At 35.1% G+C, this 144179-nt stretch overlaps 13 protein-coding genes and 1 pseudogene across 19 annotated transcripts; 8 read left to right on the top strand and 6 right to left on the bottom strand.

The window, feature by feature from the left end:
• The first annotated feature begins 17910 nt into the window (after positions 1 to 17910).
• LOC108997635 (LRR receptor-like serine/threonine-protein kinase HSL2) lies at positions 17911 to 21797 on the top strand. The gene is made up of 2 exons (XM_018973992.2): positions 17911 to 21079; positions 21283 to 21797. Exons 1-2 carry the CDS (start codon positions 18496 to 18498, stop codon positions 21642 to 21644), a joined length of 2946 nt encoding a protein of 981 aa, XP_018829537.2. The 5' UTR covers positions 17911 to 18495; the 3' UTR covers positions 21645 to 21797.
• A 3054-nt stretch (positions 21798 to 24851) lies between these two features.
• On the top strand, positions 24852 to 27525 carry LOC108997696 (tubulin alpha-1 chain-like). The gene is made up of 4 exons (XM_018974053.2): positions 24852 to 25162; positions 25831 to 26065; positions 26151 to 26521; positions 26612 to 27525. Exons 1-4 carry the CDS (start codon positions 25070 to 25072, stop codon positions 27266 to 27268), a joined length of 1356 nt encoding a protein of 451 aa, XP_018829598.1. The 5' UTR covers positions 24852 to 25069; the 3' UTR covers positions 27269 to 27525.
• A 5845-nt stretch (positions 27526 to 33370) lies between these two features.
• On the top strand, positions 33371 to 35070 carry LOC108997640. Its single transcript, XM_018973997.2, has one exon. It carries the CDS (start codon positions 33717 to 33719, stop codon positions 34797 to 34799), a length of 1083 nt encoding a protein of 360 aa, XP_018829542.1. The 5' UTR covers positions 33371 to 33716; the 3' UTR covers positions 34800 to 35070.
• Positions 35071 to 38566: 3496 nt separating this feature from the next.
• On the top strand, positions 38567 to 51156 carry LOC108997645 (agamous-like MADS-box protein AGL29). Of its 3 annotated transcripts, XM_018974004.2 has the most exons (3): positions 38567 to 39034; positions 50159 to 50247; positions 50325 to 51156. In XM_018974004.2, the coding sequence occupies exon 3, from the start codon at positions 50345 to 50347 to the stop codon at positions 50921 to 50923; it is 579 nt and encodes a 192-aa protein (XP_018829549.1). In that variant the 5' UTR covers positions 38567 to 39034; positions 50159 to 50247; positions 50325 to 50344; the 3' UTR covers positions 50924 to 51156. The 3 variants fall into 3 exon arrangements, with proteins under 3 accessions (XP_018829549.1, XP_018829546.1, XP_035551276.1); XM_018974001.2 differs by having other exon boundaries at positions 50159 to 51156; XM_035695383.1 differs by lacking the exon at positions 38567 to 39034 and adding an exon at positions 47578 to 47800 and having other exon boundaries at positions 50159 to 51156.
• A 4745-nt stretch (positions 51157 to 55901) lies between these two features.
• On the top strand, positions 55902 to 60768 carry LOC108997634 (agamous-like MADS-box protein AGL61). The gene is made up of 2 exons (XM_018973990.2): positions 55902 to 56151; positions 59843 to 60768. The coding sequence occupies exon 2, from the start codon at positions 59999 to 60001 to the stop codon at positions 60575 to 60577; it is 579 nt and encodes a 192-aa protein (XP_018829535.1). The 5' UTR covers positions 55902 to 56151; positions 59843 to 59998; the 3' UTR covers positions 60578 to 60768.
• Positions 60769 to 65124: 4356 nt separating this feature from the next.
• On the bottom strand, positions 65125 to 69914 carry LOC109002582 (protein FAR1-RELATED SEQUENCE 5-like). Its single transcript, XM_018980377.2, has 5 exons — positions 69812 to 69914; positions 68327 to 68401; positions 67962 to 68078; positions 65586 to 67873; positions 65125 to 65492 (listed from the first exon to the last, which is right to left on the bottom strand). The coding sequence occupies exons 2-4, from the start codon at positions 68399 to 68401 to the stop codon at positions 65762 to 65764; spliced, it is 2304 nt and encodes a 767-aa protein (XP_018835922.2). The 5' UTR covers positions 69812 to 69914; the 3' UTR covers positions 65125 to 65492; positions 65586 to 65761.
• A 167-nt stretch (positions 69915 to 70081) lies between these two features.
• Positions 70082 to 72960, top strand: LOC109002583 (cytochrome c oxidase subunit 6a, mitochondrial-like). Of its 3 annotated transcripts, none has more exons than XM_018980380.2 (4): positions 70082 to 70506; positions 71203 to 71309; positions 71554 to 71596; positions 72639 to 72960. In XM_018980380.2, the coding sequence occupies exons 1-4, from the start codon at positions 70257 to 70259 to the stop codon at positions 72674 to 72676; spliced, it is 438 nt and encodes a 145-aa protein (XP_018835925.1). In that variant the 5' UTR covers positions 70082 to 70256; the 3' UTR covers positions 72677 to 72960. The 3 variants fall into 3 exon arrangements, with proteins under 3 accessions (XP_018835925.1, XP_018835926.1, XP_018835927.1); XM_018980382.2 differs by having other exon boundaries at positions 70100 to 70371; XM_018980381.2 differs by lacking the exon at positions 71554 to 71596 and having other exon boundaries at positions 70082 to 70371.
• A 982-nt stretch (positions 72961 to 73942) lies between these two features.
• On the bottom strand, positions 73943 to 76945 carry LOC109002576 (myb-like protein X). 3 transcript variants are annotated; one of them, XM_035682735.1, is made up of 3 exons: positions 76787 to 76945; positions 76642 to 76668; positions 73943 to 75973 (listed from the first exon to the last, which is right to left on the bottom strand). In XM_035682735.1, the coding sequence occupies exon 3, from the start codon at positions 75928 to 75930 to the stop codon at positions 74200 to 74202; it is 1731 nt and encodes a 576-aa protein (XP_035538628.1). In that variant the 5' UTR covers positions 75931 to 75973; positions 76642 to 76668; positions 76787 to 76945; the 3' UTR covers positions 73943 to 74199. The 3 variants fall into 3 exon arrangements, with proteins under 3 accessions (XP_035538628.1, XP_018835918.2, XP_018835919.2); XM_018980373.2 differs by having other exon boundaries at positions 76802 to 76945; XM_018980374.2 differs by having other exon boundaries at positions 76859 to 76936.
• Positions 76946 to 77158: 213 nt separating this feature from the next.
• On the top strand, positions 77159 to 78905 carry LOC109002577 (cysteine desulfurase, mitochondrial). Its single transcript, XM_018980375.2, has one exon. It carries the CDS (start codon positions 77230 to 77232, stop codon positions 78628 to 78630), a length of 1401 nt encoding a protein of 466 aa, XP_018835920.1. The 5' UTR covers positions 77159 to 77229; the 3' UTR covers positions 78631 to 78905.
• Positions 78906 to 82167: 3262 nt separating this feature from the next.
• LOC109002580 (non-functional pseudokinase ZED1-like) lies at positions 82168 to 83155 on the bottom strand. The gene is made up of 2 exons (XM_035695791.1): positions 82675 to 83155; positions 82168 to 82604 (listed from the first exon to the last, which is right to left on the bottom strand). Exons 1-2 carry the CDS (start codon positions 83153 to 83155, stop codon positions 82168 to 82170), a joined length of 918 nt encoding a protein of 305 aa, XP_035551684.1.
• A 1120-nt stretch (positions 83156 to 84275) lies between these two features.
• Positions 84276 to 85599, bottom strand: LOC109002581 (annotated as a pseudogene).
• A 2560-nt stretch (positions 85600 to 88159) lies between these two features.
• On the bottom strand, positions 88160 to 89227 carry LOC109002579 (EPIDERMAL PATTERNING FACTOR-like protein 2). The gene is made up of 3 exons (XM_018980376.2): positions 88820 to 89227; positions 88709 to 88737; positions 88160 to 88605 (listed from the first exon to the last, which is right to left on the bottom strand). Exons 1-3 carry the CDS (start codon positions 88926 to 88928, stop codon positions 88375 to 88377), a joined length of 369 nt encoding a protein of 122 aa, XP_018835921.1. The 5' UTR covers positions 88929 to 89227; the 3' UTR covers positions 88160 to 88374.
• A 16098-nt stretch (positions 89228 to 105325) lies between these two features.
• On the top strand, positions 105326 to 107393 carry LOC108981839 (probable xyloglucan endotransglucosylase/hydrolase protein 6). The gene is made up of 4 exons (XM_018953092.2): positions 105326 to 106086; positions 106173 to 106273; positions 106362 to 106558; positions 106690 to 107393. The coding sequence occupies exons 1-4, from the start codon at positions 105900 to 105902 to the stop codon at positions 107078 to 107080; spliced, it is 876 nt and encodes a 291-aa protein (XP_018808637.2). The 5' UTR covers positions 105326 to 105899; the 3' UTR covers positions 107081 to 107393.
• A 24538-nt stretch (positions 107394 to 131931) lies between these two features.
• Positions 131932 to 133544, bottom strand: LOC109019457 (homeobox-leucine zipper protein HAT22-like). The gene is made up of 3 exons (XM_019001744.2): positions 132820 to 133544; positions 132617 to 132696; positions 131932 to 132438 (listed from the first exon to the last, which is right to left on the bottom strand). Exons 1-3 carry the CDS (start codon positions 133282 to 133284, stop codon positions 132156 to 132158), a joined length of 828 nt encoding a protein of 275 aa, XP_018857289.2. The 5' UTR covers positions 133285 to 133544; the 3' UTR covers positions 131932 to 132155.
• Between the last annotated feature and the right edge of the window lie 10635 nt (positions 133545 to 144179).

Genomic DNA, 144179 nt, shown 5'->3' with positions numbered 1-144179 from the left:
TAACTACAGTTATGATAAAAGGGTCAATGTGTTTTAAAGGCAAGAATACAATGGAAGGTATGTTTTATTTATAAAAAGAATACAACCCTCACTAATGATTGGTCATAAGCAAAAACAAAATCAGTAAAGTACGTGATTCATTTCAACTTGAAGGTGCTGCATGAATAGGCAGCAATGACAGATGGTTATGGGTCCAAGCCCAAGCTATAGGAAACGCATAGAATAACCTCTGATTTAGCAAAACAAATGGACACGGATTGCATAAATTTTTAATACAGTAGAATGCCCAAATATTTGGTCAAGACCTTGTTAAGTAAATTGTGATCTATGCTTATACAATGCAAAATTTGAATCAATGGTCATCAATAAATGATTTCATTCAACATATATTATTTTTTTTATTAAATTTATAATGATTTTTTTTTTCTTTTTCCTCAGGTTGTATCTCGGTCGCCCGAATCCTCCTCACCGTCGGTTTTGGTTCAGCCCAGCGCCGCGCCGCCGTGCGCCGGCCAGTCTCACCGCCACCACCGGGGAGTCCCTCTCACGCCGACGACCACCCGAGGCACCATGGATGTCCCCCACGCGCAGCCGGAGGTGTCCCCCGCGGAAACCCATCCGAAATGGGTTTTTCCTATTTCTCTCAACCGGCGCCGCCGTACGCGGCCAACTACCGTCACGACAACCACAGCCGACTCCGCCTCACGCCGGCGACCAACCCAGCCACCGACGATGTCCCCCACGCGCAGCCCTAGGTCTCCCCGCGGAAACACATCCGAAATGGGTTTCTCCCATTTATCTCAACCAGCGCCGCCGTAGGCGGCCACCCAGGCCACCAGACCTCCACCACCTCACCCCGGCGACGATCTCTACCAGACCCGGCGACCACGAACTTCCCTTTCCGTCTCCGTCGCCTACTACCATTAACACCCAGACGGAACTCTCTTTCTCTCGTCAAACCAAAAACAAACACAGAGGAAACAAACATGCGAGAAAGATGAAAAACAACATGCAGAAGTGAAATTAAGAATTTTTGCATACCAAACGGTGAGAAGAAAACTCTCAAACTGCACAGAAATATTTCTTCTTCAACTCGAAACGTCTGCAGATAGAAAGTATCTTGCATTCTATCTATTTTATGAAGGCTAGATATTTTACGAAGGCGAGATATTTTGCAGTGTCGAAGAAAAGCTAACCAGATGTTTAACATTGAATTAAGATGTAAAAATGTGACTGAAACTAAAGGAAATGAACTGCAGAAGAGGACGATGGTGTTGAATCCTTTGAATTACTGTTCATTACTGTAGATCTTATACGCACTTTTAAGATATAAGGGGATATATATATATATTTGGCAACTTGTGTGGATTTCCAAGAAGCATATATAATTAGAGTAGTGTCGCCTTTTATATCATTCTGCCCAATCAGAATGCATACATTGCAGCGCTAGCTAGCTAGTTATCGAATATTGATGCCGCAATAACTTCAAAAACCTTTCCTATATGAACAAAGCACGCACGTATAATTAACGCATCACTTTATCAATAAATATTTATATATATATATATATATATTTATATATATATATAGGATAATGCTATAAATCACGCTTTCATTCCACCTTCTTCCTATTACGTAAATTTTGGCACTTTTTATCACCTTTTGATTATCTTTTAATTTATTAAAGAAGAAATTCAAAGTTGAGGAGTAATATCATAATCTCATTACAATGGAATAAGAGTTTAGTTTGTAAAACTTTCATATATATCTAGCGGCTGGCCATATATGGTTCCTCGATCTATATACGTACGACATTTAGAAATACATCCAGGCTCATACGTACCCATTGTGCCTGTAATGATCTATTGATCTATTGAACTTGTCCAGAGCCTGGCCGCCACTTGAAGTAAATAAGCACGCCTTCAACTAGCTGGGGATCTCTCCTTCGGCGGACCGGCCTTATAGTTTCAACATATATATATATATGAGAAAATATATATTGCAGCCTATTGTGTGCTACAGCCGCAACACACTCCACTGATTAAGTGAAAAAAAAAAAAAAAAAAAGCCACAGCACACCCGGTGTGCTGCGGCTATGGGCTTATGCCCAGAATAGCTCTATATATATATATGGAAAGTTCTATTCATAATCCAGTCTGAAACCACACACCACACACCTCGGACATGGCAAATCCAGTCTGAAGAGAAGTTCAGTCCATCAACTAATTTTGCTTTCTCCCCTTTGGTCTGGTTGCTTCCCCACCCCATGCAATTTTTGAGAAGAGAGAGATTGAGGAGAGAGAGAGAGAGAGCTTCTCAGGGAGTGGAAATCTTGAGGGAGGAGAGCGAGAGAGAGAGAGAGAGAGAGAGAGAGAAACGTGGATAGGACAGTGGAGAGCATAAGAGCACTAGTAGTAGTAGACTCAACAAAATTATATTTTAGCCAAAATTTAACTAGATTGCATAAAAACTCACTGTAGTGGACTAAAAAAAACTACAATACTTTAACTTTAATCATTTTCACTGGCCAAATCTGTTGAGTCTAGTTGCTGGCCAAATATTATTTTGGCATAAAAAAATTCTCTCTCCTGCGTGCTATTCGTTTCGCACGAGCTCACAACTTCAGAAAATTCATCTTTGTCTCAAAAGCACGAGGCGCCCAAATCTCAAGCACAAAACTCTAGAAAATTCATTTTCCTCTCAAAAGCATCATCTTGATGGAGTGCTTCAAGTTCTAATTCTGCAATATTATGATTAGTAGATGCTAACTTTTTAGAAATTAATGTGTATTTTTTAATAACGAATAAATATTCAAATTACAATTAGAGTTAAAATAAATAAAAATGTCAAAATTAATATTTTAATAGAATAATAATAGATTTGGAGAGTCTGTTATTTGGTGTTATTGAAAAGTGGCTAGCTAAATTTTGTGAATTCTCTAACTAAATTTTGGTCAAACTTTATTGAGTCCACTACTAATATTGAACCCAACTACTACATTATTATTAATATATCCTAAACTTACAAGCAGGCTGGCTTCATTTATAATATCCAAGTGATCAGCAAGATTAATAATTAAACTAAAGTACTCGAGGATATATATTATAATATTATGAGTAATTATATATACAATCATGAAATGCGTAAACGGTGCATAATCGTTTTGAAAAAGAGTGAGGTCCATTATTAAAAAGTTAATTTTTTTCATGTGAGTTTCATATTTTATTCATTTTTTTCAAAACGATTACAGGATAGTTACACAATTCACAATTGTGAATATATTTTCTCTTATATTATATGTAGTTGGGCATGGTGCATATATATCCTTGCTAGTTATACGTTGTCGTTTGGTTGAGTAATTAATGACGAGATTTATCAGGGATTTCGAGCTTTGCTGTTAGACTATACAATACAACACTATTAATTAATTGATTAAAAAAAACACTACTAATAAATATCTATACAATAATATATAAATTATCTTTCTTTGAAAGAATATATAGTAAAATACGGATTAAAAATTCTCCAAATTACTTTCTGATTTTTAAAAATTTGAAATATACATATAAAATGGAATCATATATATTGTATTAAATATCATTAAAAAAAACAATATTTCATGATTTCTCTCACTTAAATCTTAAATTCTTAAATATTTTTTCCAATACAAATACAACTCGGCGAAGCTAATTAGCTAGGTGGGATTTTATGGTGTCTTCGTGGAATTGGACATAAGTACTGTGCGTGCAATTGGACAGTTTTAGCCTTGGGGGACGTTGGGATGGTAAAAACGATAAAGATTTGGTAGGCCATTTTATATTATTTTAATTAGAGAAATTTTATTTACAGTCTTTAAGTAGAGACTGCATGTACAGACACATTATTAAATGAGAGATAACATCATTTTAAGAGGGATAATTTTATAATTTTAAAAAATTTTAAAGTTAAAATAGCCTAAACTTACATTGCAATCTCTATTTAAAGACTGTACCTAGCATTGCTCTTTCAATTAATTGTCTATTTGTTCCCTTCTAGAATCACCAGTTACAACTTACAAGAAGATAAGTATTCATTTCCTAACTTCTAGATTAAAGAATAAGATAAAAATTGCTTTGGAAAAACAAAAATGATGGAACAAATAAAATCATTGCAGCAAAGTGAAACATTGATTTGCGTTTACTAGGGGAGGGTGGCCTCCCTCGCAATCCTGCCATGCCCCTACTTGGACAGGGCGGTGGCCCCCATCCGCCAGATACAAGTGGCGGGGCAATTTGTCCGCATCCAGGCACCACTGCAAATACGAAGGGCCGATCGAGCTTGCATTTATCCCGCCCCACACATTATATTTATATAATTATACATTAAACAAAATGGCATTTTAGGTATTCCAAAATGGGTTGTTTTGTTTAATGTGTAAATTCTCACATTCTCAACTCCTCTCTCTCTCTCTCGATCAACCCACACACAAACCTCACTCTATCACTCATTGCCCTCACCAAGTCCGTGTGTCTCTCTCTCCCATGTCTTCATCTTGTAAGTATCTTGAAGACTGTAAATTAATTTTTAATTTTCAGATTGGACTATAGAGGATGGGATTCATGAATAGATTTGAAAGATGTGATTGTAATTTGTGTGCTGTGAAGATATTTGTGTGAATTTGTGATTATGTTTGGTGGAATTTGTGATGTAAAATTGTAGGATTGAATTTTAATTTAGCAATCTGTTTTGGGACTTTCAATATTTAAATCCCTAAATTTAATTTAGGAAACCCAAAATCTGTTTTGGGGTTAGATTGGGATTTCAAATTTTCAATATTAAAATCCCATAATGTTCATGATTATATGTATGATTTTATGAAATTGTGTTGTGATTTTTGCCTCATTCTATCATATATGTCAGATTTTTGTTACTCAACGGAAATAGATAATTAGGCAAATCTAACCACTAGCCTTAGTGCTAGATCTCCTGACACGACCGACCCCCTACCCTTGACCCTACATCCATGGGCCCACCAAGTAAGAAATCAGTTTTCATTGTGTGGTCTGACTTTACCAAAATACAGGGTAGTGACCCCAATAACCCCAAGTTAAGTGTAACCACTATGATAAAATGTATGGATGTCACTATAAGAGATATGGTACATCCCAATTGAAGGTCTACTTAGAAGAAGAATGCAAAAAGAGTCTACTTAGACGTTCTTTACAAGAAAAGAGTTAATCTAGGCTTGAGATTGGAATTAAAAAATAGTGGATGAGAATAATGGGGGACAACATTGAAAGGGTATACTAAGTAGGATTCGAATGAGTGTAGGAGATACCTAGCTCGTATGGTGGTAGTAGACGAGTTATCCTTTCGATTTGTGGAGGGTGGAGGGTGGAGGGTTCCAAGCATACTTTAAGTACTTGGAACCTAGATTTGACATTCCTTCTCGTCATATGATGGGGAATGATATTATGAAACTATATGGTGTACATAGAGAATTGATGAGAAACAAAATGAGGGGTCAAAAAATTTGCTTCACGACCGACACATGGACATTAGACCAAAATTTTAATTCTATATCTTTGACGGCATATTTTGTAGATTCTAATTGGCAATTAAACAAAAAAATTCTCAAGTTTTGTCAAGTTTCTAATCACAAGGGTGAGACCATTGGAAAGGCCTTGGAAGACGCGATAGATGAGTGAGGGTTGGAGAAGATTGTGACAGTGATGGTTGATAATGTCTCTTCTAACGATACCACTTTGGGGTATCTTAAGAATAAGTAATGGTTGACAATGCCTCTTATATTGTTTGTAATTCTAATTTATTTTTCTACTAATGTTTCAGGTTTTATATTTTCACAGTCTCAACTCTCACTTACCCACCGCCCCTAAATTCCAATCTCAGGACTCAAAGTCATCTTGCTAAGTTGCTAGCTAGTATGCCATATACAATTTCTAATATTGTAATATTATTCATTCCAATTATTTGACAATTTGTAATATTTTTAGATTAATTTGTATTATTGTAATAGGTTAGAATACTTAGATTTTTATGTTTTATGATTTAAACAACTTTTGTTTAATTTTATGTTCTATGTAAATTGTAAAATATAATTTTTTTCTTTTTTTAAATCTAGGCTCAAAATGGCCCAGAAAGAGGTTTTGGACCCATTTGCCTCAGACGGGGGGTGGATGGACCGAACCCACCCCCAGGGTGTGGGGCTGGATCCCGAGGCGGAAACCCCACCCCCAACTAGGGTAGGGGCGTAGTGCGGGATGCGGTCTCCCCAGTCTCAATGGATGCGGGTAGCACCCCTAGCATTTGCACTTTACTATTCACACTAACCGTTTCTTATGGTTATAAAAATTGACATGAAAAATGGCCTTTTATTACATGGGCATAAGGGATTGAACTCTTTTTCTTTTGTTGTTCTCAACTTCCTAGATTTTGGTTTGGATCAATTGTTTATAATCATGTGTTACCTTAAAAAATAAAGAGTGGTTGGTTTATAAATAGAGTAATGGTGCACATATTTCTTGGGGTATTGGTCAGAATACACAATACATGTGTATGCATAAAGGTATGGAATACCAGTCATGTCTCATCCTAAACATGAGCAAATCATCTTGCCCAAATCAACCACATATTGCCTACTAGCATTGTTAACCTCAAATTGACCACCTCCTACATAGGTTAGAGTACAATAGATGAACAAGTCACGCACAAGTTCAAGCTTCTCAACTATCCAAGGTGTTACGTTGTTCTCCCATTTACCAATTCCTTCCCTTTTCAACGCATCATTAGTTTCTTCCGTATAGCCTCCACCATAGCCACAATTGGTTTATCTCGTGCTTGCAGAATATACACGTTGAAACATTCACTGAGATTATTCACTACTAGGTCAGACTTACAAGATGTGTTAAACTATGCTCTAGACCATTGTGATGGGTCTATGACCTTCAGGTATGCAAGCCCACTGAGGGATTTTAGTTCCTCCATAGCTCTCTCAAAGTCTTTCTTGGTATATGTTGTGGCTGACTGCCACAATTTCTCCTTCAGTGCCACACCTCTATGGCCAACATCTAAAAAATTGGCATATAAATGCCTCACACAAATACGGTTGTCATTGTAAGGCACCAACTCCTCCATTGCTTACTTTAAACCCTATAAGAAATATTGGATGAGTGGCTCATTTAATAGGTTGACTTAACAGAATATATTGAAAGTTGCACACAATTACCTTTTGTCTGTCACTGATAAATGTCCACCCGCCTTCAGGTTGTTGTCCAAGATTAGATATAAGTGTCTCAATAAATCATCTCCAACTATCCTTCAACTCTACCTCTACAATGGCCATGGCAATGGGATACATGTTTTCATTTGCATCCCTACTAATAGCACATATGAGCTACCTCTTAAATGATCCTTTTAGGAAACAACCATCCAAACCAATCAATGGTCTACAACCAGCCTTAAAACCCTCTCTACAGGCTGTCAAACCTACGTACATCATTTGAAAAGTAGGAGGTAACTCAGGAACTATTCGTTCCACCCTAATTAACAAACAACTACCTTGGGTCATTTATTTCAGGGTCTCACAATAGTCTCATACCTTGGCATATTGTTCCTTATGGCTGCCAAATATCTTAAACTGAGTCTTTGCTCGAGCACGATACAATTTCATTTTACAAGCTTCCACTCCCCCACTTTCTTTTAATCTCATCAGCAATTACATGAATAGGCATACTAGGTTGCCTCATAAACAGCGGCATCAGTTTATCTGCAATCCAGGATAATGTAACAATGGAGTTCTTATAACTCTTGCTGCACTTGTTTTGAATTCATAGACTTTATCTGGAAAGTCTGTTGCCCTCTCATCAAAGACCCATAAACCCGATAAGGATATTTATGGGTCTTGCAGACAATAGTAACCCTATCTCCATCATTCTTTCCAAACTTTATAGACTTACCAATATTTAGATTCAACCTTCTTACGATCTCTCTAAACTGTGATGTAAATCCAAACTTCATTCCAACAGATATTTTTTTATTTTCCAAGTCAACATGTTGAAACTTAGGGTAGTTAAAATCACAATGTCCTTCGTCGCCACTATCAACGAGAGATTGAAGGACATCACTTGGTGCCATATCAGATAAGTTACATGCTAATTGTTAAACCAATCATTGTTTAGCAGCTTTAGATAAATGAACACTAAAATAATAAATAAGAAAATATAGGAGTATTTTATACCATTATCATCCACCTCTGGCCACCTTGGAAATGGATCACTGCTTGGACCACTACTTTCCTGGCCTTTTCCAAGTGGCAGATGACTCTCTTCGTCCTCTTCATCCTCAACATCTAAGGGAGATTGTGGTTATTTATCATCAAGTGTCACTTCACCATCAACACCAGTAAACACTGGTTGTGCAGACCTCAACCTCGACCTTGATGTTCCCACTATTCTGACATCAATGTCATACAACTCATCCTCACTACTCAACACTGCTTTCCAAAATGGATCATTAAGTCCAAGGCGACGTGCTTCTGCTTCCTCCTCATCCTCACTCACATCCTTCTCGATGTAATGATCATCCAAATCAGACTGGTGCACTGTAGTTCTTGAATGAGACACAAGACACAAGATACAAATTAATTACTTGTTGACCCTCATATGCAGCCACTACGGACAACACATCATGGTTAGATGTAAGCAAGTGAAGACCATTGTGCATCCACAAGCCAGGATGTTTATAGTAGACTAGGCACCTTGAATGTAACCATACTTGGTCACAACCGTCTGTATCTCAACCAGAACAGTTCAACCTCATCATCAGGTTCATGATACACATCAGTGTTATCCCCAACATATTCCTTATTGTGATGCCTATAAATTACCCCATCATGATGGACTTGAAAAAGTAACTTCCTCGCAGCCATCCTACAAAATATTGTCAATTAAATTAGTGTTGGACCAAACATATAAAATTAAAAGTAGTCAAACCAAGCACCAAACATAAAGTAAACAAATCGATCTATTGGACCAAACAGATAAATTTTTCTCTTTTCCTATACAAGGGTCCACCTCAGTCACAACCCAACAACAGAAAACAATAGCATACAATAACACCTCGGATAGTTGTTCTCAAATTGGGACCACTAAAAGCCACTCAGCCACACACCAGCATACAACATTGGATCCACCCACGTGCAACATTAGACACAAACATCCTCAAAACTTCAACATTGGACATAGACATCCTCAAAACCGAAACATTGGACACATATATCCTCAAAACTGAAACATTGGACACAGACATCCTCCAAAACTGAAACATTTTCCATGAAAAGTTCACATATAACGAATTGAACATATGTTCATGCACAAATATTGAAGATACACACAGATTGAACAATAAATAAGCTCACAAAGAATACATAGAGAAATTCGAGATTGACTCACCTCTGCGATACCGACTACGCAAATAAGATAGAGAGAAATTCGATGAAAACCACCCAAAATGTTTGAAACCACTTAGATTGGTGCATTTACCACTAAAAATCAGTTCTCCAAGAGTTTGGGATCGATGAAGTCATGAGTCTGGTCTGGTCTGGAGAGAAAACAAAAAAAGGCTTAGGGTTTTCGAATTTGGTCTCAATGAAGTCAGGGGTGATTTTGTCTTTGCAGTGGTAGTTAGGCACGTGAGAAGCAGGTGTTCGAGATTTCCGTTAACTTTAACTCTGATTGCAGACGGAAGGGGGGGATTGGTACATTTTAAAAGTAAGCAGGTCCACTTGGTTGCAATTGTTAGTTTTGTGGGTACATTGTGAATTGAGTGAAAGTTCGAGAGGGTAAAGTGTAATTAACCCTTAAAAATACTCATACAGTAGGTTGGAATTGCCTATACTATGGACTTCAACATCACCTCCTTTCCTGCCTGAGATAGAAAGTTAACCTTCCAATTGCTCATTCTATTTCTTATGGAATCCAAGATAGGTCTAAAAGCTACCAATTTTTGTCTACCCATATAAGAAGGACGACCAATGTATTTCTCATAAGATCTTGCCTCCCTCAATCTTACTCCTGATAGAATTGCATTTTTAGCATCTTGTCTTGTGTTCTTGCTAAAATAAATAGCTATTTTTTCAAGATTTAGCCTTTGTTTAGATGTATGTTCATACAAGCTCAGCAATCTATACAACCTGCTACACTCCAGTGCATTAGCTTTGCAAAAAAGTAAACTATCATCTGCAAAAAAGAAATAGGTGCCTCGAGCAGGAAACCTAGAGATGAGTCATTTCTCTCCTCAGCTTTATCCAACAACTTGCCAAACACCTCTGAGCAAAGTATGAATAGGTAAGGGGATAGAGAATCCCCTTGTCTTAACCCTCTTGAAGGATGAAAAGATTTCTGTGGAACATGATTAATCAACAAGGAGTAGCTCACTATTTCTACACACTTCATGATCAAGGCAATCCATTTCACTCCAGATCCCATTTTCTTTAAAACAACAGCCAAAAACTCTCACTCGATTATATCGTATGCCTTGCTCATATCCAATTTTAGTGCAATATACCCTTCCTTTTTACCCTTCATTCTATGATACATGGAGTGCATGGATTTATAGGCAACAATGATATTGTATGAGATTAAACGACCTGGAACAAATGCACTCTGGGAAGGTGAGATCAAAATAGGAAGAAACTGTTTTAGCCTGTTTGCCAAGACTTTGGAGACAATTTTATAAAGGACATTGCACAGGCTTATAAGCCTATACTCAGAGACCAATTGTGGTTTTTTCTTATTTTGGATCAGTGCTATGAAGGTCTCATTAATACCACTCAAGCCTCTACTAAAAGACAAGAACTCTTTGACTGCCAAAAACACCTCAGCCCCCACAACAGGCCAATTGTCTTGATAGAACCCTACTGAGAACCCATCAGGACCTGGTGAACTCATATGGTCCATCTCAAATACTGCCTTCTTCACTTCCTCAAAGTTGCACTCCCTTTCAAGTTGTCTTTTCATCTCAGAGGTAACCATTGGTTCAATGTCACATAGAGTTGTATCAATGTCTCGAGGATTGGATGACTTAAACAAAGTCTGGTAATATTCTTGGAATAGTTGGCTAATTTACTCTTGATTTCTAGCACTCTGGAATCTTTCATTCTCAATCTTCTTTATCTCATTCGACTGTCTCCTTTGTGTAGCACATCTATAAAAATATTTAGAGTTTTTGTCCCCTTCTTTTAACCATAACTTCTTAGATCTTTGTCTCCATTTTGTTTCCTCTTCCTCCACCAAGACATCCACTTCTTCCTGCAAGTCTTTTACCAGACTTTTAACTTGGATCTGCACCTCGATAGATCTTCCTTTAAGCTAAACATTGAATTATATCTTCTCATGCTAGACCCCTAAGCCCTTTGTATTATGTCCTTGCATTCCTGTTGTTTAGACCAACTAGCCTCATAACGAAAAAACTTATCTGATCTTCTGTTCATTCCTTCATCATTCTCATAGGATATTAGAAGAGCAGATGCCAAGGATAATTACCAAAAGCACGATCCAACATCTATTTGATAAATGCAGCCCCTTCCCTTTTGTTGCACCAAGTGAATTTAGACCCTTCATACCCTAAATCACAGAGTTCACGTGCATCAAGAGCCACTCTAAATTTTTTCATTTGAGAAAAATATCTATTAGTTGCACCATACTGCTCATCATTAGTAAGCAACTCGTTAAAATCCCCATAGTATAGCTATGCTACCTGTCCCTCAGGTTTTAATCTTCTAAGCAACTGCCAACTTTCCTTTCTTTTTTCCACCACTGGATTTCCATAGAAACATGTTACCATCACCTTTTCTTCAGCATCATCAAGGCTAATAGACATTGAAATATGGCTCTGGGAGTAAGAGAATAAGTTAGCTTGTATCTCAGATTTCCAAATCATAGCTAGTCCTCCACTTTTCCCTATACAGTCCTGTAACGCTCCAATGGAAGGCCCAAACCACATGGCCTATACTCTAAAAGGACTAGTAAATGATACAATTAGAGCTCCATTGAAACCTTATAAAGAGCAAGAACTTCTCCTTCCCAAGCAATGTGGGATCCCATACACCACCTACCATTATCCATATCATATGGGGTATCACAATCTACCCCCCTTAAATTCCCGACGTCCTCGTCGGGCCTGTCCATTGTAGGTGGCACGGCTCAAGTCCCACATTTCTAGTTGGGATAGGCTCTGATACCATTTGTAACGCTCCAATGGAAGGCCCAAACCACATGGCCTATACTCTAAAAGGACTAGTCAATGATACAATTAGAGCTCCATTGAAACCTTATAAAGAGCAAGAACTTCTCCTTCCCAAGCAATGTGGGATCCCATACACCACCTACCATTATCCGTATCATATGGGGTATCACAGTCCACCACAAAACTACCTCCAAAACCCAATCTATTTCTATTGCTCTCCACCCATTCTCTCCTGCATTTAATTTCCTAGAGAACTATGATTTTTGGGCCCTTCTCCTTCACTAAAAGGTGAAGCTCACGAATTGTCCGAGAGTTGCCAAGCCCTCTGCAGTTCCAACTAAGAAGAATCATGGGGATTGACAGGCCATTAATAAATTGTCACACTCCTAATCTCTTAGTGTCAATTTAGTTTTTTTTTTCCATTACACCCTCATGAATCACTTTAGCCTTTCTTTTAAAAGATTGGTCATGCATTTCCATATCCTTATCTATCTCATTCACCTGACTATTGAGAGTAGTCATACATGCACGTGCCCTTCTTTTCCAACTAGTGTCTTTACGAGGCCCCTTCTTTCCAGCTTTGAGAAAATTATCCTTTAGGACAACTGAGCATATATGGTCAGAGGAAACCTCTAACTAATCTGTTGACAAAGCTCCCCCATTAATGATATTGATGCCCTGATGATCCTGATTAGATGCACTAGTTGCTTGTGAGTGGCTGCTGCAATTTCGTGCATAACAGCTGCCTCTAAGCCATGGTCAACTTTCCTTGCATTGAAAGAGAATATATTGTTACCAAAATTAGACCCCAAAATTTGGTCAATCCCACCATTAGCGTGATTTAATTGAATGCCTTCCTGATTTTCAGCTTCTTCCAAATCCTTGCCATCTTGTCCACCATCGAGCTTAGACTCGCCTAAAACCACCCTGCGGCCACTCTCTAATGACCCTCCAGCACCTTGCTTCTTCTCTTCAGTGACATAAGTCTGAAATATATTTTTACTACTCACCTTCAACCATGCACCATACTGCTGACTGAAACTATCCACAACATGCTTTCCCATCTCCACCTTTTCACATCTTCCTGCACCATGCTTGATTGTGCCACAATGATAACAAAAGTTAGGCATCCTTTCATATTTGAAGTGTATCTAGTACTTTGTTCCCTCTAGAGATATGAATCTACCTCTAGCAAGAGGTTTGGTGATATCCATCATAACTTTAACACGTAAAACTTTTCTCCAATAGGTATCACTACCATCTGTGCCACCATGAGAACTTCTCCAATAGAACTTCCCAGTTTTTCTCCCATACTTGCAGACATACCATCAAATGGCATATCATGACATTGAATCCAAAAAGGTTCATATCGAAAATGCATTTCCATGACAGACTTTACACCTTCACAATCTTGTATGCACAACAGGCTTTTATCAAAGGACCATGGACGCCCACTCAAGACCCTTGTTTTATCTGCTTTCCTTTTAAACTCGACTAGAAACTTATTTCTCCCCACCTCTTTGAAGACTGATTTTCCCTCTACATGCCATACTTTAGTCAAAGTATTCATGAGGGCCCCTCTGGTTGTCTCCTTATCAGCTGTCAAACATATCATAATACAAAGTTTACTTTTCGATGCAGACAAAGAAACTTCTTCAGTACTAACCTCTATCTCCTATTGTTCCTCTTTTGTCAACTTCAGTCCCTCACATAGCAATGGCAAATCACCATCCATCCTCCCAATCTCCACATACTAGAGTCTAAGAGAAGAAAAACTCTAAGTTTTCACTTGGAGAGAACACCTTACTTTCACGTGGTGAAAGAAGGACCGACAGAAGAGATCAAAGTTGTAGTTTAAAAAAATAGTAGTGTTAATTGAAATGATGTTTGAACATAAATATCTTTGTGAGTTTTTTTAAGGATTTTATGAAATTTATTTTGGATATATTTTATAAAATATGAAAACGGAAGTAAACTTAGACCAAAATTATTTTTGAGTTGAAAAATTGTCTTGACGTTTAAAAGATGCTTAATTTGAAGTGAATTAAAGAAAAGGAAAGCACCAACCATTGGCCCGTTTGACTACACAGTCCATGACTCCATCCTCCTGTGGACCCAGCGAGAGTAAAAAGGGTGCCTCACTGACTCTTGTGGAAAAGCAATTCGAGAAAGAAAGTGCATGATTCTTCCTTGATTGAAATTTCAGTTATTCTTTCCTTTTTTATAAACAAACTTTCATTAATAAAAAAGTCAAAACATAGCAGCTTGATCAAATCAAATGGCATGATCTACAAAATTTGGGACAGATTCCCACCACATAATAATGTCATCAACATTTCAAGCAAAACGTGCTAAATTATGAACTACCCTATTACCATCTCTATAACATGTTGCACTTGCAATTTTGGAAATTTCAATTATTCTGAAATGAAATTAGCAATTCTATTTATCATTTTTTTAATCGTTCTTTCAATGTTTTTTTTATGTGATATTAAAAAATTAATCTATAAATAAAATATTAACAAATAATTTATAATTATCAAATATCACATCATTTTATGATTGACATTGCTCGAAATGAAACTAATTCTTATTGTCGTGGCTGAAAATAATTTGTTAGGTTCTCGTTTGGATTTATAAATGAGATGAGATAAGTTAAGATAGTTTGTGAATAATAATGAGATTATTGAGTTGGGATGAGATAATTTTTGAAAAATTTGTGTGTTTGGATTAAGACGTGAAATGAGATGGTATTAACTTTTTGGAAATTTCATAGATGTGATCCTACCAATTATTACATAATGTTTGTAATGATTTTGTTTTATTTATAAATATATTTATAAATAATAATAGTAATTTATAAATTACCTACTCAAATATAATTTTTTATAAGATGTTTCATATAATATTATGAGATGGCAATATTTTTATTAAAATATATTAATTTAATAAAATTGAAAATTTGTTTATTTTTTGCCAAGAAAATAATTAAATAATTATTTATATATTTATAAAATACTTTTTTATCAAAATATTGTGCATAAAATCATTTTCCATTTTCAAGTACAAATGGTCATTTTGCCCAGCCTTTCCACTTATTTTATGCAAACACCGTATGTATGCACATTCTTAATTAAAAATTACTCAGATTTGTTTTGGAAAAATTCTATCCTATAATGTTCTCAACAACTTGGCATAGAACAAAGAAAATGTTGAAAATATGTATCTATTTTATGGTCTGTTTCATATAAAATCACTTTATTTTATAATTTTATTATTATAGCAATTATGTATGGACCAATCATTTATTAAAATAAATTTCAAGCTAGACCTTCTAAAATTAGCGATGCTAATATGTTTTGAAATGTGCTATAAACTTTTCCGTGTATGTAAATAAGTAATCTATTGTGAAACCCATTAAAAAATATATTTATAAATATATTTTGTTAATAATTATTTTGTTTTATTTATAAAGAGCAATGTTAGGTACAGTCCCCACTTGGGGACTACATCTGCAGGCCTAGACTATTTTAACTTTGAAATTTTTTAAAATTACAAAATTATCCCTCCTAAAATAATATTTTCTCTCATTTAATAATGTGCCTACACATGCAATCCCCACTTCAGGACTGCAAATAGAATTTCTCATTTATAAATATATTTACTAATTAATAAATTACCAACCCAAAAGAAAATATATTTATTTATAATTTCCATAACAAATTAGGGATGCCATAAGCATCAGAAATGGGGGAAAGAATTTGCTAAAATCAGCTCGCGATTTTCTCTGGAAGTTGAAGTATTGTTTTTAATCTCGTACCGTACCGGCCATTGAGCCGGTATAGATTTCATGTATATTTTATACTGGCTCAAATACCGATCATATCAACATATATTTCGGCCTGTACTGGCCGATATTCCGGTCTTTATTTATTTTTTTTCATGTTTTTAAAGTATAAGTTTATTTTTTGACTTCCAATTCAAACTATGTTATTTATAATTTATATATATATGTATTTATATATAATTTATTCATATATAGACTATTATTTTAGAATATTTCATATATCGATTATCTCGAAACGGTATACGAAACGATATCAATATTAAAATATTTTGTTTCAATATCTTAGTTGGTACGACATGTAGTACGATATTCAAAATATTGATCGAAGGCATGACTCACGTGAGAGGAGGAGATTTGAGGATCTGCACCTTTGTGGAGGGATGCAAGATGAGGTGCGTAGAAGGAAGGGCACGCATGAAGGGAATGGGTTCTGGCAATTTTCAAACGTTGAAGATTAATCTCTCTTGTTGAGGAAAATGATTTACATATAATATTTCATACAATACATTATATAATAATATATTAAATTAAGAATATTTTTATAAAATATCTTATAAAAATAACATAATTTTATAAAAATATATTTTTTTAATAATATTATTATATAATATAGTGTATAATTTATTATGTGTATATTATTACTCCTCTTCATGTTGAATACTTTGGTCTGCAAAAGCAAAAAAGTCTGAAAAATATACGAGAAGATGACAGTCTTTTTTGTCTTTGAGCCCTTTTCTCGTTAATGAAAATATTGTGAAACATTGATTTGAAAACAATTAAGAAGTATTTTACCGTACAAGCAGGAATGAGATGATGTCCGAATCCAAACCAAGACTAGAGTATGAGTAATTGTTTTATTTTTTGAAATAAACCTCTATATTTCATTAACAAACTTTACACATTACAAAGTTTATCTTTTTTTCAGACAATCTACAATGAGATCTGGAACTTCCTCAATTGAATTATGAATTATGAATTATGTGTTGTTAGAGTATCATTTGATTAGTTAAAATTAAAAGATAATTTTAATGAATTTAAGAGAAATTTTACTTTTAACTATTCTATTCACATAAATCTTCACATTTGAATAGTTATTTTTTTTATTATATAACAATAAAATAATATAAAATAAATTTGATTTTAGTTATTCATATCAAATCTCCCCACTAGATTATCCATTTATTCATTATATAATAATGAATAACTAATAATTTCAAAAATATTTAATTTTTTTAATTATTAATTAATTAATTTATTTATTTTATCATATTTTACTATTCTACCTATTATATATTAATTAATATATCACTAACTCATATTAATATACCAATTGTGATAAAATATATGATAGAAAGAAAGGAAGATAAATAATTGATAAAATATATATTTGATGTATGTACACTAACTTTCAAATCTGAAAAAACTTTTGAAAGTCACTATAGCTAAATTCTAAATATTTGATATTTGGAATTTAGTTAATCCATTGTGAGCATATTTTGTTTTCTAATAGTTAAATATTTAATGAATTTAATTTTTAGTTAATCTATTGATGATGCTCTCATGAATGATAGTTAGAGATATAGATGGTAAAAAACTCGCACATTTTTTTTAAAAGATAAATAAAATTGATTATTTAAAAATGAGTTTTATCATATAAATTTTAAACTTGTCTATTTTTTAAAAAAAGAGATGCACGGAATTTGTCTAAGATTGTTCAAATAATTTCACTTACGAAAAATACTTATAGTTTTTTACAACAGAATCCATCCTACCATTCCTATGCTTTAGTTTTGCACTCTCCTGGGACAATCCATTGCAATCCTATCCAGTTTCATACCAAATTCTCCTACTTTCCACCGTATGTATTTTGTCATTTTGTCCAAACAAAAGTCAAAAAACGTGTCACGTTTCACTTACCTAATCAGCAATTTATAATTTTATATCCCTGCTAGCTTACCAATAATTATTAATTTATTATCACTCTACTCAGTAATTATTCACCGGGAAATGATATGCATCAACCCCACACTAGCACACACTTCACATTATTTTTTTTTTTTTACACTCAATAAATTAAGTGAGTACTGATGTGTGGCTGATGCAAATATTTTTCCTTATTCACCTCCTCAATGGCAAATCCAGTGTTCAGTGCACGTAAAAGCACACGGTATCCCAAGTAGAGGAAGTTATTAAGCACTTGCTTTGCAAATACGCAGCAGCCCTTTCCATGTGAGCGACCCCCTTGAAACTCCCATCCTCTTAAAGACTTAAATCCTCTCCCGCTCTTCGCCTCGTTCTTTTCACCCCGTCTCTATGCATGTATAGCCCAGAATTTCTCGAACATGTTCAGTTACATTTAGCGAAGCTTTCTTTTTTTTTTTTTTTTTCCTTTCGAGTATTCTAAGATGACGCGTCCAAGACCCAAAACCCTTCTGTTGCTGTTTCTCCTGTTTTTGCACTGTTTATCTATGGTTGTTGCTCTTGGAGGAGACTACGAGATTTTGATTCGGGTGAAGAATGCCCAACTGGACGACCCCAATGGCAGCCTCAGCGATTGGGTTTCGAACAGTGATCGCAATCCCTGTAAGTGGACCGGCATTACTTGCGACTCTCGGAATCGATCGGTTATTTCCATTGATCTATCCGGGTTGGGCATCTCCGGCGGGTTCCCGTTTGATTTCTGCCGGATTAGAACCCTCCAGAACCTCTCTCTCTCGGACAACAACTTCAATGGTAGTCTTCCATCCGAGCGCATATCCGTCTGCTCACGCCTTTACTTGCTTAACCTCTGCAATAATTACTTCGTCGGTGAGCTTCCGGAGCTGTCTTCGTTCACTGTATTGGAGGTCATCGACCTCTCCTACAACAACTTTACCGGGAATATTCCCATGAGCTTTGGTGGGTTACAGTCGCTGAAAGTGCTCACTCTTACTCTGAACTTGCTCACCGGTTCGATCCCTTCCTTCTTAGGTAATCTGAGCGAGTTGACCCGCTTAGAGCTCGCTTGCAACCCATTCAAGCCCAATGCTTTACCTCCAGAGATTGGAAACCTGACAAAGCTCGAGAATTTATATCTGCTGGGATCGAACCTCATCGGCCACATACCAGAGTCAATTGGAAAACTCGTCTCGCTCAAGAACCTAGACTTATCCGGAAACTCTCTTTCAGGCGAGATTCCTACCGGTATTGGCGGATTGAAAAGCGTAGAACAAATCGAACTCTATGAGAACCAGTTGTCCGGTGGGTTGCCCGAGAGCATAGCAAACTTGAGCGCTTTGCTCAGACTAGATGTCTCTGAAAACAAACTCACTGGGAAGTTACCGGACAAGATCGCAGCAATGCCTCTCAATTCTCTGAACCTCAACGATAACTTTTTTGAAGGCGAAGTTCCAGAAATTTTATCTTCGAATCCAAATCTGCAACAGTTAAAGCTCTTCAACAACTCATTTTCCGGCAAGCTACCCGATAACCTAGGCAAATATTCCGACTTGGAGGATTTTGATGTTTCTACAAACAATTTCATCGGTCAGTTGCCCAAGTACCTCTGCTTTCGAAAGAAGCTTCAGAATCTAATCGCATTCAAAAATCGTTTCTCTGGAAGTTTACCAGAATCGTACGGTGACTGCAATTCTCTTAGTTATGTGAGGATTGCGGACAACGAACTCTCCGGCAAAGTACCGGACGGTTTCTGGAGTCTTCCGCTTGAGTTTCTTGAAATGCATAATAATAGACTCGAGGGTTCTGTTTTGGGTTCGATATCCCGTGCTCGTAAGCTCACTAAGATCTTCATCTTCGACAATAAGTTTGAGGGTGAAATTCCGGCGGAGATTTGCCAGCTGCATGAACTCATCGTGATCGATGTGAGCAAAAACCGATTTTCCGGCGATGTTCCGACTTGTATAACTGGATTGAAGAAACTAGAGAGGCTTAGAATGCAAGAGAACCAGTTCTCCGGGGAGATTCCGGGTTCAGTGGGCTCGTGGTCCGACATGGTCGAGTTGAACCTATCGAGAAACCGTTTCTCCGGAAAAATTCCTGCGGCACTCGGGAATTTACCGGTGTTAATGTATCTAGACCTCGCCTGCAACTCTCTTAGCGGCGTAATTCCGGTGGAGCTGACAAAGCTAAAGCTGAACGAGTTTAACGTCGCAGACAACAAATTGCATGGAGAAGTACCTATTGGGTTCAATAACGAGTTGTACCTCAATAGTCTATTGGGCAATCCGAATCTCTGTAGCCCTAATCTGAAGCCCTTGCCACCATGTTCGAAAACTAGACGCGCTGCACTGTATTTTGCAGTTATTCTGGCTATCTGCGCTTTGCTCTTCATTGGATTTCTGTTGTGGTTCTTCAAAGCCAAATATCAAGCATTGGGTGGCAAATCTAACAGCCGATGGAAGATAATCTCCTTTCAACGGATCGTGTTCAGTGAGGAAGACGTAATTCCATGTCTAAAAGAAGAAAACGTGATCGGAATGGGTGGTTCTGGTCAGGTCTACAAGGTGAAGCTCAAGCCGGGTATGACTGTGGCAGTTAAGAGACTTTGGGGAGGTACCTCCCAAAACCCGGAGTCAGAAGCGGTATTCAGATCGGAGATCGAGACGTTGGGTCGGATCCGCCATGGCAATATTTTGAAGCTGCTGTTGGGTTGCAGCGGTGAGGCGTCTTGGATTTTGGTGTACGAGTACATGGAGAATGGGAGCTTGGGCGACGTGCTGCACGGAGAGAAGGGCGGTGCTTTGTTGAATTGGCCTCGTCGGTACTTGATAGCTGTGTGTGTGGCTCAGGGGTTGGCGTATCTTCACCATGACTGCGTGCCAGCGATTGTGCACCGAGATGTGAAGAGCAACAACATATTGTTGGACGACGAGTGGAGGCCGCGTGTGGCGGATTTTGGGATGGCCAAGACTTTGCAGCGGGAGGTGGGGCAGGGGGATGCTCCAGGTTCCATGTCTCGTGTCGCTGGGTCCTATGGCTACATTGCGCCAGGTTAGTCGTTTACTTTGGATTTATATGACCAGAAATTAGTACCTCGAAGAGACACATGGATTTATATTGATAAATTTTTTAAAATAATATGATAAATTTATTTTCTCTCTCTCTCTCTCGAAATACTTGTTCTACTTCTATCTACTTTTAAGACTTGTTGTCGTGGTGGGGTCTTACCTTTCTAATTATTGAACTAAATACAGAGTATGCTTATACTACGAAAGTGAAAGAAAAAAGTGATGTTTATAGTTATGGTGTGGTGCTTTTGGAGTTAATAACTGGCAAGAGGCCAAATGACTCATCCTTCGGCGATGACAAGGACATAGTGAAGTGGGTTTTAGAGATAGCTCTATCATCTCCTGATGGTGGAACCGGCGAAGCCATCTCCGAAGGTTGCAGTGGAGTCCTGGACCAGCTTATAGACCCGAGGATGGACTCATGCTCGTGCGATTATGAAGAGATTAAGAAGGTTTTGAAGGTGGCTCTCCTCTGTATCTCAGAACTTCCCAACAAAAGACCCTCCATGCGAAAGGTGGTTGAATTGCTGAAAGTGGGTCCTAATTGATGATGGCATTCGAATGGCAGTGGGGTGTTTGAAACACACTACATTTGTAGCCCTCAAACTAGTGTCACCGATCTGCATGGTGGATTAATGTATGAGAGATTTTGTTTGTTCTCAATCATACTTGCTTACGGGGAAATTCTAAATGATTGGCTATTTAAATAAATAGAGAAACCATTTAGTCACAAAGAATTTATATAAAAATAAATTTATAAAATAGCGTGATTTGATGTAATACTTAAAGAGCGGTACTATTTTGCTGCTTCTATGTGCCTATTCTGTGTGCCGTCTAATGTAAATTTTTTTTTTTTTTTTTGCTTTTTATTTCAAATATTTTTTAAATATATTTAAATATTTTTTTAAAAAATATATCAATACACTAATAGTCATTTATTTAATCATTAAGAAAAAAAATTAAATATATAAGCAGTCAAAATAAACAAGCATTATTTATACTTAAATATGATTAGATTTGAAAAAATTTAAGAGGAAACAAAATATGTGTTTTAAATAGATTTTGATTCTTTTGTCAAAAGAAAATCGTGACGTTTCGCTTACCGAATGAAACTTTGTTGACAGAAATTTTGAGAGAGAGAGAGAGAGAGAGAGAGAGAGAGAGGTAAAGTTACGTTTAAGAAAGGCAATTAGCAGCAAATGATAATTAAATGTATCTTACAAGATCGACGTTTCATTCATCAGGCAATGATTTTGCGCGCCATAGATAGTTCTCCAGAACAAAATCATTGCAAGATCGCAATCTGAATTCTATACCTAGTGCACTTGTTTTCTTTTTCTTGTTGCCTTTTTAGCTTTTCATTACATTATGATTGCTTAGCTTTAAAGTTAAGGATGAATGTTATGGACGCACCGACACTGGCAGATTGGAGCTGCATCTCTGAGAGGACGCTGTAACGTTTGCAGAGTTTCTCGATAGAAACTTCTTAAGTTAATATTTGAGTTTTTAAGTAGATAAAATATATTTATAATCATGAATTATGTAATTGTTGAATAATTATTTAAAAAATATAAAATATAAAATTTATATAATAAATTAATTTTTTAATAGTAAATTTTATTTTTTTTAAGTAATTATATGCATTTACGTATTTCATGATTTTATGTAGAATTACTCTTTAGATTATTATAAAAATAAGATTTTTATTATTAATTTTTGTAGAATTAAGAATTGGACTTTAAAAAATTTCTAACTAGGTATCTCTATTTATCATTTATTACAAAATTAACAAGAAATTATCACGTGGCATTAGTATACTACGTATGTCTTTAATTGGTTGATATTGCTTACCATCAATTGCAGGTCTCGATCTAAAAAAATGTATCATTTTTTAAGTGATTGGTCTAGATCTTACAAAATTTAATTTATAATAGACGTGACATATATTTAGATTCTAAAATATCTTTCATCATAAAGTATATTGACATATCATTTTATAAACTCTATGCGTAGATCTAATCTCTTTTATTGCAATTAATTAATTTATTTTTAAATTAAAACCACGATACAAGTGCGAACATTTTACACACCCTTTACACATAAAAGAAAAAGGAAAATGATAGGTTACTATCATCTTACTATTCTTTTATATTTTATTTTATTTTTTTTACTTAATAGTTAAGAAAATGATTATTAGTAAAATTATATATTTTTTAATTGTTTTAATAATCAAGGATGTTAAAAAATACTATAAATAATAAATAGATAATAAAAGAGTAATAACTCTATCACTATAAAAAAAATAAAAAAAAATACTTGTAGTAATTAACAACAAATGATTTTTTTTTTTGCCTGTAAAGTTCGTGACCTCCGACTCTTTCTTCTCATCTCTCTTTCCTCAAATTCCTCATTGCTCTTAGCATCTCTTGACAGTCGAGCTCGGTCTCTTCCTCCCCACAACGTTGTCTCTCCCTCGATTTTGTCCTCTCTTGACTCCTTTCCTCTCTCCCTCACTTTTAGGAGACGTTTGGATTCGAAAATCATCTCAATTCATCTCATTACTATTTATTATTATTCAGCAACTTTAAGTCATAAATCTTACTACTATTCACAACTCATCTCACTACTAATCACAACTAATCTTAACTCATCTCAAGTCATCTTCGAATCCAAATCTCTCCTCAGTCCCTCTCTCTTTTCTGATTTGTTGTTTAATGTTTATTACTTTGCAAAGTGATTTTTTTACTAGTTTATGATTTTTTTATTGTGTATTTTACTATTTTGTTGTAGATTTTTATTTTTTATATATTTTTTGTGGATTTTACTATTTACTCTCGAGCTATTTTTAAATTTAAAAAATAAACAAATATGTAAAAAAACTCAAAAAAGAAATAGAGCGTATATCAACTCTCGATGTTTTTTATTCACGGAGGTGATATGAACTGTGATGAACTTTGACTACTCTCTTACACATTTATTTGACATTGTTTAAGGTTGAGTTTGGATGTTGAAGTGAGTTGAGTTGAGATGATAAAATATTATTAAAATATTATTTTTTAATATTATTATTATTTTGAGATTTAAAAAAGTTGAATTGTTTATTATATTTTGTGTTGAAATTTGAAAAAATTGTAATAATGAGTTGAGATGAGTTAAGATAGGTTGATGATCCAAACGAAGCCTAAAAGTTTAAATTTCAGTTTGAATAGTGAGATGAAATGAGATAATTTTAGATAAAATTAAAAATAAAATATTATTTTTTAATATTATTATTATTTTAAAATTTAAAAAATTTAATTATTTATTATATTTTATATAAAAATTAAAAAAAATTATAATAATAAAATAAGATGAAATAAAATTATTTATGTATCTAAACGGATCTAAGAGAATCATTCATTGTTAAAAGTTTTCACTTTTCAATAATTGAAAATTTTTAGATTTTACTCAATTATTGTGATAAATATATGAGATATTTTGATTTTTTATTGATATTTAGTTTCAAACAATTTCTAAAAAGTTTATTAATCTATTATTAAAACTTTTGAAGGTCTGTACTCTAAATAGTAAATAACTAGTAAATATGGTGGGGTAAACCGAAAGATGATGTGATGAATGGTATTTCTCAAATCAAAATCACGCCGTTTGACATCTGCTTTTCACTTTTCACTTTTTTATCGAACGGTGTGTTGGTTGCCACGTATGGGAGCAATTCATATTTCATATGACAACGAAAAAGCCGCTTCGCTCGTGGTCCCTCCCATTTCTCCCCCCCCCGGGGGTCTATAATCTATATAAAGCCCATGCGAGAAATCAGATGCGAACAGCGTACCCAAATTGCAAACCGCTAAGAAGAGGTGCCGCGTAAGAGAGGCGTCTTGATAAACGCACTTCTTTCGTTCTCTCTCTCTCTCTCTCTGGTCCTCATCTCCTCCTTCATCCGCTCGTCACATTTTTCCATTTCTCAACGAAAATGAGAGAATGCATCTCGGTCCACATCGGCCAGGCCGGTATTCAGGTCGGAAATGCTTGCTGGGAACTCTACTGTCTAGAGCACGGCATTCAGGTATCCTAATCCTCCTTGCTTTTATCCGTTTCTTCTTTATTCGTTGTCGTGGCCGCTTTCTATTGTTTTTTTTCCTTGTCGCCGTTTGTTTGAGATTTGAGGGGATCTGCGGATCTGGCGTATAATGATGTACATTGACTAAAATCTGCCAGATCGGGGTTGTTTTCTCGTGCTCATGTGACATTTTGTTGGATCTCTGGCTAATGTTGAGTTTGATGCGTAATGTGATGTAAAAAGATGATATTAGCTCGACTAGGGTCAGTTGCTCAGATTTTTTACACATTTCTTTGACATTTTGCAAAGATGCAAGGTTTCTAAGCTGCACCGTTTCTTATATTGACGGTCACTTCACAGTGTAATTTTTCACGAGATTGGTTTTACCTCCTCGCCGAGTGAATCTCCAGAATATGTAGATCTGACCGTATATTCCTATTATGCAATTAGTAATTATATGTAATTGAAGTGCACGTGCCCTTGCCCCCATTTTTTTTTTTGCTTCGACTTATCGGCGTTGAAAATCATTTCCTGTAGATCTAGAACCTAACGATTAAATGACTTCATTTTGATCTGATTTCTAATTATAAAATCCGATTTGCGCTCATCCCAAGTTATTATGGTCTGTATTCGGTCTTACATGAGATTTATGTTTTATTTTGGTCGTTTTACAGCCTGATGGCCAGATGCCAAGCGATAAGACTGTTGGGGGTGGTGATGATGCTTTTAACACCTTCTTCAGTGAAACTGGTGCTGGGAAGCATGTCCCCCGTGCAGTTTTTGTAGATCTAGAACCTACAGTTATTGATGAGGTCAGGACAGGGACGTACCGACAACTCTTTCACCCTGAACAACTCATCAGCGGCAAGGAAGATGCTGCTAACAATTTTGCTCGTGGCCACTATACCAGTAAAGATCTCTCATTTTATCTTTCCCCTTTTGACTTATGCAACCCTGTTTTTTTTCAACTGCTTATGCGCCTCATTTGATTCAGTTGGGAAAGAGATCGTTGATCTGTGCTTGGATCGTATCCGAAAGCTTGCTGACAACTGCACTGGTCTGCAAGGGTTCCTGGTTTTCAATGCTGTTGGTGGGGGCACTGGTTCTGGTCTTGGCTCCCTTCTCCTCGAACGACTTTCAGTTGACTATGGCAAGAAGTCTAAGCTTGGGTTCACTGTATATCCCTCACCACAGGTTTCTACCTCCGTTGTTGAGCCCTACAATAGTGTCCTCTCTACCCACTCCCTTTTGGAGCACACTGATGTTGCTGTGCTGCTCGATAATGAGGCGATCTATGATATCTGCAGGCGTTCCCTTGACATCGAGCGCCCAACATATACAAATCTTAACCGATTGGTGTCTCAGGTATTGCCCATCTTTCTCTTAAAATCCAGAACCTGTTCTATTTCATCATGTAAATGCCTACTTTAATATGGCATTTGCTGTTTGTTTCAGGTGATTTCATCACTAACTGCCTCTCTGAGGTTCGATGGTGCCTTGAATGTAGATGTGACTGAGTTCCAGACTAACCTGGTCCCATATCCCAGGATTCACTTCATGCTTTCATCTTACGCTCCTGTGATCTCAGCTGAGAAGGCCTACCATGAGCAGCTATCGGTTGCAGAGATCACTAATAGTGCATTTGAGCCTTCATCCATGATGGCCAAGTGCGACCCCCGCCATGGCAAGTATATGGCTTGCTGTCTGATGTACAGAGGAGATGTGGTGCCCAAGGACGTCAATGCAGCTGTGGCCACCATCAAGACCAAGCGTACCATCCAATTTGTTGACTGGTGTCCAACTGGATTTAAGTGTGGCATTAATTACCAACCCCCAACCGTTGTTCCTGGTGGTGATCTTGCCAAGGTTCAGAGGGCAGTGTGCATGATCTCTAACTCCACCAGTGTAGCTGAAGTGTTCTCCCGCATTGACCACAAGTTTGACCTTATGTATGCAAAGAGGGCATTCGTTCACTGGTATGTCGGTGAGGGCATGGAGGAAGGTGAATTCTCGGAGGCCCGTGAAGACCTTGCTGCCCTCGAGAAAGATTATGAGGAGGTTGGTGCTGAGGCTGGTGAGGATGAGGAAGGTGACGAGGGGGATGAATATTAAGAAACGAATGCTGCTTTTAAATAACATGGCTTGTGAGCTTAATATTGCTTTAGTTCCGTGGCGCTGACTTGTGCCCTTTTCTATTCAAACTGTTGACTTGCTCTAGTCGTTGCTTTGGATTCTAGTTGCTATTTCACCTAGTGTGAAGCAGCTATCTATGTTGCTTATATGGTTTACTCTGTTCCTGTGTTGAACTTTTCAATGATATGACTATGGCCTATCATATTTATAACGAGTCTCTTTTCTATTTTCCTTGACTGGTTCTTTGGTATTTGTGGAAAATCTATGGGAGGCAGCGTGAATTCCTCTATTCCTTGAGATTGTAAAACTAAAATTTGTAGTGTGATTGAGCTCTGCAACTAAATAGGCTTTTGATGATAAATCGGGCATCATAATCTATAGTTGATCATTGGTGTAGTTTCCATGTACTCGTTCGGTTCTGTTGCTGTCCCTTCTGATCTCTTCCTCTTTGATATGCAACTGTTGAAGAAAATGCAACCAACAAGAATTTAGTTCAGATTAATCATACAGTCTCATTTGCACGAAACAATATAAAAAAGAAAAATTTAATGTATCCCTCGCATTTCTTCGCCTAAAGGTTGCCAGCCATAACTGCGCTAAATTCTCAAGAGCTGGGATTTGCTTTTGCACCTGGCCAAGGGCAGTCCAATCCAGCCGATTGTAAGAATCTCTGTTATAGCCAACCCACTAATTTCCCAATTGAGGCCCAAGCTCAACTCTCTAACATTTTGTGGTCGGCAAGTGGGCTAGACTCTCCCTCCCTCCCTCCCTCTCCCTAAGCAACTTGGTTGGAGGGGAATTTGAATGCAGTCATGGCCACCACCAAAGATAGCACGGAGCAAAAATTTAAAAATCTGACTCTATTATGATTCTGTACTGATTTTGACAAAACAAAATTGGAGTTTGATTTTTTTTTTTTTTTATAACTTTTCAGTTGAAGTCGGAGATGTCATCGAACTGATTCTGACTCCAGCTTTATGCTCCGACTCCGACTTTATGCTGATTCTGAATCTGACTTCGATATTGTACATATATTAAATATATATTTATCTATATATTGATCATAATACTAGTATAGTTATATAGTTATATAACTAGAACTTATATAGTTAAATTCAATAATATACTAATATGAGTTAATTATTCTAAAACAATATACATATACTATAATATAAATAGATTAATTAAGTTAGAAAAAAGTTAGACACTAGTAAATAACATGTAATACTAATGCATAGTAACATATAATTAGACATTATAATATAAGTTTAGTATATAAATAAATTAGACAGTAGTATAGAAATAACTAATAAGTCATTATAATAAGTTAATGACATTTATTACTAATCTACTAAAGTATAATAACATGTAATTAGATACTAGAACTAAGTTAGACACTAGCAATTGATATGGCATACAAGGAAGTAGCTGAATTTTAAACTTGTTATTTGTTTACTTTGTTGTTAGGCTCCTGTTATATTTACTGCTAATACTTTTTATAATTAGATATTTATTATAAATACTTATGTGGAATGACTATTAACCGGGCATCTTATTGATCTTGTTTAAAGAGTTTTGGTTATGTTTTTCGTAAACTTGAAATTTGAAAAATGGCAAAAAGAATCTTGTTAAAAAATGGGCTAAATATGAAATTAAAAGAAACTTAAAAAAAGTCCAAGTCTGACTCCACTTCGATAAGTCGATGTCGGAGTCGGATCAGAGCCTACACAAGTCTGAATTGGAGTCGGATTTAGAAAATTTTGACTCTAACTAAATTTAGGGAATTTAAACTCCAACTGCGTTGGTGGGACTGCCAATATTTTCGAATACGTATTTTGTATTGCGGATTTGTAGTTTAGTTTTCGAAGGGCCACCACAATCATGCTTCCTTTGAGCCAATTTTAAAAGCTCTCTCAATCCAAACACCACAAAGACTTTTTAATTTCAAGTCTTCAACTTTTTCATTTAATTATTACTTAATCATTACAATTTTTCAAACATTTAAACAAAACATAAAAAATAATTCAATATTTTCAATTCCCAAAATAAAAATTATATTAAAAAATTATATTATAATAATATTTTAACTTTATGATATTTTTATTCAATTTTTTTCTCTTATTTTTTAAAATCTCATAAAACATCTCAACTCAAACAATTTCACTACTATTTATAGATCATTTAATTTTTATCTCATTTCATCTCATCTTACTATTTAAACGAGACGCCAGTCAAGCTTTAAAGTTGCACACCATATTTCTATCTAACTTAATACCCAAGGTTAAAGACGGGGAATAATTCTGAAAAAAAAAACATTGTAAATTATTTTAAAGAAAAAACTTGATGATATTTATTCAAATAATCTTAAACCTACCTCAAAAGGTATTGGTACACTTATAAATTGTGCCAAAGAACTAGAAAATTTATAGTTTTTTTGTGTCAAGCAAACAAAGTATCTCTTTAATTACTTGTTGACTTTATAAAAAAAAGGGAAGGTATATGGCGTGAACAAAAATGTTACTTATCATTCCTGCGCCACATATCAATATGTGATTTGTTATTTTTATTTTTTTATTTAAACACACATTAACAACATTTCTCTAAGTGTGAATAGGACTAGTTATTTTATCTTTAGGCGGAAAATTATAATTTCTAGTCAGTATTAATATACTTTTTACACTTTGCATACCAAATCTTCAAAATTGACAAACTAGATCTTCCAATTATATATATAAAAAAAATCTTATAAAATAAGTGAAAATAGTTTTGATGACACAATCTTGATGATTGAATAATGGAAGGTAAGCATTACAAAATTAATAATTTTGGGTTAAAGTGTAAAATGTTTAGTTGGCATTGGCAAATAGTCCTACTTGGAAACCTATTTAATAATAGATTATGTGGAGTTTGATTTACTTAATGGTGACCATTACTTAATGGTGACCCCTATATTGTTATTACCTAATGACCTACAAACTATATAAACTTTGCAGGCTGTTATGGATGACATCAAAGGAAATAAATTCAATAGGGTGGTGACAAAGACCAAAGATAGGACACCAAAATTAAAATTGGCAATAACTTCTATTCCCTACCAAATATGTAATGCATCATGACCATAAATCATGCCATATGGCATACTCTAAAATGCCTTTTTTTTTTTTTTTCTTTTTTCTTATAGTCCAAAAAAATCTAGAAGCTTTAGGACTTTTGAATCCGGGTATGATAAGTTTAGTACTGGGTCCTACCAAACCAAAAACAAAAAAGGCCTAAAGCCCGGGTTGTGTAGGATGAAAAATGGGCATTAAAATTTGGAAAAAACTAATTTGTCTACTAAATGTGACCGTTCAACTTGACTGATCGGAAAATTTTTATTTTTATTTAATAATTAAAAAAATATTTTAAATATATTAGTATATTTTTTATTTTTTAAAAATATTAAAAAAATATAGATAAAAAAATAAAAAAAATTATAAAATATAACTATCAAATAAATAAAACAGATTATTCTAAACGGCAGAATAGCCCGCCTCTTAAAATTTTGCAGCACATTCATTTATGTCATTTTCAGAGACATTAAAATTGTAGAAAAAGTGTGTCACCTTCCACGAAGGCCATTTGTGATTAGGCTGAGGTGAACCGACGGTACGAAGATTAATATTAAAAAAAGTGTTTAGTTTGTTTTTTTGAATTACGAGAGATGTGGTTGTTGTAAATGGGGATCCAAGGAAAAATCAACTGGGCATTTGATTGGTAAATACAAGGATGTTTTTTTTTTTTTAGAGAAATATTCTAATTATAAAAAAAATTTATAAATATAAATTTATAAATTAACGTGATTTGATGTGATATATTAGATTATAAAACTACTTTAAATCAATTCCTTAGTTTTTTTTTAATAAAATATCTTTCTTAACTCATGTGACATGTTTTTTTTTTGTTTTTATTAACAGTTTTTGTTTTTATATGTTAAAGCACAAGTCTACATCGGTGTTGCTGCATTTATAGTGAGAGTAGGCAATTTGGTCTTGCCATTTCTCTTTAGTTGCTCACTGACTCAGTATTCAGACGAAACATCAATTTGGAAGTAATTGTAAATTTGTAAGGCATGCAGCATGACAGCATCCAAATCCCAAGACTCTTTTATCATTGATCCCAACCCATTTATTAATCTAGTGTGATCTGTGTGCTTCTGTTTCCTCTTTTTTTCTTGTATTTTTTTTTTTTTTGTATTGTATTTAATTAATTGATGTTAGGTTAAACAATGACCAAGAAGAAATGATAGTTAAAAAGGTAATAATAATTTCTTTTGATTAATTTAATTGGATCAATGCCTTTTTTTTTTTTTTCTATGATTTGGGTTATCTTAAGATGAAAATTAGGGATGTAATCGGTTTGGTCCAATCTCGGAGAGGGGGGTTTGGATTGGACCGAAAATTTCGGTGCACCCTTTTTCTGGACCAGACCGATTATTTCTATAGACCGGACTGGACTTTTAGCTATTAGTTTGGTTGATCCAATTCAGTCCGTATGAGTTATAAACATTTTTTTTCTTTATTTTTTGGTAGATAAATTAATACAAAAACTATTTAAATTAATAAAATTAAAATTAAATGAGCTCTTTAATGTAGATTATGTAACTAGCTTATTAAAAAATAATTAATTATGATTATATTTATGATGTTAATAGTTACTAACTTAATACTTAATAATATGTAAATTGTATTATGATATTTAATGCATAATGACCTATATTAAAATTTTAACATTTTATATATGGTAAATGAATAACTGTCATTGGCCATAGATACTTCATACTTACTTGCAACTTAGGTATCTTACATAAAATATACTTAATTACTTTAATTAGGTGTAGATACTAGAATATGTATATTTGCATATAATATTATGAATTTTTGATTTATCATTATTCATATAATTTATTAGTTAATTGATATCATATTAATTATGATATATTTAACATTTTATATTGTTAATGATGATATGTTAGATAAAAATTACATAATTAATTTATAAAATTACTATATAAAATAATATATATAATTTATAAAACATATTTAAAAATATATAATTATAATTAGATTAGTTTGGTTTGGTCTGGGGTGAAAAAATCCCACTCTGGACCGCATCGATTTCTGAAATTTCTCATCTATTAGGATCGAAACCTACTAGTCCCCATATCGGTTCGGTCGAATTTTTAGGCTTGAACCGAAAATTTTACACCCCTAATAAAAAGTAAGAGTTTAATTTATCCGCAAACAAGAAATAGGATAAATTAAGATTTGAAAGTATTTTTTCTGAATTTTAAGATTTGGTGTTTACAATAATACCATAAGAACTACAGCTTTGCAAATAAATAAATTCCTTTTGCTCTTATTATTTATTTATTAATTAATTTTGGAAAAACTCATTAAGGGTTTGCTATAAGTTTTTGTCCAATGAGTGAAAATTAATTTTACAAAATTTGCCTCTTTCCCTCTACGAAGATAAAATGCCATATAAAGCAACTAATTAATATTTTCTTTGTAAAAGAACATTTACAGATTGTTTATCACTTTGTTGAGGAACAAAAGCTAATGTAATCTAATTTTTTTCTTTATAAATAAAAGGTTAGACTATAAATTTCTTGCCATCCATAATATTGATGTTTACTTTGCATTCTCTTCCTTCATTAATTTTTTTTTTCTGAATATTCTTTTTCATATTCCAAGTTTTTTTTTATCATAAAAAATAATGAAAAAGAAGCATAAGATTATATGAAAACAGGACAAGCTAGCACATGAATTTTAGGATTAAACATATAACAAAAGAAAATATTACACTTTAATCTCATAATGCAAGAGTTGATTTGATCTTAAACATAAAATTTAATAATAATATTTTTTAATACAAGAGAAATAAAAATATCCCAAATTAAAAAGTTACACAAATATTTCTTAAAAGTTATTTACATTTTATTTTATGAATAATGCCAAAATTTTATTGACAAAAGAGTAAATTTTACGCACCTAAAAATCTGTATAAATTATTTTCATTTTTTCTTTGAATTTTATTTTCAATCTCGGCAGCTACCATCGCACATGTCACACGCTTCAAGGAATCCGTCGTCGGACTCATCCCGTATCGCGTGCTAAAGAGTCAAAGGCTCTATCTTTCCATAGGGATCTATATGTATTTAAACCACAAGCAAAAATATGGAAACACAACACACAAGAATTCAAAGCGGATCATGGATTTCAGTCCGACGATTTCTTCGCTCCAACCAGAACTTTAGGAACTGTCTATCTGCTTCATCTTCTTCTTCCTCTTCCCCCCTTCAAACCCGTTCAGAATCCTAACGACCTCATACATTTTCCACTGTTATTCTTTCAGTTCGAGCTTAAAACTTCTGAGGGAGCCTCTCCCCATGGCTACCACAACACTAACTCGATTGCAGAAACCGAACCCCACAAGCACCATGACGATGAACAAGCCCCCCAAGTCCAAGCTAGCCTGCTTTTCTTTTGCTGCCTACGCCAAGAGCCTCATGGAACACCTCAAGTCGTCTAACATCCCCGTCTTTGAAGGTCTCTCCGACTCCGAGTTCACCTCCGTCGAGTCAATCTTCGGTTTCTCCTTTCCCCCGGACCTCCGCTCCATTCTCCAAGAAGGACTCCCCGTCGCCCCCGGCTTCCCAAACTGGCGTTCCTCCTCAACCCAACAGCTCCGTATCCTCCTCGACCTCCCTTCATTGGGAATCCTTAAAAGAGTCTCTCAGAGAAGCTTCTGGTGCGAGTCTTGGGGGGTCGATCGGCCTGACGACACTGACGAAGCCCTGGCTTTGGCCAAGGAGTTCTTGGACAAAGCTCCGGCTCTCGTTCCCATATACCGACATTTCTATCTTCCTTCGAAGCCCAACATGGCTGGAAATCCGGTGTTTTACGTTAATGGTGGTGATGTTCGTGTGTTTAGCTTCGATGTTGCCCGGCTCTTCCAAGAAGCTGAATTCTTGAACATTTCGACGAGGTCAGGGATCAAGGCCCCGGCGTGGGCTGCAAAGAAGGCGAGAAGAATTGAGTTCTGGACGGACGTGGCGGCGAGTGGCGGCACGCGGTGGTGGAGGAGTGGGGCTTTGGGCGGGTGTTTGGAGGAGGTCTCATGGAGGTTGAGGGATGGAGGGTGGAAGGAAGACGAGGTTAGGGAGATGATGATGATGATGGACGGTGGTGATGAGAGGAACAGTCTGGGTGTGGTGAGGGGTAAAGAGGGTATGGCATCTCACATGAGGATGTTGTCTACGGTCTTACTACGTGCGGGATGGAGCAAGGAAGATGTGGTGTACTCGCTTGGTCTTCAAGATGATGATCATGAGAAAAATGACCTTCTAGAGGGAAAAACCTTTTCGGAATTTCAAGCTCTTCAACATCCAAACAGTTGTTCTAAGGTGGATGAAGACCATCAAGAGCAGAGTTTGAAGCAGCTAATGCTGTTGCACTCTCTTAAGGTGTGATTTTACCTTTTGCCCGCCCTCCTTTTCCAAGTTGCCAAACAATTCTTGGTTCTGTGATTTCTGAGTCATTGACACAAAAAAATTATTTTTTGATCCCCAATATTCATCATATAGACATGTATTGACATTAAATTTATATTGTATATAGATCTTTTAAGCTGAAATAAGACGTATATTAGTATATACTTCTCTTTTTTGTTTTTTCTGGTCAAAGTTGCATGCGTAGACAATTAATTCTATGGATGCAAATTACCTGTCTTGAATTTTGATGGGCATTAATTATTGGGTTGACCCAGAATGGACGGCCATGATTATACACAGAATGAGAGGTAACAATCGGTATAGCTGTTAGGTATATAATATAATATAATATGTTCATAATTAATCCAGTATGCTAAGCCTATTTACTAATAATCATGGAGGTGGTGTGTTTTTACCATTCTAGGCTCCTAGCAAACTTTATTGCTACAATATTGGAGGTTGTGTAGATTTTTTGTTTGATTTATCCCTCACAACAACTGTATAGATAAAGAGCCCAACTATATATCAATCACTATTTTACTCCACGCTCCACATTTGTTATTTTTCTCAACTTTATGTAGATTCATCGCTATCACCTTCAACCCTTCTCTCTCCCTCCTCAAATGCTCCTCGGTCTGTCTCTCTCTCTTCCCTCAAATTTTATTTTATAACGTGTTAAAGGAAAGAGAAGAAAAAATATAAAAATAAAACCCCACACGCCAAGTGTGGGGTGTGCTGATCCATAGAGTTTTTCTATGGATAAAAGACCAACCTCCGATCCATTGCAAGCACAAAGAATTCTTATTTTAGGGAAAAGAGACAAGATCATTTACTTACTCTGAAAGCAACAAAATATATGAACATGAGGTGTCTGCATGCATAAAATGATGAATCATATCCAACTGGCAGCATTCTCCAAATCCAAAAGGGTTAAGCTTTTCCAAATTCAAAGCAATTGTGCTTGTGTGTACACACAAAGAACACTTATCAATTTGCAAGACAACAGTTTGTGTAAGCATATATACGTTGATGTTGGCTTCTTGCTTTCTTAGGAAATAAGCTATTTACAATGAAAGTGTTTTCACATATGATGTTTCCACACGTGGAATATTTGGAAAGATTAAAAAAAGACTTGGTTATGTTTACAAGTACTTGCTTATGTTTACAGAGCCTGATTAATTGGTTGCTTAACCCAACAATAAAATCTGAACACTTTGACATATCCTTTTCTCTCGCACACGCCACATAATGTAAATAGTGGTAACGAAGTATATATATGTCGATCTTGATTGTCTTAACTTTCAAATAAGAGAGATAGATATATAAAGTGGATCATACAGTATTCACCGAGTATTTAATGCTGCCTAAAAGCTCTATATAAAGAGGATCTTGACCCCGGATTTATCCCCCACAATGACAAACAAATAGTATAAGATTAATTTTGTCCTTGGTTTATAAAATATGAAATATGGATTCGAATCCCTGAATAAAAGCCACAGATTAATTTCAAAGCAATAAAATTTAGTCGTTGTCTGACTCTCATGCTGTGAGTGTCAATTGGGATGATATATCATATATGGAGTCTTGTGCTTAGTCTTCAACGAAGACGAACACTAACAAAGAGGCCAAAGAAGAGTTGTCAGGAATTTGTCTTTGTCCCCTGCAGAATGAAATCGGGTAATGAGGTTGCCTTTGGTTTTTTGTCAAAGAATATCCAAAGAACTTTCGGGTGGTAGATATGCGTTAAGGTCTAATTAATAACACCGACCAGAGAAAAATAGTTGTTTGGTTGTTTTCTTTTCTATGTCAAACTTGTCATCACGATTATTTGAGACTTGAGACTAGAAGATGCACGTACGTACCACAAAGCTTCTACTTTTGTATTACTTTGTTTCTCTGCATGTCTTTTTCTTCTTCTTTTTTCCCCCCAATTATTACTTATGTTGGGAAAATTAGTGAAGTCTATTTATCTTTGTACAAAGGATTTTCAATCTTTTCTTAATCTGCTTCGACAAAGTTTGTCATTAAATTAGTAATTCTATATACAATTGTAAAGTGTGTAAATATCACGTAATCATTTTGAAAAAGAATGAGATCTATTATTAAAAAATTAATTTTTTTTATTTAGATCTCATATTTTATTTATTTTTTTTAAAATATTATGATTATATAATTTATTATCGTAAATATATTTTTTCTTTTTATTATATCAAATAGAATTATTATTAAAAAAAATATAGTGGGACATGCAATTCAAAATGAGTCCAGTTATTGCGGGCCTTGTCTCACAGGCTCACAGCACAATAAGTTTTGAATAATGCTATAGCAGCCCGCAGCAGGAACTCTAGAATGTGTTTTTATGTATTTTTTTAAGTTATTTTTTATATACTTTTTTTTAATTCTTAAATATTTTGAAGAATTATAATATTATTAAAAAATATTTTCTTAATCACGAAATAAAATAAAAATCATAAAATCATAAAAATACTTCATGATTAAGGAAGTATTTTTAATATTTTTTTACTTTCTAATTAAGAAAGTGTTTTTAATGACATAGTAAACTTATTTTATTTTTAAAAAATATTTAAAAATATTAAAAAAATTTATATAAAAAATAACTTAAAAATACATAAAAACAAATCCTAGAGTGGGAGCTCTAGCATTGTCCATAAGTTTTTGCTCTTGGAGTTTAACTTTTATCTAATAAAAAAACCCAGAATGTGTCATGTTAAAGCAAATGAACGAACGAGATCAATTGTGATGAATAAGAAAACTGATCTCATCAGTTCACTTTTTAATTAGACACATTTGATTATTTTATAAACACAACAACTCTTTACTCTTGTTATTGACACGCTCATGTAATAAAACATTTTTGTTCCAATTTTTTATAATGTAATACCATAAAGGAGTTATATAATGATGTCATTTATAAAAGTAAAATGGCACCGTTACACTTCCTTTATTATTGTTTTATTAATTAGATTTTTTTTTTCTTTTTACTCTTTGAATTTAAATTAAAAATTTCAGAACATGACTTTTTTACATAATTTAGAAGACAATAAATTCAATTAACCAACGTAATCATAATGTAATTAAAAATAAATTTAATTTTATAAAAATTAACATTATTTTACTCTTTGAGTCAATTTTTATAAAAACAAAGAGTAAAATAATGTCATTTTTTATAAAATTAAATTTATTTTTAATCAATTTACATAAATACATTAGTTGATTGAATTTATTTTCTTATAGATTATGAAAAGAGGTTATAATCTGGAATTTTTAATCCAAATTCAATTAGAAAAAAGAAAAAAATAACTGGATAGTAAAACAGTAATAAATATGAAAAAAATATTCTATTTGAAAATTTATTTGTGATAGACTTAACATAATATTAAATTGCGTCTCATAATATGGTTATAACTATAATAAATTTAAAAGAAAAAAACTATAATAAATTTTCCAAAAAACAAACTATAATAAATTTTCCTAATAAATAGTTTGTGATACAACAGACTATATAAACATATATTTACGTGATACGATCACGATGGACTGGACAAATTCCGGTCAATAATTTGGCAAAAGAAGCATATTTTGCCAAATCTTGGGGTATATAATACGATCATATCTTTTATATACAATCGTTAGATAAAATTGACATGTAATTATCTATGTCACGTCAGATTTAAAATGAATTATTCTTCTCTCATCAGTTCGATCTTTCTCTCATCAGCTCTCTTTTTCTCATCAGCTCAGTCTTTCTCTCTTATCAACTCTAGCAGTTCGGTCTGTCCCCCTCATTAGTTCGGTCTCTCTCTCATTAAGTGCCACCATGTCAATCATATTTATACGCCATTTGTACCTGACACTTGCAATAAGCATTTTTCTAATGCGATGCAACTTTTATTACTGTTATTATTGAAATCTTGGACGAAAACATTTTAATCAACTAAAATAAAGGTGAAAGAAAAGATCATTTAAACTACACGTCGTTTCATTTTTGTCTCTGTGACTATCTGTTGCTCGGAGAGAGGGAGAGGGATTTTGCACGAAAGCAGCTCAATTGGTATGGAACACGAACCAACCGAGCAGGATGCCTCCAGCCTGCCGTTGCCTCACTTATCAATGGCTTCTTCTTCCCGGGTTCCTTGGAAGCTGCCTAATATGATTACTCGCTTGGCGAATGCTTTTGCCATCTTCGATTTCATGTAAGCTTTACGCTGCTTTGCGTATAACATAGTTCCGTAGGTCGTATGAAACTATTTTCTTCTTCTTGATTACTTTTTTCTTTTATTCATGATCCATATTAATTATTGTTTCTTTTAGTTTTTTTCGTTGGGTCGAGTTTGATTTGTGGTTGCTCTTGTTTTTTCTGGACTTTCTTTAGATATGTAATTTCTTCTTACGAATTTTAACGTTTTAGGATTAAAAGCATATTAAAGAAGTGTTACTTCTTATATCATACTGCATTCAAACACACGTGGATAATGCGTTTTTTATTTTTATTTTCTGGGTTTATGTCTTATGTGTAGTGAGGAATTATATTTTTAGTCCCATTAGGACCGTTATAAAGTTAGAAGAGATATGTAGTTTAATCTACTTTGAAGCTTTTCAGTGCTGCACTTGCGAGTCCTAAATGGTTGAGGCAATGATAAGCAAAGAAGTCAGTCGACTAATACGGACACATGGAAAAGCAAAAATCAGACCAAGGAATGATGCTGATTTGTACCATTTGTCTCCTTTTGAATTCTGATGTATTGGCAGAAGTTACATTTGAAATGACTTTGTTTTCGATCCGATGAGCAAACATAAGAGAGGTTTTCATTGTCATTTACCCTTTGATTTGGAGTTAACGATGGATTACATAAACATAACAATGGCACCTCGTGTATGAAATGATATGGCATATTAAATCTTGTTAATGATTTTGGGACAAAGTACTTCAGGCTTCCACTTTGTAAATTAAAATCCCATGGTGCCTTATGGCATAACTTCTGGTTTTAGTAAGAGTGGTGGCCTAGATACGACTTTAGAGAAGCACATGCTGTTGTGTGTTTCCAATTCCTCAAGGGACCTTCCTGAAGTTCTTGGTGCTGGATATAGTAAATACTGATATTAGTGGAGAATCCGCTTCCCCTGATTGTGACCAAGAAGATAGTTGATTCTCCATGATTCTAGCTCCTATCATTGATTCACCTTAATTCTAGGAGATTGCCTTTTATTGTATATATTCAAATTATTTCCTTGTTTATAGTTGTACAGATTTATTGTATAAATCAAGATCACCTCATAGCATTTACGCTTGAGGCATTTTCTTTACATGGTATCAGCCAGTCGGTGAAATCCTTGCCGAGACCTTCTTTCAAGCTTTCATGGCTGATTCTTCCACCAACCAGCTTCCGCTCAATACGATGGTTCACATGGTGACCATCAAACTCACTCCCACAAATTACCTCTTGTGGTGTCGTCAATTTATTCCTTTACTTGAAAGTCAGGATTTAATGGGTTATCTGGATGGGTTTTCTACGGCACCTTCCGCTCAGATTCTCTAGGGTATTGATCTGGTTCTGAATCCTACTTACAAGAAATGGCACGCATAGGATCGGCTTATACTCAGTCTTCTTTATACCTCTCTCACTGAGGAATGTATGGCTGAAGTTGTGGATTGCTCTACTGCTCGTGATGCTTGGCTAGCTCTTGAAGCCTCTTTTTCACATAGTTGTAAGACTCAGGAGATTCAATTGAAAGACGAACTCCAGCTGATGCAATGAGGCTCTTGTGGTGTTGTTGAATATGCTCGTTCCTTTCGCTCTCTGTGTGATCAGCTTAGTGCTATTGGCAAACCCGTTGATGACACTGGATATAGTAAATATTTAAAACTTGATTTCCACTTAATGTCCGTGTGCAAGAAGGCATATACTCTAATGCACACTCTCATTCAAGTCATCTTTAGGTTTGCATGCTGGCTATTTTGTTGATTTAAAGTAATTTGTTTAGGCATATTGCTTCAGTCATTATTATAATCATTTGGAAAAATAATTTTGCGCTCAAACTCTTTGGGGTTGGGCACTTTGTGTCCCAGATTGCAAAAATTGGCACATTATACACACCAATTACCAAAAACTTACAATTTGCACTCTCATTCAATTCTAACTGCTAGAAGTGATGAAAAATAGGTGACGTGACACAATTTTGATAGTCAGTTGCATCTTATTGGAGGATGCAATGTGTCAGTTTTTGGTAGTTCGGGGGTGCAAGTGTAAAACCTCTGGTAGTTTGAGGGTGCAAGGTATATTTTCCCTTAACCGTTTATAGGTCTTATATTCTAAATAATAGATTAAACAATTTGTAGTTATCTTTATCAAGGAATTAATGGGAATTAAAGCAAACCATAGTTTGTCTACCATGTACTCCATTGATTTTCTGAAATGCCTGCCGGTTTCCAATTAGCGGTTCTTATCGCTTTAGTTACAAATAAATATGGCAATGATGAAAATTTTGGAAAGTGGGAAAAAAAAAATGTGGTGAGTTCAATAACTATTTAACATTTTAATTTCTCAAACTTTGTTATTGCAACTTATTCTAATTGCACGTCTTAAGTAGGGGTGTAACCGGTCCGATCCGGTCCGGTTTTGGACAAAATTTAGGACCGAACCGGTACGTACTGATTTTGTATTTTTCAAAACCGATTACGCACCGGTTACCATTATAAACAGTACTTCCGGTCCGATTTTTCGATTTTTTTTAAATGTAAGTTTCACAGTTTGTCATTAAAAATGTTTATAAAAAAAAAACTGATTTAAAAAAATCTGTTTTATAATTATAAAGCATGATTTATTTACCCTTAAATATAATTATAAAGCATTCTAAATTATATATGATCATGAATCATGATTTGTATGCATGGAATGGAAAAGGGCTGCTATTACTTTCAAATAATTGATGATGGATGCAATGCAAAATAGATGAAATTCAAATAGATAATACACACAATGCAAGAAAACATTGTAATGATTTCGGATTCAAAAACCCTACCCTAAAATCACAAAACTCAATCAACCCAATCGGCAATCACAGATTCACAAAAATCCCAATATCACAAAACCCAATCACAAAAATCATAGTAGGCTAGTATGTAATTTCACAAAAAAAAAAAAAAAAACTTACCTTGGGGGCAGATCGGCAGAGAGACTGAGACAGGGGCCGAGAGAGTTGAGAGAAGAGAGATTGAGAGCGACGAGAGAGTTGAGAGACGAGAGAGTGAGACACGGGAGCGTTGAGAGTGAGAGACGAAAGAGTTGAGAGACGAAAGAGTGAGAGGCGGGAGAGTTGAGAGGGAGAGACGGGAGAGTTGAGACTGAGAGCGAGAGACAAGAGCGTGAGAGACGAGAGCAGAGTCAGTCACGACTCACGGGCATGAGAGAGTGAGCCACTGAGCGCAATGCGTACGACGGCACGAGAGACAGAGAGAGCAAGCTGCGAAAGAGTATTCGCGAAAGAGATGATTTAGGGTTTTCAAATAGATGAAAACGGCGCCGTTTGGCCTTTGGCCCTTTACTATTTAATAATTTAATTAAAGTTTAATCCTTTTCAATGTGTTTTTTTTTAAATGATAATTAAAATTTATATATATTTGTAATACATTTAATAGACTATAGTGATTTAATATAACTATATATATATATTTGTAATACATTTAATATACCATAATCTAATAGTATTAATATTAGCCTATTAGTATAGTTATATATTAGTATTAGTTATAGTGATTTAGTATAGCTATATTAGTATAAGTATAACTATAGTCTATAGTCAATATTAATTATTAAACTATAGTATTAGTTAAATAGTTATAGACTTATATATTAGTATAACTATATAATATATTAAACTATATAATAGTATTAATATTAGCATATTAGTATAGTTATATATTAGTATTAGTTATAGTGATTTAGTATAAGTATAACTATAGTCTATAGTCTATATTAAACTATTAGTATTAGACTATTAGTTAAATAGTTATAGACTTGTATATTAGTATAGCTATATAATATATTAGACTATATAATAGTATTAATATTAGCCTATTAGTATAGTTATATATTAGTATTAGTTATAAACTATATATTAGTATTAGTTATAAACTTTTAGTGATTTAGTATAGCTATATTAGTATAAGTATAATTATAGTCTATATTAGACTATTAGTATAGTTATATTAATATATTAGTATTAGTTATAAACTTTTAGTAAAAAATTTTAGTATTAATTATAAGTATAAGTTGTATAACTATAGTCTATAGTCTATATTAGACTATTAGTATTAGTTAAATAGTTAAGTAGTCTATAACTATTAGTTATAGACTTATATATTAGTATAGCTAAATAATATATTAGACTATATAATAATATTAATATTAGACTATTGGTATAATTATAATATATATATTAGTATTAGTTATAAACTATATATTTAATATTAGTATTAGTTATAAACTTTTAGTGATTTAGTATTAACATTTTATGTAATAATTTATAAATTATAATAAGAAATTATTTCATAGATGAATATATATAATTATAAATTATATATATTATATATAAAAATTTCACATAAAAACTTATAATTATACATGATATATAAAACTTATATATACAATAATACAAATATTATTTTTTATATATATATTTTTTATCAACCGGTCCGGTCCGGGCCGAAAAATCCCGCAACCGGAACTGGACCGGAACCGGCCAGTTTTTCCATTCTAAGAACCGGTCCCGGACCGGACCGGTTCAAAACCAAGTCCGGACCGGTTTGAATTTACACCCCTAATCTTAAGTTGACTCAACGACATCATAATTAAAACATCAATGAAAAATGTAATTTCTTTGAGAACTCCTTGCTCTGTCCCCACTTTTAATACACTTCTTGAAATCAGAGAAAGATTAAAACACTCAATAAAGCAATATGTTATGCATACAAAGTATAGATTGAAAACACCTAAAATAGTAAACAAGGGATCATAATCACAATTCCTTGATTGGTTAGCTACTTAAACGTATAGGCTGATAATTTTTTGATGACGAAATATAGGCAGATAATTAATGAATAATGAATTAACTATTTTTCTTTAATCACAATGCTTCTCCTGTGACTTACTGAGCACAACAATATATTTGCGTACTGGCTTGGAAAGTTTGTTCTATGGGGATTTCACCGTCCTAAATTGATTGATGAGTGCAGATGTCTTAACTACTAATAGGGTTTTTCTTATAAGTTAAAAATGGTAAGAGAAGCAAAATTCATACGAGTGTAGTTTACAGCCCTATAGCAAAATTCTATAGTACCTAACAAAGCATTGATTTAGGTGAGCTTACTGACTATCCACCCATATGAAGTTTATGACATATAAAGGTAAGAAATGTTCTCGAAGTAGATATCCCTGTTGACTTCGTAGGTGTTTGGTCAACAAAATTGTTCAATGTCATAGAGAATTAGAAGTTAATGTAGTGCTTTTTATAATGATCTATTATCATAAAAATTCTGGTAGAGATTTCAACCAGAGACAGGTATTAGAATTAAGATTACTACTGGGAAAAATTTCAATTTGCATCCCAAACTACCTTTTTTTTTTCAATTTACACGATAAACTATTAAAACTTACAATTTACACTATAAACTAAACTATTGAATTTTGAAAATTTGCACCCTCTGACAAGATCTGTCCGTTCAGCCATATTTAGGGTGTAAATTGTCAGTTTTGATGGTTTAAAGTATAAGCTGAAAAAAATGGTGGTAATTTGGGGTGCAGAATGTAATTCTCCTTACTGCTAATCATCATTTGAAATTGTCAACATGGCTCTTTTTTCTTGCAATTGACAAATAGACTGTCAACACATGGTCAGAGCTTTATTTATTTTTTCTTTTCTTACATGGTTTTTACATAATTGGTTGTGGTTAGGGGATATGACTAAAACAAATTGTGGGGGTGCTGATTTAGTGGCGTTGTTAATTTTTCTCAGGGAAAGCATTTTTTCTTTCACAGGCCTTATATCATCCTTCTATTTATTGTGCATTTGCTTATGAATTATGTATGACACTGGTTTTATAATTGTGAAGAAATAATGAGAAGAAACAACTAACAATGACCAGTTAGATGAATTATAAATGGCACCACTCTTTGTTTTCCTTGGTACTATCAGATTGATCAAGGGATGCTCAATATCTTCGAGTGCAAGATTCTTAGAAATATTTGATAACTTTGGTCTCTTCTTAAAGAGGCGAGTTCTTCAGCCCCCAGCAATTTTCAAGCATGTTAGTGGAGACTAGATGATGGTTATTACGGTGAAAGAGAGCTATGCCGCCAATAATGTATGGAGAACAGAAATTGTATTGTATGAGGCCAATTTACACTGGTACAGTCGGCTTAGTCCAAGAAATAAAACAGTCAGCTTAGCTTCAATAAAATCCTCAGGTTATATATATATGTATATATTTTTTTTTGATAAGTAAATAAATTATATTACTCCAAGAATAGGCCTGTAACACCCCTTTCCCGTAGGATTAAGATATTACCAACATTTAAAACATAATGCCCGGTAAAGAGATTCATATCCTGAATTACCTCATTTATTGAAATTCATCAAAACGCTAAAACTGAATTGAACATTATTGTTTTGGAAACTGAACAAAATATAAAGAAACATAAACTAATCCTATGCATGACATAAAAGAAATCTAATTCTGGTGATAAAATCACTTATTCATTCCTAAGTCTTGGTACTAGATCTATTCCTGGCCATCCAGCTCTTCATCATCATAGACATCATCTGCGAGAATCAGACATGGAAGAAAACAAGAAACACACAAAAATAATGAGTTGAATACTCAATAAGTAGTACATCGTATCGTAAAATATAGTCCTTGCCTAACATACAATTCATTTCTAGGATACCCTTCAGAACGTACATACAACTTCATGAATTACAATCAAATACCTAACATGATCTTCTGAAAGACTTTACATACATATATCATCACAGATTTACATGGCACACATTTTCATTATTAACATAAGCGGAAGCATATATAAACAAAACATGTCATTGTGAATGCATAACATCTTGGTTATCTTGTATTAACATGAAGTGAAACACGCTTGTGTCCGTGTTTCCACTTATCTGGCATGACATGGAGTGAAACACGCTTGAGTCCGTGTTTCACTTAACTTGCATAACATGGAGTGAAACACGCTTGAATCCGTGTTCCACTTAACTTGCATAACATGGAGTGATGAAACACGCTTGAATCCGTGTTCCACTTAACTTGCATAACATGGAGTGAAACACGCTTGAGTCCGCGTTTCATTTAACTTGAATATCATGAAGTGAAACACGCTTGAGTCCGTGTTTCACTAAACTTGTGGTTAACCACGCTTGAGTCCGTGGTACCGTTACATTTCTTATCTTTCTTAATGCATGAGATTTGATTAGGCTTCATGAACATCTCTAACATGGCATAATCTTGTACATGGTATAGCGTAACATGACATGGCATGGCATATTCTTGTACATGGCATATTCTTGTATGATTTAGCATGGCATATTCTTGTATGATTTAGCATGGCATATCTTTGTACATGGCATATTCTTGTATGATTTAGCATGGCATAGTATATCGTGATATTACATAACATGCTATGAATGTTTTATGACGTTCCAAGGCATACATGATCCAGGCACTACTTGAACATGGCATACATGGTTTAAGTATTACACAAACATGGCATATATAACCTAAGCATTTCATGAACATGGCTTGCGTAATCTGACTATTACATGGCATACTTGACTTTGAACTACTACTTCAACATTTCATGGCTTTCATGTGAATTTAGTAACATTAAATCAATCAACAATAAATTCATTCACTCAAGCATAATCTCATATTTCATCAAGATCGAAAAGTAAACTAACCTTGACTTGCCTCTTAGTGTAGCGTAGTTAACAATCATAAGCACATCACATTTTTATACATAATAATAATATTCACCATACGCATTTATTAATATGATCATACTATTTACCTCTTAGCGCTGCTTCCTGATTTCCAACTTGTAGCGCGTTACCTATACGAGGTACTAATCGTCACTAACTTTTCAAAAAAAATGTGTCATAGCATTCTAAATACTTAAAATCATATATAATAATATTATTCAAAACTCATAACATGTTCCTTAACTTCTATTTAAATTATAACTTAATAATTTTATAAAATCTTAATTAAAAGTCAATTGGAATATTAACTAAATAATAGACTCAAAAGATACTTACAAAATATACTTTAAAATTTATGCTTTAAAATCCTTTAAATACTTATCTATAAAAATAAGTATATGACTAATATATTTATTCAATTAAAAGCTTCGGCCTACATAATAATCAGCCCAATTTAAACCTTAGGCTCGCATGAAAACAACCCACTTAACCCAAAACTATAGTTTTTGAAATAACTCAAGTCCAACCAGATTTATAAACCAGTCAAGATACAACTAAGTCCAGTCCCAATAAAACTCAGCCTAGTAGAAAGGGTATTTTGGGAAAACTGAAGCAAAAGGAATAAAAAGGAAACAGGCTTACGGGAGAGAGAGCTGCGCGATGCTCACCGAGGGAGAGCAGTGTGCGACGGCGGCTCTGGAGCTGGGAGTGACCGGCGACGTGACTGGGGGATCCCTATGGTGGTGCGACACCGAGAGAGGGAGAGAGAGAGAGAACAAGTGAGAGTTTAGAGAGAGATGGGTTTGAAACTCAAATAACCGAAATGGAGGAAGGTGGCGCGCGGCAGCAGGGGCTTACCTGAGGGGGTGGGTTCAACGGGGTTGAGACGGCCGGCGTTTTCTGGCGCCGAGGGTAGGGCTCCGACGTCCGAGGGTGGTCGGTGATGACTGGGCAGCAAAGGCTTAAGCGGAAAAGTAAGTTGTTTCTCTGGTATTTTGAGGTGTGCATCACAGAGGTTTAGTGAGTTTCTTATAGGCGACGGGAGTAGACGACGTGAACTCTTAGGAGATTGGCTGAAATTTGAAATTGCCTAAACTTTAGGAACCGACTCTTTCGTGGATACAGTTTCTGAGAGGGTTTGAAGAGTTTGAATTGGAGTTGATCACATACTCTGGAAACCGAAACTAGCACGGGGACTAAGTGGATAGAATATTCGAAGTTTTAAAAGGAAAGGAATCACTAAAACGATCTATTTGTTATCACAAAAATCTAAAATAAATAAATAAATATAAAGAAAATAAAATACCAATAAATAAATAAATAAAATACTAGTTTTAAACCCTAAATTTAGACCCGTATGTTACAAGGCCTAGCCCAGTATATACAATAGACAACCCTGACTAGGAGGCTGCAATGGAAACAAGGAAATCATGAAGGGCTATGCCATTGAAATCAACAGCATTGGACCAAGTACATTACATGCTATAAAATAAAGCTATAAGTTCCTCTAGTAGTCTCTCCTTGTCCTCAAATGTGCGCACATTACGTTCCTTCCATAGACACCACATGATGCACATTGGAATCATCTTCCAAACTGTTGGAATTTGATGTACCCCTCCAATACTTGGCCAGCTGGCCAAGGCTGCCACCACGGTCTCTAGCATGACCCAACCCAACTCTACTCTACCCAGAACCCCATCCCATAAAGCCCATGTTGTGTCACAGTGTAACAAGAGATGCTCCACCGACTCGCCCCCTCCCCTACACATACAACACCAATCTGCTATAATAATCCGCCTCTTCCTCAAGTTATCAGTTGTGAGAATCTTGCCTAAAGATGCTGTCCACACAAAGAAAGCTAAGATTAGGGGAAAGCTATATATCCCAGGTTATATAAGAAGGCTAAGATATCCCAACTCATCTGTTATCTCCAGCTTAGGCCACCCAGCAGGTTGTTCATCCTTAGGTCTATTCATACTGAATTTTATTTTATTTCTATTAGAAGTAATTAACATGCGCCTTCTTACTAGTACACTTTAGTTTTTGGAAGGAAATAAGCTCTCTCTCTCTCTCTCTCTCTCTCTCCCTCTCCCTCTCCCTTCTGTTTGTTGGTATGGTGTCAATAAATTCTAAATCATGAGGCAGAACGGTTCTTCAATTTATTTAACAACTTAATCAAAGACGGTAAACGGATCAACATGGAAGATGACACTAAAGTTTAACATTCAGGGTTTGGTATGTTTATAAACCTAGGCTGAGTTTGTTTGTGTATCATATTTCTTGAAAGATTTTTCTTTTTATTTTCTGGTAAATGGCTGGTCCAGGGAACTTGTTTTCCAGGTTGAAGGAATTCTAACCGAAACAAACTTGTACATTGGTACATGAGAGACCGATGCAAAAATTCCATGGTTACACTGGTGGGGCCTATGAATAATACTTTTTTTTACGGTTTCAGAATTTGAGGGGCCTATAAATTATAAGTTATAAGAGCAGGCTAGTCTTTTTAAGGAACTCCAGGACCATTAGTTTGGAGAAAGGAAGGCTTTTCCAAGCAAGGAAAAGCCTTGCTACTTCCATATTACAATCTGATGGTGTAGGTTTGCCAGTGCTTGGGTCTTTTTTTCAGGTACTAGGATGTAGAAACATCAAAACAAATCTAAATAATTACTGGAAAGAGAGATTATCTATCTTATTATGATTTTTATTTTCTTACCTTTTTTAAAGCTCATAACTAGATTACATAATTCATTAAGGAATTTCTCAAGTCTGGCTATAGATTTGCGCACAAAGAACATGGAGCATCAAAATGACTGTATATAAACTCTTGTCATGTTTGTGTTTTGGGTCCAAGGAGGAGTTGGACCACTTTAGTAGGGTCTCCCTGCATTCATAAGTATTGTATATTCTAATTTATGACCCATTTGTAATCAATGGATGAACTTAGGAATCTCCTTGAATTCTTTGTTTCTATGGGAAATAGCTATAGATTTTAATGAACTAATTCTCCATGACTTTCTTGTATCTGTTTCTATTTCTTAAAATGGTGCTTTCTTTTGTATACGTCCTGTGTACTTGGATACGCATATTATTATTATTAATAAAAATTAACTTTACCTATAAAAAGATTTATGAACCATTTGTTATGCTCAAAACATTCAAGATATTAAATGAGGAGTTTCAATAAATGGGCATTACTCATCTCTTTAAATAACTTTGTAGGCTTATTGCGGAATTAACTTTATATTCTAACCTAGTTACTAACAGTCAATTATACTTTTCTCCTTGTGAATTAAGAACATATGATATTTGAAACTATCGTTATCTGTTCACAGGAATGATAGGATTCTCTCATAAATTCATATCACAGAGGTAATAAATGGAAAGAAATGGGGGTGGCCGGCCAGAAATGAGAAATAAATAGGTGAGTGTTGGTTAAGGCATCAAAGCTCTATAAATCCAGTGTTCCTCAGAATATCTCAAGACCCATTGCTCTTCAAGTACTTCTGCAGAGTACAAGAATGATGAACATGGGCTGGAAAAAGACTCAGAAGAAGATGACGCAAGGAGCAAATGCTCCGTTAGTTTCTTTCTCAAAAAGACGATCTGGCCTCTTCAAGAAGGCCAGTGAACTTTGTACCTTACGTGTGGTTGAGACTGCCAATATCATTTTCTCTCCTGGTGGGAAGGTGTTCTCCTCTGGTCATCCCTCTGCTGAGGATGTTATAAACATGCTTGGCCACCGTGGGAAGCCAGATGCTGCTACACTTCTGGAAGCGGAGGCTCACCAAGAGAGAGTCCGTCGTGACCTGAAGAAGCAGTATTCTGATCTGCTTAGGCAATTGGAAGCTGAAAAGAAACGAGGGGAGAAACTAGAGCAGATGAGGATGGAATACCAGGGATGCAGCTGGTTTTATGCTCCAATTGATGAACTCAGCCTTGAGGAGCTGAAGGTCAAGAGTGCTGCAATGGCAGAACTCAAGGGAAAAGTACTCAAGGAATTAGAGGAGCGTCTGGCCCAGGGTTCTGCTCCATCTGTTGCTGCCAACTCTGGTGGAAGTTCTGTTTTCCCAGTCAATGACCCAAAGACTGCGCCGTAGGCCATTAATCTCTGTTATTCTGGATAAGTTGATGGAGGAGAGTCTGGATTAGCAATCTTTTGTTATAGGTTTTCAGATTAATATGATGTCATTGAGTCACTCTCTTCCTCTCTACATCTTCTTTATGTAAGATGTTCCTTTTCCAATAACAAAACCCACGAAAAAAAATCTTTAAAATGCCTTTTGCTGTGACAATGGGGTGGTAATATGATCTCATAGTCTATTTCAACCAAGGTGATTGTGGAAGAATGTCTTGTGACAAAAAGAAACCTTTGGTTACAGACCAAGGCACTATGAAAACTCTACGTTCTATTATGGGCACTTGGGTACTCGTTTTTGGCCTAATGTTGCTGCTCATTGTAGTGGAAAGATAAAAGGGGTGAAACAGAATCAGGCACTGCTCTGAACCTTAAATATGAAAATGGCAGTCATACATGTTCTATTGTATTTGAAGGTCATTCAGATCTAGAGAAACGGATGAGCTCCTAGCTTCTCTGAGTACTATGAATTAATAATTTCATAGACTAATTGAATTTGCATTTGCCATCTCGTTGTCAAATTGTTACAGTATTTACTTTTCTTTGTGATTCTGGTTTTCCATAAAAAAAAAAAAAAAAGGCTCAGCATCTGTATAAGCAAAATTAGTATTCATTCAGCTTTCTGAACGATGGAAATCCAGCATAAGTATGTTGACCTATCTGGAATCAGTCCGAGGTTTGCCATTAATTGCCTTTGTTGAAATAACAATGGCATGCTTAGTGTAACAAAAAACCTTTTCGGTTGCTAGTTCTGCGGTATGAATGCTATTTAGAAATCGTTTTGGAGGCTCCTAGTTACCATCATTGTTTTTCTGTCCGAGGTTCCGAAGATAATCCCATTGAAAAATCACTGAAACCCCTAATTCTGTGCTCTGCAGGAATTTGATAGCAAGCCTACCAATTCCTCTTTTCTTAGCACTTTGGTTTGCAGAAGAGTTATGCTATATATTACACTTTCGTCTCATTTTTACAAGCAATGCTACGTATAATTTCTATTTGGGGACTGCAATGCAAGTTTAAGCAATTTTATCTTTAAAATTTTTTAAAATTATAAAAATATTCCACCTAAAATGATGTTTTTTCTCATTTAATAAAGGATCTGCATATACAATCTCCAAGTGAGGACTGTAAATAAAATTTCTCCATTTTTATTATGCTATATTGATATAATATTATTCATCAACAAGTAATTCTTGTTATTTAAAATAATAAATAAAGGTTAGTTTGGTTACACAAAATCAAACTATCTTATCTTATCTTATATAATTATTACAATTTTTTTCAAATTTTTACATAAAATATAATAAATAATTCAACTTTTTCAAATCTTGAAATAAAAATAATATTATAACAATATTTTATTCAACTTTCAATAAAATATCTCATCTCTTTTCATCTGAATTGCATAACCAAACATGACTTAATAGTTTAAGGATAATGTCCCACCATCACAATAGAATAAAAATGGAATGAAAGTGCAGTATTCAACATATATATATATTTTTTTATATATAATATCAATGTTTAGTCTATATTTTGTAGCATACTTGATAAAAGGAAGTAAAAAAAAAATGTTATGTTGTAGAAATATTATTTGGAAAAAAAAACATAAATTCAACCTTTTCTAATTATCATTTTATAATGCATTAAGATCTTGGAACAAAATGGTAAAAAGTATATAATTAGATGCTTGGCTGTCAAAGGCATGAAAGGCAAGTTTGTATCACATAGGTTGGAAAGTGATAATATTATAATAATGACACTTATACATGCTATTTTATTCAGTGACAGTATTCAATTTGGATTTTTATTGCTTGCATTATTTATATTTGGAAAATTATAACTATAATTGGTAAGGTAGGAAAATAATAAATTTACAACTCTTTTATAATTATTTTAATTAAATATTTATTATATAAAATTAATATTACTATAATGAATTGACACAATTACATGATAATGGTCATGGTCCTAATATTATATCAAGTATGGTAGTGGTACGTTGCCATATAGTGTCACATCAACCGTTCTAACAACCCTTTCAAATTGGTGTAACAAAAGATGGATTTAGTGGTTATTTAATAGAAGAATTAATGGTTCGAGTGTTAAATATAATTCCAAGGAAAAAAAGAGAAAATTCACATAAAAATAAAAATAAAGATAAAAAGGAATTGGATTGAACTGCTTGTGAGCCAAGAGCTAGGCTCTGGGTTTCGGGATACAATAAGTGTTGTTGTTTATCCTCATTTTGCCATTAGCAATCCTCATTTTAAAGCAATTTAAAGTATTGCTATTTAGTCATCTGAAACTTATTTATCATTCAGACGATATTCTTGACGTAATACTACCATTTAATGTCACGTGGTTTATTAAAAATAAAAAAAAATATTCAAATTAAAAGAGTATTGATAAAGTGATAAAAATTACATGATAAAGCTGCTTAAGTGAATGAATTATTTAACAAAAAATGAATTAAGCACTTAATTATGTATTGATTTTTAATACTTGACTCAATGTTAAATTCTGATTAATATCTCAAATTTTATTCTGATAATTTACTTATGTTGCAGGGCATTGTGGAAAAGATATTAAAATTATATGGGTATTATTGGAAGTACCTAATGCCAGCAACAAAAGAAATGCACAGCTGCAGCAGATCAAAACGCAAGAGAGGGAGGCATGAAACGCGGACGCATGTACTGGGCTGGAACGAAACGCACAGCAGCAAGGCCTGGTGGGCAGAGACGTGCGCACTGCAGTGGAATGAAACGCACAGCAGCGGACGAAGTGGAACGAGAGTTAGGCGAGACGCGAAATACGGACGCACGCTCGAAACGCGGGCACTCACGCAGAACCACTCACAGCACCGGCTCAAAACGCAAGAGATGCGGACGTGAAACGCATAGCTGAGGCGTGCGCACTGCAGGGAGATGAAACGCGTAGCTTAGGCGTGCGCAAAGCAGAGTATAAAACGAAAAATTTATTCGTGCGCCGGTTTTCCTTCAGTTTTTTTTTCTTGTATTTCGTTCTCATCCCAATTTCGTTCGGTTTTTCTTCTTCAATTTATTTTTCCAGTTCATTTTAATTTTCCGCAAGTTTATATGCTTTTGAGTTTCAGATTTCAGCACATTTGTATGATACAATATATTTTTATTCAGTAACTTTCATTTGAAACAGTATATGATGATGTTAGATTTTAATTTTCTTGAGCATTTTGTTAATCTAGAGATGATAGGCTAGATTTTTAGCTTGGGATTCAATGAGTAACCCGTGACTATTTGGAATTGGATTTACTTCAATATTTAGTACTTTTGATGATTAACTTGATGGATTATATCTCAATGTGCATCTAGAAAATATTAGAGTTCTTTGTTCTTGGTTTAGATCAATTGTAGACGTAAAGGCACAATTGATACTTGAACAAGTAACATGACTTTAATGTTTTTCTTTCACTTTCTATGATTGTTATATAATTTGTCAAGTAGTTTTATTAAAATAAAATTGTGGTTCATTGCTATATTATCCGATTATGATTTCTAGGAATGAGAGAATGGTTGAGAGAAAATGAAAAGAGAAGTAAATCCATCACTAAATTAGTGGGTGAAAATTGCATCCCAAGTGTTTGTTTAATTGTTTCTTACAAGTTTAAGTCAACTTCCATACGATTTCTTTAAATCCCTTTAATCTTATCAATTTTAGAAAAATAGATTCTCTTTTATTTTCAGCTTTACTTATGCTTGAACGTCCCGACAATTTCACTCATAATTCATTCTACACTCCCTTAGTAAATATCCACATTTAGGTGTAAATATTGTTAGTGGTTAAGTTTAGGAATTTATTTCTCTTTGCTTATTATTTTAAATTTTCGTGTCACTCCAAACGGTAATATGTGGTCTTGCGAAAATGAAATGTTTGCTAAATTCTCATTGTCCCTGTGAATTCGATCTTGGGATTTACCCTTGTATTACTTTGACAGCTTCTACGCTTGGAAGTCGAAATTAAAAGCTGATCAAGTGTCTAAAAATATAAAAGAATGAAAACTGAGCTTCTAAATTTTCTTTGTCCTTTTTTGTTTTTATATTTTTAAACTTGTTTAATTTTTTTAATAAATCATGTGGCATCACATGGTGGTGCCACTTCAAGAGGGTCATTTGAATAATAAATTTTTTCAGATAATTATGTAACATTATTCTTTCAAAATACCCAACATAAAAAAATATTCTCAAATTATTGTCCATATTAGAAAGTTTTAATTGGAAGACAAATAAATGAGCAAGACCAATGACAATTGAATAAATAGATTAATCTTGTTAGTTCACTTTTTAATTAGACACATCTAATGATTGGTTTTATATTGAGTAATGTTATTTAGAGGTTTTTACACTTCACACTACTCACATAACATGATTTGATTTGTAAGATTTAAATTTTAAAATTTACATTTCAAATAAAATTATACAATGTGAATGGTGTGTGGTGTAAAAGCTTTCAAAGATATTGCTACTCTGCTGCCCAGCTGTTGCCCCTAGGCCAAATGTCATTTTTTTTTTCTTTTTTTTCATATTTTTTAAATATCTTTAAATATTTTTAAAAAATAAAAAAATACATCAATATATTAATAGTCATTTTCTTAATCATTAAGAAAAAAAAACATAAGCGGACAAAATCATAAGACATACCATCATTTTCCTTAAAAAAAAAGACATTTTTTGCCGAATTTTGGGTAAATAATACAATGCATATGTTACTATGATTATTATTTACAGAAAAATTCTACCAATCATCTATAACTAAAACTACATCACATAACTGCTTTAATTTTTTTCATCTTTTTATTATTATTTTTTTATTTCTATTACTATTGAAAGTTTGGGCAAAGACTCTAAACTACACGTCGTTTAGTTCTCGTCTCTAAAACTCTGTAGCTCGCTTTTGACAGCGCTGAAGGGCGGCCCGGACCTTAGCAAATTTGAGGTACTCTTTATCAGGAAAATATCCGAATTGAGAGAGAGAGAGAGAGAGAGATTGGTTTTGCCCGAAAGCAGCTCATAATATGGAACACGAACCGACCGAGCAGAATGCCTGCTTGCCGTTGCCTAACTTACCAATGGCTTCTTCTTAGTGGGTTCCTTGGAAGTCGCTTAATTTGATCACTGGCTTGGCGAATGCTTTTGACATCTCCGATTTCATGTAAGCTTTACGCTGCTTATAACGTAGTTACATAGATCGTATGAAACTATTTTCTACGTCCTGATTACTTTTTTCTTTGAATTCATAATCTATGTTTATTGTTGTTTTTCTTTTAGTTCTTTACGGTGGGTCGAGTTTGATTCCAGGTTGCTCTTGTGTTTTCTGGACTTTCTTGTGATACGTGATCTCTTCATAAGAACTTTTCGTTTTTGGGTTTATTTGTTTGTTGACTGGGCCACAATTACGAGAAGATGTCATTTTTATTGAAAAATTACGACTCAGCCGGGGTGAGAAATTATATTCTTTCGCCTACCAGGATCATTATAATGTTAGAAGAGATATGTCGTTTAATATAATTTTTTAGCAATAACTGAAAGAAGAACTCACAAACGAGGCAGAATATAGAAGAAAGCAAAATCATTCAGAAGAAGAATAAGCTTCACAATTATTTTCGTTGGAGAGTATTGAATTGAAGAGTTTGACTGCTAGACTATCTAATTCAAAAATGGCAGAGGTAACGATAAGCAAAATGCAGTCGACCGATACTGACCATGGAAAACAAAATCAGCCCAAGGAAAGATGCTGATATGTGCCATTTGTCTCTTTTTGAACTCTGAAGTATTGGAGGAAGTTGCAATTTGACTAAACTTAAATTGATCCGAGTTCAAATATGTAAGTCAAATCTGATCACAAGTGCTCTCTTCTAATCATTTTCCTTGAATACATAAGATAGGTGTCCTTGTCATTTATAAAGCCTTTTTGATTTGGCGTCAACCATGGACTACATAAACATAACAATGGCACTGAAATGATTTGGCTAGTTGTGTTGATGATATTGGGACAAAGTATTTCAGGTTTCCACTTTGTAAATTAAAATCCCATGGTAGCCCACCTTATGGTTTAGTTCTGGTTTTAGTAAGAGAGGTGGCCTCAACAAAAGAAGATCTGACTTTGGAGACGGACATGTCGCTTCTTTCCAATTCCTAGAGGGACCTTCCTGAAGTCATTGATGCTGGTTACAGTAATTACTGAAAATTTGACTCCCCATTAATGTTCTTGTGCAAGAAGGCATAAACTCTGATGCACACTCCCATACAAGTCATCTCTAGGCTTGCATGCTGGCCTTGTTTGTTGATGTGACGTAGATTGTTTAGGCATATTGTTTTAGCCATTAGTATAACCATTGGGAGAAAATGCACATTGTGGACTCACACTATTAGGGTTATACATTTTAAGCCCCAAATTACCAAAACCGACACATTAGACATTCCAACTATAAAATATTTACACTTTGCATTGTCATTCAATTCTAACCTTTAAAATTAACGAAAATAGGTAACGTGGCACAATCTTGACAGTTGGGTTTTAATGAAGGTGTAATGTGCAACATTAAAAGTTTTAATTTTACTATCTTTGCATCATCCTTCTTTTTTTGTGCATTTGCTAATGAGTTAATGTATGGCATTTGATATAATGGAGTTGGCGTATTTCATACATAACCTCTTCACATTTATTCTATCCTAGTTTTATAATTTGGAAGAAATAACGAGAATGAACTTCAAAGGATGGCCACTTAGATGACTTTACTTGCAAACAGCACCGCTCTTTCTTTCCTTGGTACTATCAGAAAACTTTGATAACTTTGTTCTCTTCTTTAAAAAGGTGAGTTCTTCAGCCCCAACAAATGAGATGCAAATTGGTGACAATTGGATAATGGCTCTAAAGGTAAAAGAGATACAATAATGTATGGAGAGTAGAAATTGTACTGTATGAGGCCAATTTACGTTGGTCCAGTCAGCTTAGTCCAAGGGAAAAAAAGTTAGATTGGCCTTAATAAAAGCCTCAGGTTATATAAGAAGGCTATAATATCCCAACTCATCTAGTTCGAATCTGTCATCTCAAACTTAGGATACCAAGTAGGTTGTTAATCCTTGGTTGTAGTCATACTGGACATGTTTAAAAAAAACTAACAAGCACCTTCTTATCAGTATAATTTATTTTTTGAAAGGAAAAAAAGCTCTCTGTCTCTCCTCTCGCTCTATTTGTAAGTATGGAGTCAATAAATCTGAGGCAGAAATGGTTCTTCATTATATTTAACAACTTAATCAAAGTCAGTAAATGAACCAACATGGAAAACAACCCTAAAGTTTAACCTTCAGGGTTTGTTGAAATTCCACGCATATATTGTCTGTTTATAAACCTAGGCCGTGCTTGTTCTCTATACAATAATTCTTGAAAGATATATATATATATATATATATATTATTTTCTGGCATAATTCTTGAAAGATATATATATATATTATTTTCTGGCAAAATGCTGGTCCACGGACATTGTTTCCAGGGTGAAGGAAATCTAACCAAAACGAACTTGGATCCAACTCATATACGTTGGTACATTGGAGACCACCGCAAAAACTTCATGGATCCTTACACTGCTGGGGGGCAGTGAATAATACATTTTTCCCCGTTTCAGAAGTTGAGGGGCCTAGAAAATATGAGTTATAAGAGGAGGTTAAGGCCTTAAGGAACTCCAGGACCATTTGTTTGAAAAAGGAAGGCTTTTCCAAGCAAGGAAAGGAATTTATAATCTTTGAAAAATTAGTTTCATGTGATTGCAAATCCTTCAGAATTTTGGGCTAACCACTGCTTGATTGACATGAAACTTGCCTTGCTAATTCCTTATCACAATCTGATGGCACGTGGTTTGCCAGTGCTTATGATTTCTTTTCAGTTACCAGAGTATAGAAACATCAAAACAACTCTAGATAATTACTGGAGGCATGAAAGATTACCTATCTTTTTCTGGTTTTTATGTTCTTACCTTTTTTAAAGCTCATAATAAAATAACTTTTTTCATTAAGGAATTTCACAAGTCTGGTTGTTCAAGATGAACATGAAGCGTTAAATTACTGTATATGAACTGTTTTCACGCTTTTTTCGTGTCCAAGGATGAGTTGGACCACTTTATTAGTATCCCTGTAATCATAACTATTATACATTCTAATTTATCAGCCATTTGTAATCAATGGATGAAATTAGAAGTCTTTTTTTCATACTTTGTTTTTGTGACCAATAGCTATTGATTTTCTTGGACTAACTATTTTTTCATAATTATAAGTCTCCATGTCTTTTTTTCATACTTACAAGTCTCCATGTCTTTCTTTTATCTTTTTTAGTTCTTAACTAGGTGCTTTCTCTTGTATATGTCTTGTGTACTTGGTGCATATTAATATATTACTATTATCTATAAAATTTAAGTTTACCTATAAAAAGATCGAGTAATGCTAGATACAGTCATAGAGTTTGCAAGCCCCGCGCACTCATTTTGAAAAAAAGTAGGGTCCACCATTAAAAAAATAATTTTTTCATGTGGGTCCCAGATTCACCTACTTTTTTCAAAGGGTGTGCATGGGGATTGCATATCCTATGACTGCAAATATCATTTTTCTGAACCATTTGTTATGCTCGAGACTTCCAAAATAGTAAATGAGAAGTTTCAATAAATGAATTGGCATTACTCATCTCTTTAAATAACTTTGTAGGCTTATTGAGGAATTAACTCATATTCTAGCCTGCTTACTAACATTCAATTATACTTTTCCCCTTGCGAATTAAGAACATACGATATTTGGAACTGTCATTATTCATCCACAGGAATGATAAGATTCTCTCATAATTTCATATCACAGAGATAATAAATGGAAAGAAATGTGGACAACTGGTAAGAAATGAGAATTAAATAGGTTTGAGGGTTGGTTAAGGCATCAAAGCCCTATAAATCCAGCATCCCTCCTCAGAATTTCTCAAGACACATCGCTCTTCAAGTACTTCTGTAAAGTGGAAGTATGATGAACATGGGCGGCAAAAAGACTCAAAAGAAGACGATGCAAGGAGCAAGTGCTCAGCAGGTTTCTTTCTCAAAACGACGATCTGGCCTCTTCAAGAAGGCCGGTGAACTTTGTACCATATGTGCTGTTGAGACCGACAATATCATCTTCTCTCCTGGTGGGAAGGTGTTCTCCTGTGGTCATCACTCTGTTGAGGATGTAATAAACATGCTTGGCCACCGTGGGAAGCCAGATGCTGTGTCAATTCTGGAAGCAGAGGCTCACCAAGAGAGAGTCCTTTGTGACCTGAAGAAGCAATATTCTGATCTGCTTGAGCAATTGGAAGCTGAAAAGAAACGAGGGGAGAAACTAGAGCAGATGAAGAAGGAAGGCCAGGTAAGCAGCTGGTTTGTTACTCCAATTGAGGAACTCAGCTTTGAGGAGCTGAAGATCCAGCATGCTGCAATGGCAGAACTTAGGGGAAAAGTACTCAAGAACATGGCGGAGCGTCTGGCCCAGGGTTCTGCGCCATCTGTTGCTGCCAACTCTGGTGGAGCTTCTGATTTCCCAGTCTCCAAACCAAAGGCTGCACCATAGGCCATTAATCTCTGTTATTCTGAATAAGTTGATGGAAGAGTCTGGATTAGCAGTATTTTGTTATGGGTTTTGTGATTTATATGATATCATCGAGTCACTCTCTTCCTCTCTGCATCTTTATGTAAGATGTTGCCAGTAATAAAACTATGACTATGAGAAAAAAATATTCAAAATGTCTTTTGCTGTGACAATTTTTTTAGTAATTTTTATAGTAATATTATCTCATGCTCTATTTAACCAAGGTGATTGTTGAAGAATGTCTTGTGACAAAAATAAACCCTCGGTTACAGACCAAGGAATTAAGAAAACTCTATATTCGGTTATATAATGTAGTGAAAAGAAAAAAAGGGGTGAAACACAATGTCAGGCACTATTAAGAACCTCAGATATAAAATGATGGTGTCAAGGGTCGGAGCTACATTTTCTCTGGTATTTGAAGGTTTTTCAAATCTAGAGAAGCGATTGGTACACCAGCTTCTCTTATTTCTAACAATTTATTGTTTCATAGACTTGAGTGATTCCTGAATTTGCATTTGGCCATCTCGTTGTCAACTTACGTCAGTATTTACTTCTCTCCCTGATTCAGTTTTTTCCATTAGAAAGGCTCAGGCTCTCAGCTGGTTCTGTATAAGCAAAATTAGTATTCATACAGCCTTCTGAACGACAAAAACCCAACAAAAGTTGCTGTGCATGTGTGAGATTGATTGTTGACCTATCTGGATTCTGGAATCAGACTGAAGTATGCAATTAATTGCCTTTATTTCTTATGAAAGAACAAAGGCATGTTTATGCCCCGTTTGGATTGAGAAATCATCTCAACTCATCTCATCTTAAATAGATAGCCGTCTCATCTCACTATCCAAACAGGGGGCCTAGTGTAACAAAAAACTTGTTTGGTTGCTGGTTCTGTGATATGAATGCTATTTAGAAATGATTTTGGAGACCTGTAGCTACCATCAATATCACTTCTGTCCAGAGCAATGGTTTTGGAGACTTGCGTTTATTGCAATTCATGGATTTGATTTTTCAGATACCCGTTTCATATTAGAATTGTATTTTTGTTATAAAAATTAATATTATAACAAATCTACTTAACTTCTTATCAAAACTGCAAGAACTTAACTTGATGATTCACTTTAGGACATTTGTTAAATATTTATTATTTCCTATAAATTTGATGAGAGTAGGAATAAATACTATAATCAGCCTATTTATGTATCGTATCTTTAATTTAAAGCTCTTAGATTTTAACAATAACTCGAGGAGAGAAATGCATATAATTGATAAATTTAACAAAGGAACTCAAAAACTCAACTAGCTTGTATTTATTAAATACTTATTAACAAAAGACATTGAATATTTATTAACAAAGGATATATTAAATATTTATTATTTCCCGAAAGCTTTATGAGAGTAGCAATAAATACTATAGTCAGCCTATTTATGTATCGTATCTTTAATTTAAAGCTCTTAGATTTCAACAATAACTCAAGGAGAGAAACGCATATGATTGATAAATTTAACTTCACCCAAGTTCAAAAACTAAAGCAGCATGTATGGTTGGTTGCATTTGAGTCGAGTTTAGGCAAGTTGAAACCGTCTAAACTTGGCTCAAATATCTTACAACTCGGCTTGAGCTTAGCTTATATATGAGTTGAGATCTAACATTAAGCTCCATATTTTTCAAATTTTAACTTATAATAAAAAAATATTACAATCTAAATATTAACAAATATGAGTATAAATTCAGAATTACAATACCAATAATAAAAATGTAAGTATATTAAAAAATACTAATAATACAATTCAATAAAAATAAAATTGTGATTGTCAGTAAAAATTTAAACAGGTTATAACGGTTGGTATTGTATTAAGTGGATTGACTCGTTAATGATCCGTTTATAAATCATGTATTAACGACTAACTCGTTTTGATCCGAACTCATTAACATCAAATCTACACTGATAATTTTGTATCGCGTTGATTTTGGATTGAGTGTCGTGTCGCCACCCCTTTTCAGACTACACTTCTGTCAGAGGAAAACTCTTCTTTCAGGCGAATTTGCACATCGAAGTGCACCGACCAAAGTTGACATGGAATGGTTTAATGAAACGGCTCGTTTTGGTTTTACTTGATGTGAATGAGTTTTGGGTGGGATCTGAACTTGAATGAAATTTTTTGAAGAAATGCACAGTTTTGCATTCTCTCTTCTCTGCTTCTCTTCTTCGCATGCCTACTCTGTACTTAGACTCATCCATTCTCTTCTCTTTAGGCCATCGATTCTAGTTCTCTCTTCCACCTAAAAGCTCCCATTTTTTGTTATGAACCCTAAAGTCTTCGTCCTCTTTTTTTTTTCGTTTAACCCCCATTTTTTGGTTCGAGCCCTAATCCTAAGCCATCGTTCTCTTCTCTATGATTTTTCATCGAGGCGAATGAGTATTCGTTCTTAATCACTGGTATCTCTCTCTCTCTCTCTCTCTCTCTCTCTCTCTCTCTCTCTTAGTAGCAGTTTCAATAATTATGCAGTTGATTAATTTTGTGTTGTGGATATATTTTGATTTTGTGGTTTTCAAAAGTTAGGTTTTGAATTTAGGTTTTTTATCTGATATGTATTTACTTAGGTTTTTAATTTCTAGTTTTGAGATGAATAAATAATTGTGTAAATAAGTAATCTTGTATTATCATGTATTAAGTTTCGTATCGTGTGTTGGTTTTTCTGGCACAATTTCATATCGTGTTATGTATTAAAAACCAAATTTGGTTCTTAGGTTTTATCATCGTGTTTTGGTAGGTATGATCATACATACCTATGATTACTTATTGTGCAGACATTTCCTTTCGATCATAACTTTTGAAACCAAATTAATTTTGATCATACCTATCATAATCTGGTTCTTAAAACCTAGTTTTTGATCATACATACCTAAGTAAATACATACCTAGGTATGAGACCAAAAACTAGATTTCAAAAGTTAGTTTTGGTATGTATATCTAATGTCTTGGTACGAGATTTGTGTTTCTTAATTACTGAGAAAATTGAAAATGTGTCTTAATCCCAAAACCAGATTATATTTGATTTGAACTTGCCTTAATCCCAAAACGTGTCCATTGGTTTAGTAGATGATGTTGCAATGTTGTTTGCATTATATTAGAATGTGCCTGTTTTTCTTAGGTCAGATTAGGTTGTATCTCGATGTTGTGGATGTTTTTGAAATTGTTTTAAAAATGATTATGAGCTTGATTTTGTCTATGTGATTCTAAGCTTGATTTTGGAAGCCAATGTTTTTTAAACTGTTTTAAAAATGATTTTGAGATTGTGTCTATGTGAGTTCTTGGTTTTCAACATTCCTTCCATGCATCTTGATCTCCTCTTCCTGCACTTTGTTTTATTAGTATGTTAACTCTGTTTTATTTATATGTTAGTGATGGGAAAGCTTACATATTTTGTTTGAGTAGATAAATGTATCAAGAGCTTCCTAATAAATTTTATGAATCCATGTGCAAGAAACTGGATTGTATATAGAACTGATCTATTTTTGAATTGTTGCAAATTTTTGGTAATATGCTGATGTGGCTGAACAAAGGTATATCTCTTGTTAAAAGATTATATATTGAGTTGCCTAATGTGTGCATTTGGTTGGCATATATTTTTGGTATTCTTTGGTTGATTTGTTGACATTGTTTATGGGTTGTACATTGTGAACATGTTAGTTGAAGCCCGCTTTTTCATTGGGATGTCATCGTTAGCATCTTCATCTTCTCTTCTTAATAGTACTTTGATGAACAACCCAATGTGTACCTGTGGGGAGCCCACTTCACTTAGAACATCGAATGCGCCAAGAAATTCAGAGCAATAATTTTTTGTCTGTCCAAAGTATAATACAGAGGTAGAATTTTATTATTTTGATGTGCATTTGGATTTCTACAAAAGTTTAATATTTTACATACATGTCGTTTGTTTATTTATAATCAAGGGTAACTACACTGCAACTATTTCAAATGGGCAAATAACAGTGAGGAAAGAGAAAAAAACTTGTGAAGATAGAAATTGAGTTGTTAAGGAATGAGGAAGAACTTCGAAAAAGAGAGGAAGAGATTGTAAAGAGAGAGTTGGGAGTCCACAACGACCAACTTGATATTCAAAGGCAACAAGCAGACTGCCGGTATGAACGCACACTACTTCATGTGTTTGGATTATTTCTATATTAATTTCATTGTATTTCATACGGTCACAATGATACCATATTACTGGAGGGAACTTTGTATATATTTTTGTGGCCTTTGTTGTGTATAACCTCAACCAACTAGTTGTGAACTTTCTTGTAAATGATGCATACGCATCTGTACTCTTGTATATATTTTCATTATATCAAGCTGGGAAGTGTGATCTTTGCGAGAAAATTATTATTTTTACCTTAATCATGGGTGTCATAGATCGATTATTCTGAAAAGATGCATGCGCATCAGTACTCTTGGGTTGGTATTTATAAATGGGAGATTCAACTGCAAAAATAGATTGAGCATGGCAAAGAGTGACCATCCACAAATTACATGGAAAATTCCTGCACCCTTTCATATAATCAGAACCTCATTCAAGTCCCTGATTTAATTTTAACAAAATATAGTTTGGGCTGCCCAAGCAGCATCTCATTCCATTGCATATACCTGTAACATACTTCCTACTTCACAAATATTAATTAACACTTACAACTTAAAATCTCAACCGTAGAATGAAATACACCAATTCAGTTTCCAAACTTAAACATAAACAATGTATTGTACTACTGTAACTTGAGTGTAAACAAATACACCAACAAAAGACAAAACCATCAAATGAAAATATTTCCATAAATCTTCAATCCTGCATGTGTCCACAATGCTGTCCAATCCCACCCTCGGTTCAACATCATTATTTCTACAGAAAAAAAAAGAGAAATATATATGAGGGACTGAAATAATTTTCTATTAAAGTTCCACTAAGAATAAAAAAAGCATGTCCTAACAATACCTGTAGTCCAAAGAAAAGCTCCATATGAACATTATCATTGGGATTGAAAACCAGATTCCCCATCTACAGCTCTGGTTGTGTCCCATCCCCAAGTTGCATTTGTGAACATAATCTAATAGTTAAAATTGTAACTCCATACTTGAGCGTAAAGTAATTAAACACGATCAATTACACTTTCAACCCAATATAACTGCAACGTTGGAACAAGTTTGATGGGGCGACTTGTTGGTGCGATAAACTTCATTCATTGCATATAATTTATCTATCATATCCTCAGCATGCTCATCACATGATGCTGCATTTGTGGCAACGTCGTAACATACCTTCATAATACGTGAATATCTACTCACTTTTGGCCTCACATCAACTACATCATAACTACTTTGTAGAGTATATGTCCTTTTTATGTCCTTCCTCCATCGATCTAATATGTACTTTTCTGGCACTGTACGGACTTTTTTAACTCTCATAATGGCTAATACATGTCTACACAATATCCCTCTCATCTCGAACAAGGAGCATGAGCATTTCACCTCGCATTTAGCCTCATTAAAGTACACATTTTGGGTCACCTCCTTGATGAGATCATCAACACAGACTTCATCTTCTACATGGTACGTTGCAATTACACCATCCTGACTGTGTAGAGTTGGAAGACAACCAAGCATCCCCACTACTTCTTTCTGAACTTCTCTAAATTTAGAGTTAGTGTATATATCTTGAAATATCTTTTCAAGTGGAGAGACAGAGATGACAGGAATTGTGACGTTAAATGAGTGGAAATCTGCCTCATTTTCATTCTCAATCTTTTTCCTCAAAATATTATCGAACTGATTGACAAACTCTTTTAAGTTTGTCCTAGCATGAACATAGCCGTCAAAGAAAGCATTCATGCTTTCGCTTCGTTGGGTTATACTCATTCCAGCCCAGAAAATTTCTTTTAGGAATACTGGTACCCAATACATACGCTCAGCATATAAACTCTGCAACCAAGCATTATCCTGCAAGTTGTATGTTGTAATTAACACTTCCCAACATTTCTCAAACTCCTCTATTGTTTGAGAGTCATACACACACTTTAGCAAATGACTTTTCAACCCAGTTTTGTATGCACCATGTGAACCAAGTTTTTCAGATACTTTTTTCAGTATGTGCCATAAGCAAAATCTGTGTCGGCTATTTGGAAAGATGAGCGCAATCGCATTTTTTATAGCTCTATCTTGATCTGTGATAATAGCTTTCGGAGCTTCACCACCCATACAATTCAACCAAGTCTGAAACAACCATGTAAACGTTTCTGTATCTTCACTAGAAATCAATCCTGCCCCCAAAAGGATTGACTGGCCATAGTGGTTTACACCAACAAATAGTGCAAACGGCATCTCATACTTGTTTGTCAAATATGTGGTGTCGAATGTGACGACATCACCAAAATATTTGTAGGCTGCCCTACTTCGTGCATCTGCCCAGAAAACATTCTTTAACCTTCCATCATCATCCATATCCATTAGTGAAAAGAATCCATCATTCTTGTATTGCATCCTAGCAAAATACTCACAGAGGGCTCCAGCGCCACCTTTCCCAAGTTGAAGGTAGCGTGCTTTGTCAATGTAATTACGACAGTCATTTTCACTGAATGGCAAGTTCTCAAACCCACCCGCTTCTTGCACAAGAGAGGCGAAACTCTTGTTCATTCTGATGTCAGCCTGATCATTTGTATCTAACACTCTCTTAACAGACTCGCTCACTTCTCTATTGCAACGAAAGAACCTCGACTTTTGTGGACTTAGGCCATGATTGTGGGAATTGTGAACAGTCAATACCTTCAACACCCCTTCAATGAACGTAGCATTTATCTTTGCCTTACAGTCTGTCTTTGATGTCGGACGTGGCCTCGCGACATTTGACGTCCGGTTCCGCGCCTTTCCACCACGAGCACAACCCAGCGTGACATATCTGAGCCTCCCATCCTCAAACCTATGACTCCTTTGTGTCATTATCCCAAAACCACATTGTTTCCCATATCTTTTATAATAAGAAACTAACTCTTCTTCAGATTTAAACACCATCCCCAACTTCGGCTCCTCAATGATATCGGCTCCCTCAGTATGCACTGTATTTTGTGTCCTAGACTCATCGTCATCTTTGGATTTAGAGGGCGTACATAAAGTCTCAACCTCCCCCGAGTCAGGTGTTGGCTCTTGATTGGGTTCCTCATGGCTTAAGCTTGTAGAGTTTAAACCAATCAGAGAGCTAACTGATGACTGAAATCCAGATGTAAGATTTCCCTGCAGTTTACAACAATAAAAACCCATATTTAAATCAATAGAAACATTTTGAAAAATACACACACTACTTAAAGAACGAACTCATCACCTGACAAGTCCATGGAGATGGGTTGGCATCGGGACGAGGTAAGGAAGCATGTGGCATTGGTGCATGACCCTCATGCATATAGCTTGAGAAATCCGGATAAAAGGACATTGGTCTCACCTAGCATATACATCAATAATGACAATTACCCAAAGATATAGTAATAAATATAAACATTATTAATATTCAAATTTTTTTTGATAAGTAACATTATTAATATTCAAAATACTTGAGTTGTTGGATTGATTGATGGATTTGTGCTAGGAGGTGTTGACAAATATGTATAAAATGGTCTTGGTATCACCTAAGATGTCAACCATGTCATGATAATGAGTAAACAAATGAATTTTAAATAATATTCTGAATACCTGAGTCGATGGATTTGTTGATGGATCTGTGGTAGGAGGTGTTGTAGGAGATGCGTGCTCTTTCTCTTTCTCCATCTAGAGATTATTTATCAATATTTTAGAACAATAAAAATCATCTAGAGAAGTTGAAGAACACTCAAAGAAGCAAAGAGAATAGAAGCCCAAAACAAAATTGGCATGCCTCCAGAGCAGCTTCAACAAGAAGCACCAACACAAATTAAAAGGCTTGAATGTCAATTAATGGCATGCATGTGAACAAGCATGGAAGACAGAGCATGTGAACGAGAAAGATGCTGAGCCATCAGCCAAGTAATGAAAATGTTTGTTCCATGTGCCAAAGGGAGGGAAATGGAGCAAGATACGGAAGGAAGGAAGGAAGGAAAGTGGGTTCCAATATCCAACAATATCGTTTAAGTTATTGAGCCATGACCTAATTTTTCAGGTTTTGAATCACCACCAACTTTCAACACATCATCACATAGATATAGATAATGTCACCCACTTGTGATGATAAGGTACTACTACTACTACTGGTGCATTTCCATGTCTTTTACTTGCATCTTTAATTTTTGTTATGTATTTATGCATGGAAAAAGAAAAGTGAATCCCCAATTGTTTGTTGCTTTTTTTTTTTCTATAATATATATATTTTTGTTAAAAAAGTAATAGCAAAGTTGCGAAGTTAGCATGTCGTAGTGAGTAATTCTAGGCCTCCAATTGCTTTTCCATAGAAATTGTTTATATGTAAATTAACTTAGCCTTAAGTCTTCAATCCTAATTATTTGGGACTTTTCAAAGGCGGGTGTGGTAGTTGTTGAAGAACTAGAAGCATGTTATGTTAGTTGGACACCAACTCTGGCTATAAAAGAAGGCTGGCCAGCTTTTCGGAATAGCAATTGGGACCTCTCTATACCACTTGCACCCATTCATACAAAGAAAGGCAAGAAAGTAAGTAGCCTCTACAGCCCAACAGCTGAAACGCAAAGCAACAACACTACACACATAACAGAGTAGAAAGCCAATCGACAGTCTACCCCTTCTTGATATGAAGGGAAGATCTCATTGGTCATAAAACGACATCCACTTACTAGTACCTAGAGAAGTGTCAATTCAATTGCGCACATTATAGTTAAATAAACTGCTTCCAACGTTATGTCTGGAAGCATTCCAATTCAAGCCATCCCAAGACACCTCATTGTTCCAAATTTTATTTTCAACCCCCATAATCAGTTTTGTAATCCCCTGTAGTATTTTATTCAATGTGTGTTTTGGAGTTTTTATCAAACATCCGGAGTGCATTTAAGCATTATATGTGTATTTCCATGGAAAAGGACATACACCACCCAGTGATAGAACTCTCACAAGTAGTCGGCTATGCAGGGGAACACCCAGTGATGGGAATAAAAGAGTGGACAGCAGTAGAGATGAGGGAAATGAACATAAGCCAAACCGCTCCGATCAAAGAAAGAAAACACGACACCTTACCCTTGCAGACTGTGGTTCTTCTTGAAGATGACGGCAAAGATTTGACGACAAAGACTGTGGTCCCCGGCAAAATCTCGAATGTGGGTCGCGCACGGAGGAGACTGGCCAAGCTGCAGTAGAGGGAGGAACGAGAGAGTACCACCAGCAAATCTTGGGGTGCTAATATGGGATTTGGAGGAGGGGAGACGGACGAAGGGGACGTCTTCGGAGGAAGTCTTCTTCTCTTCGTTTTCTTTCTTTCTTTCTATTTTTTTTTCAAATAACTCTGACAGCAGCAGTTCCACGTGAGCTTCGTCCGCCAATTCGTCCACCAACCCGCTTGTACGGCTCTCTTCCTGTTCGCACTTGCACGGCCTCTCCACTGTTCAAGCTGAATGGTGAGTCGGTGACAGCTAGAAAAAGGGTTTCCGAATTCAAAACCGAAACAGCGAATGTAGCTTAAGAAATGGCGATGGCTATGGTCAGATCCGGTCTTCTTCGAACCGCTTTGCGCGGTGGCTCTCGACCTTCTGCCCCTGTCAAGCGCAACTTTTCCTCCTCTGCTCGCCACGACGACGCTCGTGAATCCTCTCTCTCTCTCTCTCTCTCAATTCTGATTCATCCCTTCGCATTCGAATTCATTTCTGAGTTATGGTCAATATCAGGGGTTTTGATTTTCTGGGTTTTGGCTCTCGGAACGATTCTCAGGATCAAAGGTTTTATTAATTGTACTTCAAAATCGGGGATTGTAATTAGGTTTCGAGTATTGTGTATCGGATTTAAAAAGGTTTGGGTTTTTTCTGCCTGATGTTTTTGGACCCAAATATCATTTGTCGAGGAAATTAGGGAAAAAGAAAGGAATTGAGATTGCGAATAAAATTATAGTTTAGTTGAGTTTCAAATTCGAAACAAAAGAAAAAAAATATATATATTTTATACCGTGAAAGAGTTTATCCCAACTAGTTAGGGTCGGATATTCTAAGATTCCGAATTCCTATTTCAATTCGAAATAAATTAAGGTTCTTTTTATTTTGGGCTAGCATTTATAATATTAGGGTCTAGTTTTTCTTGTATTGTTGGTTTCGTGCGTGCTTTATTTGACTGTTGATAATACATGCAGCCGAAAATGGGTGAACATTAATTTCTTTGTCATTCCAATTGCTTTGGTGAGGCAACATAGAGCTTTAAAATCAACATATTTAAGAGGAATTTTATATATCCGTTACTATTTACTTTCACATTTTATATTTATAATTTTTTTTTTATAAGGTATAGGGATATTTTTCATAAGGTGTAAGAATGAGTGTGAGATAGTGAATAGTAACTGATGAAAATAATTTTTTCATATTTAATGACCTTTTTTCAGTTTTGTTATTTATTCTAATCGCTTTCAACTTATGTAATCTTTACAGGCGAGGCAGAAAAATGGGAAAAGATAACATATGTTGGCATTGCAACGTGTACTGTTTTGGCCATTTACAACCTATCAAAGGGCCATCCCCACTATGAAGAGCCTCCTGTAAGCTTTCTGTTTTACCCATCTGACTTCTCTGATTGTTGTTGTTACATCTGATCCATGGAAGATGCCTGAACAATTTTTACATTAAACATGGAACCAGAATTATTAGTTATAACTTGAAGGTTCTGCTAGTTACTTTGTGCAATGGTTTTATCGGATTTTTCCCATTCATTTTACATTCAATCTCAATTCCTTTTTTCATGTGACATTATCCAATTTTCTATTGTTATGTCTATGTTTACAGCCATACCCATATTTGCACATTCGCAACAAAGAGTTTCCATGGGGTATGTTTTCTAACATCATTACTAAATCAGTTTATGTTTTTTTATTGGTAAATAAGATTTTATTGATGATAGGCAAAAATCCAAGTACACTGAATTACTAAATCAGTTTATTGTTTTCAGTGGCAAACAAAATTTTTTTTTATAAGAAAAAAACAAATAAGAGCCAATATTTTAATTTTAGTGTTAATGTTGTTGCATCTGCTTAGTTTTTCCCTCTGTTTGATGTCAATTATGGGATGCTATGACTTGGTTGTTTTATTAGATGCATCTTTGTTTTGGTCACCTTCTTGTAGTATTGAGCTGTTTGCTCTCAGTTGTTTCATTTGGCAAAATAGCTTATTTTTCACAGTCTGAGGTTGACATTTCATCAACAGTAACTTAAGTGATGAGCAGCCTTCTCTAGTAGATTGGGAGGTGGATAAACTACTTTTAATTAAATCAAAGTCATGAGATGCATTGTGGTCATCCAAATGGAAGCCAATGGCATCTCATCTGTAGTGATCTGCTAGTTACAAGGTCAAGTTGTTTGTGATGTGTGGGACTTCACGTATCCATAATTTTTCTTTTGAGATACGCAAGCACTGAAAGAGGTGCAACCCATGAGAGCAGTAAGAGACTATGGCCATGCATAACATGATTGTACTATATCCTCGCAAGAAAAGATATGATGGCGTGTATCGGATTTAGGCTGGGTATCGGATTTTCTCATTGCCAAACCCACGAAACCCCTAAGTTTTGGTTCAATGTGTACTGCCCCAATCCCATTGGGAATATGAATAAGCAACAGAGAGTGAGTAGGATCTAAAGGTAGTAATGGGTGTGAAGTCTCGCATTGGCTACTTAGTTGGGTGAAATTGGGCTTTATAAATTACTTTAGGGAAGCTTATAATTGACTAGTCTTTTTGAGGCTATGGAGCTGATTAAAAGAAGCATCAACACTGAGTTTTCTTTCCTAAATATAAAACATCGGTATATCTTATTATCATTTCTGTTCATCACAGGCTCGTATTTTTATCTGATATGTTTCTTTTGTGGGATCCAGGTCCAGATGGGCTTTTTGAGAAGAAGCACCACCACTAAAGACATTCATGGCTCAACAAGGGACAATTTCCAGAGAGAACCTTTATGTTTAGCACAGTCCTCTCGTTCTGCAGGTTGTACTGTACTACCTCCGGATGTTGATGATAGCTCTCGCTTTTTCTGTGCATTATCTTCATTTTTGATAGGTTCTTTTTGTACATTATCAATAGTGGCTTAATACTCGCAAGCGAGAAGTTGTTTAGTATTTGTTTATATCGTTTGTTGTGAACACTCTTTTAGCAGCTAAATAAAATCGATGATGGAGAGAGTATGTTTTGCCATGAGCTGATTGTTTTAATCATTGCAATTGATTTAAATATCTTTTAGCGAAGAAAAAATCTATTCATCATTCATTTTCTTATCATCCCATCATGTTATTAGATTATAGGTTCACAAGTGAAATATAATAAATAATCTTCAATCATCTAATGTCATATCATGGAATGATGGGAGGATGATGAGAATTGAGATGATGAGCGAATGAAAGTTAGATTTTTAGAGGTTTTGGCATTTGAGGTATATTGCCAGAGGCGAGATTTTGTAAGTTTTAAAAGTAGTATATATGATTGGCATCCTTCCATTAAGGGGTGAGACGTAAAAATGGGAACTTTAAATGCTTCACGTTTTAAACAAGACGAAACCAGACGGAAAAAATGAAGAGGGCTTGATATAGAGGTGAGATTTCGTTATTCACGATAGACGAAAATATGGGAACTTGAGATGGTTTAGTTGGATAAGCTTGATGCTGGCTCCTGCATATACGTCAACAAGGTACAAAGTTACTTTCCAGGCTGACCATCTAATGCATATGGAGAGTGTAACAAAATGCGAAACTTGGTGTGTGCATGTCGCACTCGAAACCATTTGGTTGAGGGGAAGCTTTTGCCTATGTGTTAAGCATGCATTTGCCACCTTAACTCTGCTCCATGGTCAATTCTCAATTGCCACGTAAATTAAGTTCTTACCCAAAAATAACGAAAGGAAAAGGAAAAAGAATGTACGTCACATTCAGGCTAACATGAGGGTTGGGCTGAATGGTCCTTGCAACCGAAGCAGAGGATTTACGGAGACGGCTCAAGGTGCGCTTGCAGTTCCCATCTACACTCGCATGCTTTTACTTTTAAGGAAAATTAACGAAAAGTGGCTGTCTTTTGTTTCGAAGTTAATTGGAGGATTCTGATGAACATTCAACAGTCAAATATATTTGGTTTAGTTCTTCTGATATACCATGCAACATCCATAAAAATCAGCTTGCCCTGAACAAAATGGAAATAAAGCCAGCAATAAATTCATCCCATGAAACATCCTGAATTATATGATTATTCGGAATATCAAACAGGTTAATCTGTATAGAAACCTAAATCTTCTTAAATTGTTTCACAAAACTCAGATGGTCTTTTCTTAGACATTGAGCACAACAAGCAAAGCACAGACTGGCTTGATGGCCTCAAGTAGAAAGGACGAGCGTGAGAGAGTCGTAAATGAACGTGGAAAGGTTGCAACACGAAAATTTCATATAAATGTCACTCTGCAGCTGTGTCATCGTTGTTATGCCCTTGAGTTGTGGTCTCTGGCAAAGTTTCCAAGTCGGTGCGAGCCTCCTTCTCCTCTTGAGAGATGGAAGAATCAACTTGATCATTCTGGCTGGCATTGCTATCGCTATATGTGTTTGACGATGCCTCTTTCTCTTCCTGAGAATCAACTGGTTCTTTTTGGCCTGCATCTGTGTTGTCATTTGTGTTGCTCTGATCAGCATTGCCATTCTCATTCTGGCCTGCATCAGCACCGTTAACGGTGTTTAGAATTACATCATTGTTTCCATCCATTACTGAAGATCCGTTGGACTCGGTTTGCATATCACCATTCTCCATTCTTGTGTAAGGTGTTTCACTTGAATTTTGTTGCTCATTGTTGGCAGCTGGTTCAGATTTTTCAGTTTCTTGAGGGATAACATTTTGCAGGGTAGTGTTAGCACGGGGCCCATTCTGCAGCTCTGGCTGACTACTCTCACTACCACCATTTTCACCGCTAGTAGCATTTGTGGAGTCACGATTCTCAAAATTTTCAGTTTCTCTTACACTCTTCTCTGAGTCATTGTGGTTGGCATCAACTGCTTCGGTGCTATTTGTTTTGCTTTCCTGCTCAAAATCATTATTTCCTCTGTTTTCAACCTGTTCTGCATCCTTTGAATTTTCCCAATTGCCTAGCTCACTTCCGGTTGTTATATTTTGATTTTCATGTACTACCATGCTAGGAGCATCATTGCTCCCTTCCCTTGCTTTATTATTCCTGTCACTTCCATCTTGAACCTGATCTTCAGATGTACCCCGCTCCTCTATCTTGCCTTCTTTCTCTGCTGCCTCCTCTCTACTAAGGATCTCGTTGCTCCCTTCCCTTTTCTCTGCACCTTGATCCTCCTTGCTTCTATTTTCCTTAATCTCTTCATTCTCCTTATCTTCGCTTTGCTTCTCTTTGCTCTCTTCATTTTCCTTATCTTCGCTTTGCTTCTCTTTGCTCTCTTCATTCTCATTCTCTTTGCTTTCCTTCACTTTACTCTCTCCAAACCCCTTGTTTTCACCTTCGTTCTCTCTGTTCTCTTCAAAAGCCTTCACTTCTCTCTCCTTGTCATTGCTTTCCTCATTCTCCTTCTCTTCACTCTGCCCATTGCTCCCTTCAGAATCTTTCCCTTCTCTTCCCTTCTCCGTGTTCTCTTCATTCTGCTTCTCTTCTCCCCTCTTCTCTTTGCTCTCTTCACTCTCATTATCTTCATTTTCCTTCTCGCTGCGCTCTTCAAAATCCTTGTCTCTTTCTTTCTCCTCGCTAATGTTTTCCTTGTTTTCTTCCTTCTCTTTTTCTCCATCCACTGAATCCCACCGATGCTTGGTTTCCTCTTCGACTTTATCCTTATCATGTACATCTATCTCATCATCCCCATGACCTTTTACAGCATCATCACTTTCTTCAAACTTGTTTTGTTCTTCTTCATTCTTGCTTTCTTCTTCATTTTCCTCTTCCTTGTGCCTTGCATCTCTAATGGTAGGCTCTTCCAATTGAGGTTGGAGGTCTTTTCTCCCCAACTTTGCAATTTCACTCACAGATTTATTACCCTTGCCAAATGATGCTTTCTTATCTCGAGAGTTTCTGAGTTGGTAAAGCAGCCAGATGCTAACACCAATCAAAAGGCATATCTGGAGAGCATGCTTCACCTTGAATCCTTTGGATCTCTGGTTCCTACGAGGTGAATACCTGAACATGACGAATTTCTTTCAGTCTCAACTTGCAAGTCTCGCCCAAAACCTGCCAAAAGTTCAAGTTCTATCAATAATCGATTCAAAGACTGAAACGTCCATCAAATCATGTAGCTCCAATGTTGATGACTGAAGTATGCAATTAACCAGTCAAAAACTCGTCAATTTTATCAACGTCTTAAGATGTGTTGTACTTCTTAATCATCTAAATCCTCCAAACTTCCTCAAGCATATCAAATATGACAAAGGTATTTTCAACCAAGCCGATCTACACAAGATTAACAGAAGGACAACGAACATCACCAGTAGTTCAATGATTACAATCAAATTCTACATGTGAAATGGAATGCGTGATTAAAAGACGAGAAAAGGCCTTCCATTTAAACCGGAACACGCTCTCGAATAACAATCCAGAACAACATCACCCACTCCGGCAGGACCAAAAAACAAAAAGACTCCATTTTCTTGAATAACCCAAGTGAATCAAAAGTATCACCAAATCCCACTTTGGTTCAACCACAGCTATCAAACTCGAACGAAGGACATAAAAAATCTAAAGAAAGGCGAAATCTAATAAGTAAAACGGAATGCAGAAGCAGAGCAAGTAAATTCATCCAGATCTAAACATGTGTGTGAAAGCAGAGCACCAAAGATCCGACTCCTACAAATATCAGATAAACCCAAATTTGGGACGAGATTGTTAGGAAAGAGACGTACCCGGAAGAACTCAAGCACCCGTAGATTCTGAGTAAGAGAAAACAAGAAAGAAAAAGTGAGCCTTTTATCTTGACAAGTTGGTCAAAAATACTTTCACCAAAATTAAAGATTCAAAGATTGAAACAATGGCTGCCAAAATTAGCACTTTAAGCCACTTCACCCAAGGCTCTAAAAGAGGAAATTTCGAGTAATGTTGCTTCCTTCCTTCCTTCCTTACTTCCTGGGTGTAGACGCTTCACTGAGATTGGGATCTGGAAACCGCAATGTCAGCGACAACTTGCAGAGAGAGAGAGAGAGTATGCAACTCCACGGAAAGGCTCGCTCACTAATTTATAAGATGATTGGCAGCAAGTGGGACAGGAACTGGCCCCAATGGCAGAAGGCCAGATATGTTTCTTTGAATTCTTTCTCATAAAAACGATGCCGTATTAGTACATGGCTCTTGACTTGCCACGTGTTATGCCCAATCTCCTGTCCCACACTCCCACTCCGAGTCGGTGACCCTCTGCCCTAATCTTAATTCACTTTTCTATGTAGAAGAACTCATTTCCCAAATTGCCTTTCACCATACCGTGAAGCAAAATCGCCATGGCTGCGAAATTTCTTGCTTCCTCTTCCTCCACTCTCCGTAAAACCCTCACGGAAAAGCTTAACGCTAAGTACCACTTCCTCCGCTGCCTCTCTTCCTCCTCCTCCGCTGCCGCCGCTGCAGAACTTTATCCTGCGACTGATACCTACGAGGACACGAATGGAATCACCATGAAAGGCGTGAGGATTTCCGGAAGGCCGCTTTACCTGGACATGCAGGCCACATCCCCCGTCGACCCGCGAGTCCTCGATGCTATGCTCCCCTTCTACCTCTCCCGCTACGGAAACCCCCACTCTCGGACCCACCTCTACGGCTGGGAGTCCGAGAACGCAGTTGAGACCGCTCGCTCCCAAGTCGCCGCATTGATTGGCGCCTCTCCGAAGGAGATTGTCTTCACCTCCGGCGCTACCGAGTCCAACAACATCTCCGTCAAGGGCGTCTTGCACTTCTACAAGGACAAGAAGCGACACGTCATCACCACCCAGACCGAGCACAAGTGCGTCCTCGACTCTTGCCGTCACCTCCAGCAGGAGGGTTTCGACGTCACTTACTTGCCCGTTGGCACCGACGGGATTATCGACCTGGAGATGCTCCGGTCCGCGATTCGGCCTGATACCGGGCTCGTATCGGTCATGGCGGTCAACAACGAGATAGGAGTGATCCAACCGCTCGAGGAAATTGGGAAAATATGCAAGGAATTTAACGTTCCGTTCCACACCGATGCGGCGCAGGCTCTGGGGAAGATTCCCGTCGACGTGGATAAGTGGAACGTCAGCTTGATGTCTCTGAGTGGGCATAAGATATACGGGCCGAAAGGCGTTGGGGCTTTGTACATGAGAAGAAGACCTAGGATTCGCGTGGAGCCTCAAATGAACGGCGGTGGCCAGGAGAGAGGGATTCGGAGCGGGACCGTGCCGACCCCTTTGGTGGTGGGGATGGGCGCCGCATGTGAGCTTGCAATGAAGGAAATGGAATATGATGATAAAAGAATCAGCGCATTGCAGGAGCGCTTGCTGAATGGAATGAAGGAGAGGCTGGATGGAGTGGTGGTGAATGGGAGTGTGGAGAGGAGGTACGCGGGCAATCTGAATCTGTCTTTTGCGTATGTCGAGGGTGAAAGCCTGTTGATGGGGCTCAAGGAGGTTGCTGTGTCGAGTGGAAGCGCATGCACCAGCGCCAGCTTGGAACCGTCGTATGTGTTGAGGGCGTTGGGGGTGGACGAGGACATGGCCCACACATCCATTAGGTTTGGGATTGGGAGGTTCAGCACAGAGGCAGAGATCGATCGGGCAGTTCAGCTTACGGTGGAGCAGGTGGAGAAGTTGAGGGAAATGAGCCCGCTTTATGAGATGGTGAAGGAGGGGATTAATATCAAGGATATTCAGTGGGCACAGCACTAATTTGGGATTAGACGAGCCAACTTTTAAGCAATATCAGGGCCTGGTTGCTGATTTTTATGTCTAATTCAGATGGGACATGTAAGTCAGAGCCGCTCAACTGGCCGGAGAATTCCCGTGTTTTTGTTTTGTCCAGGTTTTCTTTCTTTTATAGTTTTAAGTTTAGAATTACACATGGCATCTTCAGCATTTAGTTTTCTTTTTTACTGATGTAAACTATATGAGATCTTTCAGTTCCGAAAGGACAATGATGATGGAGTATTTATTATGTTTTGTTTTGTATTTTTTTTTTTTTGTTATTGGCTCTTTTCAGTGTGCGCTGCAGAAATCATGGCTAGTTACCTCGTGTTAGATGTATAGTGCAGGAGTGTTTTGATGTTAATTTGGAATTAATTTCAAGATATTAGATCAAATGAAACGTTATCTTATGTCGGATTACCTCCAGCAGAATGATATCTCTGAGAGAGTGTGTGCGCAATCCAAAGCATCTGTACTCGCGTTCGTACATGCATTTTGTAGGGTTCTTTTATATATTGCTCCCTTTCCAAATTTTTAGTTCATATTCAGCCATAAGTCGTCCTTAATGTGACTTATGCTGCTTGCTTTTATGGGATGCTAGATCATAGCCATTTGTGCAGGTTTCAAGTACATGAGTCTCTTGATAAGATTGTTTGAAGAGTGGATTTCATTGGATTGTGTAGATTGAATTTGATTTGGCTAACATTTTATATCAAATAGGTTAGTAAAGAGTGTGGGCTATTTACTTGTAAAAAAAGAGTGGTTATTTGGAGTAAAGTTTGTGTTATTATATTGCATCTAGTAGGGCGCTGTAGATTTAAACTGTAATGAATGCTGATAGTGTCGGTTTTTTTTTTTCTCTATTGTTTCATACAAAGTAGTTCAAATGCCTGAGGGTATATACTTGTTGGGGAGTCCTGATGTTACATTGTCTGTAGTGTCACCTTCAAGCTGTAATCATATGGCATTTGGGTTCCTGAGAAACCTCAGCTTCAAATTTATGATGTTGGACATGAGATTATAAAATTAGGGGCCAGTATTGAATGTTGTTATGTAGGTTGCTTTGTCTTTTACTGATTGAAAGACTTGCTGCATCTTTGAAAAAAAACTTGTTCTTTAATACTTTTCTGTCTTCTAATGCTTTTTTCTTCAGAGTGAATTTTGTAATCTCCTTGTACTTAGCTGGAGACATAATGTTATTCATGTTGTCTCATCCCTTCCATAAATAAATGTCCTCTCATCCTTATTTGTTGCCCCAGATTCTTTTGTTTTTTAGGTAAGTGTACCAGCATTCACAATATCTGTAACATGAGTATAATAAATGCTCCCTCGAGAGGAAAGTCGCCGTGTTGCTAGTATACATGGCCTTACATTTTTTTCTGGCTCATGTATTGTTGAGGGAGAAGCCATGTTGCTGACTCACTACTGTTTACTCAATTTCCCTTGACAGAGTTTTTCTTTGGGTAAGTTCACCAGAAGTAAACTGCTGATGCTATATTTTACTGTTTTATTTTATTTTTCTATAATTAACATTGTGGCTACATTTTGTTGCTGGGAAACTAAAAAATTTGCAAGTTGGCTGACTCCTTGGGTCTTCAATCTTGACTTGCAGTTAATTAGCTGAATTTAGATTGCCAACTGTGATTCTGTGTATGCTATACATAAACTCATAGTTGCTTTTATTATGGAACTGTGAAATAATCTAGAAGCACCTTGACACAAGTGTGGATGGGCCAGAACTGCAAACACAAAGATGTTTCACAGCAAGAAGTAGGAAACAAAAGACCTCTAACTCTTAAGTGCATGATTTAACTTAAATACCGTGATAATCCAATTTCCACTCAATAGTTTCTCAGTTTTTCTACATTGATTTGAGTTGCTATAGCTCCTGCCTCCTGGAACCTCCATTCGGATGTGAATATTGTCCCACCCCTTTCCCCATTCGAAAATATTTGGTGTATACATGACTTTGCTCTAGCTGACATGATAATGAGTTGCATGATATATCTTGTGAGGGTGAATGTGAGATTCTACAAAATTCATTTTTATGTACGGAATATGTTCATTGGATTGCTCTAGTAGTGTTAGCAACATGTTTCTTTATTGTGAAGTGTTCCAGTTAATTCTCCCTTCCATAAATGATTGCTTTGGCAGTTTGGCTTGCTCTGATATAGAAGCTCTTGAAATTTAGAAGGAAACCTTGTGGGGATGGAAGCATTTATCACATAATCCATTCAAGGAATAATAATATCCGTTTTAGTGCATACAGAGTGTTCTGTGGGCCGCTCTGGTACTTATAACACAATTTGTCTTCTACATTGGAAGGTAAAGCTCAGGAGATGTGTTTCTTTAGTGTCCCCACTATAGCACTATAGCGTTATACAAGGTCTCTCTCTTTCTCTCTCTCCATGAACATTGTTTAACATATTTTCTTTGTTTTTTTTTCCGCTCCCCACTCCGCCGAGATCGAATGTGGCCCAACCTTAATGCCCTTTGCAGACTACTCTGGCGTCCACGAAAGTGTCCAGAGCCTTCCTTATTTATTTGTTAGCCTTGCAGAGCTTTTCGCGTTGAGATAAGTTTAATTTTATAAAAAAAAAAAAATCTAACAGTTGCGGTAGTAGAGGGAAATTTCACGAAACTTTGGCTTTAGCGTTGTCCACAAGCTGACATGAGTGAAAAGATATATTGGGAAGGTGCAAGTGATATTCTAAAATATGTTGTCACAAGTAGCTTTATGTGCTAAGGAAAAATCCATTTTGATGCACAGAATATGTTCTTTTAGCACTATGATTCTTCATTGTGAAGCATCAATACCAGTTTTTATTTCGGGGATGAAAGTATTTATAACACAGAATGTGTTGAAGGAAAATCTGTTTTAGCGCACAGAGTATGTATTTCCAACGTTGGATATAGAACGTTCTTCTACATAGAGAAATGGGCCAATCCAATAAATTGCTCATATGTCTAGGATTTATGGTGGGTTTGGCTAGACAGTACAGATCAGATCAGATGTTTTGTTGAAAGTTGAATAAAATATTATTAGAATATAATTTTTTAGTATTATTTTTATTTTAGAATTTGAAAAAATTGAATTGCTTATTATATTTTTATATGAAAATTTGAAAAAGTTGTAATGATGAAATAAGATAAAATGTTTTGTGTATCCAAACCTAATCTCAACCAAGGCCGATGGCGGTCATTGCCCATAGCCGTCGATGGTTCTTGGCGTTGCCAGTCATACATACAATCTAAACACAATCAATTACTTATGTGCGTAGCTGGCTAAGGCTTGCTTCTCAGAGAGTAAGGTTGCATATTTTATGCTCCCAACAGGTAAAAAAGATGCTTTGACATTCACTTATCAGAATAGAACTTTGCAATCCTCGAGAAGAACTCAAAATGGTGAAGAAAGGATTATTGATAAATTGCACAAGTGACTAGTAAAAGCAATAAATTGACCCATATTTGACTATTGATGATTACAGAGGAACTTGGTTGGATGAAGTGAAGAAAATAGTATTATGATAAGGATGATCTCCCAATCCATCTTAGTTTCTTAGAAACATCAATCATACTCGGCCTTAGCTCCGGATTGTACTCCATGCATGTGAAAGCAAGTTCAAATACAGCTTGTAATTGCCGCTCAACACAAGCTCCTCCACCTTCTGCCAGGATTGCTGGATCCACAATTATATCACATTTTCTTATGCACTCGTTTGCATTGTCCCATTCAGCTGGCACTTGCTGCTCAAAAGAAGCTTCTTCTGCCATGAGGACATCTGTAACTCCAGCGTTTATATAAAGTTGACTAGATATCTGCCCAGTTATGAGCTCTAACAGAAGCATACCGAAACTATATACATCAGCTTTCTCCGTTAACCACGCTGTAGCTAAATGGCTGGGGCAAGTGTATCCATTAGTCCCATAGAGAACGGCCTGTACTCGAGTTTCATTCTCTGGGATTGGTATGGAAAGTGAAAATCCAGATAGTTTGGGAATATCATGTTGGTCGAAGATGATAATTGCGAAGGTTTATGTCTCTATGGATGATGGGTTTGGAAAACTCATGATGAAGATATGCGACTGCATGAGCAATATCCCTCACAATGTTTAACCTGCTCTGCCACCCGATGGGTTGTCGTTGTAGTGGAGTTCCGACATAATCATAGGCATAAATCCGATCAGCAAGAGTTCCATTCTGAGTCGATTCGAATACTAAAAGAGGAATTGGAGTCTCGAGGCAGCAACCTATTAGCATTAAAACATTCTTGTGCGCCCTCATCTTTGCAGAAATAGCCATATCAGTGAGGACTTGGTTCTGTTTAGCATACTTCTTTACAGAAATCTCTCGACCTAAGAGAACCCATATGCCATGTATCCCATTGCAGAGCAGGACCATAATTTTTGTTATCAGTGGCCAACGTAATCTCTTCAATGGACAAGCTACGTATAGGAATAGGCCTGCCATTACAATCGGCAACCAGCGTCTCCAATACCCTGCTTCCATTCTCTAGATACGCTCTCTCTTTCTCTTTCTCTTTCCCTTTCCGGCCATTCAGATTCTCTCTACAAAAGGTCACTAGCTTTTCCACTAGCATGCTTCTCTCCCTTTTGCCTTTTCCAGTCAATTTTAACAAATGATCTCTCTCCACTCTGCAGTAATTGAGCGTTGCCCAACGTTTTGTCGAAGAAGCTTGAGTAGAGGGAAGTTTCGTCGAAGCTTGACGGAGCCTTCCTCATCGTTGCTATCTGTTAGCTAGTCTTTGTTTATTGGACTTTCTAGAGAATTGCCTCCTAAAGTCAACTACAATTCACTGGGACACACGTTAAGTGACAAAAGCTTGTTGTCTCCACAGTCAAGTCAACGTGATATAAGCACAGAACTAAGACAAAGTGCCCATCTTTTCTGTTTTTGACCAAAGAAACCCCAATGGAACAAACAGCATGGCTAGCCCCGGCTGGTTCTAAATTGCTTACAGCAAATAACATTATAGAATTACGGGGAGGAAGTCTGATTTCCTACCCTCTTCGCGCAAACGTGTTTGAAGGTTCCTCTAAAACTTATCATTATAGAATTACAGTCCGCTTGCTCATTTCCATGATAAAGCTTAAAAAAGGCTTTCTTGAACACCATACCTATGTGCCACTAAAGGGCATCAATACGACTAAAGCCATTGAACAAGTCCGACTTTTTATAAACAAAAGCAAAAGCTTAATAACTTTCGACACTAATTCCTTCTATTTAATACGTATGTCCATCGTCTGCAATATGCTCTACAGTCTCTGGATGTCATACATGTGAAACTACGGAATAAGCTTCTAATCTTTGATGGGTCAGCTCAAATTAAACGGCAAAACTCAGTCCAGAATTTGCTTCCCAATATGTAAATTCTGCTAACACTCTGTTTAGATTGATTGATGATCAGCCTGTTTTAGTATGCAGGAGATGAGACAAAAGAAATAAAAACGCCCAGGTCCTAGGATTGGAACCCGATTCTGACATCCTCACAGAAAATGAGAGCTTGGTGGGGGAAAAACAAGACAAACTTTCATGAAGCTTTTATATATACAAAATTTCCCAACCGAAAAACCAAATGGAACTTTGCAATCCTCATGAAGAAATGATACGGGTAAAATAAAAAGGATTATTGCTAAAAAGCTCTCCTCTGGTACGAAAACCATCTGATACTTATACAAGTGACTTGGAAAAGCAATAAATTGATCCATATTGGACAATTGATGATTATGTAGAGGAACTCGGATGGATGAAGTGAGAAAATAGTATTATGATACGGATCTCCCAATCCATCTTAGTTTCTTTGAAACATCAACCATAGTTGGCCTTAGCTCTGGATTGTGCTCCATGCATGTTACAGCAAGGTCCAATACAGCTTGTAATTGCCGCTTAACACAAGCTCCTTCTGCTTCTGCCAGGATTTCTGGATCCACAATCTCATCTATATCATGTTTTCTTATGTAATCTTTTACAAGTTCCCATTCAGCTTGCAATTGCTGCTCAAAAGAAGGTCCTTTTGCCTGGAGGTCATCTTCAACCATAGCTTTTACTCGAAGTTCACTAGATCTCAACCCAGATAAGAGCTCTAATAGAAGCACACCGAAACTATAGACATCAGCTTTCTCCGTTATCCAACCTGTAGCTAAATGGCGGGGGCAAGTATATCCAAAAGTCCCATCAAGACCGGCCGGTACTTGAGTCTCATTCTCTGGGATTGGTATGGAAAGTGAAAAGACAAATAGTTTGAGAATATCATGTTGGTCCAAGAAGATATTTCCAGTGCATATATCTCTATGGATGATAGGTTTGGAAAACGCATGATGAAGATATGCGATTGCATGAGCAATTTCTCTCGCAATGTTTAACTTGCTTCGCCACTCTATGGGTTGTCGTTGTCGTGGAGTTCCGCCAAAATCGTAGGCATAACTTCGATCAAGAAGAGTTTCATTCGGAGTTGATTCGAATACCAAAAAAGAGGAACTGGAGTCTCGACAGCAACCTATTAGCTTTAAAACATTCTTGTGCGCCCTCATCTTTTCAGAAATAGTCGTCATATAGTGAGGGCTTCATCCCGTGTAGCACTCTTCTTCACAGAAATCTCTCGACCTTCAAGAGAACCCATGTACCATGAAGCACATCCTGTATGCAGAGCACGGCCAGGATCGTAGTTATTAGTTGCCAACGCAATCTCTTCAATGGAGAAGTTACGTATGAGAATAGGCCTGCCATTACAAGTGGCAACCAGCTTCTCCAATACCATGCTTCCATTCTCTAGAAAAGCTTTCTTTCTCGTTTTTCGACCATTCAAAAGATCTCTGCAATAAGTCACCAGCTTCTCCATTAGCATGCCTCTCTCTCTTTCGTCTTTTCCAGCCTAGTTTAACAAATGATCGATCTCTTCACTATCCAGGAATTTATCATTGCCCAACCTTCTAATCTCCCTTTCCCCTGCTGTCAACGTAATTAGAGGTACATTTTGTCGAAACTCCCCGGTGTTAGAATATTATATTAGAATATTATGAATATTTTCTAAGTATGGTAATATTCTAGCACCCGGGAACCTTCCCCATCGTCCCAACTGTTAGCTAGCCTTTATTTGATATTCTAAAGAAATTGCTTTCCAGGTCAACTGCAAGCCACTCCGCCACACATTCTTTGTGAAAAGCTTACGTCTCCACCTTCAATGTGACACATATAAGCACTAAGCTAACACAAAAGTGCTGATCGTTTTGTTTTCGGCAACAAAGAAGCCCAAATGGTCCTATATTTTGTGACGAAGGGCAAAAAGAAAGGGCTTTACATTTCCAGAAAACGACAGGAGCCCCAGCTGGTTTTCATGAATTGCTTGCAGAAAATAACATTAAAAATTACAGAAAGGAGGAATTTCATGGTTTTCTATTGCCCATGCAGGCCGGTGCTCGAGGGGAAGTATGGTTTTGACTTAAGAGTCCAGTCCAACACTCGAATTAAGGCCTAGGTCGTTGCACGAAAGAACCCACTGCAAAGAATTCAGAGAAATCAACTAGCTAGCACAGTGGTGCACGGGCCGAGGCCTAACACCCTTTAAGTGTTATTGTCCGAGCATCATGCCTAGTTTCTGCAAATCTGTTAGAAATGTAATCAAGGGCAGAGGGTCCAAGAAAATGCCCTGACCTCGAGGCTGTTTCACGGTTGTCTGATTACCACAGCACCTGTGAATCCGCCCCCCCATGCCCCATATACATCAAACGGGAATGGGAATTGCAGAGGGCATGAGTTGTTGCTTTTGGTACGTTGGATGTTGCATTAGTCCAAGTTGTCCATCATGTTCAAGGGATGGGAGCAACTTGAGAAAAAGAATATGGGGAATCTGAATCTGTTTCTTTCTTTCAGTCTGGTCCCCAGCTTTTCAGTTGTCTCTCTCGACCTTTTGCATCCAAATTCTCTTCAATCTTGGAGTTGAGGACATGGCGAGTGTGTTCACTGTTCAAGACCACACGTGACTGTTGCACCTGTTGTACTCTAATGTTCTTTCCCCCACAACGATTATGCAAGCGGCATGCAACCTCGTCACAGGCTCGATCGGCCTTCAATTAATTAGTCATCTAATATCGAATTTATTATGTCTATTATTTGCATCTTTCTTGATGTAATAGCCACGGCACATCAATCAGGTGGTGGCTACATGTAATATTACTATTTATTATCTCAATCATATCAATATATAGAATATAAATATTTTCTTAAATTAATCATAAAAAATTACTTAAATTTTTTTTGGTAGGTAGATGAAAAAATCTTATATATAATAAATGCTAGCAGCTCCAGAGACTTTATTTGTCGGCACATCTCCAAAATTCGTGTTAAAACAGAAAGGAATTACAAAAAAAAAAAAAAAACTTGAGAGACTCGAAAATTATAAAAATACAATTTTTTTACAACCTTATTTTAAATTAAATAATATTTTATAAAATAGAGAAGGTATATGATTCGGACTGAGATGAACCAAATGAGAAGGTATAAAACACCAAGTGGCCGCCCTGGTTACTGTTTTCTTTGTAATAGGCTGCATTTACATACTGAGATGATCTTAGATTATCTGAATTGATATGTAAATAGTAATATTTTGTAAATTTTATTAAGATTAAGATGTATTTAAATGTATAAAATAGAGAGATATAATTAACTTTTTATAAAAAGTTTAAAAAATAGCGATTTCATGGATAATAAGTTTGAAATATATTGAAATGGAATTCACACCATGGCCTTGAAAAACCCCTTCTTTTGCCGTCATTCTCAACTCTGGTAATTTGGTTGTTGTGTTGTCATTCGGGATGGGCAACTTGAGTCTTGCGCAGCACCAACTGTAATTGATTTAAGTGTATGCAAAATTCGTACTTTGCAATGTTATGGACTAAAGTCTCTTGCAATAGTCATGTCTGGAAGAAAGATGGATGGATGATAGGAATTCATAGAAACAAGAAGGAAAAAGATGGAACAGATTGGAAAATCGACCATGAAATATTCCATCAACTGTCATGTCCTTGAGACTATGATCTCTTCAACGATAACGATTCTGAATCTCTGATCTCCTCTTCTGTCTTTTCACTTCCTGCTACGTGAAACTCATGGAATCCTCTGAAATCTGAAGTCTAAAGCCTCCCGAGGATGAATAACTGTATGTGACCTTATAAATATCTTCTTCTTCTTGTTTTGTTTTGTTTTTTTTTTTTTTTTAAGAAAAGTTGCCTTTAAGGTTGTCCTTTTTAATTTCTTTACGTTTAAAGAAGTACGGAATTAAGGACGCTATATATATATATATATGAGAAGACGGGACGGTTGCGTGTGGTAACTGGTAAAGGCACACAAATACGCCAAGTACTGCATGCCATTGCTTGTGATCTCCTTTGGACTTGGATTTTTGGGCTCTTCTTGAGATCGCCTCAACAAGTGTGCTTCTAATCATTTATATTTGTTTCATTTCATCTAATTACCTTGTGGCTGTTGGCTCTAAAATCAAGCAATGGGGATTCTCTTGATAAGATATACCGATTACAATAGATTCATATATAGATCAGTATTTATGGAACCACAGGTAAAAAGTTTCTAAAAGTACTTAAAAAAGAGAAACAGCAGTACTATAATTAGAATCATTATAATTTACAGGGCTCACAAATAGGTATTTTTCTTCTTTGATCACCTGAAAAAAAACTCTAATGCAGTTGGTTTGATTATGGGTTGAAGATGAGATTCCCACATTTGCATTTCCAACTCATGGGCTTGTAGTTGGAACTGTCATCGCCTCTTGCATATGCAGCAGCATTTGAGACCCTGGAAAAGTCTCTGTTCCCATTCTTCACTTGCGGATTTGCAGGGACTTGAATGGCTTCACAATGCGCACATGAGCTGCACCTACTCTCGCACCTTGGAGGCCTTGATCCTATTCGAGCTCTAAAAATTGCCTAATTAAAGAAGCAAAAACAATATGTATTTGGGTTATTTTCCTTCATCACAACCCATATATATGTTTCTTTGAGAGAGAGAGAGTTTGTGCCAAGTTCTCACCTTGGAAAATGGTTCGGAAATTGTTCTGCCTGCATGACACACAAACAAAAATGTTACCTACAATTTGCAAGTATGGTTCATCTTTTTCGAATTCAACAGTTACTTATTTACCTTCAGCAATGAGTCTCAGCTGGGTGGAGCTTATCATGAGGAGAAAGAAGGCCGAAATACAAAAATACCAAACTCTACGGCTGCAAATAAAATTGTGATTACACCCCATTTCGTGAGAGCTAGCTGGAGAGGTGAGAGCAGAGAATTCTATATGAAATGAAGGGGAAATGCTGTTGGACGAAGAGAGACGAGATAAGAGTAAATAATAGTCAGGTTGTTACTGATATAAGAGAGCAATGAATGTGAAAAGTACGCTGTAAGAAATGCCAGTAAGTTAAATGACAAAACAAAAGCTCTACCAATCTCTCTCAGTGAGATTGTTGAGGTGATCGAACGGGGAAGGACATATCAGAAAATGCAGAATTCCTAGAGAAAAAAGAAACGAAACTCATCCCGAAATGGGAATTGCAGAACCCCAATCCGGTTTGATGTGTCCCAATCCAAACGACCAACAGATATATTTATATAATTATAATTATATGATGTTGTATGGAGGAAAGAGAACCAACAAGACCGAGGACACAGCAAGGAGATGAGATTAAAGACAAGAAGCAAACAAAACAGCAAAATACCACAAACGCCAAAGATTTATATGTATAAGGGACAAAGTTGCCACTACCGGACATGCATAGACAGCTGTGGATATTGGGTTTTCGCTTTCTTCAATATCTGCTTTCATTTATTTGTAAGTACTTCTCAACATCTTTTGGTATTTCTGGTAGTCTTCCCTCTATACTTGTGAAGAGTAAATAAATGATTTTTTTTTTGGCACTGGTCATTTAAGAATAAAGTTTTAACTAATTCCGAGGTGCATAGATCCCTCAATTCGATAATTTCACGGAGATTATCATGTCTATGTCGAAGTTAGAAGAAACAAAATTACATGCATTACCATTACATATAGGGGTGTAAGGTGGCCGGTCCGGACTTGAAAAATCGACTGGACCGGATTGAAAAAGTATAAGGTTGGTCTCGGTCTAGAAAGTTGTAGAATTTCGGTCTTCGGTCCGGTCCTGGGGTGGAGATTTCTCGGACCGGACCGGACCGACAAAATTTTTTTTTTTATATAAATATATTATTTTATATAATAATTGTAAAATAAATTATGTAATTTTCATTTAACCTATCCCTATTTAGAATATAAAATTTTAAATATATAATTACAAATTAATATTATATTAATCATATATTATCAATTAACCTATCAATTCATAATTAACTAATGTGTGACCACCAACATCTATGAGAGTCTAAGACTATGACCTAAGTTGCAACTTGCAAGTAAATATAAAGCATGTATGGATGTATGGAATCATGGATAATTAAATTATTTATGCTTATTAGTTATTGCTTTATCTACAAAATGTAAAAAATTGTAAATAGCTCATTATAACTAATACTAATAGTATAATATTAATACTATTATATAGTCTAATATATTATATAGCTATACTAAATCACTAAGTTTATAACTAATACTAATATATAAGTATACTAATAGTATAATATTAATACTATTATAATGTCTAATATATTATATAGCTATATTAAATCACTAAGTTTATAACTAATACGAATATATAACTATAGTCTAATATTAAATATAGTTATACTAATATATAAGTTTATAAATAATATCAATTAGTTAATTATATAGTAATTATATAAATTAATAATATAATTTTCATTTAATTTATTATCATTGACTATATAAAATATTTTTTTATTGAGTTTATTACATAATCTACATTAACAAGTCACTTAATTTAATTTAGTATTTTAAATAATTTTTTTTATTAATTGATTTTTTTTTTTAAAAAAAAAACCGAACCAAATGGACCGATCGGACCGGACCAGACCGATAACTACCGGTCCCTATGGGGTGTCCGGTCCGGTCCGGTCTGGTCCGGTGATGAACCGAACGGACCAGACCGACCGGTTTACACCCCTAATTACATATGTTAATCTCTCCATCCACTTAAAACAGCCTATTTATCATGTAATGACACATGATGTTGAATTCCCCATTGGTAGTTTATTAGTTGAGTTTGGACATGTTCAAGTACTGTATTGTAGTTTTGTTGGGCAAGTTATGATGAGTTCTAAAGTACAACACGTGATTGTCCCAGTGTTAATTGGTCTCGGACATACACACGGATGTCCGAATAACATGAAAATTATAAGGTGAAAACATATATAAGTGACACACATACTCACAGTATACATGGGAATGGTTTGGATTTGTCTACTTGTAACTGGAATATTGGATGGACAAAGACACGTATCTCATCGTGATAAGATAAACCCTACAAAGCGAGTTGCAAATAATCCGTCACAAATGTTTGTTTTTTTTTGTGGTGAATTATTTGTTTCTGGAACTGGGGCTTTCCATGTCGTTAATCAAATCTGCTAATCAGATGATGTCAAAATTAACTTAGCATCCTCATAGATTTTCATTAGTAACTAAACTGCTCTAATTTTCACTTCGAACAAAGCCGAAAATCCATTAGAGTACAATCATGGAGTTTGGGCGGCCCATCAGAGATACACCTAACTAAAAAAGCTTAGGGTTTTTATATACAGTCCCGACGCAGCCTAATTAAATATGGGCCGGAGGTCCATATACAATAGTTTATACCAAGAACAAGGAAAGCTATTTTTTTTTTAAAAGAGAGAAAAAAAAAATAAAAGGATATATATTATCCAATTTTATTTATAACTCTCGCTTACGAATGAAAACTGAGAAGAAAATTGGGCAATAAAAAGAAAAAAAGAGTAGATTATTCAAACAGGTCTGAAGGGTATATATATTTGTAAAGAAGAATAAAAAAGAATTATATGATATATATCATGTTAATTTCAAAGTGATCTGTGTTTGTCCAATTCACATTAATCCTATGGCTAAAAATGTCAATGACTCTCGATCGATGCCTTAGCAGTACCCAAAAAAAATAGAAGTAGAACGTTGAAAGGTAAACTAAAAATATTTTTTTAAAAAGAAAAATCAACTAATTTTTTCTCAACAAAAACTTCAAAGTGAAAAAACTAAAATTAAAAAAAAATGCTTGAAATTGAAAAATTAAAAACGAAAAATAAACTAAAAACAAGAAAATTAAGAAACTAGTTTTTTTTTTAAAAAATAAAAATAAAAAATAAATAAGTACTAAAAGACAAGAAAAATTTTATTTCATAAGATGTGGGTTTGTGCAAGGATGGCTTTGAATAACCTAGCTAGATCATTCCATCTAGACAAATTGGGGTCTTCAGAATCTTATGGTGGCTCAATCTGACTACCACATAGGTGACCTAGTTGGAGACAGGTCATTGAGGTTGTCGTGGCTACTACTGATTGGTCATATTTAGGTCATCCACTAGTGGCCCTCGCCTAGGGCCACCTCAGGAGGTGGCGGCCCGGCCTCTCTCTTATTTTACTTAAAATGCATTTAGATGCTAAGGTGATTTGAGTCTATCTCAGATATTTTGCTACAGTAGGCTCTACATAGCATCCAAATGTACAAAACACTTCATATAGATGTTCTCACTTCAACTCATCAGGTTTCTATATTGTTTTTTAATTGAATAATTCGATATTATTGCATGGCAGAGGAGTTAGTAAAAATCATTGATGCGCACTGCCCCAGCAGTATAAACAAGTTCCACCTCCATCGACACTAAAAAAAAAAAATAGATTTTTGTGACTAATTTATTACAACTAAAAAATTATTCGCAAATAATTTTAATTACAAATAATCATTTCGCTGGAATTAACTGGTAACAAATAAATAATTTTCTTATAATGCAATCTGAAGTCGTACTCCAATTATCAATAATTTTCGAATTTTTGAATTATTAATCATTTGAAAATATCGAAAATAAATCTTCTAATTTAATTGGTAATTTTTGAATTAAACAAATTTGAGGAAAAATAAACTTAGGGAATTTGATAATATTGAATATTTTTGAAATTTTTGAATTAAAATTTTGAGAACAAAAAATGTGTAAAATTAATTTTTTAATGCATTGGGGGGAATTTCCTCATAATATTTTTGTTTTATTACTAAACATATAAATAAAACAATTATTTCATCACTAGAACAACAAATTAATCATTAATGAGATTCACTGCTTTTTCAACTTCCATAAAAAATTAAACTTATCTCAACTTATTTCAAACATTCGAATGTATCCAAATCTATCTCAATGGGATCCGAACGTTTTATACAAAATCCACTCAAATATCTTAGCTCCTTATTATTTATAGATAAATTCAAATTATTTGAAATATTCTTAAAATCCAAACGGAGCCTGTAACAAATGAAAATAGAAGGGAAGATCAAGGATGAAGAACAGATGCCGAAATGGAGAAAAGGTTTTCTGTAATTCCTTTCTATTTCTGGAATGAAGCAGTACGCACTTATATACAAAAACAGAGAGAATATGCTAACTAACTCTAGCTATAAAAAGACAGTAGTGCCCTCCATATACAACTCAGCAAAATAACAGAATTACAAACGTGTGTGTCATGTGATTGCAGCCTTCTCCTTTTCTTTAATTTTCTGTTGTGATGCATTCTCCAATACCCCCCCGCAAGATGGAGCGTAAAGATTTACGATTCCCATCTTGGATAAGTGATTTTGGAGTACTTTAGATGATAGAGCTTTGGTCATGGTATCGGCAACTTGAGCAAAGCTTGGGACATAACGAGTGCATACACTGCCATCTTGAATTTTGTCTCTAATTAGGTGGCAGTCGAGCTCGATATGTTTAGTGCGCTCATGGAAGATTGGATTTGCAGCAATATGTATGGCGGCTTGATTATCACAGTGGAGCATGGCAGCTTGTGGATGGTGAACTTGGAGGGCAGCCAAGATAAACCTAAGCCATGTTAATTCGGAACAAGTTGCTGCCATGGAACGGTATTCTGCTTCTGCCGAGGATCGGGAAACAACAGCTTGCTTCTTGGACTTCCAAGAAATTAAAGAGGAGCCAAGGAACACGCAGTAGCCACTGACAGATCTCCTTGTTTCTGGGCAAGAGGCCCAGTCAGAGTCACAGTATGCCTCAAGTTGAAATGAGGAAGAACTAGGTAGAAACAGTCCCTGACCAGGAGCAGCTTTAAGGTATCGAAGGATTTTCTGTGCTGCCAAGAGATGAGCATCAGTAGGAGTGGCCATGAATTGACTTAGAGTTTGGACACTAAAGCTGATGTCAGGTCGAGATATGGTGAGATATAAAAGACGACCAATCATGCGTCTGTAAATACTTGGATCACAGAGTGGTATTCCAGTAGCTTGAGTCAATTTAAGGTTTTGTTCCATGGGGACTTTAGCTGTGGTGCTGCCGAGATTGCCTGAGTCTGCTAGGATGTCAAGTGTATACTTTCGTTGGCATAGATAAATTCCCTTGGAGGATCTTGCAATTTCAATACCAAGAAAATACCTTAATTTACCTAGGTCCTTAATCTTGAAGTTGCTGTGTAAAAGGGACTTTAATGCATGGACAGAATCAAGATCATTACTTGCCACTAGTATGTCATCAACATACACAAGGATGGCAACAAAAATGCCATGTTTCTCTCGAGTGAAAAGACTGTAATCAGCCTTGGATTGTGAAAAACCTGAGTTAACTAAAACAGTTGAGAGCTTGGAGTACCATTGCCTCGATGCTTGCTTGAGGCCATATAAACTCTTGAGTAATTTGCAAACTTGGTGAGGAGATCCTTTGTTATAACCGGGAGGCTTGTTCATGTAAATGTCTTCATTGAGATCCCCATGGAGGAAGGCATTATTTACATCAAATTGATGTAAATGCCAACCTTTGACTGATGCAATGGCAAGAAGACAGCGTACGGTGACCAATTTTGCAACAGGAGAGAATGTCTCTTGATAATCAACCCCTTCAAGTTGAGTGTAGCCTTTAGCTACTAGCCGTGCCTTTAACCTTTCAACACTTCCATCTGAATTGTACTTTATCTTGTAAATATACTTGCAATCGATGGGAATTTTCCCATGAGGTAAATCAGTGAGTTGCCAAGTATTGTTTGCTTCCAAGGCAGCCAGCTCAAGATCCATTGCTTTGCACCATCCAGGATCCCTAAGAGCTTGTTTATAAGTCTTGGGTTCAATGTGTGATGAGATGGTGGTGGAGAAAGCTTGATGTGGTGGTGAAAAAACATGATATGAAAGAGTGTTGTGTAGAGAAAAAGGCTTACCTGAGAAGGACAGTAGCTGCTTGTTCAACTCAGGAATAGGTGCAGTTAGTGCAGTCTTTTGGTAATGAAAATCCTGTAGGTATTGAGGGGCACTTCGAGTTCTAGTTGACCTTCGAGGAGGAAGGGGAGAGAAGGTAGGAAGTGGAGGTGGAGTGGGAATGGAAGAGGATGTTGTGGAGGGAGAAACAATTGGAGATGAAGTGCTGTCTGTATTTGAGCTGACAGGTGTTGGAGGTAGTGATGGTAGGGAAACTGGTATGGAATGTGGTAAATTTGAAAGAATAGGAGGTGGAGAAGGCAAGGAACTAAGAGATGAAGGAGATTGAGTGAGATGGAATGGAAAAGTGGTTTCATGGAAATGAACATCTCGGGACAAAAAAATTTGTCCAGTTTGAAGGTCAAGTAATTTGTATGCTTTGACATCAAAAGGATAACCTAAGAAAACACAGGCTTTGCCTCGAGGATCAAACTTTTTCCTCCCATGAGACAAAGTAGAGGCATGAGCAAGGCAACCAAATACTTTTAAATGGTTGTATTTTGGTGGATTATTGAAAAGGATTTCATATGGGGTCTGATTTTGCAAAAGGGGAGTGGGAGTTCGATTGATAAGGTAAACTGCTGTGAGAACACAGTCAGTCCAGAATTGAATAGGGATATTGGACTGAATTTTCAATGCTCGAGCAACATTCATGATATGTTGATGTTTTCTTTCCACTCTTCCATTTTGTTGGGGAGTCTCTACACAGCTCTTTTGGTGTATAATGCCTCTGTTTTGGAAAAATTCTCTCATTTGGAACTCGGTTCCATTGTCACTTCTAAGGACCTTCACTTTAGTTTGGAATTGTGTTTCAATTAAATTGCAAAATGAGATAATACAAGACCTTGTGTCTGACTTATTTTTAAGCATGTAAACCCAAGTTGTCCGAGAATAATCATCAAGTATGGTGAGGAAATATCGAGATCCATCATTTGCAATGGTGGAGTGGGGACCCCATATATCACAGTGAATAATATCGAAGACATGTGAAGATGAATGCTGTGATTGAGTAAAAGGTAAACGATGCTGTTTTGCTAAAGGACAAATTGAGCAAGGTGTATGATCATTGAACTTGAAACTGTTTCTTACAATAGGATCAGTTATCAAAGATAATCTTGAGAAGGAAGTATGGCCAAGTCGATAGTGCCATAAGTCAGAAATTGGAGTCATGTGAGTGGCAGATGCATATGGGGAAGAGTATGGTTGAATGAATTTAGGCAAAGCATCAACTAGAGCTGAAGGTGACACTTGGGACCTGAGGAGATGATAAAGACTGCCTCTAACTTCACCCATCCCAATCGTTGTCCAAGATGCTAAGTCCTGGAGAAAACAAGAATTGGACATAAAGATTAGGCAACAACAATTGTCTTGGGCAAGTTTTTTGGCAGACAACAAGTTAAAATGGAAAGAAGGAACACATAAGACATTATTTAGAATCAAATGGTCAGAAAGTCTTACTACACCAATATGGGTTACAGGGACAGCTTCTCCATTTGGCAATTTGACTTGATAACAAGTAGTTGTTGTAATGGATGTGAAGAGGGAGGTGCAACAGATCATGTGATCTGTTGCACCTGTGTCAAGTATCCAAGATGAAGTGTGTGGTTGTGAAGGGTGCTGTGTGTGAGTGGAGAGACAAGTGGTCATACCAGAAACTCGTGAAGAGCTGACTTGGTGATTTGAAGGTGAAACAGAAGGTTGAGCTACTGTTAGTGAAGCCATGGCTGAGCTGGTGTCCTTGGAATGCAGCAGGGAAATGAGTTGCTGGTATTGGCTCTTGGTGAGAGCCATAGAGTCATTTGAGTCTTCATCATTGTCACTGTCTGGCTGTGCTCGAGAATGAGTGACAGTTGCTGCAACATGCTTGGTTTTGCTGTGGAGCTTATGGCCAGGGGGATAACCATTTAATTTATAGCATTTTTCCATGCTATGACCAGTCATATGACAATGTGTGCATTGTGGTGGATCAGCATTACCTGCCTTAAAGCAAGTATCAAAGGAATGGCCAGGGATTTTGCAATGGGAGCAATAAGGCCGATTGTTTTTCTGGTTATGGAATTTGGCAGGGGTTTTGGATGAATGATAGAAGGGTTTGGCTTGCATGGCTATGGAATCAGAGGGGTTGGGAGGGGAAATGATTTGATGTTGGCGTTCTTGTTGCTGAATCATTGAGAAGACACGGTTAAGAGGAGGTAATGGATCAAGCAGCATGATCTGGTCTCGGGTATGAGAGTAGGAATCAGATAGGCCCATGAGAAATTGGATGACACAATCACGGTCATATCTTTCATGGAGAACCTTGAGTTTACCACATTCACAGTTAGGAATAGGATCATAAACAGCAAGTTCATCCCATAATCCTTTCAAAGTACCAAAATAGATATTAACAGTATTTTGATTTTGTGATAGACTAGCTAAATCTCTTTTGAGTTGGAAAATGCGAGGACCGTTTTGTTGAGTAAATCGATCTTGAAGTTCCAACCACAAGGTTCTAGAATCATCAACTAAAGCCAAGCTAGATTTCACAGAAGAACTTACAGAATTCTGCAACCATGAGACAACTAAGTCATTGCATCTCTCCCAAGCTTCGAAAATGGGGTCGGAAGGAGTAGTTGGTTTAAGCAATGTGCCATTGATGAAACCTAGTTTATTCTTGGCACGAAGAGCACGACTAATGGTTCGTGACCAGCTGACATAATTATCAGCAGTGAGAAGATCAGAAACCAGGGCAGCAGCTGGATTATCACCATTCTCAATTCTGAATGGGTTGAAAGGGTCTGAGAAATTGAGGTATCTATTTGGGGAAAGGTTATCATTGGTGGATTTTGAAGTATTTTCATCTTCTACATTGGCCATTGGATCGATTGGAGACTGATACCATGTAACAAATGAAAATAGAAGGGAAGATCAAGGATGAAGAACAGATGCCGAAATGGAGAAAAGGTTTTCTGTAATTCCTTTCTATTTCTGGAATGAAGCAGTACGCACTTATATACAAAAACAGAGAGAATATGCTAACTAACTCTAGCTATAAAAAGACAGTAGTGCCCTCCATATACAACTCAGCAAAATAACAGAATTACAAACGTGTGTGTCATGTGATTGCAGCCTTCTCCTTTTCTTTAATTTTCTGTTGTGATGCATTCTCCAATAGAGCCTTAGATTTTTCTAAAATATTAGCAATTTCATAAGTAACCAAATTATAAAATTGTTGATAGCGTAATTTTCCGTTTTTATATAAGACAGCGTTCTTTTGTAGGACAGAGGTAGGGACCAAAATATTGGTCTCAAATAAACCTCATCCCCTCTCCATATTTAGCACTATTTTCTATTGTTTTGGGGCAATTGTTGGAGAACCCACCTCCTCCTCATGTATCACTTTTTATGTTTAATAAAATTAACTTGGCTAAAAAAGAAAAAAAAAATTGCTGAGAGCGAACTTGCATATTAAGGCCTAGAGAATAAAGTGAATATTCATGTCCTAGTCATTTCCAAAGAGGTAAGGCTGACATCTTGCAGAAAAAATTTGACAAGATTCTCCATCCTCTATCTCATTTGTGTGATAATTATGGGCTTATGAAATACGTGGTGTTCCTAATTAAGGCATATATAAGAATTTTCCTTCCACTGCAGATGGTATTATCAAGATTATCCACAGAGCTGTCTGTCTCTCTCCAAGGAAGATGATCATGTTCATGAAGGTCCCAATCAATTGATGCTTCAACGTCTGTTTAGGATTCAAATTCGATTTGAATTATCGATATCTGAAGCAGGCCATCATGTTTTGTTTATTGTTTATAAAAACCAAACCTGATGCTAACAGCACAGCTCGGTTCCTTTTTTTTTTTGGTTATCTGTTCATCGAGATTCGGGCTCCCATTCATGATAAAGTGACTCATGGCTTAATTTGATGCTCAGTTTTTTGGCCAACATATAGAACAATTCTTACCAAAAGCATGCTTAATGCCAATTTGATAATACCTTAGTCATTTTCATTAATAGTGCGGTTGGAGACGAGGATTTCGATTTAGTTACATAAAACCAAATCATTTATATCATCTCATATAATTATTACAATTTTTTCAAACTTACACACAAAATATAAAAAATAATTCAATTTTTTAAAATTTTAAAATAAAAATAATATTAAAATTTTATATTATAATATTATTTTATTCAACTTTTAACAAAATATCTCATCTGAATTGTATAATCAAATAAGGCCTAAATCTTTAAATTTTGAATTCTTTATTTAGATTTAGATGATCATGTATCAAAATTTGGATTTGATTTTATATCAAATTCAAGATTGGAATAAGAACTCTCTTTAGTTTCATAACTTGAAGGATCAAGCTGAGAGGAATAACTCATTATAATCATCCGAAGATGAACTAATTAATTAGTTCTTCACGATAAGGATCAATCTAGCTAATTAACTTGAATATTATTGATGCATACATTTTTCTTGCCGTCTAGATTAATGATAACAAATTAAGGATTAAAATTACCTCAGAAAACAATAGATTTAACATATATAAGTACTGCTAAATACATCAGATCGATCGGCCCTTCATAACCTAAAAATGGATTCGAAATTGTTCAAAGCATCCAAATTATATGAGGAGGTTCTTATATGCACATCACAATAATGGCATTATGTTATGACATGTTAAGTTGCTGCTGTCTAATATAATTTGGGTCGATAAGCTTTCATATTCATCATCATCAACATTAAATATCATGAGGGTATATAGCACACGTTGAGCTGTGTCCTTTTATATATAACAAATGCATGGTTGATATATGATCATGCCTTTCTTATCCACATAAGGATGTATGCATGTATATATATATATATATATATATATATATATATAGTTGTCATGTGTATCAACGTAAGCCAAGAGTAACGCTATTGTTCAATATTTCTTTTACTATCATCATGCATGCACCCTCCGGCCACCATCTCATAATATGAAATTAAATGATTATAAGATATTCTTTATATTCTATTTATGAATTAATCATTTAATAACGTATCAAAAAATGTTAAATAAGTGATAATAAAAAAGAAGATAAATAGAAATTTTCATGTCCGCTAAGCTCACTGATCGAAAACCCCACGTACATAAATTGCCTGTGTATTATTTCATATATGTGGGTTCTGCTGTCCTTATTCGGTATATTGATAGGTTCTGCTGTCCTTGTTTGGTATAATGATAAGGCCAAGAGAAGGGACCCAACTTAGTTATCCAATATGCATGTACCATTGATCAGGATAACTAGCTAATACCCTAATTTGAGATCCCAAGTGTAATTGTGTGTATGAGAAAATTGTTTATTTATTATCAGTTATTTTTTATTAAAATACATTATAAGAAAAATGAACATTTATAATAAATTATTTATGATAAAAATAGACTCATTTTAACAAAAACTCGTCATTCTTGCTAATTAGTCAAATCCAACCACCCTAGTTATCGGCATAATATTAAGTATTTGAAAAATCTGCCCCTCCCATATAGATTATTTGCATCCGAATACTAGATCTCGTTTGAATATTGAGATAAAATAATTTATGAATGATAATGAAATGATTTAAATTAAGATATTTTATAAGATTTTTAAGTATGAGATTGAAAATTTTAAATTAAAATATTATTTTTATAATATAATTTTTATTTTAAAATTTAAAAATATTAAATTATTTTTGAAAAATGCTTATCCCACCGAGGAAAGCTATCAAGAAAGGCGACCAATAGTGGTTTTGTTTTTTTATTTAATGATTAAAGAAGTATTTTTAAATAAATTTGTATTTTTTTTTGTTTTTTAAAAAATATTTAAAGTGATTTAAAAATGTTTAAAAAAAGCACCAAAAAAAAAAAAAAAAAAGAGTTCATCTTACACTTCTCGATAGAAATTCTTGGAACCCCTCTCGGTGGCCTAGCAATCACAATTTTTTGTATTTTATTTGTTAGTTTAAAAAAATTATAATAAATAGATAAAAAAGTTAAAATTTTAAAATTAAAAAATATTTATATTAACTGTATTTAAATGTTTATCAACCCAAAGAGAGCCTTAAAATAATTGAAAATGGACTGGCTGCCTGCCTACGAACGTCAGAATCGATAGTCTTTTCTTCCTGTGCATGCATTATTAGTGGTCCATGCAAGAGATCACAGAAAAGGTTATATATATATTCGGGCGTCCGCTTGATTGACTTAACTTTGACTCAGAAAATGTGGTGACTTTGGTCACAGAAATTTAGAACATAATAATGGGTCTATTTCAAAAGTTTCTTTCATTCTCTTTCTTTATTGATGTTTTATTTAGTGTTTTATTTACGCTAATGAGATGAAGTATATTTATTTATTTATATTATATTCTTAACATTCTCTTTTATACATGGCCGGATCGGTAATTTTTTTTTAGGGGTCACATATTTTTAGTATGTGACATATTGAGATTTAAAAATTATAAAAACATAATTATATATAAAATTAAATCTCGATAACTTACAATATATATGTAAAAATAAAATTTTAAAAATACATTAACGTCTTAATATATGTTTCAAATTTTTGACAACAATGTTTCATGAAATAATATTCATTATTATTCTTGTAATGAAATATTTAGAATTTATTTATTTCATAGAAACTATTAAGTGGTCTTTTAGAATGTCATCTTTCATTCTAGTATATAAGCTAATTTATTAAGTTTCATGTAAATTCTCGATATTTTCATGTCACATTAAGCATATAATATTATAATTGAGACCTTAAATAATTTTTTTCTTGCTCAACAAAGTCTAGCGGATAAAATCTCTCAACTATTTTTCATATAGATCACTAACTTTAAATGATTTTTTTTATATTTTTATTTTGGATTCCATATTAAGAAGTCTAATAGTGTATAACAAAAAAAAAATTGTGATTCATATTTTAAACTTAATTTTGATTTAATTTTGGCGAGACTGCATTCTTGAAAATAAATAATATATAGAAATTATATAAAATTATGGGACTATAGAAAAAAAAAAAAAAATTGGAGAGACATTTGTAAGTATATTAGAATTTTATAAAATTTTACAGAACATATGAGATTATAATTTTTTTGGGGTGGTCATTTATTTATAAAATTATGATTAGAAACTAGGGTATATTTTTATTTTTTAAAAGATTTTGGGTGCCCTTAGATAAACTATTCATTCATTCTAAAAACTTTTGATTTTGGCTCGAGCAAAGGTTCTAAAAACTTTAGTTTATAAAGTTTATTAAGGCAAGTCATTTCCTATAGAGTAATGCTAGAGAGAAGCCATTATAGTAATGCACATTTTGCATTTACTGCGTGGCTTCTTCTAATTGATTGTTCTCAACACTCACTTAGGGAGATGTGTGGTTTATATAATGCCACATCATGTGTGCAAAATAGATGCACTCAATAATAACTTCTATCTATATTTATTCTTTCCTTTAATCTAGAGGAACGGAGGACGATCCCCTAATCTTTGTCAGACGTACGTATACGTTATATATTGAGCCAATTATTAATTTATACAAGAGCATGAAGTACGTACGTACACGTCAAATGTCAACAAAATTGGTTGCCCGTAATAAATGAAAATTGATTTTGATGGTTGGCAATGGCAGATGTGGTCCTTCAAACCGTATTCAATTGCTACATTACTCCACAATGACCATTTTTTTTAAAATTTTTTTATTTTATTCAATGGTTCATTGTTGTTCTTTATTTTTTATTTTTATTTCTATTTCTATTCCGTTTTAATAAACATCAGCAATATAAATGCTTCGTTGGGTTAAAGCTGAAATAACATATTAACATAGTTTTTCTTGATTTAACTTCTTTTTTCCTTCTTTTATTTCATTTTCAAGTTCCATAATAGAAAATTTCTATTATTAAATATGTGTATAAAACATATCTAGTAAAATATTTATATGATATAATCTGATTTAAAGATAAATTTTGAATTTTGATTCTTACAAATTAAATCTTACAATTAAAATTATATAAATAATATACTCTACACACTGACTTGATAATAGAATAATTCTAAGATCAATGTTACGTACAGTCCTCAAATGGGAACTATATTGCAAGACTAATTAATTTTATCTTTATATTTTTTTCAAAATTATAATAATATCATTTTCAAAATGATATTTTTTTCATTTAATAAAAGACTTACACATGCAGTCTCCAAAAAAAAATCGGGAATATAATTTCTCTAATTATAACTATATGCAATGACGAAATGAGAAATTAGATAAATTCTAATCATTTAACACAACCTTACAAAAATAACAAAAAGATTGTGATTTAAAGACTTACAAATATAATTAAAAAAAAAAACCCTTTAACCGAGAATTTGTGTGGTAACCAATTGGGCTTGACTGCGTCTAATCTGCAGTGTCATCATCCTAAACAGACACATCAGATTGGGCCCAGAATTTTCAAAACACAGTCATCCATCTTCTGGTTTGTCGTCATCCAATTTAAATAAGATGAAATATTTTATTGAAAGTTAAATAATATATTATTATAATATTATTTTTATTTTAAAATTAAAAAAATTAAATTATTTATTATATTTTAAATAAAAATTATAAAAATTATATAAAATTAAATAAAATAAAAAAATTTAATTTTATATAACTAAACCAATCCTTAATAGTCCACCCATATCATATCATACCATACCATACCCTCTTTCCAATCCCATTCTCAAATTTTCAATCATACAAAGGCCAAAAAAAAAAAAAAAAAAATTAAATAAATAATAATAGTAAAGTGATATATTTGTCTTTTAGCCTCACAAATTCTATAAAAAGTCTTTCCCTGTCAGCAAATGGCCCCCCTTGGTCGGTCCCACTTTCCATTTTTTTTATTTTTAATTTTATGTGATGTATGCCTGACCACTCTATTAAACCAACCAAGATATCAGAGGATACCCCCATGTCACAACTATTTTTCCTCAAGAAAATTAAAAAAATTCTCACATTAAATAGTCATGAATGTAATTATCCCTTTTGATTGGTGTTTAGATTGCCACGTATTTTCCATAAATATCACTGACCCACAAATGTGTTAAATGTGTCCAACAATTTTTTCAGTCCATGCGTGCATAACATTTCTTTTATTGAAAAAATTTCATCAAAATTTGATTTTGCATCCAATTTTCTTCATCTTTATGTCCCATCTTGATCGATGACACGAAAGTAGTGTTAAATTCATCGAAATGAGTGAGTCGAAGATATCTCAAATAGTATATTTTAATTTTTAATTTTTTTATATATTTTTTTAATCATCATAAATATTTTTTAAAAAAAAATCATAATATTATTAAAAAAATATTTTTTTAATCATTTAATAAAAAAAAAAGTTTCAGAAAAAATGTTCGGGATCCATTTCTCGACACAAATATAAGCAGTTGATGAGGTACGTATATTGTTCATTTTCTTATCATTGGGTACAACCTACAAAATAGGTCATATTTTATAATGTAAATTGTAATTATCCCATTTTATTTTAAAAAATAAACAAAAAATCCAACTCCTAAGCTCTTAGAATTGCAGGCCTAATGTTTGATAGGGAGAAAACTTCTGGTTGATAGAACTTGTTAACAAACTTGATACCCACTTTAGTTTGGAAAATTATTAGGTAGATGACGTGGTATTCTCATTCAATCACAACATGTGATGTAATTAAAATGAAAATAATTTTTTATCAGTTATTATTCACTATCTCATATTCTATATCCTATGAAAAACATCATCATATTTTATGAAAAAATCCCAGCACTTTATGAAAAAAACTATAAATATGAAGCGTGAGAATGAATAGTAGCTAATCCATAATAAATATCAATTAAAAATTACTTTACAAATACCAATCTTAAATGTTACGACATTTTATGATAAAATGGAAATTTTTGTGTTCTTATTTCGAGAGTTTTTAAAATTTACTCCCTTAGTTTTCAAAATTTCTTCTACTTATAAACTCCAATTAAGATCCATAGTAGCAATTATCTGAAAAGAACATATTTTTGGTATTAAATACTTGTAAATACGATTTTTCTGTTCAAATAATTGCTCATAAGAATCGTATGGTACAACTTTATCTTAAAGTCCTGTTTTAATTGATTGAAATGGATGGCTTAATGAGTTCAACCTCAACCCAGACTGTAAAACGAGAGGCCCACACATATCAGTCTTCAAGTGGACGTATCTGCCAAATTGGCCCTTCGAATCAATCTACTTCTCTCCTGGCTGTCCACAGATTGCAGCACGAGTTGATTGAACGAATGGATTTAACTCCAGGGCCAGTTCGTCTGAAAGAACTCTGCAAGCAATGCAACAGAGATGATGGCCTATCCCTTTGGTGCTAGGTGCGGGTAAAACACAGGCCATTGTTCATGCCATGATCTTCCATCTTATTGTTCCTTATTTATTTAGACTGTCATGAGAATAATTGAATGAGTTAGGCAGAATCGTATTTAGTTAGAAAAATATTACAGCTAATTCAATGTGTCAACGTAAAGAATGAGATGAGATTAAGAAAAGCAGATGAAAGGAGATCGAGGTGAGAAGGAAACTACAAACAGTCCGATCGAGTAGGGCCTAATGACGGCTTGCTATTAGCTGTATGGAAAGCTAATCTGAAATAGAGCTTTCCATATGAAGGCAGCAGTCTTAATCACCTAACAACGTGATTCTCTTTCCTTACTTACTATCACTGCTATATATATACCTCCAATTTCTCTTTTTCTGAATCATATTAGAAATAATTCTCTCGTTCTTTTCAACACAACCATGGCCATGTATGCCTCCTTTATACATGCTGTTGCCTCTCTTTTACTTTGTGTGCTTGCATTTGGTCTCTCTGTTATGGGTCGACCCACCACTTTTCTTCAAGATTTCAAAGTCACATGGGCTGATTACCATATCAAGCAGATCGATGGAGGGAGGGCCATCCAACTCATTCTGGACCAAAATTCTGGTAAAGCTCTTTAGTACAGTACTTCCAAAAGTTTATAATTTGGATTGTGTTCAGACAGAGATGACACACAAATTGTTACTTTTCAGGATGTGGGTTTGCTTCCAAGAGTCAGTACTTGTTCGGGCGTGTCAGCATGAAGATTAAGCTGGTTCCTGGAGACTCTGCTGGAACTGTCACTGCCTTTTATGTATGTTAGATTACCAATTTGAGCTAGCTTTTGCTATACATCACTTTTCTGACCTTAGTTTCTGGTATATATATATATATACATATAGATGAATTCAAACACGGATTCAGTTCGTGACGAGCTGGACTTCGAGTTCCTGGGGAATCGAACTGGGCAACCATACACTGTCCAGACCAATATCTACGCTCATGGGAAGGGAGATAGGGAACAAAGAGTGAACCTTTGGTTCGATCCTGCTGCTGATTTCCACACTTACACAATACTGTGGAACCACCATCATATTGTGTAAGTGAACAGTTTCATACATACATACATACATATATATATATATAAGCATGACCGACACATATCCTTGTACGTACTAACAGTGATCTGATCGATGTTTGTTAATGTTGCTGTTGTTGTTGGCACTGCAGCTTCTATGTGGACGATGTGCCGATAAGGGTGTACAAGAACAATGAAGCTAAAGGAATTCCATTCCCAAAGTTCCAGCCCATGGGGGTCTATTCCACTTTGTGGGAAGCCGATGACTGGGCTACGAGAGGTGGGCTGGAGAAGATTGATTGGAGCAAAGCGCCTTTCTTTGCTTATTACAAGGACTTTGACATTGAGGGATGCCCTGTGCCTGGACCTACTACCTGTGCCTCCAACCCCAGAAACTGGTGGGAGGGAACCACTTATCAAGCACTTAATGCCCTTGAACTTAGGAAGTATAGATGGGTTCGTATAAACCACATGATCTATGATTACTGTACCGACAAATCGAGGTACCCGGTGACCCCGCCGGAGTGTTTCGCCGGCATCTAAATTTGCTTAATAATCGAACCGGAAGTCCATGCATCCACCAACTGATGAACCATATTCCATATACTTTGTGTACGTACATGTTCTTGTACGCTACGTTCGTTGTGTGATAAAAGTCATGCATATAGGAGGGGTGTAAAGGGGGAGTTATATGAATTATTCTTGTGTATAAATGTCCATGAAGGCTAAGCTCTGGGATTGGGCAAAAGTCAATTCCTGCATGTGGGCTATATAATAGCCTATTTGTGTCTGTACTTGTTAGGCATTTTATGTGCCAATAAAGCTTCTGCATAATTGTGAAGAGGATATTCCACAACTCTATGTGCAATGTTTTCAAAGGCTAAGCCAAGAAAAAGTCTTCTTACTTTCAAGTACTGATGAACCAAAAGCAGAAGGTCTGGGCCCATGCCCATGCAAAAGATGTGGTTACATCCAAATTGATTGTTTTGGGTGAAAACGAAAAAGTTCTAAGAATTTTGGGTATGATTTATAATTTAAGCATATATAATACTTCATCAAATATGTCAGAAACCTGCTAAAACCTATGATGAAGTGCAGCAACTCTTTCAATATGCATTGAAAATATGCCTCTAGTGGGCACTGAGAGAGGGTCCCAGCAGCAAGGGTGGTCATGGTTTTGGCATGGGTGCACGAGTGAGGATTAATGATACGTACTGTCATGACTCATGTTGTAGTCAATATGATTCATAGAAGACCATATATTATCATATACAGATACCTGCCCCATTTATAGCCTTGGTGAATGGGGTTCATCAATAACTCACATTTTTCTTATTTTATTAATTTGTTTGTATTTATTCTACCTAAAGAAAAATTTGACAGGCTCACTTAGAGGTCCAGCAAAATATGAGTAATAACAAACTTACAAAAATAATTATCAACAAGAGGCTTTTAAAGCAATATGATTTGACATGATATGTCAAAATGGTCTAGCAATAAAAATATTTTTGCAATTAGACACATCAAATTAAGTAAATTTGTAAAGATATTATTTGTAATTAGACATAATACCCTCTTCATTTTCAGCAATAAAAAATTGAATTAAAAAAGTAGATATTAAAACTTGAATTAAGAAAGAAGTATTTGAATTTCAATTACTTGCCCAGATTTTTTTTTTTTTTTGTAATGATGAGATGAGAGGAGAGGAGAGGAGTTGTGAAAACAAATAAAAAAAAAAATCACTCACTTTTGGAAAATACAAAGATCGATTTAACTGATACAAGAAAGTTTACAAGGACCAAACTAAAATTCAGGACATTTATCAGGACCAAACACTTGAAAAAAAAAATCCTCATTCTTTTACCATTCTAAATTATATGAGCAGTCTGAAATATAGGGACCACAATCTCAAACGGATGGATAGGAAGGCATTAAAATGAGGGACCTTGACACGCCTCCAAGTTCCAACTGGTTTTACTCAAGCCAAGGGGACCATCCAGTAATTGATTTTCAGTTAACCACAAGAGTAAATGTGTTTGCTGTGGCATATGATACGATGCTGCCAATATTGCAAATGGTGGAAAAACGTTGTCGGTTCTACCTGCTGATATCGATATACAGTTGTTCACAAACATAGCTGTATATAAAGCCAAACATAAAATAAGCAGGAAGTCTTGTGGTTATCGTTGTCGGCCTTGTTTGTTTTCAGGAAACTTCTCATTTCTTTTCATCTAATCATTACAACTTTTTCAAATTCTCATACAAAATAAAATAAACAATTCCACTTTTTTAAATCCCAAAACAAAAATAATAGTAAAAAAATATATTCTAACAATTTTTTAACTTTAATATCAACTCATTTCATCTCATCTGTAAAAACAAACGACGACTAATAACAGGCCAGAAGGTAATTTATAAAGAAATAGCCAGCAGTAAAGTCAAGAACAAGGTTGATTGGATGTAGGATCTAATTATATGTTGCTAATTCAATGGAGGGAAAAAAATGCGCAGATCTACCTGTCTATATAAGTACAAAGCTGTTTGCAAGCATTTAAATACAGCCAAAGATGACGATTACTGGAAATAAAAGTCCCTATTATGAAGAATAAAGTTAAAACAAAGGTCTCATTCGACCAAGAAATATAATCAAGGGGACAGGTTGATGGATAAGATTAGGACAGAAATAAAAGATCTAAAACCTTATCTCATTGTTAGATAGAACGTCATAATTTGTAAATCAACAGAGTACTACAAGTGAAACAGAATTTACATCAGATGAAAGCCTAATCTTGCATTGATACACTGGACAATGTTAATGAATAAATCAAGTAAAGAAAGTACTTTATATTTTTTTTATAAGTAGTAAAGAAAGTACTTTTGTTCCAGTAGTGCTGTAAGATTCCTGCAAAAAGAGCAAGTCTCTGGTCTTGAACATTTATTGTTTGTGAGTTATGTGTAGAGGAAAAGACTCTTCTGCTCAATGAGAAGGTATGCACAATTCCTGAATAGAAAATCGTATGAACTGTAGTGAAAGTATGCACCTGAAATCATAAATACAACAAATTATCAGAACACTACAGGACTCAGACATTAAGGACACCGCAGCGGCAAAAATCACAACTAAATTCATGCATGAACCAAATATAAAGCTGCAACGATAACTAAGAACCCACATACTGCCTCGTTGTGATGATGGAGGTTGCTTTACCAAGATAAATACTATTGAAAGCCTTACCGCAAGTGATATTATCACATCTATAGTCAGTTCTGGCTCATCTGTTAGTTCCTAGCTCATCATCACATTAATATTGGAAACGTAATGGCATATGATTAGAGAACAAGTCGGTTAACATCTAAGAAAAGGCAGACAGAAATACCAACAGGAAGACATTGAGCATAACAAATTCCACGCTCAACTTGCTGATAATTCTTCGGTACGTCAGTGGGTGTTAGTTGTCTCCAGAACACATGCAAGATTTTCCGAGTATGGCTGAATTTTATACCGTGCAGAAGATCATAATGCACAAATAAAGAATATTACTGATTTTTTATTTTCTCTCTCAATGCTCCAATTGTTGATGAAGCAATCCATTTTCAGAAAAATATAGAAAAAATGTGTACCGATTTAAAGAACTTTAGCAATGCATGATACCAAGATCAAGCAGCAGGTACTAAAGCTTCGCCCTTATATCCAACTCAAAGAAAATATATTGACACTTATTATATATGATAGAGAACTTCAAGTATTATACTGTTCATATGAAGCATTGCAATTGAATGTCCATATTTTTTTCTGGGGTGCCACGTACCGGGGGAGGATGGGCTGGATACCACCATCTAAGAAAACCCAATAGATACTGAGCCATAACAGGTTGTTGCTAAATAGAAAAGTTTGTTAATAGATATTAATTGAGCAAGAAAGCTAGCACATCCATGAGGAATGCATCTCTTTTGTATGTACAGAAATTCTGAGTATTTTTCTACACTTATATAACAAGTATCCATCAACGGTATACCATTTTGGATAATAAAAAACATAAACTAAAAAAATTTAATAGCAACTAATAGAAAAGAGAAATGTTCTATCAATACATGGATAATCAAAAACTGGCTCACCTATATTGATTTGGCAATGGTGTTAACGTAGACATTAGATATTATTCTTACCATGTATAGATGCTAATAGTCATTCTTGCCGTATATACTCAATAGTTATTCTTACCGTGTATAGATGCTAATAGTTAGGAGCTATATGTTACCATGTATAGTTCTTACCTTGTAAGGAATGGCATTTTGGCCTACTAAATGAGAAGAAGCTGCGCACGTGGCAGACAAGTTTTTCCAAACAAAAGTTCTCGGTTTCTCTTGGTTTCCCAGTGTTTTGACATGTTATCAAGAGAAGGTTTCTAAGTTGTTTACCTGTTTTCAATTTTTTTTCTATCGAGAGTGTCTCTTTTGGGTTTTCGGCGCCCTCTATGCTCGATTCCAGTTCTGTTCTGGAGTTCAGCGCCTACGGTGTTGATCTTGGCTTTTTCTCTTGCTGTCGGTGCACTCTGGTCAAGTTTCCAGGTCTGGGCTCTTGTTTTTCGGCGCTTCTATTGCTGGAGTCTGGTTGGTTCGTGGTTTTCGGCGCTTCAGTTGGCTGTTTCTGGTTCCAAGGTGCATCTTGGCACCCTCTATGGCAGTTTATGGTTCTGCTCTGCATGTCTGTACAGTCGTTCCTGATTCTGGTTTGTGCTTGTATTTTTGGTGCAATTTTTTCCTGTTCTTGCGTGGCTCCCTTGTTCGGCACCTTCTGATTACACTTTCTGGTGTGAGTATAACTGTCGGCAACTTCTGTTTGTCTTCTCTGGTCTGAGTGATCTCAGCACCATATATATTTTTGCTTTTCGCAACAACTTTCTAGGGGGCTATTTTTTTTGTCTCTCGGTTGCATCATGTCATCAGATTAGATTTACTGGCAAAAATTATTCTGCTTGGGAGTTTCAATTTCAGTTATTTGTCAAAGGAAATGAATTGTGAGGTCATAATGATGGGAGTGATCCCGCACCTCGAGATGCCGAGGCTTTGTCAAAGTGGGAAATCAAGGATGCTAGGGTCATGACCTGGATCCTTGACTCCGTTGAGCCTCACCTTGTGCTCAATCTGAGGCCTTATAAAACTACCGCTGATATGTGAAATTACCTCAACAAGGTTTACAATCAGGACAACACGGCTCGGCATTTTCAATTGGAGTACGAGATGACCAATTTCACATAGGGAAGTCTCTCCATTGAGGAATATTTTTCTGGTTTTCAAAATCTTTGGACTGATTATCCAGACATTGTTTATGCTAATGTTCCCATTGCAGCTCTTTCTATTGTTCAAGCAGTGCATGAAACAAGCAAGACAGATCAATTCTTGATGAAGTTTCGTTCCAACTTTGAAATTGCCCATTCTAATCTGATGAATCGTCATCCTGTACCATCTCTGGATGCTTGTTTGAGTGAACTTCTTCGTGAGAAGCAGCGTATAGTAACTCAGGCAGACATGGAACATCGGGCTAATGTTAGTGCACCTGTTACTGTGGCTTATGCAACACAAGGGAGAAATAAGGATAGACACATGCGTGTTGTTCAATGCTTTAGTTGTAAAGTTTTTGGTCATATTGCTTGAGATTGTCCTAAGAAGTTATGTAACTATTGCAAGAAACAAGGTCATATCATCTTTGCTTGTCTCATTCGACCTGAAAGGAAGCAGGGTACTACATATCATGCCTCCGTTGGTGTCTCTAGTTCTGCTGCATTGCCTGCTGCCTCACCAGTTGTTCCTATTCCTGCTCCTACAGCCTTAGCAAACCCGAACACACTCACTCCTGAAATGGTATAACAGATTATCATTTCCGTTTTTCTGCTTTTGGGCTCTCAGGTAATAATAAAGTTTCTTCCTTAACTAATGTTTTTATTTCTCCTGACCTCTCCACAAATCTTATTTCTGTTGGTCAATTAGTTGATAATAATTGTAATGTTCATTTCTCTCGTTCTGATTGTATTGTACAAGATCAAGTGTTAGGGAAGATGATCGCGAAGTGGCCTAAAGTGGGACGCTTCTTTCCTCTCCACGTTTCTCCTTCCACCATTATTCCTAGTTTTCCTTTATTTTCTTTTGCATGTAATGTTGTTGGTTCTGGAAATAAAATGTAGCATAGACGTATAGGCTACTCAAACTTTGATGTACTTCATACTTTGTTTAATTCTAGTTTATTGGGAAATAAAGCATATTCTTCTCTTGATCTTTCTTTTGATTGTAAATCATGCAAACTTGACAAAAGTAAAGTTCTACATTTTCCTCATCATGCATCTCGTGCCTCACAATGTTTCGATATTATTCATAGTGCTGTTTGGGGGATTGCACATGTTGTTTCTCATGCGCATTACAAGTACTTTATTACTTTCATTGATGACTTTAGTCGCTTTACTTAGGTTTACTTCCTATGAGCTAAGGCCGAAGTTTTTTTAGTATTTAAAAACTTTCTTGCACTTCTTGAGACTTAATTTTCTGCCCGCATCAAGGTCTTGTGCTTTGATTCTGGTGGAGAATACATATATAATGAGTTTCAGGACTTTCTTCAAAGCAAAGGGATCATCTCTCAACGTTCTTGTCCTTCGATACCGCAACAAAATGGAATTGCTAAGAGGAACAATCGTCACCTTCTTGATGTGGTAAGAATCCTTTTACTTGAATCATTTGTTCCTCCTCGTTTTTGGTGTGAAGCGCTTTCTACTTCGATTCATTTGATCAATCGCTTACCCTCTCCTACGTTACATCATGTTTCTCCCTTCTTTAAGTTGTTTGGCCATTCTCCTTCATATTCTGATCTTCGGGCATTTGGTTGTGCTTGTTTTGTGCAACTCCCTGCTCATGAACGACATAAACTTACTACCTAATCAGTTAAATGTGTTTTTCTTGGTTATGCTATACCTCAAGAGAGTTATGTTTGTTATGATCCCCATGCTCGTCGTATGCGAGTTTCTAGGAATGTGATTTTCTTTGAAAATTAATATTTTTTTCCATCTCATGTTGAGCTATCATCTGCATCTTTATCTCTTCTGCCTAGCTTTTATGATTCCCCGACAATTGTAGAAAGGTTCAAATCTGGTTTTGTGTATGAAAGACGTAGTCAACATAAGTTTGGTTCCACTTCCTTTGTGCCCCCTCACGATCTTGACCCGGTGCCTGATCCTGCTCCTGCCTCCACCACTCTTCGCCGGTCTACTCGCCCTTCTCGACCCCCTGATCGGTATGGTTTCTCCTCCTTTGTTTCTCTTGTGGCTACTTTATCCTCTATTTTCATTCTCTCGCTACAAACAAGTCATGAAACATGAGTGTTGGCAAAATGCAATGCTAATAGAATTCAAACACTTGAGGAGAATCACACTTGGGATATTGTTCACTATCCCCTACAGTCAAGCCTATTGGGAGTAAATGAGTTTTCTCTGTAAAGTTTCATTCTGATGGCTCGTTGGACTGGTACAAAGCTCGCCTAGTAACTCTGGATAACAAACAGGAATATAGGGTTGATTATGAGGAGACATTTGCTCCTGTTACCAAAATGACCATTGTTCGAACCATCTTAGCTATTGCCGCTTCACAGTTGTGGCACCTGCATCAGATGGATGTGAAGAACGCCTTTCTTCATGGTGATCTCCAAGAAGAGATCTACATGAAACTTCCCTATAGTATGACTACTTCTTCTCCTTATGATGTCTGTAAGCTAAAGCATTCTCTGTATGGGCTCAAGCAAGCTCCTCGGGCTTGGTTTGAGAAGTTTCGCAATACACTTCTTACCTTCAGTTTTACACAGAGTCAGTATAATTCTTCTCTCTTCTTCCACGAGTCTGCATCGGGAATAGTCATTCTCTTGGTTTATATGGATGATATTATTATTACTAGCACTGATTGTGGTTTGATTACTAAGTTTTAGCAGTTGTTGCATGCAACTTTCCATATGAAAGATCTTGACCAGCTCACATACTTCTTAGGACTAAAAGTACATCATCAGGCCAATGGTATTTTCTTAAACCAGTATAAGTAATTTAAGATCTTATTACCTTGGTTGGTATGGAGGACACTTCTTCTATTGATACTCCTGTGGAGGTAAATGTCAAATACAAGAAAGATGAAGGGGACCTTCTAGATGAACCTACTCTCTATTGACGCCTGGTTGGGAGTCTTATCTACTTGACCACTACTCGCCCCGATATCTCCTATGTCGTTCATCAGGTCAATCAGTTTATGTCTTCTCCTCAGCATCTCCATCTTGCTGCATTTCGACGCATCATCCGCTATCTTCGCAGTTCATCTACTTGTGGGTTATTCTTTCCTACAGGCTCATCTCTTCAACTTGTTGCCTATAATGATACTGATTGGGCTGGGTGTCTGGATACACGTCGATCTACTACAGGTTGGTGTATGTTTTTAGATGATGCCTTAATTTCTTGGAGATGTAAGAAACAAGATCGTGTTTCTAAATCCTCTACTGAGGCCAAGTATCGTGCCATGTCTACTGCTTGTTCTGAAATTGTATGGCTACGTGGTCTTCTTGAGGAGCTTGATTTTTCTCAGACTACTTCTACCCCTCTTCATGCTGATAACACTAGTGCTATTCAAATTGCCACCAATCCCGTCTTCCATGAATGCACCAAGCACATTGAGGTTGATTGTCATTCTATTCGAGACACCTTGGAAAGTCAGGTGATATCTCTTCATTACATTTCTTCTGATCTCCAAGTGGATGATGTCTTCACCAAAGCCATGACTTGACAGCGGCATCAATTTCTTGTTGGCAAATTGTTGTTAATTGACTTACCAGCATCAATTTGAGGGAGGATGTTAACATAGATATTATATATTATTCTTACCATGTATAGATGCTAATAGTTATTCCTACCGTATATACTCAATAGTTATTCTTACCATTTATAGATGCTAATAGTTAGGAGCTATATGTTAGCTGTTACCATGTATAGTTCTTACCTAGTAAAGAATGACATTTTGGCCTACTAAATGAGAAGAAACTGCGCAGATGGCAGACAAGTTTTTCCAAACAAAAGTTCTCGGTTTCTCTTGGTTTCCTAGTGTTTTGACAAACGGGAAATTGAATGTGAAAGCTGCTTACAGTCAACAACCCAAAGAGATTAGTATATCAGCCAAATTATACCAAAAGTACTGAAGCTTTTCCAGAATATAGTAGTTGCATCCTTTAATAAAAGTAAGAAGCAGTGAGCAGATGCAATGAAAAAGACATACCATGCCTTAGGGAAGTAGCTAGTAGCAAATGATAGAAAAGCTCAAGACTTAATTAAAAGATCTTGCAACAAATAACTTTCAAAAATATCCTTTAATCTCGAGCTTATGGATCATTTTATGTAAAAAGAAAATATGGTACATCCTCATGAAGGAATCTCAAAGAAAACTTTTAAGTGGGAATCTCAAAGATAACTAAAGCCTATTAATGCAAAACTTCAACTACTAATGGTATTGAAGAAGACCAACAGTTGATACTATAGGTGGACTTTTGCTTGCATCCCTGCCAATCAAATTTAGCAAAGGCTCAGTCCACCACACGAATAAGAAGTATAAACAAGTAGAGAAATTGAGGGGACCATGACATATAATAAATACAGCCATTCACAACAATTTATAGACTTGACAGCAGGATATACAAACATCCTCAGAGGAATCTTTAGTACACTTCACGGTTAAATACTTTAACGATTATAGCCCATAAAATTAGGCAATTCGTATGTAATTCAACCCAAAACTTCCATCTGCTGCCAAAAAGTTCTCTCTATATTTCAGTTTGGCCTCTAATATGTTCCATAGAAAGGTAAGAGAGGAAACAAAGATATAGAAGACCAACAGTTGATACTATAGGTGGACTTTTGCTTGCATCCCTGCCAATCAAATTTAGCAAAAGGCTCAGTCCACCACACGAATAAGAAGTATAAACAAGTAGAGAAATTGAGGGATAAATATAACCATTCACAACAATTTCTAGACTTGACAGCAGGATATACAAGCATCCTCAGAGGACTCTTTAGTACACTTCATGGTTAAATACTTTAACGATTATAGCCCAAAACATTAGGCATTCAGGTTGACTCGCACCAAGATAAATTAGTATGTAATTCAATCCAAATCTTCCATCTGCTGCCAAAAAGTTCTCTCTATATTTCAGTTTGGACTCTAATATGTTCCATAGAAAGGTAAGAGAGGAAACAAAGATATACGATGCATGCTACCATGTATATCAGGCTTTGATGAACATGTTTAATTCCCTCGTTAGTAAATTGTTATAGAGGATAAAGGTCACAAATGAAGAAGCGTCGATCTGTGGAAGAGGAAGCAGGTTTCTCGAAGAAGAAAGGCAAGACTTTGAATTCTGGAGATTAAACCAGACAACAGTATCAACCCAGTTGGCTCTCCTCTACTAACCCATTCCAGCCAGCTCTTTCCAAGGAGGGGAAGAAGCTCTGTTATCCCCTCCCCGGACCACCATTTCCCTTCAAATTCTTGGAAAATCCTTCAAGAGCCACTCAATTTGGATCTTCAGTCCATATTGGAAAATCCTTCTGGAGAATTTAGGCAATTTATAATGTATTTTGATTGGTCTTTGTATCTGGATCCAATCTACACCTGTTGTAATTTTATTTTAATATAACATAATACAAATTGCAGAGGGAAAAAAAGCAAGCTAAACCTGAGTTTTTTCTCAAAAGGGAAAATATTGTTAATTGGATGATTGATGCAAGCAAGAACATATTACAAGATGTGAAAGCTGAGAAACGTCAGAAAGTAAGCTAAACCTGAGTTTTCACCAGATGCTCCCTGTATATGCAATGACCAAAATTGGTACATACTATAACGATCTTTAAGGAAGCTCTCTAGGTTCCAGATTACTATATAATATGAAAAATAAAAGTTCATATTGAACATTGTTGACATTAATTTGTATCGGTACAGTGCAAGGACCCTTCACATTAGTTTCACCGTTCAGTACATGTGGTACATTTTAACCAGGAAAAAAAAAATCCAAAACTAAATTACAAACCATGTTGCATTACAAACCATCCAAGTTCTCCATTTCAAAAGGAAATACAGTTTTGATAACACTAGGGCTTTGTTAGCTTAAAGAGAAATAAAGACCACAAGAAATAAGTTACAACATAAAATGGCTATTGCTGCAATCAAAGATGCGAAATGACTAAAGTATAGGCCTGATCTCTTCCCCACAACCCAACTTTGCTCGAGCAAAGAATGCAGATGACATTTTGGTAATACGGAATTAAGGTTCGTTCGTCCTTATATTATTTTACCAATTCAAGCATGAGTAATGGGAGTTTTCTGGATTTACATATATAGTTTCATGGTTCCAAAAATATCTCAACTGTTTCTGGGTATTACGAAGAATGTTTAAAGACATTAACCCATTATTTTTCACAATAAACTTAAGGAATGTCATTGATCCAAAACAATAAAATGTAACACAATAGAATCAATTGAAAGAAGTCCCTGTTTTCCAATAAAAATGAACTTGTGAGGAAACACAGTATCAGTTTTTCCTTTTAACTTTTCTTTCTCCCTTCACACAATTACATTCAGTTTTCCAATTTTTACCTTGGAAATATAAGACGTGGTATACCTTGATTATATGATTCAGATTAATGTTATTCAATGATCAACAAACATCTACCCAATGTAATAAAATAGACATGACTAAAAATTGAGCATAATTTCAACTTAGATTAGATGCAAGTATTGTTGTGCCACATTGCCACAAGATGATACTTCCATTCCCAAATACTGAAACAAATCCGAATACACAAGAATGGCAATAGTAATTACCTATGATGGTCAGGTTACCTTATTAGATCCAGTGCCACACTAGGAGGGTGTGGCCTACACTCCGGAGGGGCCCAAACATCACCATTCCTGGCAACATCTTGACGGTATTTCTTTTCTCTCCGAGAGACAATCCGTCGTGCTCTCTCCTCTATTTGTTGAAAGTAGACATCCATACTTTCCTTTCCATCGAATTAGCCATTGTACTTCCCAAAGCAGTCAAGTTTGGTGCAGCATCAGCCGATGCGGCTTTTAGACAAAGTATAGCAATGATTATATTAAAAAAAAAAACACCTTTGTAGTAGTTCCCTCCTTGACTCTGTTGAAGAATCTGAGCCTAGACCATATGATAAGGATAAAGGTAGGTGGTGTATGGGATACCACATTGCTTAAAAAGTATCAGTTCTTGCTCTTTATAGGGTTCCAATTTGGGCTCCAATTGTATTATTGACTAGTCCTTTGGAGTATAGGTCATGTAATTTGGGTCTTCCATTGGGATATTACAAATGGTATCTGAGCCTATCCCAACCAGAAATATAGGATTTGAGCCGTATCACCTATGACGGATGGGCCCGACGAGAACGTCAGGAATTTAAGAGGGGAGATGGTGATACCCCATGTGATAAGTAAGGGTAGGTGATGTATGAGATCTCACATTACTTGGGAATGAGAAGTTCTTGCTCTTTATAATATTCAAATGGGGCTTATCCAATTGTATCATTGACTAATCATTTTGGAGTATGGGCCAAGTGGTTTGGGCCTTCTATTATGGCATTACAGTTTGAGCCTAGACTATTTTCTGGCTCCACGTGAGCCCTTTTTTTTTTAATTTCCATGTATTGTATTTGTTGTAAAAATATATTTTTTTCAGGGCCCACCCTCTTCTTTTCTATTTCTCCTTTAAATTTAATATAATGTTTGCTAAAAAATAGAAAGATGAGGAGCCAATGATGCCACAAGTAATGGTGGCATTGAGAGTATAGATGGGAATGGGTGGTAATGATTGCAGTGAAGATGGTGGCAGTAGTGGCAGCAGCTCATTTGATAAAAACAAATGTATGCTAGAGGTAAACCATTAGCAGAACAAAACGAGGTAAAACCAATGATGCCATTAGTTATGATGGCATTGAGTGTATAGATGGGGATGGGTGGCTATGATTACCGTGAAGATGGTGGCAATGGTGGCAGCAATTGCTATGGCATCAAAACATGGTTGCAGGGACCATGTTGGTGATTCAACGAAAAGCAATAGCTAGGCAGTGGAAACCATAGTAGTGAAAGTGACGAAGCAATAATTTTGATGATTAAAAAGTGGAGAAGGTGGACGCAACAGCGATTAAGGTAGCACAATAATGGTACTGCCGGTAGTGGGTCCTTGGTAGTTACAGTGTTTGCAATATCAGAAATGACAGCAATGGCGGTGGTGGTGATACGCCAGTTCGGAGGCACAAACTTGCGGGGTAAACAGTGAAAATGGTGACTACTGTTATATATAAGGGAATCACCACCTAGCAGTGCCAGTGTGGTGAAAACAAATTTGAGCTTGAGGCCCTCGCAGAGTGGTTATTGGCATTTTTGGAGGAATTTTACAAACAGTTGGTGCGCTATACGGCTCTGGTTCCATTCTTTAGGGGGAAAAAAACGATTAAACAGACACCGAACAATTGACAGCCATGAATTGACGTAATAACAAAAAAAAAAAAAAATACCACTGAATTCCATAAAACCTAGAGCTGAATGTAGTAGCCTCAGAGAAGTTCATTTTTATTTTTTACCAAGAAAATGCTGCAAATTAGATACCTGCCTTTCCCGATTAGTCTGCTTCACCCTCTGCGGTTTTACCTTTTCGGCCTCATCGGTTGTTATGATGAATTTGCGGTATTATTTAACAGTTTTCCAGAGGAGCCAAAACATTTTATAATTATTTGTACTATCTTGTTTTAAAAAATAAAACGATGATATTTATTATTTATATTAAATAATATGATTTTTTATGAATTATTTTATAAAAAATTCTTAATTTAAAAGATAATTGTATAAAATGTTATAATAAAAATTATATGTCTATTATTTTTCCAAAATTCAAGCAATATGAGGAAAAACAAAAAGAAAATAACCTCAAAAATATAAGTTTATGAAAAAAAACCAGAGAGAATTTTAGAAAACATAGAATTTCAAGTGAAAAATAATGTTTTCAGCACTTTCTAGATTTCATTGCAAGGCAAGTGAAAGTTATTGGAGTTTTGCTGCTTATCATCTTCACACACTATATATTATATATTTTTTATTATTTATTTAAATTTTTTTCGTTTTTATTCTTGTCAAACTAATTGAATTATTTTACTCATCATTCATATATGACACATTTGGTAAGAGAAAAAAAAATAAAAAAGTATAGTATGTGGTATGTGGTGTGTTGAGATGATGAATAGAATTTTTCAAGTTCTTGGCATAGCTTCCTATTAAATATAGCTTGCACAAGCTAATGACTGATCTATCCTCTACGTCTCTTTGCCGACATACTTTCTGTTAATTTTTGAAAGATTTGACAGAAATTTCGAATTGTAGATTTTTCAGATTTACATATCAATTTTGTAAAAGATACAAATTGATACCTTAAATTATAAAAAATTTAAGTTTAATTATATTGTTCACTTTGTCTCGTTGACGTGGCACTACTACATGGTGCCGCATGGTTTATTAAAAAATTTAAAATATATATTTAAAACAAAATAGCTTTCGAAAAAAAATTACCAAATTCCTAAGTTTCCTCTATTTTCTAAGTTTGTGTTTTTATTTTTATTTTTAACAAATAAACATATAATATGTGATGCGTTGATAAAATGAACGATATAATGAGACCGCGTAATAGCATATGTCTTTTCATAACGAATTTCTCTCCTTTGAACCCTTGTGGATATAAGTCATATTGTCAAACCGCTTATTTATATTATCTCAAGTTTTTTTTCAATTATGTTCATTTATCTTCTTAGATTTATGATTATATGATTCCTTGATCTCCACCATCTTCGAAGCATTCAACCATTGTTAACTGTCGCGTCCAATAACCAATATCAATCGTCCAGTTAATTTAAAGATTGTACTTAAAAATTCCAAGCATGTAAAAAAAATTCACATGTATACCACAAAAAATAACAGAAAAACATCATCAATGAGTGTAATGCTGAATTTTAGAAAATAATAATAAGAGAAGAAAGATCAGACCCTATAATAAGATCATATGTAAATGTGCCTATATAGCTTCCCATGAAAATTGTCTAATTAGGATTTGATTATAAGTGTCCTTTTTTAGGTTATAATTTTATATATCGTAATATTATCTTATTTTCGTTCTATTGTGATGAAGTGATATTATCTATTAATTTTAAAATTTATTTTTTAGAGGATGGCGCATATATCCAAATTAGGTATATATATATATATATATATATGTAGCATTATATGATTATAACTCTTCATTATTATTATTATTTTTTTTTTAGAAATGATTTGTACAAGTTCTAAATAGATAAGCCTCATACAAGCTCTTGTAAAAAAATAGATACACATTAAAAAAATGTAAAAAAAACTATTATTTATTAGCGAGATCCATTATTTTATAAAAAACTTGTATAAAATTTATCTATTTAAAACTTATATTTAAGATTATTCTTTCTTTTTTACGAGTACCATTCAATAGCAAAGGGAGGAAAGGAAAATCAGTTCATAAATTATTTTTAAACTATATATATATATATATTTATATATATAGAGAATCGGAATATTTTTAAGACGTGGTGGAGATCTACGTATAGCCTTTATGGAAAAAATAAAAATAAAAATCCTAAAACTGTATGACTAGAAAGAGTGCGGTTTGGATAGGAAGTTGAGTTGAAATGAAAGTTAAAAATTAAATAAAATATTATTAATATTATTTTAAAATTTGAAAAAATTAAATTGTTTATTATATTTTATGTGTGAATTTAAAAAAATTATAATAATGAGATGAGATAAGATGAAATACTTATTGTATCCAAACAGAGAGGCTGAGTTTAAATATTGAGATGAGTTGAGTTGAGTTATGAATAATACTATTTTGTAGGTCTCATTGAGATGAGTTTAACATTTTAAGTTGAAATGTATAAAATAAGTTGAGATGAGTTTAACTTTTTTATGAAAAATTGAAAAAAATAGTGGTGGATCTCATCAATGATTAGTTCGAAATAAGTTGAGATAAATTGAATTTGATTCAACAACCGTTTATAGCCTTAGACTGTTTCAGTAAGTGAAGAAGTCTTAAAATATTTTACTATTAGTTATTACTATTCACAAAAAATTTATTATTATTTACAAATTATTTATTATTATTTCACTATTATTTACTATTTTTACATTATTATTTATATATCATCTAAAATTATATTAATATCTAAACGTAACCTAAAATAAGCATGCAGGCGCTGTAGCAATTGACTGGTCCACATATCCCAACTACCAATTAGACAGGCATGCGCCTCATCCGCATGCAACAAAACAACATGAGGCAAAGTTCTCCGGCCGGCCTGTTCTCACGCAACAGTTAGACATATACATACATAAATATCTATAAAATACGTATGTATGTCTCATGCACGCGTGGTTCCAAATTAATAAATACATTATCATCATGTTGTTTAATTATCTTTGTTCTTTTGTCATCATCCAAGGAGGAGTTGTTTCTTTTCTTTTGTTAATTAGAAAATGAAGGCGAAGTACGTACTGCAGATAAAATTATGCAGATTTTTGGGTCTTCTTCCCAGCTCGCTAGCTGCTTGTTCTTTCTGGGTAGAGATCATATATAAATTAATTAATGTTATCTTAAGCAAATAAAGAAGTAAACATTATATATACATATATATATATATGAGTCGGGCCGCTCAATCTTGTTAAATTTTTTTATTATTTTAAAATATTTTTAAAAAATATAAAAAAATATCAATACATAAATAGTCACTTTCTTAATTATTAAATAAAAAAAATTAAAATATATAAGATGTCAATGAATAGATAAAATAATATCTTTCATATATATTTATATAGTCGTAGAGGAATGGCGTAACAGCTAGCAACTGGGACACTATAATCATGACCACCTTATCATTAAGCCATAATAAAATAATAAAATTAAGGAAAAAAATTAGGTACAAACTTGTCATGAAAGCCATGCAAGTCGACATTCGTTTCAACTTTAATTTCAGGTTAACAAATCAGGAGACAACTCATGCACGAACATGTCAGCAGCCTCCCACAAAACAATCATTTCTTTAATTTGGAGTTTCTTGTATCTTGAATACATGTTCCCTGCCAACATCTAAATTAAAAAGGGTAAGATATCTTACACCTCATTTATTATTAATTTATTATCTAATTTTTTTTTCATTTTACTATTTAAATCTAGATTAAAAATATAAGAACATGACTTTTTTGCATAATTTAAAAGAAAATAAATTTAATTAACTAACTAACATAATCATGTAATTTAATTAGAAATAAATTCAATTTTATAAAATTTGACTAGAATAGAAAAAAGAAGATCAATTTTTATAAAATTGAATTTATTTTTAATTAAATTATATGATTACATTAATTGATTAAATTTATTTTTTGTTAAATTATACAAGAAGATCATGTTTTGAGATTTTTAGTCTAGATTCAAAAAACAAATAGAAAAAAATAACTAGATAGTAAAACAGCAGTGGAGGTGCAGGGATATCATTAAGCTTAAGCTTTGGCCCCCCCTCTCTCTCTCTACCGGTTATGCAGAGGATTAGCTCCTGTTGGCACACCTCTCTTATCTTCCAAAGTGACATTGCAAGAAACGTTCCGAGAAGAATCCAGCTCGGGGAAATTTGAAAACCCTCGAGCAACAGCAAGAAATCCATGGTTTACAAGAAGCAGCAGGACCAGTACTAGGACAGCAAGCACATGAGTACCCATGATCACGACCGATATTAACGCAGATCTTGAACAACTCAATTACTAATTAACAAAAGTTCAGGTGATCATCGACCGGACGATGGAGAAACAGCTCTAATACGTACCAATATTTAAGTAGTAGTTTCATACATAGCAGCTCTTATATGTATATATATATATGATGCTAGGCGCTCCACCTTTGCAGAAATGAAGCATCATTAACATGTAAAGATCAGACAAGCATGCATTATATATATCTGGCATACCAATAAAATTGCAATTAACCAGCAAAATGCAGGGGGCCCAGGGAGCCTGGATGGAAGAGTATATATGTAAATTAGCAGCGCATGCAGACTTTTGAAGGAACGGGAAATCAGATAGAACCTGTGAATTTTGCAGATTGATCAGCTTCTCAAGTATATATATCGGCAAGTTTCTTTGGACATAAGTACATGCTGCTCTAGCTAAAGTTTGGAACCCAGCAACCATGTATATATAGCATGCAAGCTAAGCCAGTTGAGAGAGATTATATACCAATATATATCTTCTCAAGCTAATAAGGTAACACTGATCACCTGAGCGGCTGAGCCTAATAATAATAATATAGTAACAGGACTCATGACCTCCAACCGTAGCACCAATCTCTAGACACCAAAGCTCTCTTGGAATTTGAAAAGGACCCGTATTTCAGAAAGACACTTGGAATCTGTTTTTAGGTTTATGTGCATGTAAAAAAAATGATGAAGAAAGCGAAATCTCTAACCAATATGCCCCACAAGAACTTCCCTTTTTTCTTCTGTGTTTGAATGGTCCATCATCATTCTGGCTCTTCCCCTGGCCCTTAACATTAAAATAAAGAAATTTAATTCCGTATTCATGCAATAATAGAACAAAAATATCTGGGACATTATATAATAATACTCACACAACACATTTTACAATATATTTCATAATATATATTGTAAAATAAAGATATTTTTGTAAAATCTTATTAGTTTTATAAGGTATTTTACAAAAATACCCATCCTTTTAAAACATTATTGTATAAAGTACTGTGAAAAGTGACGTGTTTATCATTTTTCTATATTATTATTCCTAATTGAAGTGGTCTGCATTCAAGTAACAAGGGTTTTGAGCGTAATGCAGATTAATGAATATAAAAAGAAAAAAAATAATAGGCGAAAAAGGAGTTCAATACTGTTCAAATGTACAAATTAGTTAATTTTCATACAAAAATAACAATGCATAGACCATGTATCAATCAAATTGGGCTCCATTGTTTTCCATTATGGGCTTTAAGCCCAATCCAAAATGCCCAATACCAACATCCATTTACGTCACGACTTGGGCCTTAGTTTTCGGGCTTCTTAATCATCCCCACCTAAGTTAAATAAGAGTGCCGATGGGTTTTTATGCTATACCCGAAATGGGATTTTGCATTTCGCTTCATAAACTATTAAAACTGACACATTGCACCATTAAACTATTAAAAACTAATAAATTGCACCATCAAATTAACATTTCTAATCTTAATGGTCGAATCTTAATACAGAATTTAAAGTGTTATTTTTTTTTTTAGTTTAAGTGCATAACGTGTTGATAGTACAATAAGGGCTCGTTTGGATAGTGAGATAAGATGAGATGGTTTTAGATGAATTAAATAAAATATTGTTAGACTATTATTTTTTAATATTATTATTGTTTTAAAATTTGAAAAAGTTAAATTATTTATTATATCTTGTATGGAAATTTAAAAAATTATAATAATAAAATTAAAAAAAATTAAATAAATTGAGAGTGTTTCTATATCCAAACGGAATTAAATATGCAAAGCGCGAAATAATTTGGGGTTCTAAAATTTATTCATATCTAATCTCAACAACCCATGCAATCAGATAATAGTGGGCCCAGTTGTGGATATTTTTAGTTTTTTTTTGGAATAGATCCAAGTATGCGGCCAGTTGTGTTACCAAGCTACGTTATTGTCGGCTCCAATATAGACAAAGTAAAATCTTGGGCCGTCCATACGTTATCTGTTGGGCTTACAAATCACCGTCCCCACCATTTATGCTACTACATGGGCTGTCACGGGCTTGGGTTCCATCTACTGCTTAACCTTAGGCCCACACATTTATGGTCGACAAAGACTCCTCACATGAGGTGGTCGAAAACAAAAATAGTGCGGTCTTTGTTCTATTTATGAGTCCTATTTTTTTAAAATTATTAAATTTTGGTTCTACTACCTTTCATCAAGTTATGTTAATGATTTAAAGTTCCTATTAGAAAAATATATAATAATTAGACAGTCTTATACACTATGCAGTGTCGTACATATTTTTCGAAAGACCTAATAATCTGACTCGATTTCAAACCAGACTGACCGAAAAAGTAAATTCCGAACACCATTTGCATCTAAATTATTTTAGATAAATGCTTAAAAAGGATTTTATAAAAATATATTTACAAATTGACGTGGTTTGATGTGATACTTCAGATTGTAATATTATTTTTATTATAAAATAGATCTAATGTATCACATGAAATTATGTAACTGGTTTGTGAATTTATTTTTGTAAAACTTCTTTGTAGCTATTGTAGTTCTTGAGTTATTATCTTTGCGATCCAATATATCCAAAATGTACTACGTTCCATCCGAATCAATTTGAAAGTTTATTTTTAATAGGGCCATTTTTTTTTATTAAAAAAGGTATATACATGAACGAGATGCCTCTGATGGAGTTGGAGGTGTGCCGAAAGGAGCATTATGAGGCCAGTTTGGTTTCTGCTCACACTATGTGTGACTTGAAGGGGATCAATGATGGAGTTCATCTCCAACTGGAGAAGGAATTCCATTCGGATTCGGAAGATTTAACGGGCTGTAATGAGGATAAAGTGGGAAAAAGGGTACGAAGTTCTACTAGGGCTAACAGCAGGCCTCTACGACTTAATTTATGATGAGTACATTGTTATTTTGGAACATTAGAGGGCTTGGGACCTCTAGAAGGCAGTTGTTGAGGATGGTGAGGACTCATAAACTGTTTGTGTTTGCACTGGCTGATGAGCCTTTTGTTGATGATCAGCATATGGTTAGGCTACAAAGTAAGGTGTCGTTTGAGGGTTATATCTCTAATAAGTAAGGAGGTAAAATCTGGGTAGTATGGAATCGTGGAGTGCAAGTTTCTATGGTGAGTTTATCTAAGTAATGCATTAGTATTTCTACGATTTTGGATGGAAAGTATATGTCGATATCATTTATTTATGCGAAATGTCAATATGGTGAACGAAGAAGTTTTGGGAATGAACTTTGGAGTTTTAATCCTAGTAATGGTCCATGGATGGTTTTAGGTGATTTCAATATTATTCGATTTGATGATGAGAGAATTGGGGGAAGACCTAGGCCTAGTATTGCTATGGAGGAGTTTAATTCCTTTATAGATGCTAGTATTGGTATCCCGATAGTATCTAAATGCAATTGTTGTGTGTAAGGGGCTTATGAGAATTTAGATAATATGTTGGCTACTGGAGAAGTGGCACAACAGGTCTGGAAAATCTGTTCTTTACATATTGGTATGATATCAATATCGTACGTGGAATGAAACTGTACAGGCATGGTTTTATAGAGCCTCAAAATCTTCGACGAAGGGGCAACTTATTGGACTTATCCCATCAGTAGTAACTTGGAGGCTTTGGATTCAACGGTGCAAAGCTCTGATGGAGGACAGTTATGAGACGACAGAGGAGGTTTGGCATAGTGTCAAATTCTGGATTATTAAGCTAAGTGAGAAAATCACTGCCAAGAAGACAATTGTCTTTGCTTGATGAACAAATTTTGGCTGCTTTGAATGTGACTAGCAAGGTAAGAAGGTGCAGGCCGACGCAGCTTGTGAGGTGGCAGAGACAAATGTCGATGGGAGTAGTAGAGATAATCCTGAAAAAAAAGGAGTAGGTGGGATTATAATGGATCTTCGGGGTTTGATTCAGACCGATAAGTTGGGACCTCCTTATATAAGGAATGATCATTAGTTTGTTGTTTATTGTTTGGGGTTGTTGAGCTGGAGTTGCTTTTTGTTTTCTTGATGTTGTTTATTCTTTCCATGGAGTACTTTGTTAACAAAGTTTCCCTCCACCATAAGTGAGGTGTAATAAAATAGGAGGTCTTGCCTCTTGGTTTCAATAAAAAAAAAAAAATGATTGGTTAATCTGATCTTTGTAGCCCATCCTAATATCCTATTATGGTTTTATAATTTTGGTATACAAGTGACCTACGTACTACCATTTTGGTTTTCAGATTTATTTATCAGAATAAGAGGCTTAGGTAACTTATCTAGATATTAATGGTGTTTCTTAATAAGTAGATAAGCCTCAATTTTTTCATATATCAATATTCGATACTCTTAGGTCGGCTTTCCAGTCAGAAATAGACTAATTATTTTATGCCTGGCTAATTCTAGTTACCTTCATGCATCATGTATCGACTTTAATCCAACTAGAATCCTACTATAAACCTATATAATTAATTATCATGATCTTAAGATCATGCCAAGTACATAATGAACAACAGTTCTTTATAGGGCTGCACACCGTCTAACCCGAATTTATTTTGGACCCGACCCGACCGCATGCCATGGCCAAACCAACTCAACCCGTAATGTTCGGGTCGGGTCAAAACCGAATACGCGTGCTAACAAGATATCTAACCTTGGGAAAGAGAATATGTTGCCTAGTCACTTTTGAGTTTCTGGCCTTGGGAAAGATAAGATAGAAAGAGAAGGTGAAATGGTGTGCATTACGGATCAGATGAAGAGCGAAAAGGAGGAGACGAAGTTGAGGAAGAAGAACGAGGAGCAGATGAGAAGGAGCTACAAAAGGCTTGGGAGAGGCTCAGAGTCACCGAGGAGGCGGAGGAAAGGCTCTGCTCGCAACTCGGTGAGCTCAAGGCACAGTTCGTCCATCGGGCCTGTGAGTACAACGCTCGTCTTCTCTACCTCGTCGATCAGCTCTCACGTGCCACCCACCAGTCCGCCTCCGCTTGTTAGCATCGACGCGACGCCCATCCTTTTCCATCTTTCTGTGCATTTGAGTCACTTAACAGATTTGGGTTGGTTGGTTCAATTAATAAAAAGCTTCTTTCTTTTTCAGAAATGGATTTGTGTTTTTGCTCTTTCATTTAGAAATTCCTGGCGTGGGTCGGCTACATTTCGTTTCTGCACAATGGCCTTTAGAGCAAAAGGAGAAGTTGGTTGCCTATGATTTTTGAGAGTGAACACTTGAAAAATGTTAAGAGTCGGTTTGCTCGTCATTTATCGGGTTCGACCTGACACTGAAGTCAAACCGTATTTTGTCGGACGGATCTAATCGGGTGAGACGGGTTGTTCGGTCTAACGGGTTTTTTGCACAGGCCTAGTTATTTAGCTAGCTTCTATATATATATATATATATATATATATATATATACACACACACACATATTTGATATTTTCCACTCAAATTAAAACTATATATATATTATACAATTTAGTCAAATGGGTTATTTAAATAATCTCAAATAAATGATTGGAAATTTGCAATAATTTATTTGAGATTATTAATTTGTCAAAAAAAAAAAGTCTGATTAATTAACATATATGATGGTATATATATATAATCATGTGGTCTCTAAAAGCAGCTGAGTTGCTTTCAACCAGCGTGAAAGACAACAGTAGATTAAACTAAACTAAAAAATGATGCACAATAATGAATAAGATCAATGAAACTCATGAGACAGGCCGACAAAGTAGCCAACATAATACATGTGTCTTTTGTTTTTATGTTTTTCTTAAACATAATCATATACGTGTGCGCGCACGTAAAGCAAGTCGATAATCATGAGGAAAAGGAGATAATTAAACAATCAAAATCTTTACTCTAAAGATCAATATCATTTTATATGTTTTCTAATGAATATTAATGCAACTTAGACCATGATCTATATATATTTTGAATTATATATATACTTTGAAAAAAATACACATATATATATAAATAAAAGAAAATATATCACACATGCATGAGCTTTATATAGCACTTTGATGCAAGCAGGGTTCAAAAACAAATAATTAGTAGAGATTAGAAATCAAATTAAGGGGCTGATGAGTTCATATATATGATCATGACGATTATGATGGAAAAATGATGATGAAAGTGATAATATGATGAGGGAGAGTTTTCCGGGAAAGTACCTCTCATTATTTATAATATATATATATAATTGGTCCACACCATTAATCATAGAGTGATGTGTATTATGGCAGTTTCGTCTCATCTCTTTCTACACTTGACACCGTCAAAATTCATGCATTGTCAGCCCTAATCATGATGGCGTGCCTCTAACGTTTACATTCTTATCTTCTCTTTCCACCACCCTCTTCTCTTCAAAGAAAATGAATCTGGGCCGCTCATTCTTGACTTCAGTAGATCTCAAACTAAGATTTTCGTCTCCGCCATTATAAGGTGATGGAATATCTGGCTTTTGAACAGGATGGAGATTAGGAATTTTTAAGCAAAAAAAGCAAAGGGGTGGGACTTTGGGCCCACAAAATATATAGTCTGGTCTTGACTTTGATGGGGGAAAATAAAAATCAAAAATCAATCTCATTATGGAGATTTTGTGAGGAAAAAAGAAAGGAGGGAGAGCAACTAGGAGATGGCCATTGGGACATCACGTGGGCGTTGGACCCACTAGTCCCCTCAAAGGGAAGAAGAGCATCTCAAGTGACCATAACACATGACAATCCTCTCATCTTTTATCTGAATTTTTATACTTTCTTCAAGTGAATCATCCATTCCTTTCTTTCTCTACACGCCTTGACCACCCATTTCTTAGTCCATAACTCTCTCTCTCTCTCTCTCTACACACACAACAGAATCAGAGACATATACTCGTGAGCTAACCTCCTCCCCACACCTTTACCCTCCCTTTTACTTAATCATAACCTGCAACTGATTTATAACTATCCCATCTTATTTTCTTCCTTTGAGTGACACTTAAAAAAAAAATTGCATAAATTAATGTAGATCATTTGACATGATTTTACGAGATTTATTAAATTTATTTTATAATATAATATATCATATTAAATTATATCAATTTGTGATTTATTTTTGTATAATATTTTTGTGATTAAAATATATAGATAATGAGTTAGACTTTTGTATCGTCCTCAAAGAGGTGTAATATATTTGAGCCAGATAATTAGGTTAGCTTCTTTTATAATTTATGTAGAAAGGACTCATGCAATTAAATCCATCACTTTACCCTCCAAACCAAGTTATCATTCCTGATCATCTGATCTTTCATTTCGAGTTGATTTTTGCGTCTGCAGAGATAATTACCTTTAGGAGGTTTTTAAAACACACAAATGAGTCTCTCGTTCTCTATCCGTCATACATACATACATACATATATATATATATATATATTTATTTATTTATATATACCCACCGATCAAACTCACAAACTACGTGAAAGGATGGAAAAAAAGGGAAGTGTTTGAACTTTCAAACAAAAGGGAAAAAAATTAAAAACAAATAATAGTTTTCCCTTCATAGATATAATGTTTAACGATCGATTTACAGGCATATATATAATGGAAAAAAAAAAAAGGTAAAATTGATCAGTAAGTACTGCTATTTTCTACATGAACTTAATTACACTACTTTGACTACGTACGTACAATCCCTCGGCCAAAAAAATATAGGGGTTATCATGAGGATCTATTAATTTTTCTCAAATCTTAACACCCTAACAAGCAGCAGAAGGATTGTTGAAGGGATTGTAGAAATGAGGCTTGGGAGCCATTGAGAAGGGGCTCTTGGAACCAACGTTTTCGCCGACACCGCCAATCCTTTCGCACGATGGGCACATGGTGAGGGTGGCTGCCGGCATATGCATGTACAAAGGTTGGGCTAGTTTCAGTGCCTTGAGTTCTTGTAGCTCTTTCTGAAGCCTCCTATTTTCATCTGTCAGTGTTTCGCAGCACTTTTTCAGGAACTCGCAGTCCACTTCAGTTTGCTTAAGCTTTGTCCTGCAAATATTAGCAGTAACCTCATTTATTTCTCATGAACCTTTGTGACTTGGAAAGAAAAAAGAAACATCTTGGAATTTTGAACTTTTCTATCCAGAAACTGAAGCCCGCTAGCTACTGTTATTCTATTGTAGGGTTAAGGATGGTATATATATATTATATATATATATATACAGACCTGGCTCTCCTGTTCTGGAACCAAACTTCAACCTGCCGAGGCCGCAGATTTAACTGCCTTGCTAAAGCTTGCTTTTGCTTCTGTTAATTCAATCAGTATTAGTCTAAATAGCCATAACAAATCAACCGATACCCCTCAAAATATATAAGAATATATATATATATAGAGAGAGAGAGAGAGAGAGAGAGAGAGAGATTAATTACAGGGTTGAGAGTGCTATGTTGCTTGAAGCTTTCCTCCAAAAGAGCAGACTGTTCCTTGGTGAGCCTAAGCTTCTTTCTTGCATTAGGACCATCTTCGTCTTCATCACTGACTCTTGAAGAGACTCTCTCTGCCTCAACTTCTTCACTGCTAAGGTCTCTCTCCCTCTTGACCCTACCACTAGAGAAGGATGAAACAGCGCTGTGAGGGGAAGCTTGTCGATACAAGTCTACCGATTCTTCACAGCCTTTGTTCACATCAATCTTTTTGGGGACTTGGTTAATATAACTCTCACCTGAAAGACCCAAAGTCAAGGACAGCTCAAAATTATTTGGGGTCGTGAAGTTTGAGCAAGCTGGTTTCTTCGGTACTACTGCTGCCCTTGATGGAGGAGTATTAATCTCTTGTGATGCTGTGAGGCCTAACCCTAGAACAAGGCCTGTATTACAAACATCATCAAAACCCATTTTGGTTTGCTAATAAAGAACAGCAAGCTAGCTCTTCTGGAGAAGCTGACACAATCTGTGTTTTGTGAAATGGGGATGGGAAATAATATGGTTGAAATTTCTGGGAGCAAAAGGGTTATATGGAGGGGAAAGAGAATGAACGAGAGTTTTGTGGGGGCATTGGGTGGGTGGGTGGCTATGATTATTAATCAAAGGTGAGAATGAGTATTGAAACGAATCTCAGCACTAGGAAATTATGAAAGTCCCCCCATCTCTCTTTACATAGGTTGACCATTTGAAACCCCCCTAGATAGCTATATACTACAGTTATCGCCACTATATAATATAAATATATATATTATTAATAATATAATTACAAAAACTAAAAAGATCGCAAAAAGAAAAGCCAACAGAGAAAGTTCTCTCCCTCTGTGTGTGTGTGTCATGAAATACTTGGAATCCTACAGTACTACTTCTAAATGCTAGTGGGAAACACATCAAGAGGATGATTTGCCAGCCCCTTCGCCACCCATTAGCGTACCAAATTTAACCCACTTTCTCTTTCCTATGCTTCTTTGAGTGTAAAGTTCCACTTTACATGTATCAATTATTAGCTCACTTTTGCCTCGTTTTACTTATGTCCAAGCAGCCTGCCTTGATATGAATCATCTCTCTCTCTCTCTACCACTCTCTTTTCCATTTTTTTTTTGTTTTTTTTTTAATTTCTTGAAGTTTCATATTGTATAATTGCCAGGCCAAGTTTTCCCACTCATTTAAAGATTACTTAAGAGATTGCCAAAAAAGAAAAAGAGGATGTAAAAGCCATGATTGGATATTAATGAGTTCTTTTTTATAACAGACCACATGATCTGTCTCCCACTGATCATTAATGCCCAATTCAACTAGCTAGCTAGAGAGATGGGTACCATGTCATGACCTTGCTTGATTACCAATATATATTGCATTCTTTTGATTAATGAGAATGGGTGGGCCGTTTCTTCATACCCATTATGAATGCTAGCTAGCTGAGACTAGAAAGAGATATGCACTATCTATCTCGAGTAGTACTTGTAATCAGATTGGTGTGGTTTTTGGCTTCCTATGTGAGATGATGTGTGAAAAGCAAAGTAATAAATAAAAAAGGAAAGTAGGTAGATAACACCATTGGAGTTTCAAAGAGCGATAATGGTGCCAGAATATGATTCATCAACAAGAATTGATGAGGGATCTTTGCTTAACTAGAAAGTTGATGTGAAGTGCTTGGGACCTACTACTCTGTACACGAACAATGAGCACTTTCAATAATGCTTTGTCGGCGATGCTGATGAGAAGTTAGGTCACCCACAAAACATGATAAACCTAAAATAATCCAAGAGAAAATAACAGCAATAACACCCACCATGCGCACACCTCAATCTCTCTCTCTCTCTCTCTCTCTCTCTCTCTCTCTATATATAAATTATTCTTACCAATCACTATTCACTATCTCGATCTTCATATCTTATGAAAAATATTCACACATGATCCTATAAAAAATGCTCTCACACTCTATGAAAAAAAAAACTATAAATATGAACTCGAAAAATAAATAATAACTGATACATAAAATTATTCATCTATATATTGATTCTCAAGCCTTAACTGTTAAGTATTTGTTCAGAATTAATAAAAACCATTAATATGTGGAAGGAGTAATTTTACCTCATACAGCATTAATTCTGCTTGGTACCCCAGACCCACTAGTCGATTAGATTAAAGAGATCTGCTCATAAAGTAATGGCCCGTAATAGTGAGATATCCTTCTAGCCGTTCTCTTTAATTAAATTAATTGGACCAAAGTTGCACTTTTCTACTCATGATCAAGAGAATATATAATAATTTATCCTACTATATAATTAGTAGTAGTACTACTCGTTCATGAATAGCATGCATGCATGTGTACTTTGAGCTTTTATATATATCTAGCTATAACCATTTTTATATTGAGTTGGAATGCATCATGATGCAAATCATGATCGGAAAGTGGAAGGAAACACCTAATTAAACCTTCTACTTGATATCAAAGGATTAACCTTTTTTCCTTTTTAAATCTTAATTTCTAAGCAATGATATGAAAAAGAACAGAGAAAAAATTGTAATATTTCTTTATAAATAATTGTAGAGTAATAGACTCTCATGATCTGTTTCTGTAAAATTATCAATTGTTTCAAAAGCTTAAACTGATGGAAAGATATAGATTTTATTATTTATTTTATATCTTAACACTCTCCCTTAATGGATGACCCAACATGTCAAATATTTAATTAAATGTTGTAGAGTGTAGAATCAGGATTCGAATTCAAGATCTCTATTCTGATACTATGTAAAATCATCACTTATCTTAAAAACTTACAGTGCCAAAAAAGGCTGCTAATTTATTTTAAATATACAGCATCAGAAACCCTTTTATACTTTTATTATTCTTAAATATGTATAGAGACCGGCCGGGAATTTATAACATTAATCACACCGATCTTGTTCATGTATTTCGATAATTATGTGTATGAATTATATATATATATATATATATATATGAAGATCAAGATTATAATGAGGGGCCTTATAAACATGAGTTTTAGATACTATTGTTATATGATATTATAGAGCATGGGAGACAAATATAAGACATAAATTTTAAAAAGGAGGTTATCCAAAGTTTCTGTCTGCAAGTGGCTGCATAGCACAAAAAGTAGGTTGATTTCTTACACATATTTTTGCACCCAAGTGGATATATAGATGTTGACTTTGACACAGTTGAGAATATTAAAAAAATAAATATATTAATGGTGCATAATAGCCAACTTTCTCTTTAATGGATGATTGGGCATAATCTACGAATTAATTCATTAAACAAATCTCCTTTCTAATTAAAAAGCAAGTAAACTCCAAATCGATCTCATCGATCCTCTCATCCATCCATGTACATTAAACCAAGCCAGTAGTGGTTCTCATGTCATCATCACCAGCCGTATCTCTCTCTCTCTCTCTCTCTCTCTCTCTGATTAATTAGTTAATTTCTCATATTAAGTTTTTTTAGAAACGTGTCGTGTGGAAAGGGAGTGACACGTGGATGGCTAAGAGAGGGAGAGATTGTGTGAGACACGAGGCCCCCACCAATGATTTGGCATGATGGGCATTCGATTCCGTGGGGATCTGATGATTGTGGAGCGCAGAAGTTGGCAATGATGGAGGTGATGAGGAGGAGAGAATATCATGAGATAAGGTTTTTGTTGGTGATGTTTTTTTTTTTTTTTTTTTTTCCACCCTTTAATTAAAGGCCATCCGACCATATATGCATATAATGTTTGGAGATTTGATATAATATTGTGTGTTAGTTACAAAAACTACATGAATTTGGTTGGTGCTTAATTCTTTCTTTTTATTTTTTTCTTTTTCTATTTTTCTAAATATTGCGTGGGATTTTTCTTAATCCCTCTATATATATACCAACGAAAAAAATTTATTCATCATCAATTTTCTCATCATTTCATGATGTGATCGATATTAGATAATAAATTCATAATATCACATCATGAAATATAATAAATAGACTCTAATCAATATCTAATGCCACACTATGAAATGATGAAAATTAAAATGATGAATAAAATTACTCTACACCAACCGTACTCATAATCAAGGAAACCAATTAATCAGGCAGCTTGCTTGATGTCTACGTCGATCATGATATTTATAGGTACATAATAACTTGAGTGATTTATTATATTTATACGATCGAACTATTAATTAAGAACATGATGATCACATGATCCATCAACATGCATGCATCTTATAAAGCTTCTCTCTTTTTATCTCTCTGTGGTCCAAAAATAACCCATTGACATAAAATAAACTTTATTAATTAGTCTCTTAATTGCAATTTTTCTGGCGTTTAATTAATTATTAATATAATTAATGTATCAGTATACTGAGTTTGATTTATATGCGCGCAGTACCAGCTAGAGATCAACTTGTAGTACTAGTACTAGCGTACGTAGTAGAGGGGGGGCTGATGATTTGAAAAACCCATTAATGACAATAGGGTTAATAATTTACAGTACTAATATTATATTGTACGCAACTTGCAATTAAGTTCAAATTTTGGGTACCACATATATATATCATGCATGCCCTATAATTCATGTGGGACTATTACTTTTGTTATGTGACTCGTGTCTAGTAGTACTACCTATTCTAGATAGACCAAAAAGAAGTATCAAATAGATCATGATCATGTACGTACGTGATTATTAAAAGCTCACATGAAGATAACTATTAATTACTTTCTGAACTTAAGATCTTATTTATTTATATCATTCCTAGTACATTGGTACATGTACAGATTAATTATCCTCTATCAGTTTACACCAGCAAAACACAAAGATCATTAGAAGCTGGTGTACTCCTCTCTCTCTCTCTCTCTCTCTCTCTCTATATATATATATATATATATATATCTCCCTGTGTGTGTGTGTGGGAGGTGTGTGTACACCCTCGATCTCCGGAGAGAAGTGTACACAGTTATATACATGAGAGTGCTTTAGCTGAAGATTTTTTTTTTAAAAAAAAAAGGGAAAGCAAAGTACAAATGACCCTTAGTTGAAAGAATAATACATAAAAAGTTCATATCTAGAGAGAGAGAGAGAGTTGAATTTGGAGAAGACAGAATCATAAGGCATTGGACAACACTGATCCTAGTCAGAGTAAAAACATAATCTGGTTTGATATATATATATATATATATATATATATATTATATTCATGAGAGGATAGCATCAACAAACGCACCGACTTTGCATAAAGCAAAAGGCTTTAGCTTGCCGCCTAGCCCCACTTGAACTATCTTTTCCAAGACTTGTTCGGGTAGAGCTTTCCTTTCATACACAACCATCATGCTTGCGTTTAAAAGTGGAGAAAGCTGAGACCCATGTCACCCCCACTATGGTGACTGCTGCCCCTCCCATCACTCAATGCATCAGAGAGAGAGAGAGAGGGAGAGAGAGGTACCCTAGAATGGACACTTGAGGTGGGGTTGCAGCAGAGCTCAAATTGACTTGGTGGTTGGGGGTAAGAAGCAAACAGAGTCAAGGCTATGCCGGCTATATTGTAGCACAAAGTTAAGGCAAAAGGGCCCCATCAATTAAGCATCATAATATACACATACATATGTGTGTGTAGCGTCTAGGGTTTCTGTTGGAATGGAGGTGGAGTCTCGTTGGTGATGAGATATAGGTTGTTTCTGGTGGAGTAACATTAACATATATATATGCTTTGTGCACGTCCGAGTCTTATGGTCATTATGAAGATGGGCTTAAAAATCTTTTTTAAATGCCTTATCAGTATCCTAGCAGCTAATTAGCTTAGATGAAACATTTTCCATGAATACACATAATGGAATTGAATTTATGCTCCCTGAAAGTTATCATTATTGTACCCTTTAGCATAGTGGGGTCCACATATATTGGGACTGATATTTCAGCCAACTCTCCCATCATTTAACTTGGTAGACCCCTGGGGCTCCATGTATATATATATATATATATATGATGCAATTATTCTCAATTATTGTATCATTCTTCTAGATGGAAGGCTTGAAGAGAGAGATTTTTTTATTGAAAGGGCTGGAATAAATATAAGCATGAGAGGTTTTGAGTTCTTCCCATTTGGTTTATTTTGCTTTCCTTTCATGTTTTTGGTCTATTTATTATTATTATTATTATTATTATGATATACTTACAATATTTTTATAATTATTTTTCAACTCATTTTACAATAATAATTATAGTTATTATTATTATTTGGTTTAGTGATGTTGAAGATATGATATTGAGAAATAATAGTTGCAATCATAGTGCATAAGCGTCTCACAATCACTTTGAAAAAAATAAATATATATGAAACCCACATGAAACAAAAAAATAATTTCTTAATAATAGATCTCATTATTTCTCAAAACGATTGTATGACGTTTACATATTCACGATTACATGTAACATCTGGTTTGGGGCACAAGACAAAATACAAAATTCTCATCTCATCATTACACATTATTCAAATCCACATATAAAATATAATAAACAATTCAACTTTTTTAAATTTCAATTTAATTTTTTTAAAATTTAAAATAATAATAATATTAAAATATAATATTTTAAACTTTTAAACAAAATATAAAACTCTCAGCTAACTCCTAAAATTCATATATGTTAAATAGAGCTTAACATGTGAACGGTTAAAAGGCGTAGAGAATCGGGAATCTGTTCATGAATAAGTAGCCTAAAGATTAGGTGCATGAGATCATCCACGGCCAAGAGATTTGACTAGAGCAAAAAAGCTGAAAAGTCCCAACAAATTAAGAGGTGCCCATCACCATAATGCAGGAGAGAATATATATGTGCAGATCGATGATCAGTATATATCATAATATATATATTCTGTACTTTGCTATTCAGCATGTACAGTTGGTCGTGTCCTTAATGTATTTTTATATTTTTTAATTGCAAACTTCAACGTCTTTAAATATTTAAAAAAAATATATACAAAATTATGAGTAATGATCATTTTCTTAAATGTACATTAAGAAAATTATCATTAAAATACATAAACGATCAAATCCAAGAACAACTTAAGAATTTCATATGTATTTACTACAAGAAAATTATTTATTTATAATCAATTAATTACACCGAAATAATTATTTACAATTAAAATAAATCTATTTTGATCATAAATAATCTTTTCACTGCAATTAAATGACCACAAAAATCTATTTTTATTATAGTGATTTAGAAGCCGTTTCGTACTTAGGTATGATCAAGTGGTTCATGATACCCACTCTAGTAAATGGGAAATTAATATGTATTTGCCATGCGACTTATACATTAAAAAGTAATTGGAAAATGAAATGAAAAACACAATAAATTGTATAACTTTTTTTTAATAAATAACCTCTATTTAAAATAAAATTAAAAGGGTTCAGCAGCTGTTAGCCGATTCTAATTAGGGTGCTATGTCTCTATCATTACTACTCAAGTTAAATATCATGTGGAGGGAATATATTTATTTTTATTTCAAATTGTCACTAATTTTGTAAAGTACAATCTCTATTATAAAAAAAAAATTGTAGCAGCATACATCTTAAACAATAATAGGTTTTGAGGTATATTGTATATGAGAAATGATATTTACGATCATAAAATATGTAAGCACCGCACAATAATACTCTTATTGAAAAATAATGAGATCTACTATTAAAAAATTAAATGAATGTGTGATGCTTGCAAAACCCATAACTATATCTAGCATTACTCATTCCCTAAAAATATTATTACATTTGTTGCCAAACAATTAATAGAATAGAAAAATATAAAGCATAGAATCAATCATCTAGGAGACCAGAGAATAAGAAAGATTATTATTTTTCTTTAAGAGTTCTATTAAAGCAATTGTGTTAGCTTCTTCAAAAGTTCAGCTAGATTTTAGCTAAAAAATTCACTTTCTCCATTTTAGCTATCCACCTTTCCAAAACACCATATATACATCTCTCTAATTGAAAATTTGAAGATAAGAGATAGGAACACTGAGAAAGGAAGGGGATGAGCTCCTCCCTCTATCCAAAATTTAACTTGATAACACCATCCTAGAAGGCGATTGAGGATGTATCTACTCACTCAACCCTTCACCTCACATTGTATTGGAATGGATTGGAACTTGATAACACCATCCTAGAAGGCAATAAATCAACCCTTGGAATTCTAATTTCCACTTCTTCATTGATCTCTTTGCAGCCATTACACTAGATTGGACGTGACTTCTTCACAATCACATAATTCATCACATACAAGAAGTCCATAAGTACTACATGATCTTGAATTGGATTATAAATCTAATCAAAAAACATTTATAGAACACAAAAGCGCATGAGCAACTACGAAGAAAGCAAAGGAGTTGGAAAGCTAGAGCACCCCACCACCAACACCCTCAAGCTAAATTTTGATGAACTCTACTAGATGTATGATTAGCATAATATGATATTGACGAGCCTTTTGTTGGAGCTAGAAGCAGAAGCCTCCCTTCTAGCTCACAAAAGAAATATCAATTTTGTTAACGTGCAATCTTTAAGCTACCTATTACAATATTGTAGGATTCCTGGCCATTTCAAAAATTGCCCTTATGTTTTTACCTAAGCACACCATTTGATCGACCCCTAGCTATCTGGACTCCATCTTATACCTTTTTTACTTGGAAAAAAAGAAAAAAATGTAAGAGGGTGAGAAGCGAAAGAGAAATTAAAGATTATTATAGTATAAATTGTTAAAGTGTTATCTGATTCAACAACAACATAGTCTACACAATAGGAAAAAAGTTCAAATCCAAAACCAACTCTACAACTTATCTCAAATTCAAAAGCTTCATAGTGATATTGTTTCTTATCTCGGTTTTGTATTTTAGATTAAGCCATGATTAGATCACTTGCAATTTAAAAAGTCATGCTTATCTCATCTGTACTTATCGTCTATACCTATCTTATCATTTCAGTTGTAACAAACAATATCATCAGCTTATAAATACAAACAGAGGCAGACTACTCAACTCACTTTTTGAGCTACCATTTTTCTATCTTTCGTGTTTCCTTACATGGTACCAATGCCTTGTTAGCTTCAATGTTTTACCGATCCTCCAATGGCCACTCCCACTTTCGCTTCCTCCTCTCTTCCTGTTCCTTTCAATGCCCCCAATCTTGCTCCTCTTATATCAGTCAAACTAGACAACTCAAATTACCTTCTTTGGGTGTCAGTTTCTGATTGTTCTTCATAGCTATGACCTCATGGGCATCATTGATGGACCCAAACCTTTTCCTCCACAATTTTTTGTTGACTCCACTAGAAAAACCACCCAAACAGTCAACTTAGAATTCACTCTTTGGTATAAAAAAGACTAGTTCTTGTTAAGCTGGTTGAATGCCACTCTCTCTAACAATGTTTTGGCCTTGGTATATGGCCTTAACTCCTCCCAACAAGTGTGGACTCTCCTTGCTTCCCAATTTGACTCTCAATCACGGTCTCGAATTGCTATTTTGAAGCTTCAACTTCAATCACTTCGTCAAGGATCCAAGGCTATGAATATTTACAGAGTGTTAAACTCTTAGTTGACCAATTGGCTATTGTAAAACCAATCGATGATGAGGATTTGATCACATGCATCATAAGTGGTTTGAATCCTTTCTATCATGTCTTTATTTCCTCTTATTCATTTGCTACTTGCCACTCATCTCTTACTTTTGATGAGTTCCAAACTGAATTGTTGAATTATAAAATGTTTGTTAATAATCACAATTCTGGAAGTAACCAAGATGCAAGTTCATTTGCTCTCTACTGTCACAAGAAAGTTGAGAATGGTCCCTATAAGTCTCAACAACAAAATGGTCATCCTAGCAAGCAGCACTCAAACCAAACCAACCAACCTACTAAGTCAACTACATTTCATCCCCACAAACCTTCAAATTCTGGCTTTGTTTTAGAGCACCGCACCCCTTGTCAAATCTGTGGCAAAAGTGGACATCAAGCCTTGGATTTTTTTAATCGAATGAACATTTGTTACCGAATTTTTCAACCTCCCTCACAACTTGCTACTATGGCCACAAAACAATCTGATACAAGTGAGGAGCAAACCTGATTTGCTAATGGAGGCGCCAATGCTCACATCACAGCTAACATGAATAATCTCACCATTAATGAACCTTATCATGGTGGTGAGGAGGTAACAGTTGGAACTGGCTCTGATTTGTATATCACTACTATTGGTTTCTCTACACTTACTCATTCTAAGTATAAGTTTCATTTAAATAACATATTGCACTACCCTAAAGATGCAGCTAACCTTTTGTCCATTCAAAGATTTTGTGAAGATAATGATTGCTAGTTTGCACTCACATCCTAGTGTTTTTTTGGTGGCGAAGGACAATCTTATGAGGTGGATTCTTTTACAAGGGCCCAATAAGAATGGTCTCTACCTTATCAAATTCCCAGATTCTACAAATAAAACGTAGGCTTATACTACGTTTTTTGGAGTTTCTTTTAATTCTTCCATTTGGCACCATCAGCTTGGCCACCTAGTTGTTGCTATTTTACAATTGTTAAAGTCCAAAAACCTTGCCTCAATTTCTAATCGTGTCAATAATAATATTGTTTGTGAATTTTGCCAATTGGCCAAAAGTACGTATCTACATTTCTCTAGCTCTTCTTGGGTGTCTAGGTTTCCTCTTTGAGTTGATACATTCTGAGATTTGGTGTTCACCTATTAATTAGGTTTCCTCTTTGAGTTGATACATTCTAAATTGATACACAATAGCATCTGGATCTAGCACTGGATCTGAATATCGATCCATGGCCCTTGTAACTGCTGAATTATATTGGCTAAGAATGCTTCGTCTAGATTTAGAAGTTTATCTTCCTATGGCATCAGTTTTTTGGTGTGATAATCATGGAGCCTTGTCATTGGCTATTAATCTCATATTCTATGCTCGAACAAAACATATTGAGGTGGATTATCACTTCACTCAGGAAAAAGTTCTAAACAAAGACATTAGTCTCATATTTATCTCCACTCAAGCTCTAATTGCTAACTTGTTTACCAAAGGTCTAAACAAAACTCGCTTCCTTTTACTTCGAGACAAATTGCTGATTCGTGAACTCCACATCAGTTAGCAGGGGATGTTAAAAGTTTTATCTAATTCAACAACAACATAGTCTACACAACAGGAACATATTTTAAATCCAAAACCAACTCTGCAACTTATCTCAAATTCAAATGCTTCCTACTAATATTGTTTCTTATCTCGATTTTGCATTTTAGATTAAGCCATGATCAGATCACTT

This window comes from Juglans regia, chromosome 11 (assembly GCF_001411555.2).
Source record: "Juglans regia cultivar Chandler chromosome 11, Walnut 2.0, whole genome shotgun sequence".
NCBI lineage: Eukaryota > Viridiplantae > Streptophyta > Magnoliopsida > Fagales > Juglandaceae > Juglans > Juglans regia.
The sequence above is the reverse complement of the archived record's forward strand: the minus strand, read 5'-3'. Positions and strand labels throughout refer to the sequence as shown.

Coding starts and splice junctions, on each gene's coding strand:
- LOC109019457 (XM_019001744.2), bottom strand. CDS start 133,284: ATGGGTTTTGATGATGTTTGTAATACAGGCCTTGTTCTAGGGTTAGGC. Junction 132,697..132,819: donor AACATAGCACTCTCAACCCT/GTAATTAATCTC, acceptor TTGAATTAACAG/AAGCAAAAGCAAGCTTTAGC. Junction 132,439..132,616: donor TTCCAGAACAGGAGAGCCAG/GTCTGTATATAT, acceptor TAATATTTGCAG/GACAAAGCTTAAGCAAACTG.
- LOC109002580 (XM_035695791.1), bottom strand. CDS start 83,155: ATGGAAGCAGGGTATTGGAGACGCTGGTTGCCGATTGTAATGGCAGGC. Junction 82,605..82,674: donor CCATAGAGACATAAACCTTC/GCAATTATCATC, acceptor TACCAATCCCAG/AGAATGAAACTCGAGTACAG.
- LOC108981839 (XM_018953092.2), top strand. CDS start 105,900: ATGGCCATGTATGCCTCCTTTATACATGCTGTTGCCTCTCTTTTACTT. Junction 106,087..106,172: donor CATTCTGGACCAAAATTCTG/GTAAAGCTCTTT, acceptor GTTACTTTTCAG/GATGTGGGTTTGCTTCCAAG. Junction 106,559..106,689: donor TGGAACCACCATCATATTGT/GTAAGTGAACAG, acceptor TTGGCACTGCAG/CTTCTATGTGGACGATGTGC.
- LOC108997640 (XM_018973997.2), top strand. CDS start 33,717: ATGGCTACCACAACACTAACTCGATTGCAGAAACCGAACCCCACAAGC.
- LOC109002577 (XM_018980375.2), top strand. CDS start 77,230: ATGGCTGCGAAATTTCTTGCTTCCTCTTCCTCCACTCTCCGTAAAACC.
- LOC108997696 (XM_018974053.2), top strand. CDS start 25,070: ATGAGAGAATGCATCTCGGTCCACATCGGCCAGGCCGGTATTCAGGTC. Junction 26,066..26,150: donor TGCTCGTGGCCACTATACCA/GTAAAGATCTCT, acceptor CATTTGATTCAG/TTGGGAAAGAGATCGTTGAT. Junction 26,522..26,611: donor TTAACCGATTGGTGTCTCAG/GTATTGCCCATC, acceptor TGTTTGTTTCAG/GTGATTTCATCACTAACTGC.
- LOC108997635 (XM_018973992.2), top strand. CDS start 18,496: ATGACGCGTCCAAGACCCAAAACCCTTCTGTTGCTGTTTCTCCTGTTT. Junction 21,080..21,282: donor CTATGGCTACATTGCGCCAG/GTTAGTCGTTTA, acceptor AACTAAATACAG/AGTATGCTTATACTACGAAA.
- LOC109002576 (XM_035682735.1), bottom strand. CDS start 75,930: ATGTTCAGGTATTCACCTCGTAGGAACCAGAGATCCAAAGGATTCAAG.
- LOC108997645 (XM_018974004.2), top strand. CDS start 50,345: ATGATGAACATGGGCTGGAAAAAGACTCAGAAGAAGATGACGCAAGGA.
- LOC109002579 (XM_018980376.2), bottom strand. CDS start 88,928: ATGGGGTGTAATCACAATTTTATTTGCAGCCGTAGAGTTTGGTATTTT. Junction 88,738..88,819: donor GCTGAGACTCATTGCTGAAG/GTAAATAAGTAA, acceptor TGTGTCATGCAG/GCAGAACAATTTCCGAACCA. Junction 88,606..88,708: donor TTTCCGAACCATTTTCCAAG/GTGAGAACTTGG, acceptor TTCTTTAATTAG/GCAATTTTTAGAGCTCGAAT.
- LOC109002583 (XM_018980381.2), top strand. CDS start 70,257: ATGGCGATGGCTATGGTCAGATCCGGTCTTCTTCGAACCGCTTTGCGC. Junction 70,372..71,202: donor TGCTCGCCACGACGACGCTC/GTGAATCCTCTC, acceptor TAATCTTTACAG/GCGAGGCAGAAAAATGGGAA. Junction 71,310..72,638: donor CCCACTATGAAGAGCCTCCT/GTAAGCTTTCTG, acceptor TGTGGGATCCAG/GTCCAGATGGGCTTTTTGAG.
- LOC109002582 (XM_018980377.2), bottom strand. CDS start 68,401: ATGGAGAAAGAGAAAGAGCACGCATCTCCTACAACACCTCCTACCACA. Junction 68,079..68,326: donor CAACAAATCCATCGACTCAG/GTATTCAGAATA, acceptor TGTATATGCTAG/GTGAGACCAATGTCCTTTTA. Junction 67,874..67,961: donor CATCTCCATGGACTTGTCAG/GTGATGAGTTCG, acceptor TGTAAACTGCAG/GGAAATCTTACATCTGGATT.
- LOC108997634 (XM_018973990.2), top strand. CDS start 59,999: ATGATGAACATGGGCGGCAAAAAGACTCAAAAGAAGACGATGCAAGGA.